We start from the raw sequence: 144,179 nt of genomic DNA, 5'->3' as shown, positions 1-144,179 counted from the left end.
TGTGAGTCCTAAACGCACGGCCGGCCACTGTGTGCTGGCGGCAGCCTGAATTCTGAGGCCAAAACTTCCAGAAAAAGGCACTGAGCTGGAGGGACTGGCCCTTCTGAAGAAACTGGATGCGCTGAATGAATTAAATCCAAGCCGATTATACACTATACCCTCACACACACAAAAAAAAACAAAACTCACTTTTAAAAGCTCCATTATAGCCAGAAACCGCTGACGAAAGCCAGGCCAGGCTGCAGCCAAACACGCCAGTCTTTGGATTTACAACTCCTTGGTCTCCCCAGTGTTAGGGGTGGATCCCAGGACCCTGGATATTATTTAAAAGCACGTTTGGGTATATACTTGGCTTTTGAAAAAACACTTAAATGCCCACGCACGGACCACTCCCGAGACAGCGGAATGCGCCATGAAAACATGCAAAGCCCCAGCTGCTGCCGTGTGGTTATTAGGGAGAGCGGGGCTCCTCCAGCTGAGGCTCTCTCTCCAATCCACTTGCTTCAGAAACAGTAGAACAGCCGCTGTGTTTTTCATTATGGAGTTGTTTTCCCCCCAGATTTACAGTGTTCTTTCTTTCAGTTATGAAGTTGAAATCGTGTTTACTCAGCCATTTTCCGAATCGAACAGCTCACACATGTGAGGCATTTGGCTTTTCTGGGAGGGGTATATAAAAGTGTTGTCATTTCTCTCATCCAAAACTACTTTCTTAATTAAAAAACAACAGCAAAAAACCCATAATGTATATATAAACAGAGAGGATAAAACCAAGGATGCTCTCCTCTCTGCCCCTAAGCTGTCCAAGCCAAGAAAACCTTCTCCTCAGGGAGGGACCAGTGCCCGTGACAAGGTGAGGAGGCCACTAGCCTCTTCCCACCTGCTGGAACTGGTACTAACAGACTTTACTCGGCTCCCAGGAACTTCCCAGAAAAGGAAAACGGGATTTCTCCAAGCGGGCCATGCTTCGGTAACCACAAAATAGCTAAGCAGCACCTTAAAAATGTTCAACTCTATTGGCCGGCCGCGGTGGCTCAAGCCTGTAATCCCAGCACTTTGGGAGGCCGAGACGGGTGGATCACGAGGTCAGGAGATCGAGACCATCCTGGCTAACACGGTGAAACCCCGTCTCTACTAAAAAATACAAAAAAAAAAAAAAAAAAAAAAAAAAACTAGCCAGGCAAGGTGGCGGGCGCCTGTAGTCCCAGCTATTCCGATGGCGTGAACCCGGGAGGCGGAGCTTGCAGTGAGCTAAGATCTGGCCACTGCACTCCAGCCTGGGCGACAGAGCGAGACTCCGTCTCAAAAAAAAAAAAAAATGTTCAACTCTTTACTGGTCCTTTGAATGGGTCCCCTAAAATCCAGGACCTCCAGGCTGTGCTGTCCAGGGAGCACCTGTGCCCAGGCAGAGAAGGGCTGAGGAGCAGAGCACAGTTGCCCAAAGAAGCTGCTCCCATCCCTTGGATGTTCGGAGTTTTTCTTTAAAATTCATGCAAACTTGGCGTTGTTTTAATATAACAATGTTTCACTTATTTTCAGGTTAAGGAATTTCTCTCCCTTCCCTCTGCCCCCATCTAAAGGCAATTCCTTAGGGAGCAGGTCCCCGTCTCTCAGAGGGAGCAAGACCAGTACAGAGAGGTAGGCTATACCTCCTCCCCTGGCCTAGAACCCAGGAAGGAAAGGAGGGGCTGCCTGGCCAGGGTAGCTCCCTGTGGGCACGCTCCCTCCAGACCATGCTGGCTCTATAGCTACCCACACCTGAGGGGCCCTTGACCCTTCTCCCAGCTGTGCACAGGGCAAGCTTTGAGTGTGGTCCAGGCAAGATCTCTCGGGAAGACAAAGCCTGGTGGAAACTTGCTCTATGAATTTCTCATTTCCCCAGGAGAGAAGAAGAAAATTCACTGGATGGGGGCTGTCAGGGGCTCTTCAGGAACTGATTTTGTTCTCTCCTGGGGAAACGAGGAATTCACAAACTGGGCCTCCCACAGCCCTGTGACAAGTCAGGAGTTACTGTCCCATCTCACACATGGGAAGCTGAGGCTCGGACGAGTTATTTAACTGACACAGCAAAGCTGTTACATGGAATGGGCTGGATTTAAGCCAGGGCTTGATTCCAAATCCACACGCCATCCCCCAACATACTCTGTGGTCAACCAGGAGAAACAGACGGGGAGGTTCTTGGTTGAAGAGAAGACTGAAGTTCTATCTGGTTCTCCCAGCAAACACTACCATTCTGAGATGTAAAGACGGTGACCTGTCATGAGCCTTGTTACCAATCCCCACCTATTGTTCCTGTGCAAGGGGCTGTGCTTTGAGTCCTTTTCTTTCCAACTTTAAAAACCAAAGCTAGATGTAAAGATTTCCTAAGGCAAGGAGTGCCTGCCAGCCACTTAACGTTTCTGTTAAGATCATCTGCTCAGTGCTCAGGACGTCCAGGCTGGCTGACAGGCCATTCATTCAGGAGGTACTGAGCGTGTATGACGGGCCAGGCATCCAAAGACAGAAAAAGCAGCAGTCCTTGTTCTTACAAAGCTGCAGCCTGGTGGGCAGCAGAGATGCCGAGTGCTGACGAGAGGGCGCTCTGCAGTGGGGACCATGAGTCCCACATCAGGACCAGGTGTCGAGTGTCCTGCAGGACAGTGTGACCCAGGCAAGCAGCAGAGCCTCTGGGGATACCCAGGAGCAGGCAGGCCAGGCGGCGGGTGGCTGGGTGGGGGGGACCTGAGCAGAGGGGATGGTGGGCTGTTGGGGGAACAGTAATCATGCCAGCGGGCAGGGCGAGGCAGGGCCCGGGCCTCTAAGGGCCTTCCATGGTATCTTACTGAGCCAGATTTCAGCTTCTGTGTGAGGAGAGCCATTCGAGGGTATTAAACCTGGGAGGTGCATGGTAAGATCTGGGTTTTAAAATATTGTGCAGTGAATCCCCCGGGAAGACTGTGTGGCAGTTTTAGAAAGCTGAGCCTGTGTCCCCAAGGAGCGGCAATTCCACTCCCAGGCAGATGCACAGCAAAAATGTGAACGCAGGTTCACCAAAATCGCATGGATGGGAACGTGCTGATCAGCACTGGGTGTCACATCCCCAAACCAGACACAACCGAAACGTCCACCAACAGTCAAATGGGCCAGTCAACTGTGGCATGCCTGGGATACTCTATGGCAACAAGAATGAATAGGGGCACGATACGATGGCATTCACCATGAGCAGCACCAATTGAGAGCAGCCAGACAAGGGCACACACTGTAGGACAAGTTTACCTGAAGGTAAAGAAGTAACAGGCCGGGCGCGGTGGCTCATGCCGTAATCCCAACACTTGGGGAGGCCCAGCCAGGCAGATCACGAGGTCAGGAGTTCAAGACCAGGCTGGCCAATAAAGGGAAATCTCATCTCTACTAAAAATACAAAAATCAGCCGGGCGTGGTGGCGTGCACCTATAGTCCTGGCTACTCGGGAAGCTGAGGCAGAAGAATCACTTGAACCCAGGAAGCGGAGGTTGCAGTGAGCCGAGATTACCCCACTGCACTCCAGTGGGGGTGACAGAGCGAGACTCCATCTCAAAAAAAAAAAAAATAGTAACAGCCAAAACAAACCTCTGTGCCAGGGGCAGGTACACAGTGTGTCCGCAGGAATCCTGCACTCTTCTAATCTATGGTATACTTTCATAAAATGTACACTGGGCCTTAAAAACACAGAGTAACAGTAGAGGATGGATTTTTCAAGGGCAAGAGTTACACACAGGAAACAAAATGAACAAAGATACATAATTACTACATATGATTAGTACTACACATAATTAAGTGGAATTCAGAGGTGATGGAGAAAAAAGGCTTCATGGACGTTGCCTGGCCTGAACTGGACACAGAAACCAGATATTTCCCAGGTCTTGAAATGGACAGTTGCCCACCCTTCCTTTATGTTCCCCCAGGGGATGAAAGCCAAGTGGATTTCTCAGGGGTTCAGAAAGTTCCAAGTCATCATTTAGTCCTCTCAGATTGAAGAAACTCCTATCGTAGAATAGTTAAATGATACCAACTGGAAGCAGACGGATCCAGAATGTGAGGCATTTTAGGGGAGAAATGATTGTAAGACAGTTTATTGCATTAGAAAAAGTGAGGGTGATTTCCCTTACATTAATGATTTAAGGTACTGCCATGGGTAAATGTACAGACCTTGTTTGGATTCTGATTTGAAGATATAACCTACACAATGACTTTTCTGAGACACTTAGGAATATCTTACAGGTATATCTAGGTAATAAAAGAGTCTACCAAGGAACATGGTTGATGTTTTAAAGTATGATAATGGCATGTGGTCCTGTAAGAAAATATCCTTATTTTTTAGAGATGCATATTGAAGTATCTAGCATTTGAGAAATATCATAATGTCTGGAACATACTTTAAAATACATCAGCATATCAAAGAAAAGAGGGAATTGATAAGGCATGTGTGGCAAAGGCTTGATAGTTACTGAAACTGGGTGATGGATATAGGGAATCATTGTACTGCTCTATTACTTTTATAGGTAAATGAGAGAGAGAGAAAAGAAATAATCAGTATAAGAAATCAAGAAGGGAACATCACTATATAACAAACATTAAAAGGATATAAGGGAATGTAATGAACATTATACCAATAAATTCAACTTAACTGAAATGGAAAAATTCCTCAAAAGGTCTAAAGTATCAAAGCTCACTCAAGAAGAAGTATATAATCTGCAAAGCCCTGTATCTACTTAAAAGCTTTTACTCACAGTTAAAAACCCTTGCACAAAGGCAGATGGCTTCATTGGTGAAATCTATCGAACACTTAAGGAAGTAACAATACCAACGTTTTCCAATAATACCAAACAAATTTCCAGAAAATCAAGGAGGAAGGAGCACTTCTCAACTCCTTTTATGAAGCCAGTAGTATCTGATACCAAACCAAAGACATTGGTAGAAAAGAAAATTATGGCCAGGCATGGTAACTCATGCCTGTAATCCCAGCATTTTGGGAGGCCAAAGCAGGTGGATTGCTTGAGTCCAGGAGTTTCAGACCAGCCTGGGCAACATGGCAAAACCCTGTCTCCACAAAAAAATACAAAAAATTAGGTGGGAATTGTGATGCATGCCTATAGTCAGTCCCAGCTACTTGGGAGGCTGAGGTGGGAGGATCACCTGAGCCTAGGAGGTTGAGGCTGCAGTGAGCTGTGATTATGCCATTGTACTCCAGCCTGCATGACAGACTGAGATCCCATCTCAGATTTTTTTAAAAAAGAAAAAAATCTGGGTGTGGTAGCTCACACCTGTAATCCAAGCACTTTGGGAGACAGAGGCAGGAGGATCGCTTACCAGCAGTTCAAGACCAGCCTGGGCAACAGAGAGAGACCCTGTCTCAAAAAGTAAAAAAAGAGAAAAGAAAAATTTACAGGCCACTGTCTATCATAAACATAAATGTAAGAGTCTTGCACAAATATTAACAAACTTCAACACTATGTAAAAAGGGTAGTACAGCATTACTAATGTTTCATCCTAGGAATGCAGCGTAGTTTAATATTTAAAAATCAGTCAATGAATTGCCGTAGAAACAGATTAAAATGGAAAAACCACATAATGATCTCATTACAGGATAAGCACTTGACGAAAGTCAGCAAATCCAAGATAAAAATTCTTAGCAAAGTGGAAATCAAAGAGGACAGCCTCGATCTACTAAAAAGGCTAAGTCTCTGAGAAACCTACAGCTAACATCCTTCTCTTTATAGTGAATAATCAAGTAGCTTCCCTTGAGATTGTACAAGGCAAGGACGTCCACTCTTCCCACTTCTAAATCCTGGAGGTTCTAGCCAGGGTAGCATAGGACGGAAAAGAAAGAAAAGGCACACACTTCAGAAAGAAAGAAAACTGCCTTTTTTTGCAGTTAACATAACTGTCAGCATTGAAAATCCTAAGAAAATCTACCAAAAGATTGCTAGAACTAATGAGGTTAGCAAGGTTTTAGGGTATAAGGCCAATAAACAAAAATCAATTATATTTATATATTCTAGCAGGGGAAAACTGGAACCTGAAATTTAAAAATCCAGTATCATGTATAGTATCACCAAAAAATCTGAAATACTTACGGTGCCACTGAACAAAATACATGCAAGACCTGTGTACTGAAAATTCCAAACACTGATGAGAGAATTTTAGTGTCTAAATAAATGGAGAGATATACCATGTTTTGATGGATCATTTTCAGTTAAAATGTTAATTCTCCCCAAATTGAGTTAGACATTCAACATAATCTTAATGAAAATCCCAGGGTTTTTTTGTAGAAATTGATGAGCTAATTCTAAAATTTATATAAAATATAACTTAAAGAGTATAACTGGATTGTTTATAACTCAAAGGATAAATACTTGAGGGGATGGATACCCCATTCTCCACGATGTGCGGATTTCACATTGCATGCCTGTGTCAAACCATCTCATGTACCCCATAAATATACACATCTAATATTTACCTCCAAAAATTAAAAATAAAACTTATATAAACATCTGAAGGATCTAGTATAGCCAAAACAACACTGAAAAAGCTAAACAAAGTTTCTCTCTTTTTTTGAGATGGAGTCTTGCTCTGTTGCCCAGGCCGGAGTGCAGTGGTGCAATTTTGGCTCACTGCAACCTCCACCTCCCAGGTTCAAGCGATTCTCATGCCTCAGCCTCCCAAGCAGCTGAGACTACAGGCAGGCACCACCATGCTGGCTAATGGTTTTCTATTTTTAGTGGAGATGGGGTTTTGCCATGTTGGCCAGCCTGATCTCAAACTCCTAGCCTTAAGTTATCCACCAGCCTCGGCCTCCCAAAGTGCTGCCAAAGTTTCTATTTCAATACTTACTACGAAGTTACAATAAACAAGACAGTGTGGAATTAGGGAAAAGATATGCATCAAGGTTGATGGAATATTCTTTCTGAGATAATGAAGGTGATATGGAATTAGTGGTGCAGGCTGCACAACTCTGAATATACTAAGAGCCACTTACTTGTATAGTTTAAAGTGGTGACTTTTATGTTGTGTGAATTACTTCAATTAAAAAAAACTAGTTAAAAAAAAAAATCAATGGAACAGAACAGAGTCCAGAAGTAGACCCTTATTTGTAGGGTCAGCTGTTTTCAATAAAGATGCCAAAGTAATTCAATGGGGAATCTATAGTCTTTTAAACAAATGGTGCTGGAACAACTGCATATCCATATGCAAAAAAAAAAAAAAATAGATTTTTAAAAACCTCTTACCTCACTCCCTGTACATAAATTAACTCAAAATGTATCCAAATGTTAAGAGTTAAACTTTCTAGAAATTTTTTGATAGGACACAAAAAGCACAAATAATAAAAAGAAAACACGAATACGTTTTGACTTCAAACTTTAAAACACCTGCTCTCAAAAGACTCAGGTAAGTAAATGAAAAGGCAAATGTAGACAGAGAAAATATCTACAAAATAGATATCTGATAAAGGACTGTTAAGCAGGATATACAAAGAACTCTTACACCTGAAGAAGAAAAACAATCCAATTAAAAGTGGGCAAAACAGCCGGGTGCTGCAGTCCTAGCTATTTGGGAGGCTGAGGCAGGAGGACTGCTTGAGCCCAGGAGTTAGAGACCAGCCTGGAAACACAGCAAGACTACCTCTCCAAAAAAAACAAAACCAAACAAAATGGGCAAAAGATTTAAACTGACACTTTACCAAAGACCTATGAATCTCATGTAAGCACATGAACAGACAGATGCTCACTATCATTAGTTATTAGGGAAATGCAAATAAAAACCACAAAGAGATACCATGAAAGTGGCTAACATTGAAAAGACTATTAATACCAAGTGTTGGCAAGATGTAGAGCAACTGAAATTCTCATACATTGCTTCTGGGAATTCAAAATGGTACAGCGACTCTGGAAAGCAGTTTGACAGTGTCTTATAAAGTTAAACATACATTTACCATACAACCCAGCAATTTCACTTTGGGGAACAGACCCAGGATAAATGAACTCATATATCTACATAAAGACCTGTACATGACCGGAGGACACTATGTGAAGTGAAATAAGCCAGGCATAGAAAGACAGGTACTGCATGTTCCTGCTCACATGTGGAATGTGAAAAACCTGACCTCCTAAGAGCAGAATGGTGGTTACCAGAGGCTGAGGTAGCCAGGGGGAGAGGGGATGGAGAGAGGTTGGTCAGAGGGCACACATTCAGTTAGATGAGAGGAGTTAAAAAAAAAATAAAAGAAAAATGTCCAGAATAGGCAAACATACAGAAACAAAAACAAGTCATTGCCTGGGGCTGGGGTGTAGGGGTGATGGGTGTGGAGGATGGAAGAAGAGAGAAATAGGGAATGACCACTAATGGTTATGGAGTTTACTTAATGGATGATGAAAGTGTTCTAAACCCATCGTGGTGATACATTTTATGAGTCAGAGCACAGCTCTGATGATGGTAAATACAGTTCTGCACAACATTCCAAAAAACCATTGGACCATACATTTTATTTTACTTATTTATTTATTCATTCATTCATTCATTTTTGAGACGGAGTCTCACTCTGTTGCCCAGGCTGGAGTGCAATGACACAACCTTGGCTCACTGCAAACTCCGCCTCCCTGGCTCAAGCGATTCACCTGCCTCAGCCTCCAGAGTAGCTGGGATTACAGGCATGTGCCACCATGCCCAGCTAATTTTTGTATTTTTAGTAGAGATGGGGTTTCACCATGTTGCCCAGACTGGTCTTGAACTCCTGACCTCAAGTGATCTACCCACCTCGGCCTCCCAATGTGCTGGGATTACAAGCATGAGCCACCGCGCCCAACCTGTACGTTTTATTTTATTTTTATTTATTTATTTCTGAGATGGAGTCTTGCTCTGTCGCCCAGGCTGGAGTGCAGTGGCACTATCTCAGCTCACTGCAACCTCTGCCTCCCAGGTTCAAGCGATTCACCTGCCTCAGCCTCCAGAGTAGCTGGGATTACAGGCATGTGCCACCATGCCCAGCTAATTTTTGTATTTTTAGTAGAGATGGGGTTTCACCATGTTGCCCAGACTGGTCTTGAACTCCTGACCTCAAGTGATCTACCCACCTCGGCCTCCCAATGTGCTGGGATTACAGGCATGAGCCACCGCGCCCAACCTGTACGTTTTATTTTATTTTTATTTATTTATTTCTGAGATGGAGTCTTGCTCTGTCACCCAGGCTGGAGTGCAGTGGCACTATCTCAGCTCACTGCAACCTCTGCCTCCCAGGTTCAAGCGATTCTCCTGCCTCAGCCTCCCGAGTAGCTGGAATTACAGGTGTGTGCCACCACACCTGGCTAATTTTTGTATTTTTAGTAGGCATGGGGTTTCACCGTGTTGGCCAGGCTGGTCTCCAACTCCTGACCTCAAGTAATCCACCCGCCTTGGCCTCCCAAAATGCTAGGATTACAGGCATGAGCCACCACACCTAGCCAAGATAAAAGTCTTAAAAATAGAAATCTAGCTGTTAAAAGATTGTGTTACATGTAATTCAGTTATGTACACCAGTTTAACAGCCAATAACTAGAAAGAACCCAAATGTCCATCAACTTGAGAATGCTTAAACTGAGGTGTACAGATACAATAACATGCATAAATCTCAAACACATGAGCTGAGTGAAAGAAGCCGGACACTAAAGACTATATTCCGTATGATTCCATTACATTTGGGAAAAGTCACGCCATGGGGGCAGAGCAGAGGCTGCAAGGGGCTGTTGCTGGGGAGGGAGACTGACTGCAAAAAGGTGTCAGGAAGCTTCTGGGGAGATGGACAGGGCCTATATCTTGAGTGTGGTGGTGATTACATGAGTATACATATTTATCAAGATTCGTTGACCCTTTAAAAAAAATGCACTGAACTTGAAACAGTAAATGAGTAAATTCTGTCTGTAAATCAAAAAAGCTGAATTATTTTGGGGAGAAGCCCCTCCCAAACAGCAGCATCTGAACAAAGTCCTTCAACACCCCAGGATCTGACTCGCTTTTCTGCAGCGTGTTGCTGCTCCATAAACATTAAGCCTTTTCTTCTTTGCCACATAGGCGAGTCTGTTCTTCTCTCTTCCTATTTGAGTGAATATGGCTGGAAGTCTCTTGATATTCTCCTTTCTTAGCTCTTTACGCAGGAGCTTAACTCAAGTCTACCTCCAGGGCCAAAAGGGAATGGACAGGGAGTGAGCGTCTGTGGGAGCTGTGTGGCTCTCCCGGGCCCCGAGGGCTGCGCTGGGAACGTGCCCTCTGGGTTTGTATCCGTTGCTTTCACTGGGGCTGCGCCTGGCTGAGGAGGGCTGCAGCTTTGCAGCTCTGCTGTCGTTGAGCTCTGTGCGATCCCTTTAGCCTCCCCCCACCTTTTATTCTGGACATTTCCATTCCCTCACATAATCTAGCTTTGTTTTTCTGACTCTTGGCCAAGGTTTTTGGTGTCAGTGTGTTCCTAGGACATGGTGTCCTAAAGTACAATGGAGTGATTTTCTAAAGAACCAGGACACGTGCTCTAGCAAGACGGATGTGTGTGGGGGAAAATATGGGTCAGAATCTTTGCAACTGCAAACATCTCTGACAGCCCAGGCTGCGCACCCCGCATCTCCTTCAGGGCCTGGGATAGTGGGCTGGTGGGCTGTCATTTCATCACAAACACGCCTCCTACACCACTCATCCACACAGCTCAGGAACACGCGCCTCTTCCCCCAGCTCCTGACTCTGCATTCATGGTGAAGCTTGTGGCTATGCCTACCTAAGTCTCATCAAGCATCAATACCCTCCCAGGGCATTTTAACCTCTCCATTTCAGTATTTCCAGCTCCACTGCTATTATTTTACTAGTGATTATCTACAAGCTTTCCTTGAACTTTGTGTTATATTTCCTTTTGGTTATTGTTTTCTGGTATAAGCAACATTTCCATATTAGGAACAGCCCCAGAGAGCTGCTTATATCTGACTCCATAACGGTGGTGAACTGTATGGCATGTGAATTATTTCTCAATAAAGCGTTAAAATAATGCAATTCTGTATCGATCCATAGCACATATAAAAATAACACTGAAATGGTTTCTATCGTAAAGGTAATAGTTGATGGATGAAGATGGTTAGCCCTGCCTCCTGCCTCCTCACCCTGATTTTGAGCTATCTTAATGCTGTGTCTTCCCACAGAAGGCTTTCCTGGACACGTGGCCTTGTCTTACCTGGGGCTATTAACACCAGGATGAAATTCTGCAATGTGCAGCACAGGCTAAACACCCAGCAAGTGGTACTGGTTCCCTTCTCAGATCAAGAGAATGCCATCTTCAGAAGATGTATGCAGCAGAGATTCCTGTACTTAGAAGAACCCAGCAGTGGGAGGGCCTGGGATGCCCTTCACACCTCCAACCCAGGACGCTGGAGGGGCAGAGGTGCTGCTCAGTGGCGGGCTGGGCTCACGACCTTGGCAAATGACTGAACCTCTCATCCTGGATCTCCTTCTCTGTCCAGTGAGACCCCAGCACTTCCCAGAGATGGTGGGGGTATCCCCGGGGAGTACACGAGTGCCCAGCACAGGTGGGTTCAAGCAATGACAGTTGTTTTGAATGAAATAAAACAAATAGGAAATCATTAACTGTGCTCAAAGGTCATGCTGCAGAGTCTCCATGCCCCAGAGGAGGCTGTGTGCAACAGTGGGTTCAAAAGGACCAGATTCCAGACAGCTCCCAGGTGACTCACTTTGCCTCACTGGGGTTTAGGTGCCTCTAAATGGGGACAGAAACTCTTACCTTGCCTACCTCGCAAGTTTCACCCTAAAGCTCAAATTACTGCAAGTACACAGAAGTTGTGAAATTTTATTCTTCTATAAAATGGCAAGCCCCTGTCCACTGCCTGTGTGGATCCTGACAGAAACTACCCTAGATATTCTCTACAACTAAGCTCGGTGGAGGGTAAGACTTGATTTCCATTTTCATAAATACACCTTAGTTTTGCACAGAAAAAAAATTTTTCCTTGCATGAACACCATTTTCTCCAAACCTGGCACCAACAAGGATCATGCCTAGCACCTCACGCAGTACCTGTGATTCACCACATATACTTCACCCACCTTCACAGCACTCAGAGGACACTGGGACAGACAGCGCAGGCAACTCACCCAAAGTCACACCACTGGTAAGAGAAACGCATGAGGCCAGGTGTGGTGGCTCACACCTGTAATCCCAACACTTTGGGAGGCTGAGGCGGGCAGATCACCTGAAGTCAGGAGTTTGAGACCAGCCCAGCCAACATGGCAAAATCCCGTCTCTACTAAAAATACAAAAATTAGCCAGCCATGGTGGCGGGCGCCTGTAATCCCAGCTACTTGGGAGGCTGAGGCACGAGAATCACTTGAACCCAGGAAGTGGAGGTTGCAGTGAGCTGAGATCACGCCACTCACTCCAGCCTGGGCAACAGAGCAAGACTCTGTCTCAAAAAAAAAAAAAAAAAAAAAAAAGGCACAGCCTTAAACTTGTGTGGGCTCTTGACTTCAGAGTTCAAGCTCCTAACCCCCAAAAAACAGCTCCCGTTCCCCTGCCTGGGCACCCACTGTCATGTGCTGAAAAAGAAAGCAAATCAAAGCATTACTTGCCTTGAATTGCAAGCAAACTCCACATAATCTTACTTCTATAAATCAAGCCAAGCAGAGACTTCCAGAGAAACCAACCCTGCTGGTCCCTGATCTTGGACTTCTGAACCTCTAGAACTGTGAGAAAGTTCTGTTGTTCAAGCCACTTGGTCTGTGGCACTTGGTTGTGGCAACTCTAGCGAATGAATGCACTGATGGACGCTGCCCCAGGATGAATCTGCAAACATTATCCTCAATCAGAGGGGCGAGACACATGGAGCATATGTGACATGCATCCACTGACCCAGAACACCCAGCACGGGCAAAGCCACAGTGACGGGAAGGGGGATGGAGGCTGCCAGGGGCTCGGGATGGAAGAATGGGAGGGATGCTTAGTGCGGACGGAGTTTCTTTTTTTTGGGGTGAGGAAAACGTTCTGGAACTGGACAGAAGTTGTGGTCACATAACATTATATACTAAATAATCACTGAATCCTTCACTTTTAAATGGTTTTCTGTGAATTTTGTCTCAATAAAAAAACCTCTAAATTAAAAGTAAATAAATCTTTTAAAATGGTCCAAGCTGGGCATGGTGGCACATGCCTGTAGTCCTGGCTACTCGGGAGGCCACGGTAGGAGGATCACTTGAGCCTAGGAGTTTGAGTCCAGCCTGAGCAACATAGTAAGACCCTGTCTTTACATTAATTAAACTAAACTTTAAGAGATGATACAGATAAAATCTACTATAAGAATATGATGTGTGGAATGCCACAGTGAGGGGTTTGTTCAGCGCATCATAAGGAACGGGAAAAAGAATGGATTTTGCTTGTGGGTGACTTGGATGCAGCCCCCGACAGGGCTGGGCACTGCCCCTGCTGGGGAGGATGGTAAAAACCATGCTAGAAAGAGGGGAGAGGAGGAGGTGGGGTGCCTTCCAGGCAAGGAGCATGAGCCCAGACGTGTGCAGGGAACAGGGATTTGGACCCTCTGGGGGCCTGTGGGCTACTGCAAACCAAAAGACAGGGACTGGGTGGAGGGAAGCCTCTCCCAGTTCTTCCCTCCTCCCAGAGGGAAGCAGGCTGGGTGCCTGTGGCCACCCTCGGTTGGACCTGTGGCTGGGGCTCCCCAAGCCTGCTGAGTTCCCAAAATGCATGTGAAGCTTCAACACTGATTTTCTAGGCCCCTCGCAAGAGAGTTGGATTTAGTAATTTAGGAGTTGGGGGCATTTCAAATAAAATACAGTATTTTTCAAAGGTCTCCAGGTGATTCTGGTAATTACCCTTTGGAAAAATCATTGATTGTGGGAAGGTCTTTCTGTTTTACAGTGACGTTCTCGAACTATTAACTTTTAGATTAAAGAGGATTCATGATGCTCTGTATACCATAAAAACAGAGAAGGGACACTCCTTCATTTTCACAGGTTTTCCTAAAAAAGACTTACATTCAACCTTCACCTACATGGCAAGTTCAATGAACCAGAAAAGCTAATTTTCCAAGTATTAAAGATTGAAGATTTGTATAAACATATCTTTTTAAAAAAAATTATCCAAGTTATACAAAAAGCAAAACAAAATACATAAAAATGAAGATAATACAAAAAGCCTTAGAATAACTAACAGGTAGCCCTTCCAAGTTTAGTACATATTCACCTTTAAATTTCCCCATCATTCTATGTAACTACGAGACTGTTGCCTAAATAACGTGGAGGACACATTTTCTAAGAGCATTATGTTTTTACTCTCATGATTCAAGGTTGACCGAAGTATAAATACTAAGCCACAGGAATGGCCATTTGAAAAGCGTGGAATACATTCCATTTTTTACTTTCAACACCTGGTGTCACCAGCATCATGTAGTACCCGGCTCTGAGTGCTCCATGCCCAGGGTGGCGGGTGGGGAGGGTTGGCCTGAATCCAGCAGAAGCCAGGCCTTCATGAGGGAGGGAAGCCCGAGGCCCAGGTCACCCTTCCAGAAGCAGCATTTTAACCACACTTCAGACTGCGGTTATTCCCAAGGAACATACAGGTTTAAAGGGTGGTTGTGATGTTTGTTTTTAACTTCAAGCACAATGATGCAAGGAAAAGCCTGTTGTGATGCAGACCTGGAATGCTCTCTCTGTAGTATTTCACAGGGGATGGCTGCCTTCCCCTTCCCAATCTTTGACCTTCTTCCCACTGCATATGTGGCTCTGCCCCCAGAATTCACAGCTCATCTTGTTTAGATTGGCTTGGTGAAATCAAAAATCAAAAATCTCAGGGAAAACTTCATTCTTTAAAATAATTTTTGCTCAGATCAGACTTCAAAAAACTGGGAGATTTCAAAAGGAAAGACACAATCCTTTAACCATCATGCTGAAAGATCAGAGTGTCACCTCTCAAAAGGGATGAATTGGTATTTTAAAGCCTGGTCCAGTCAACCTACCTGACAACGTAAACAGCTTTCATTTGCACATTTGACATCTGACAGTCAAGGCAAAGTAGTGCTTATGAGACAACTAAAAAAATAACAGCCCTGATATTTCACAACTTTAAAACGTGATGCTGGTGACACCAGGTGTTTGAAACGAGGTCGCTGCCTTGTAGCTTTCACAGCAAAGAGTTCCTGCAAAAGCCTCTCTGCAGAAGCTGGTTTCTAACCACTCAGGTTAACCCCCCTTCCCTTCCCAACTGCTTGAGCAGTGTTTTACACTGATGAGGATGCCCCTTTCTTCTTCCCCACGCAGTTCTATCCTGTGTGATCCTCTCCCAAATCGTTTCACTGCTGCTCCCCCTCAAAGCTGGAGTGGTATCTCCAAGATGCATGCCCGGTCGTGCCCCTGCCTGTCCAGCTGTGGGGACTTCTGTGTGGCAAGCAGACTCTCACATGGCACCCACCAAGCCTGTGCCTGGCATCCCTGTCCCTGTGTGACTCCTGCCCCGCTGAGCATGGGTTTAGTGATTAACTGCCAACAAACACAATCCAGAGGAAGTGATGGGATTCAGTTATAAAAAGACTGCGGCTTCTGTCCTGGGGGCTCTCCTTTGCTCTCAGATCCCCCACTGTGAAGGAAGCAGCTGCCATGCTATGAGCATCTCCATGGAGATGCCACGTAGAGCAGCAGCGAGGTCTCCACCAACAGCCAGAAAGGACCAAGGCATGCCAGCTGTCAGGTAAGTGAGCTCGGGGCCTCCCCAAGTCAAGCCTGGAGAAGGCCACAGTGCAGCCAGCACCTGAGTGCAGCCTGTGACAGACCCAAGTCAGAATCACACAGCTAAGCCACTATTAGATCCTGAGCCACAGAAACTGTGGGATCATTTTTGTTGTTTTCAGTCACTAATTTTGGGGGTGATTTGTTCCTCAGCAGTGGATAATTTCAGAGAGCCAATCCAAATGTCTTCACCTGCTCACAAAGGCCAGTTGCCGCTCAGCCACGCCTCACACTGCCTGTGGTACTTTCTTTGTTTTCTAGGTTGCTACTGCCTTTCAGGCCCCTCACTCTTCATTCCTCAGCACTCTGCCTGGCAAAATCCTCCTTGTGCTTCCAGGTTACTTCAAACACCATCATCCTGGTAGCATGCCTCTGACCCTAAGCCCTAGAGGCAGAGCTGACCCTGGGACACCGCAGCCCTTTGCCCCTGGCCTTGCGGCTGCTGAGGTCTCCTTTGCCAGATCACTGCCGGCCCGGGCACCAGCAACTCATGCTCCTCGGCTCTCAGCCCTGGTACCTGGGTGTGGTGGGTATCTAAGAAGTGTCTGCTCAGAGAGTAAACCACTGGTTAGTTGCCAACCTGATGCCCTTCATCCCTGAACATGGTCATGTCTGTTTCCCACAAGGACAGCTGATCTCACCACACTACATGTGTGACATCAGGGCATCAGCATTTGTGACTAGGTTTACTACCTTCTCGCAGACCGTTTGAACTTTTTAAACTGTCCTGATAATGTACTTTACAGCAAAAGGGCTCAGTGCACAATCCGAATTGTATGTAGCTATGTCCTTTAGCCTCCTTCCATCCAAGAAATAATTCCTGCCCGTCTTTGGCATTCACGATCTTTTAAAGATTGCAGGCCATTGATTTGGTTGAATGTCCCTCAGTTTGGTTTTGTTGATGCTGTCTCCTGATTAGATTTAGATGGTGTAGCCGGAGCAGGAATCTTTCAGAAATGATGCTATGTTCTTCTCACTGCCTATCAGACACCTCACGATTTCAACTTGCTCCATTATTGATGACATTCACTCCAATCACCTAAGGTGGTGACTGCCAGGCTTCTCCACAGATAAGTTGCTCTTTTGCCCTTTATAGTTGGTAAGTATTTCATGAAGAGGGATTTTGAAACCACGCAACATCTCATTCACCATCAGACCTGCCACTTGTTCATTATTTGTATCTGTATGGACTTATGGTTTCCTATTATATCCAATGCTATCATTATTTCTTTTGATGCTTACATTGTCCCCTTTTGGACAGATGGGGTGAATTCCAGCAAGCTTCTCTGTCCCCTTGGTCTATCTTCCTCATTCTTCCGTTGCTTTCTGGTTCAAGACGTTCCAGGCTCATATTAGACTTTCCCTGTCCCAGCCCTGGCATCAGCCCTCTCTCCAAGGAGCTCTTGTTCTCTTGTAGAAAATGGTATTTAGATGCCAAGATCGGGGTGCGGGGTGTGCTGTCATTGGGCTGCATCTGTCTGCAACCCCCCCGCCAGCAGAATATATGCCTATATCCACATACAAACATACACACATGCACACTTACATTCACTTCTTTACACCTTTACATCTATGTTCACTTCTGTATCTGTCTACACTTACTGAAAATCATGAATTCACACAAACACAACCCAAAGCATATCACAGGATTTATTCCAGTTTTCTGCATTTCTGTATTTATAACTCTCTTCTTTGACACTGGGAAACCTGGCTCCCACTAGCCTGAATGCAATTACATATCTGACTGATCCCTTTATGTGTTAACTAATTTCTAATCTCAGGTACTACCATCTCCCCTCACAAGAGAAAAAGGCTAGTGGAGCTCTAGCATAATGTCATTCAAAAGTGGTGGCATGAGGCAGGGCAGGTGGAGAATCCCAGGGCCTTACTTCCAACTGAATCAGGTTCCTTTTTAAAACCTCCCTGGAAGCCTCACGCATTTCTGCTTACCTCTCATTCACCATAATTAGGCACATGGGTCACTGAATAAAACAGTACCAGTAATTAAGAAAGAAGAAAATGGATATTTGGTTGCAATCAGCAATTTCTACCAATCCCACTTTTTATATTTATTGGCCAACATCCTGCTGTCAGGGTTTACTGAAGACCTTGTATTAGTCTGTTCTCATGGTGCTAACGAAGACATACCCAAGACTGAGTAATTTATAAAAGAAAGGTTCAACTGACTCACGTTCAGCATAGCTGATGAGGCCTCAGGACACTTACAATCATGGCAGAAGGGGAAGCAAACATGTCCTTCTTCACAAGGCAGTGGCATCAAGGAGAAGAATGAGTGCCCAGTGAAGGGGCAAGCCCCTTATAAAACCATCAGATTTCGTGAGAGCTCACTATCATAAGAACAGGATGGGGAAACCGTCCCCCATGATTCAATTATCTCCACCAGGTGCCTTCCTTGACACATTAGGATTATGGGAACTACAATTCAAGATGAGATGTGTGTGGGGACACAACCAAACCATATCATCCCACCCTTGGCCCCTCCCAAATCTTGTCTTCACAATTCAAAACACAATCATGCCCTCCCAACAGTTCCTCGGTCTTAACTCATTCCAGCTTTAACTCAAAAGTGAAGTCCAAAGTCGTCATCTGACACAAAGCAAGTCCCCTCTGCCCATGAGCCCACAAAATAAAAATCAAGTTAGTTGCTTCTTACATACAATGAAGGTACAGCCATTGGATAAATAAACCCATTCTGAAAGGGAGAAATTGGCCAAAACAAAGGGGCTACAGACTCCATTCAAGTCTGAAATCCAATAGGGCAATCATTAAATCTTGAAGTTCCAAAATGATCTCCTTTGACTCCATGTCTCACATCCAGGGCATGCTGATGCAAGAGGTGGGCTCTCATGGCCTTGGGCAGCTCCGCCCCTGTGCCTTGCAGGGTACAGCCTCCCTCCCAGCTGCCTTCACAGACTGGCATTGAGTGTCTGCTGCTTTTCCAGGTGCACAGTGCAAGCCATTGCTGGTTCCACCATTCTGGAGTCTGAAAGACTCTCTTGCCACAGCTCTACTAGGCAGTGCCCCAGTGGGGACTCCATGTGGGGGCTCCAACCCCAAATTTCCCTTCTGCACTGCTCTAGCAGAGGTTCTCTATGAGGGCTCTGCCCCTGCAGCAAAGTTCTGCCTGGACATCCAGGTGCCTCCATACATCCTCTGAAATCTAGGCAGAGGTTCCCAAACCTCAATTCTTGACCACTATGTACTCACAGGCCCAACACCACATGTAAGCTGCCAAAGCTTGGGGCTTGTACTCTCTGAGGCAATGGACTGCCCTTTACGTTGGCCCCTTTAGCCACAGCTGGAGTTGAAGCAACTAGGAGGCAGGGCACCATGTCCCGAGGCTGCACAGCGCAGGTGGGCCCTGGGCCCAGCCCACAAAAGCATTTTTCCCACCTAGGCCTTCAGGCCTGTGGTGGGAGGGGCTGCTGAGAATGTCTCTGATATGCTCTGGAGACATTTTCCCTACTGTCTTGGTGATTAACATTTGGCTCTTTGTTACTTATGCAAATTTCTGCAGTGGGCTTGAATTTCTCCCCAGAAAATAGGTTTTTCTTTTCTATCACATTGTCAGGCTGCATATTTTCCAAACTCTTATGGTCTGCTTCCTCTGGAATGCTTTGCCACGTAGAAACTTCTACCACCAGATACCCTAAATCACCTCTCTCAAGTTCAAAGTTCCACAGATCTCTAGGGCAGAGGCAAAATGCCACTAGTCTCTTTCTAAAGTATAACAAGAGTCACTTTTGCTCCAGTTCCTAACAAGTTCCTCATTTCCATCTGAGACCACCTCAGCCTGGACTTTATTGTCCATGTTGCTGTCGGCATTTTGGACAAAGTCACTGAACAAGTCTCTAGGAAGTTCCACACTTTCCCACATCCTTCCCGTCTTCTGAGCCCTCCAAGTCTCTAGGAAGTTCCAAACTTTCCCACATTTTCCTGTCTTCTTCTGAGCCCTCCAAATTGCTCCAACCTCTGCCTGTACCCAGTTCCAAAGTTGTTTCCACATTTTTGGGTATCCTTATAGTAGCACCCCACTCTCTGTGGTACAAATTTACTGTATTAGTCCATTCTCATAATGCTAATAAAGACATACCTGAGACTAGGTAATTTATAAAAGAAAGAGGTTTAATTGACTTATATTCAGCATGGCTGAGAAGGCCTCAGGAAACTTATAATCATGGTGGAACGGGAAGCAAGCATGTCCTTCTTCACATGATGACATCAAGGAAAATGAGTGCCCAGTGAAGGGGGAAGCCCCTTATAAAACCAGCAGATCTCATGAGAACTCATTCACTATCACAAGAACAGGATGGGGGGAACTGCTGCCATGATTCAGTTATCTCCACCTGCCCTCCCACGACACGTGGGGATTATGGGAACTACAATTCAAGATGAGATTTGGGTGGGGACACAGCCAAATTATATCAGACCTCAAATTAATCTCTGGAACAGTCTGGGTCCTTACCCATCCTCTAAGTTTAAAAAATCCCAAGCAATGTCCCCTTCCACCATGATTATAAGTTTCCTGAAGCCTCCTCATCCATGCTGAACATGAGTCAATTAAATCTCTTTCCTTTATAAATTACCCAGTCTCAGGTATGTCTTTATTAGCAATATGAGAATAGACTAAAATACAGTAAATTTTTACTGCAGAGAGTGGGGTGCTGCTATAAGGTTACCCAAAAATGTGGAATCTTAGGCTTAAATGCCTGCTCAGATGATGTATCACAACTTATTTGTTCATCTAGTAATTCCATATGTGAGAAAATGTTGCAATTGGCCTCCCTGAGAGATTGCTGAGTCTCCAAGAAAACGACCCCCTATGAGGACAGTTTATAGCCCTTGAGCTGTGTGAAAACACGGTGCCAGAACAGATCAAAGCTCCAGCCCAAAACACCATGGCATTAAAGAGATGGGGATGAAGAGAGCAGTGACAACAGTCCTAGCTCTCTGCCAATCCAAAGGAAAGAAGGGAAAAAAGGGAAGATAACAGTGTCAAGGAGGGTAACATGGGAACTAGCACGTGAGAAGCACCCTTTTGTAAGTAGGGAGATTTATTTTGCAAAATCCCCCAGCAGGCAAGCCTTGGCAATACATTTCAGATGAACTCATCCAAAATGATGCTGTGTCTTTGCAAGGAAAATTGAAAAGACCATATTTAATGCAAAGATATTACAGTTTTTCTAGTGACAATATAGAAGTGCCATTCTTTGATATCACTCTAATATCCTTCAGAACACAGATGTATATGCTGTGCAGCAGAAGAAAGTGTGGTGTGGGCAGAGAACACATTTTCTTTTTTTAATTTTAATTTTTGTAGAGACGGGGTCTCATTTGGCCAGGCTGGTTTCAAGCTTCTAGCCTCAAGCGATCCTGCCACTTCAGCCTCCCAAAGTGCTAGGATTATAGGCATGAGCCACCACACCCAGCCCAGGGGACACACTTTAGAACTAGATGTACTTCATTTCAAAGTCAGGTAAAACCCTGCCATCTTTTAGCTGTGTGACCTTGTTCAGGGTGTTTCATCTCTCTGAACCTCAGTTCCAACTCCCAACAAATCAGAATAATAATGCCCACCTCAAACACTGAGGTATGGAGATAATGTATGTATATACACATTCTGGCACACACATGATTTCAATAACTCTTAGTCCCTCTGAGTGAAGGATAAATCACAGAATTATAAAGACTAAATAGAATATATCACATATATAATAATGCCTGGTATATATCTTGTATCCAATAAATGTTATCCTTTTTTAACTCACTCAAACATACAAAAAGCCATATACTAGTTATCTGGTATGGTTGACTGGTGTTCTTTATTATGAAATTTAACCTTTTATGTGCAGGAAAAACCTGTATAAGCCCTTCTCTGCATTAGTCAGCACAGTACACTAAAAATGACATAGCACATGCACGCTCCCAGCATCAGTATTCACAACAGCCAAGGGGTGGACGCAAGCCAAGTGTCCACTGACAGAGGAAGGGATAAAGAAAATGTGGCATATACACAAAATGGAATATTACAGAGCCTTGAAAAGGCTAAAAGGAAATTCTGACCCATCCTACAACATGGATGAGCCTTGAGAACATTATGCAAAGCAAAATAAGCCAGTCCACAAAAAGACAAATACTTTAAGAGTCCACTTTTATGACATACCTAGAGTAGTCAAATTCATAAAGATAGGCAACAGAATGGTGATTACCAGGAGATGGGGGACGGGGAAAATGGGGAGTTGTTTAATGGATATAGAATTTCAGTTGTGCAAGATGAAAATGTTCTGGAGGTTGGTTGCATAACAATGTGAATATACTTAATACTACTGAACTGTATACTTAAAAATGGTTAAGATGGTAAAATGTATGTGTTAATGTTTAAAACAGTTATTTACTTTTGTAGGCAGGGTCTTGCTATGTTACCCAGGCTGGAGTGCAGTGGCTATTAACAGGTGTGATCATAGTGCACTGTGGCCTCAAACTCCTTGCTTCAAGGGATCCTCCTGCCTCAGCCTCCTGAGTAGCTGGGACTACAGGCATGCACCACCACACCAGGATAAAAAAACGTATTTGGTTTTTTTTTTTTGAGACGGAGTCTCGCTCTGGCGCCCAGGCTGGAGTGCAGTGGCCGGATCTCGGCTCACTGCAAGCTCCGTCTCCCGGGTTTTACGCCATTCTCCTGCCTCAGCCTCCCGAGTAGCTGGGACTACAGGCGCCCGCCACCTCCTCCTGGCTAATTTTTTGTATTTTTTAGTAGAGATGGGGTTTCACTGTGTTCGCCAGGATGGTCTCGATCTTCTGACCTCATGATCCGCCCGTCTCGGAAAAAAACGTTTTTTAGATGATATAAGCTTTTCATAAGAACGCAGAGTCCTCATAATGATTAATGATGAACTGTGCTGCAGGTAGGTTTATGCATTTTGCTGCCCAGAGCTGAATCTGTATCCAGCTTCAGGGTGTACCCTAGAACTTGCTTTCCTGAATAAATATCTGGGGTTTCTTAGGATACAGCTGCTAAAGGAAAAAACTGAACTTGACATCTCTTGCTATACAATGGCATCTTTTATTAATACCCTTGGAGAAGAACAGGGTATTAATGCTGGAAAAAGTTTAGAAAGTACATTTTAAAGTTGAAGAACATGAAATCTACACTTCAGTCAAACTAAATGATTTTTCTAAGACCATATAGGTAGCAATCACAAGAAGAGTGGGAGAGAAGCGGCATCTCCCAGTTTCCTCTACAATCCTCGACACCCACAGTCCACTGGACTTAGCTCTCCACAAGTCCTTACTTTTGAACTTCACTGTTTACTACACTGCCACCAGGGGGCAGCAGGTGTATTAGTCTGGTATTCTAAACACCCTGGACTAAAGGCCCAATACTCTTCCATTACCCCTTCCCCCATCCCATGAAATGTATGTGCATATACGTGACTTCATTGAAACAATCTCAGTAAGCCAGAAGTTTGAAAGAGACCCATATATAACTTTTTAAACAAAACAAAGACTTGAGTCCAATGGACATAACATCCCTACTAATCCTTTACTATTTCTGATTTATTCCAATCCCAACAGATGTAATGGTCAATTAATACGTTAGGATTTTTATTTGTTTGTTTTGAGAGATGGGGTCTCATTATGTTTCCCAGGCTGGTCTCAAACTCCTGGGCTCAAGCAATCCACACGCCTCAGCCTCCTAAAATGCTAGGATTACAGGTGAGGGCCACTGCACTTGGCCTAATATGTTAGTTTTAAACCAAAAACGACTCGACCACAGGATCAACAAGCAAAAAACAAATAAACCCATTAAAAATGGGCAAAGGACATGAACAGACACTTCTGAAAAGAAGACATACAAGTGGCCAACAAACATACCAAAAAAAGCTCATCTTCACTAGTCAGAGAAATGAAAATCAAAACCACAGAGATACCATCTCACACCTGTCAGGATGGCATTATCAAAAAGTCAAGAAAAAAAAAGATGCTGGCAAGACTGTGGAGAAAAGGGAATGATTATACACTGTTTGTGGAAATGTCAATTAGTTCAGCTACTGTGGAAAGCAGTTTGGAGTTTTCAGAGAACTTAAAACTGAGCTACCTATCTATCCCATTACTGGGTATATATCCAAAGGAAAACAGATCATTCTACCAAAAAGACACATGCACTTATATGTTCATTGCTGTACTATTCACAACAGCAAAGACATGGAATCAACACAGGTGCCCATCAGCAGTGGATTGGACAAGGAAATGTGGCACATACACTCCATGGAACACTACACAGCCATAAAAAAGAAAGAAATCATGTCCTTCGCAGCATCATGGATGCAGCTGGAGGCCATAAGCTTAACAGAATTAACAAGGGAAGAGAAAACCTGGCCGGGCGTGGTGGCTCATGCCTGTAATCCCAGCACTTTTTGGGAGGCTGAGGCGGGTGGAATTATTTGAGGTAAGGAGTTTGAGACCAGCCTGGCCGACATGGTGAAACCCCGTCTCTGCTAAAAATACAAAAATTAGCTGGGCGTGGTGGTATGCACCTGTAGTCCTAGCTACTCAGGAGGCTGAGGCAGGAGAATCAATTGAACCTGGGAGGCAGAGGTTGCAGTGAGCTGAGATCACACCACTGCACTCCAGTGTGGGCAACAGAGCAAGACCCCATCTCAAAAAAGAAAGAAAACCAAATACCGCATTTTCACTTACAAGTGGGAGCTAAATGCTAAGCACACATGGACATAAACCTGGGAGCAAGAGCCACTGAAGATACTAGATCGGAGAAGGAAGGGAGGCAGGGGTTGAAAACGACCCACTGAGTACTATGCTCACTACCTGGGTAAAATATGCTCTGTAGAAAACCTGCACAGGTACCTCCTGTATCTAAAAAAAAGCTGAAATAATAAAAAGAAATTAACAGAACTGCTTCCTCCAGAATATCATATAATACATAAATCACACTTGTGTGTAAAAAAAAAAAAAGAGGAAGAAATCTATCCCATTTCTTTAACACTTGAAACCAAATCTTCCCTGCAGTTGGCCTCTGAGGCTTCAGCCACAGCAACCTCAAGAGCCCATCTGACGTCTGTCCTCAGTCTCCTTTGTCAGCTGTTCTTCATTTGTGAAGTTCCTATATTAGAAAGGAAGGTCTGTCAATAGGTCGAACCCTCCAGCAACTTTTCAGAGGAAAAACAGGGAGATTCAAGTGACAAAATAAAACCTATATGCTACCGTTCTTCCAAGTAGATGATAGGAATCTCCACTCTGTGTTTCTTAAATACTACCACCAGCTGAGAGCCTAAACCATAGCAGTTAACAGGTGAGGCTTGAATTTACAAAAGCAGTGATGGGACTGCTCTGTATACCGTTGGTGATGGTCAGTACAAGAATCCACACATTTTAAATCTATTCACATTGTGCAAACAAGTTGGTTTTACTGTATATAAACTTAATAATAATGAATGAAAGCATGAGATCATGCAACTACTCTAAAATAGTTAAAAATGAAAGGTAAAAGAATAAGAACACTCTGAATCAAATTAATGCCTGGCATACAAAATTATTTTTAAAAGAGACAAGAGATACATAAACCAAATACAATAGATGGGATTTTAAAATTCTGACTTGAAGCCGGGCACGGTGGCTTACGCCTGTAATCCCAGCACTTTGGGAGGCCGAGCCAGGCAGATCACCTGAGGTCAGGGGTCGAGACCAGCCTCAACACGGAGAAACCCCACCTCTACTAAAAATACAAAATTAGCTGGGCATGGTGGTGCATGCCTGTAATCCCAGCTACTCAGGAGGCTGAGGCAGGAGAATCACTTGAACCTGGGAGGCGGAGGTTGCAGTGAGACGAGATCGTGCCATTGCACTCCAGCCTGGGCAACAAGAGTGAGACTCCGTTTCAACAACAACAACAACAACAACAACAACAACAAAAATTCTGACTTGAATAAACCAACTGCAAAGACCTTGCTTTGTAAAAATAGGCCGGGCACAGTGGCTCACACCTGTAATCCCAGCAGTTTGGGAGGCCAAGGCGGGCAGATCACTTGAGGTCAGCAGTTCAAGACCAGCCTGGCCAACATGGTGAAACCCCGTCTCTACTAAAAATACAAAAATTAGCCAGGCCTGTGGTGGGTGCCTGTAATCCCAGCTACTTGGGAGGCGAAGGCAGGAGAATCGCTTGAACCCAAGAGACGGAGGTTGCAGTGAGCCAAGATTATTGCACCCCAGCCTGGGTGACAAGGGTGACTCCATCTCAAAAAAAAAAAAAAAAAAGGAAATTGGGATACAATATTAAAAGATATTAAGTATTTTTTTCACTGTTGGACAGAATTATATTTATATAAAAAACCCTCAAAATTCATACTAAAATATTTGGGAGTGAAACGACATGATTTCTGGCATTTGCTTCAAAATTCTCTAGAAACAAGCAAATAAAACTCCAAAACACAAAGAGAGGAGGGCACGTAGAACAAGCATGGCAAAGCCAGTATGGTGCAGTGATCTCTGATCCCGGGTGGGTGGCACATGAGGGTTACTACACTCTACTGTAGAGTATGTCTGGAAATGTTCACAGTAAAATGCTGGAAAGGGGAAAACAAAAAAAGAGGAAGGGGAGAAGGAATGGAGGGAAGGCCATAGGGGGGAAGAAGGGGAGAAGGAAAGGAGGGAAGGCCGTAGGGAGGGATGAAGGGGAGAAGGAAAGGAGGGAAGGCCAGAGGGAGGGAAGAAGGGGAGAAGGAAAGGAGGGAAGGCCAGAGGGAGGGAAGAAGGGGAGAAGGAAAGGAGGGAGGGCCACAGGGAGGGATGAAGGGGAGAAGGAAAGGAGGGAAGGCCGTAGGGAAGGATGAAGGGGAGAAGGAAAGGAGGGAGGGCCGTAGGGAAGGATGAAGGGGAGAAGGAAAGGAGGGAGGGCCATAGGGAGGGATGAAGGGGAGAAGGAAAGGAGGGAAGGCCGTAGGGAGGGATGAAGGGGAGAAGGAAAGGAGGGAAGGCCGTAGGGAGGGATGAAGGGGAGAAGGAAAGGAGGGAAGGCCGTAGGGAGGAATGAATGTGAGAAGGAAAGGAGGGAAGGCCGTAGGGAGGGATGAAGGGGAGAAGGAAAGGAGGGAAGGCCGTAGGGAGGGATGAAGGGGAGAAGGAAAGGAGGGAAGGCCGTAGGGAGGGATGAAGGGGAGAAGGAAAGGAGGGAGGGCAGCAGGGACGGAAGAAGGGTTCATCAACTGGGATGTGTCTCTATCACTGCAGGAACCAAGTTCAAGGCCAATTTGTACCTAATTGTTATGAACAAAGGGTGGGAATGACATTTTCACTTGCCTTTCTTCACCAGGGGTTCGTTATTTACTCAGGCACAACTAAAATATCAGAAGGGAAAGATAGGAAAGGGAAATGGATGTTTTCTGAGAGCCCTGACCACAAAGTTGACTCTGAAAGCCATTCATTTGATAAGGAGATCCTGGCATCTGCACGTCCGCAGGGAAATGTCCGAACACCAAGTGCACTCCTCTTTTCCTCCCACAGTAGCGGCCACCTTCACCTCTACAGCTCTAATCCCAAACACTGCCAATGGAGGGCGCCTCCCTGGACACAAGTTTGTTGAAGATGTCTCTGTTACAGATATTCTGCCAGTACTGTTTTTATTCCACGTAATGAAAACGTCCACTTACGCCACCACTACACTGAAGCCCGACAGACCAGAACGTGTCGCATTTGTGTAAGGTATCTGCCAGAGAGCCCAGATGGAAAGTGACACAGAGGCTGGAGAAACCCAGTGAGAGGCAGGTAACTGAGCTTCTGGCAAGCTCCCAGTCAGTACATTCAGTTATATCCCAGCTGATCTTAAGCCCCGGAACCCTGGTACTGCTGGCTTACCTGTGAGTCTACTTGACTTCTATTGTAAAAGATCTCGCTGTTCACAATTCCTCCTAAAATTACCATGTTAACCATGACTTAGACTTCGTAAATGTTCCCCGCAATGCCGTCAAACCATTCTTTGTTCATTTATGAGATATACTAATCTCCTAAGTTTTTCTTAGGCTTTTATAATCTGGATCTAACTTTGCAGAACACGAAATCAAGGAAGGAAGAGTAATTCAAAGCAGGCAGTTACGATGATTTTCAATAATGGCTCAAAGAACACTTTTCAAACCTCATTTAATGCTGGTAAGTTAATAAAACCATCATGAGACGTAAAAATATTAATTTTCATTAAACTTACCTCTTCATACTCCCAAGTACAGATGACAACAGCAGGAAGAGGTAATTAACACTCAAAAGCTTGAAAAGTAAATGTGGTCGTTTGAAAAATGGACAAGAACACAGCTTAATATGAGGAGTATTCCCGCATATACTCTTCCTTACTCTAATTTACTCTGGCCTGACTCAGAACATGAGCTCTGTAAAAACACTCTCGACTAACTGGAAGTGAGTTCTTTCTTACTGGGTCCCCACTATGTGGAAGGCATGATGGCGGACTCCGAATGAGGAAGGCATGTTTCTTACCCAATCAGAGCTCACAGCCCAGCAGTGTTTAGGCTAGTATCCAAAAACAATTATGCAAGACAAAATAACATGAAATTCAAATAAAAGAGCAGTTGCAGCAAAACCACCCCCAGGGTGTGGAGGCAGGAGTGCCGGCAGCTGTCGGGAGGGGAGGGCCTAGGAGTTGTGGGGCTCAGCAGCTCAGTCTCTCCGACTTTCTCCTGCGTGTCTTGCCCCTCTCATCCTTCCGCAAGGCAAACTATAGGATCCAGAATTTCTCTTCCCCAATGCAGGTGACAGGAACCAGAACCCCTTTCCCCAAAGCTAGCCATAAAACCTAAAAATACTACTCTAGCCTTCCCCACGCCTTTCCGTATAACAGCTGGCCATAAAGACCTTGGACAAGAGGATCCTGCGCCATTCCTGGAAGGAAGAAATGCTACAACAGAGAGGCCAAGAAGAACCTGGAGACAGGCCTTGCTGGGCTTCCCCACTCGGTCTATTTCCATCGGCTCACACCCTTTTTTCCAATTGGATTTCCACATGGCGGTCTGTGCTTCTTCAAATCTAAGCAAAATCTGGAGAGTTCACCCTGGGTCTCTGGTCTTCATTCTGAAAGCTCCTGTGTCATGTAAAACTATGACTGAACATGTGTTTTGCTTTTCTATTGTTAATGTTTGGCATAGGGGTGTCAGCCATGACCCTTATGATTGGGTAGAGAGGGATCACCCCCTTTCTGCCCCTACAGAGTGAATCAAAGAAGGTTCTGAGCACCATTCTGCTGATGGAATTCACGCACGGAACCTATGTCTCCTGTCAGCCCAAAGCCCCCTCCCTTCAGCGCTGAGGAAGGAGGGGCCTGCTGGGTCTCGACCTGATGGCACTGCCTCGGTGTATAAGAGCAGCAGAAACACACCTCGGGGATTGGCACCTGGTCTTACTCTGCCAAAAATGCCTTGGGATCTGCTCTGATCCTGCGATGGCTGCAGCATCACAAAGTGAGACTGACAGAACAAAGGTCTCCCGCAAACATCTCCATGCCCTAATCCCTGGAACCTTTGACTACGGCACCTCACAGGGCAAAGGGACTTTGCACATGCGATTAATTAGGGAAGCTGAGATGAGATCATCCTGGGCAGCCTACATGGGCCCCGAATCCCATGGCAGATATCCTTATGAGGGACAGGAGAGAAGACAGACACCAAGGAGGCGCCATGTGAAGACAGAGCAGAACCGGGAGCTGTGCGGCCACTTGCCGGGGAACACCTGGAATCACCAGAAGCTGAAAAATGTAGGGAGGGACTTTCCATACAGCCTTTGGAGGGAGGGCAGCCTTGACAGCACCTGGAATTCTGGTTTTGGATTCTGTGAGCCGAGAATACATTTTTGTTGTCTTAAGCTTCCCAGTCTGTGGTAATTTGCTATGGAAGTCCTAGCAAATGAATACAGTTACTAAGGAACTCTTCTGTGTCAAGTCAGGATAGCAAAGCCTGCCTTGGCTCAGGCGGAGTAAAATAGCCAAGTGATGGAAGAACTGCCAGGGGGAAGCCATGGAATCTGCACCCTGTAGATCTGACTGGTAAGATGTTCTCAAGGTAGCAGGATCTCATTCAGCCTGCCCAAAGAAACTGTTTCACCTGTTGGCCCAGTCCACAGTTAGAAGACTAAAGGCAAAAGGAACTGTATATATTAATAAAAACCAGGCTCTCATTGATTCAGTGGTTCCCATAGGGCGAGATGGCAATTCCAATGCTGTCATACACACGTATGTACTGAAAAGTAGGCAAATGAGCCACAGGCGATGGGAGCCAGGTTTCTCACTGTTGGAGTGGGAGGTGAGAGACAGCAGGGAAAAGGCAAGAGTGATCCATGGGGTAAAGGATTAGGGCTGGAGACACCAGTGTGGACTCACAGAAACAGCTGGTTCCATACAGAAGTATTTACTGATACGTGTATACACACAGGTCAGTACACACAGACATTTCCTTGCTCCATCAGCTGAGAGGACCTAAAAGCAATGCCACCACAGTCTAAATAAGCACACCAGCATCCGGCTTGTGGTTTCCAACAACATCTCCAACAGACGGGACCAGGGTTCCCTCGAGAAATGGCTGAACCTAAGACTGGAGCAGGAAATACACAAGAAGAATCTAGGGCATCTAGCAATATCGGAAAGCAAGGAAGTGCTCAAAAATAAACACACCCACCAGCCCAGAATGATGGGGCAAGTCAAAGGGACACAAGAGACGACAGAACAAGCTACCAATGACCAAAGCAGGAACAACTGGAGAACAAAATAAGGAGTACTGGATTAGAACCTAAAGTATAAAATAAGTGTCTGTGAGTCCATAATGATATAAATGACTGAGTAAATAAATGCAAGAAAACAGATAAACCTCCTACACGGAAGAATTCCAAATAACATATGTAGACACTTTCCCCTTAAGGAGATGAAGTCTAAATAACTCCTCCCTCCAGAAGTGCAGGCTGCTCACTATGACTTCCTTTCAGAGCACAGTATGAAGGGAGGGGGAAAGTGTGACTTTACAGTGGAGAAACCTGCCAATCACTATTTCAGTCAGGTAAGCAAGGTCAACAGCAAAAGAGAGAAGTCTTGTAGACGGTATGTAGGCTTGATACGATGTAACAAAAATGACACTTTACCTCCGTGGTCTTCCTCCCAATCCCCACACCCCTGTGGCACTGACTCCGTGGGGTGAGGGCTAAAGCAAATCATCAATTACACTGGGTTGCTGTGAACTGAGATTTCTGGAGTGGAAGAAAGGGGTATGGATATAAGTTCTATGACATTAAGCAAAAACGCTGCAGTCCAGAGACAGACTTGGATGTTACCAGTAGGCACTCATGAAATATTTTATCTTGAACAATGGTTTTCCCTGTCTGTTGAAATGGCTTAAAAACAACTGCCAATCCAACAGTAATGAGCACCCTGTTAGGTCCAGATTACGGTCTTTAAGTATCATTTTTCACTTTAAAACAGCTAACTAGGGCTCCTTGGAGAAACAGCTGATTCCAGATTTGAGGGAATAAATCTGACCATAACTTCCTCTTACTGTTGGGAGGAACTTCAAAACATATGATGACCTACTGAATCCTCTCTGCCTGGCTCCCTCTCCAGTCCCATCTCCTCCCTGCCAAGGACTCAGTCACATTCACTTTCTTTTGTCTCCTCAAATCTGTGGTTGGCAGAATAATGGCCACCCAAAGGTGTTCACATCCTAATCCCTGGAACCTATGAATATGTTACCTCCTATGCCAAAAGGGACTTCACAGATGTAAGGACCTTGAAATGCAGAGATTAATCTGGATTATCCAAGTGGGCCCAATCTAATCAAATGAGGAATCCTTAAAACTGGAAAACCTGTCCTGGATCAGATCAGACAGATGTGATGACAAAAGCAGGGTCAGAAAAGGGCAATGTTGTTAGCTTGGAATATGAGGAAAGGGCCAATAAGCCAAGGAATGCAGGTGGCCTCTAGCAGCTGCAAAAAGCAAGAAAACAGATTCTCCCTAGAGCCTCCAGACAGCTGTTATTATGCACATCTTTTTAATTAAAAAGTCCAAAATCACCCAGCTAGTAAGTGGCAATGGGAGGACGAGAAGCCAGGCGGTCTGACACAGAAGTTGGTGCCCTTAACCATGATGCTAATATTTGTCTCCCACATAACAAATTTCAATACCTTTTTCATTTATTAACATGATACCCTCCAGTGTTCAGAAGAGCTTAATAAATAGCTGCTGAATATGAATGAATGGGACAAAGATACAATTTCCCCCTGCTATTCTTGGTAAAAAAATAAAAATAAAAATGAAATTAAAAAAAACTCTGTTATGGAAAGTAAAATATGTACAAAACTAGGGTAATGATAGAAGGAGCTCTCAAATACTCATCGCCCAACTTCAACACTTAGCAACATAGGACCAGTCTTAATGCCAACATTAGTTTGGTATTATATTGTCTGGAAATACTCCCCCTTCAATAGTCTTTTCAGAATCACATGTTCCCAGCTCTCATTACATTTTCATTTATCTGTGTCAACATGAATTTTAAAAAGAAACCTTAAAATGGGCAGGTCTTTCTAAGCAAAACACAAAACAAAGACACTGTAAAGGGGAGATCAATATTTTAACTACATAAAATTAAAATTTTTTGCAAAGCCTAGAGATTGTATTACACAAAGTATAAAAAAAATAGGGTGGAAATAGTTATAGTATATATGACAAAAGATTCGTATTCTCAATATATAATTCTTATAAGTCAAAAGACCACACACCCCAAAGAAAAATAGATGCAGAAATGAACATACAGTTTCTCTACTATTCTTCCCTTCCCTCCTCCTTTAATTTTTTGAGACAGGGTCTCACTCTGTTGCCCAGGCTGGAGCACAGTGGCATAATCAGTGTAATCACAGCTCACTGCAGCCTCAGTCTCCTGGGATCAAACAATCCTCCCGCCTCAGCCTCCTAAACTGCTGGAATTACAGTATGATCCACCATACCTGGCCCCCCACCACTATTCTTAAATGACAAAGAGACAAGGGCTTCCAACTGACACTATTTGTCAGCATACTTCTTGTGGTGCTCTAGAACTTGAGCAATGAACACTCTAGAACAGAGAGTAAGAGTTCTCACCTGTAAGCTTGTTTCTTCAAGGAAGTGTTGCCTTAGAATCCAGATCCACAGTAAGCCTGAGAGTCTTAAAAACTTGTGACTTCAGAGTCCTTCCACATGACTCAAGACAAAGTAAATCTACCTCATAGGGTGACCAGAAAGTCCACGGGGACCAAATATCCAGTTTTCGGTCCTGTTGGGAGGTAAGAGAAGAGGAAGTCAACTGAAGAAAATTAAACATTTAAGCAATAAGGGGCTTAAAAACAAACATAAATGACCTAACTCCCATTAGAAGGCAATCTGAGACCCTGGGCATATGCCCAAGGAAGGAATATATTTTTGTTCAGTGCAAAAATGTAGTTCACATGCTTGAGGGGCCAAAGAATGCCTTGAATACAGGCACCTTCCAGTGACCTAGAGAAAGGGTTCAAAGTTCTCAAGACCTCCTTGACAAAATGTGGCACACATATGTAATGGAGTACTATTCAGCCATTAAAAAGGAGATCCTGTCATTTGCAACAATATGGTGGAGCTGGAGGTCATTATGTGAAGTGAAATAACCCAGGTAGGCACATAAAGACAAACTTTGCATGTTCTTACTCATTTGTGGGAGCCAAAAATTAAAACAATTGAATTCACTGAGATAGAGATCAGAATGATGGTTACTAGAGGCTAGGAAGGGTAGTGGGGGGTTGGGGGAAAGTAGAGATGGTTAATGGGTACAGAAACATAGAAAGCAGGAATAAGATCTAGTATTTGATAGCACAATAGGGTGACTATAGTCAGTAATAATGTAATTGTACATTTAAAAATAACTAAAAGAGTATCATTAGATTGTAACACAAAAGATAAATGCTTGAAGTGATGGATACCACATTTACCCTGATTATTTATGTGATTATTACACATTGTATCTCATATACCCTGTAATGAGCGTTATTACACATTGTATCTCATATACACCTACTACTAGGTACCCACAAAAATTAATCAAGAAAGAACTCTGAGAAATAACAGCTCTATATACTCTCCCACAAGTAAGAAAAGTAAAAAGAAAAAGAGAAAAAATGTATTCTCAGCCATCAGGCAAAGCCGATTTTAGTAATGCTGAGCTCCTATTTTGGTAATGTTGAGCTTCTTTGATGAGGGTTTCCAAGTCTTTAAAGTCAGATAAATTTAGATTTTAAAAAAGTCAAACCACTTCTGAAGTAGACTTGCCAAAAATGGCGAGCATGAACCTAATTAAGCCTCTAGCTCTAACTTCTAGTTTACAGGAAATATAGGGGATAGAGAAGTAAGCCAAACCATACTCCACTAAAAGCAGCCCAACAGATCCAGAACGTGAGGCACTCTACAGGCAATCAACCAAGCAACATCAACAGTCATTGGCATTAAAGAAACCCGCCAAGGCTGCTCTAGACCTGGGATGACAAACCACAGCCTGCGGGTCAGTCCAGCCTGTGGGTGGATTTTAAAACACAAAGGTTTTGGAAATTAAGTATTATTGGAACACAGCCACGCTTATCCATTTACTATCACCCCTGGCTACTTCTGCATGACAATAGCAGAGCTGAGCAGTTACGGCAGAGACCATAGGGCCTGCAAAGCCTGAAAGAGCTGGTATCTGGCCCTTCACAGAGAAATTTGCCACCCCTGCCCTAGACTGAAAGAGACAACAGCTGGGCATGGTAGCTTACGTCTGTAATCGCAGCACTTTGGGAGGCCGAGGCAGGTGGATCACTTGAGTTCAGGAGTTCGAGACCAGCCTGGCCAACATGGTGAAACCCCGTCTCTACTAAAAATACAAAAAAAGTAGCTGGGCGTGGTGGCATACACCTGTAATCCCAGCTACTTGGGAGGCTGATGCAGGACAATCGCTTGAACCCAGAAGGCAGAGGTTGCAGTGAGCCAAGATTGTGCCACTGCACTCCAGCCTGGGTGACAAGAGTCAATGAGACTCCATTGGGGGTGAGGGGAACAACCAACCAGCCTGGGCAATACCTATCTCTACGAAAAAAAAAAAAAAATTAGCTGGGTGTTGTGGCACATGCCTGTAATCCCAACTACTCAGGAGGCTGAGGTGGGAGGATGGCTTGAATCCAGGAGTTTGAGGTTACAGTGAGCCATGATCTCAACAGAGCTGGATCCTGTCTCAAAAAATAAAAAGATAACAGATAGTCAACAAATTCTTGTCTGGATTTGGATTCAAACAAACCAACAGTAAAAATAAGTTAATTTTTGAGGTGATCAGGTAAATTTGATCATGGGCTAGGTTTTAGAAAATATTAAGGAATTATTGTCAATTTCATCAGGAGGTGATAATTGTATTATGGTTACACAAGCAAATGCCCTTTCTCTGGAGAAGCATGCTGAACAATTTAGGGGTGAAATGTTATGTTGTCTGGAATAAATTGCTTTAAACTGCTTCAGCCACAACCAAAAAAAGAAAAAAAAGATGAAGTGGATATGGCCAAACGAGACTTGTGAAGTCCATTTGATGGATATATGGAAATTCATTCTACTACTTTGCTATGCTTTCGTGTTTGCTTAAAATTTTCCCAATAAACAAGCCAAAAAAAAAAAAAAAAAAATCAGAACCTTGATTGAAAAGTAGAGGTTATCACCAGAGAGCCTTGCTTTCCAAGCACCCCCACCCCCACCCCACCCCTCTTCACGCGCAGTCCAGGCTCAGCACGCCAGCTGTTTGCCTTTCTCTGAACACACTGTCATTTTCAGCTTCTTATTTTTGCTCATGGTGTCGGCCACCCTTTCCACTCTTCTGCCTATAAAAATCCACTCTCTGCTTAAGGTCTGTCCAACTGTGACCTTCTCCTGGCCCTCCAGTGAGCACTCACCTCTCAGCTCCAACAGCACACTGCCTCTGGTTTCATTCTTCTCTACGTTCTAGCTATTTACCAGGTCTGTTACCTCATGATGCCATACAATCCCAGAGACTTCCAACAGCTGAGTCTTTTCTGTAAATCCATTTGAGGGGGTATCAAGACGCCTTTTACGGAGCAACTCCGCAGTCCAGGGGCAGCTCCTCACAGCCTAAACACGGCTGCCTTATCCTGAGCAGTTTTACTGACAATAGAGCTTCGACTGAAGAATGAATTCCTCTTCAGCAGGACACTGAGCACTAATGTTTAATTGAAGCCTCTTAAAATTCCTAATAGATTTTGCCTAGATGGAGGATGTTCTAAAGAGGGCTGCGAATATTTCGTGTTTTTGTCTTCTTATTGTCACCCTTCCTTGGGTCCTGTCCCTCTTCAAGCACGCCTGCACTACACCTCCACACCAGTCTGCCGGTGCCCTAATCCCTGGTAAGGGCCCTGGCTCCAGGTGGGTACAAAGCCTCCCAATGACTTCAAGAATGGACACAGATTGGAAATCTTACTAGTAAAGAGAAAAATGAATAGATCATTTTAAAATCCCTCTTCAGTTCTACTTACGGCTACCCACTATCCAGAGAACGACAAACCACCACCCTCTCCTGACTAGTAGTAGGTAGGTCCTGGTTAGTAAAGTCAACTAGCCCAAAGTATTTCCATACAAAAATCCACCAATTCGAAATTAATTTAACTTTGCAAACTCAGCTTTTACAGTACAAATCTCTGCAAGAGCACAGTGGTTTGCTTACGGAGGAAAGTCTGGCTTCTCCTGGGAATAGTTGCAGGCAAACAAGGCATTTTGGGAAAATACGGGCAAACTGCAGGTGCTCCTCATCTGAGCATTTCGATAAACTGAATGAGGCCAGGGAAAAGTCGTCTTCATTTACAGGTAAATGTACATAAGGACACGTACGTGTGTGAAGACCTACACTTTATATAGGTCACCTGTAGTTTTTCATTAATCATTTTTCCTGGGACATTTAGCAAAATAAATCACATGCTTTTAAAAAAGGCCACAAATTCCGGGTGCGGTGGCTCACGCCTGTAATCCCAACACTTTGGGAGGCCAAGGCGGGCGGATCACGAGGACAGGAGTTCGAGACCAGCCTGGCCAACATGGTGAAACCCCGTCTCTACTAAAAACACAAAAATAGCTGGGCGTGGTTGCAGGCGCCTGTAATCCCAGCTACTTGGGAGGCTGAGGCAGGAGAATCGCTTGAACCCGGGAGGCAGAGGCTGCAGTGAGCCGAGAGCGCGCCACTGCACTCCTGCCTGGGCGACAGGGCAAGACTCCATCCCAAACAACAACAAAAAAGGCCAGAAATCTAGTACATTTTCTTATCACTTCAATATGAATCAACTAAGCGTGTAGTTAAGAAGCTGTGTTCCAAAAACACTTAAGTCGGCTTTTGAGCCTATGGCGTTCTCCTTGGCCCACGGAGTAAAATAGCAATGATAACCATAATTAATTATCAAGTTAATAAATTTCTTCAAAATTTCAGAATTTTCACTAACGGCTCCAAAGAAACCTTAGATCAGAAATTCACAAGTGCCAGGAGACGTTTTTAGATTTCTTTCGCTGCTTCCAGTCTCCTTACAAACGGGAAATCTTTAAGAACAATTTCTGAGAAGCGTTAGCCTGGTTCAGCCGAGGTCCTCTGAAAGCCAGCGTGTGAGCGGTCACGTTTCCTTTACAAGGAAGCAGCGTCCGTGCGTGAGGCGGTTCCTGGCTTTGGCCGCCCTCCGCCCGTTCTGGCAATCGCGCCCATGGCCCGCGCGCGAGGCAATGGAGGACGCGTTTCGGGGTCCACCGTCCTCTCCCTCCGGCTGGCCTCGCCGGCGGCGCCCCAGGCTTCCTCCCTCACCCCCGGGGACGCCGGGTGCTGCGGCCTCGGCCCAGACGCCGCGCAGGGAGCGGCGCCTCGAGTTCCCGCGGGGCTCAGGACACCTCGCGCGGGGGGCGGAGCGGACGCTCCCCCGACCCCCTCCCGCACTCAGCGCCTCACCTGCCGGCAGCCGGGGTGTCGGGGAGGGCCGGACCGGGGCGGAAATGCAGGGCCGGGCCCGCGCCTCTGCTCCCAGGCCGCCCCCGGCGGCGCCCCCTGCAGGCGGGACGCGAGGCCCGCCCGCCCCTGCTGGGCCCTCGCACACACCTGGCCGCACGCACAACTGACCGCCTAAGAGCCAGACCCACCCAGGCCGATGCCCGCCGGAGACGCCCCGCCGCAGACACAGCGCAACCAGCTTCACACACCTGGGGACACCCCACAGAAGTCACATCCACCCTAACACACCTGAGCACTCAGGCTCAAGCCCCGATTGCATGGTGGACCCAGACACCTGGGCCACACCCCACAAAACACAGACTCACGACTCCACAAGCTTGAGGACACAGCACCTCAGACGGACGCACACTCACACACAAATGAACCCAAAGCTCAGACACACCTGGGGATGCAAACCATGTGTGTATCTATCACATCACACATTACCAAGGGCCCCCAGCTGAGCATGCACACAGCCCTGATACCGAGTCCAGACCGTCATCTAGTCACACTGCCCACTTATTTACCAATACTCTCTTAAAATGTGGTTGAAGGAGACAATGGAAGAATGACATCACCTCTTCCCTAGCTCCAGGACTAATTTAAGCCCCAGAAATTACAGGACTGAGAACCAAAATCAGAAGAGAAAATTTTCCCGAGAGACATTGGGTTGAAGCAATGCCATTTGGGGGCCAGGTGGTAGGAATGGTACAGATATGGAGAGAGTGACACTTCTGTCTCTCCGAAAGCCACAAATCTGTGTTTATCAGATTAGCAATAATCCCGCTTAATCATTTCCTGCCCTTTCTACTTTCTCATGGACGTGGACTGATTGAAACCTTTATATAAATTGGTTTTTATCCAAACATTTCCAACAATGAGATGTGATCGCATTTTGAACAGATGTACAATTCCAAAAGAAATCTAAACCATCAGGTACATAAGTAGTTGGTTTTCACAGAGTTTTTTCTTGTCTTGGACACTTCATGATTAAATTGAAATGTATTTTTAAAAAACTTGTCTAGCTCATATTAATATTTTTAAAGGGAGCAGTAATAACTTTTTGAAGCGAAAGAATGATTCCACTTTCATTTCTTTTTTGAGGGAGGAAAATCATGTCAGCAAAGGAAAGTAAGGCAAATAGATTAATTCTTCTGATAAAGGAAAATTAAAGATGACAGGATGAATTTTTTGTTTGTTTTGAGATGGGTGCTCACTGTGTCACCTAGGTTGGAGTACAGTGGCATGTGCTGGCTCATTGCAACCTCTGCTTCCCAGGCTCGAGTGATCCTCCTGCCTTAGCCTCCTGAGTAGCTGGGACCACAGGCATGCACCACCACGCCCGGCTAATTTCTTGTATTTTTGGTAGAGACAGGATTTCACCACGTCACCCAGGCTGGTCTTGAACTCCTGAGCTCAGGCAATCCCAAAGCGATGGGATTACACATATGAGCCACAGCACCTGGTCAAGACAAATGTTAAGTTGCATCTATCACCAGGTAAGGCTGGGAAAGCCCAATTTAACATAGAATAGGCTCTGTGGGATGAAGCCTTCAGATTAACTTCTTGGAAAACAACTCACAGTTTGAAGAGCAGTTTTTGAAATGTGGTCCCAGTCCAGCAGCATCGGCAGCATCTGGGTATTTAGAAATGCACAATCTCCAGCCACACCGGAGGTGTCCTGACTCTGGGGGTGAGGCCCAGAGATGTACATTTTAATGAGTGATGCCAGTTCAAGTTTGAGAACCATCGTCTTTTGAGGATGTACCTCAGTGCTTCTCAAACTTTAATGTGCATGTGAATCAACCCAGGATCTTGTTGAAAAGTGTAGATTCTGGTTCAGCTAGCCAGGAGTAGGGTCTGAGATTCTGCAGGTGGACAGAGGGTGCTAAGTAAGGATTTTCTTGTGTATGGACACACTCAGGGTGCTGTCACTGTGAAGACAGCTCCACAGCAAAGCAAGGGTCTCATAGAGATAAAACTCACAAAGTGTTTCAAGGAAACAGACTGGTCAGTCTAGGCAGGTCCCGGGCTTGTCACATTTAGGGGTGGTCAGTTACTCAGGATCCCTTGGCAAGCCAACTGCTCTGGTGGCTTTTAGGAAGTGGGTTGACTCACCAAATCTGTTTGGTTGCGTCCAAATGGTACTATTGAGTGATTCACTGCAAAGAGTTCAGCTCTGTTCATTCTGGCCCCTTTACTCTGCCTTTTTACAAACTCCCACATCCTCTAGGCTTCGGGTCATGCAGTCAGCAAATCACTATGCACCTGTGTTAGTCTGTTCTTGCATTGCTATAAAGAACTACCTGAGACTTGGTAATTTATAAAGAAAAGAGGTTTAATTGACTCACAGTTCCACAGGCTGTACAGGAAGCATGACTGGGGAAGCCTCAGGAAACTTACGACATGGCAGAAGGTGAAAAGGAAAGAGTCACATCTTAAATTCTTAAATGGCCACAGACGGAGAGAGAGTAAAGGAGGAGGTGCCACACAGTTTTAAACAGCCAGATCCTGTGAGAACTCACTCACTATCACGAGAACAGCCAGGGGGAAATCCATCCCCATGATTCAATCACCTCCCACCAGGCCCCTCCTCCAACACCAGGGATTACAATTCGGCATGAGATTTGGGTGGGGTCATAGACCCAAATCATATCAGCACCTGTTCAAAGCTCAGCAAACGTTTTCTTTATCAACTCCAAGGATTTAAACCAGCAAATTGTCTTTAACCAGAATTAACCAGTTTGGCATTTGTACTGCCTAAATCAGAGCAGGTAATTGCTGATCTCTGTTTTCTAGACCTGGGTGTAATGTCTAATTTACATTCCTATTTAAATACATTGCCACTTAATATTATGTAAATGAGGTCAACCTCCTCTGGGTGTTACCTCTCCTGCATGTCTCCAGCATTGCAAGTACCACTCAATAGAGGGGAAGATATTCCCTGCGTCTCTTGAAACTCTAGTTATAATGTGAAATAAACAACCGAAAGGAGGTGCTATATAAGAAGCTTGAAGTCCAACTGAATAACACCATAAAATCTGCTGAAGTATTACCAAATTATTCCAGTAAACCATTCAATAATCATCTTTAGGCCTAAATAGCCTGCAGACTAAATCCAACCTGGTTGTCTGCGGCCTTCAAATAATGAGTTTTACATTTTTAAATACTTAATTTTAATTTTAAATTACATTTTAAACACTTTACATTTTGGAAACCAAAGAATCATAATAGTTCATGAGATTTAAGTTTCAGGGTCTGTATATAAAATTTGGTTTGTTGACACTGTCTGTGACTGCTTTCACAGGACAGCGGCAGCACTGAGTAACTGCCGCTGAGACCATATGGCCTGTAAAGCCTAAAATACTTAACTTCTTCCCTTTTACAGAAAGTTTGCCCACCCTGCAAACTGTGTTTCTTGCTCTTGCGTCTGTTTCAACACCTTCCTCTCCTTTCTGTAACTGTCTCCCTACTGAACCCAGTTTCACGAGCACAGACCTTAATGCTTTGTGTGTATGTTTCAAGGACCTCATGCCATGAGGTTTACTTTCTGATCATTTCCCTTTGCAAATCAGTATGAACTTAATAAGAAGACTTTCAAGTTTCAACGTAGGATTATTAGGCTAATTCAGAAAATGTGTGTGCAAAAGACAGCAAATAGTGTATATTTTGCAAACCATTGGATTCCTTACTTCCACTTCTAAACCTGGCTCTAAAAAGTTGTTAAATTTGAAAACAGCAGGATTATTCTTCCTGTGTGATTATTTTACTTGTTACAACAGGTCTCACTGCCGAACAATTTAAACCCATGACAAATTAACGAGCAGAGAAAACCAACCTCACGAAGCTAAGTTCACTCACATTAAATTCAATCCCAGTATTTCTAGAATTAATGTTTTAAAGATGATGCGGGTTGCTGTCAGGTTTTTGTGAATAAGACATTGACCTTTTCTCCACAAAAGATACGCAGTATCTTTTTTAAAAAGTATATGAAATTTTCCAAGAAATTGAAGTTGAGATGGTTTATGCTATTCTTGCCATCTTCTGTAATTTCAGGAACAAGCAAAGACCGGAACAAAGCACTATGAGATTATTTCCTCAGCTTTGTTGAATAAATCCCTCATCATGAATAGGAGAATAACTAAGAATTCTCAGAAGTAATCTGACCAGCCAAGTATACTATCCACCATGCTCAAAGCTAATGACATTGAAAGAGCTGTAGGCAGGCCACAGCCATCTCTAACCCTATCACCTTGCTGCCAATCAAGTCATTGGGCCCTGCTATCCAAACAGTAACTTTTAAAAGGAAATAATGCTAATCTGGTGCCTAGAAACGTAAACATTACACAATGAAATGTAGCTTAGTTCCCTTTGAGTGGTCAATGTAGGGAATGAATGCATATTGAGTGGGCCTCATATGCCAGGCACTTCATGATGCTTCTTGTGTCATCCTTTGAAGAATAGTATGAACCAGATATTATTATCCCCATTCTATCTGTGAAATGGCTCTGAGAGGTAAAATAACTCACTCAAAGGTACACTGCCAGTAAATGAGAGTGCGACGGCTTGAACTCACACGCAGCTGAGCCAAAAACCCATGCTCTTAACATGAGGTTTAAATGGGGAAGCTGGGTAATATACCTTGAAATGTATATTATCAGGACTCATCATTTATGTTTGAACCTCTTTGTTAAAATTATTAGTTCCAGTAAATAATCCTATGTATGTAGTTCTTTCAATGAAGCTCTTTCACACACATGATCCATTTGATCCTTATTCTTGCATGAAATAGTAAAGACCAGGGAGAATTTCTTCTGCTTTGATAGGCACGTGGCCTGTCTGAGCCCAGTCAAAGACCACCAGGTGCAAAACTGTAGTCGGATGAAGTCAGATTTATTGGCTCGTTGCAAGGAGAGAAGACTGAGGCCAGAGGAATCCTGGGATGCCTCAGCAAAGGTAAAGTTTGAAGACTTAGGAGAGGGGTGGCGTGTAGGTGAAATTTAAAGGAAAGAGTATTTTGACACGTTCAAGGCAGACAGGGCTGTGAGTACAGGTCAGCATCAGGTCTGGGGGTCTATGTCCTTGGAGACTACAGAGTTAATATAGATGCAGACCGGCACACCCAGAAACCCTTTAAGGGAAGCTCTGCACCCACGTTGGAAATAGAGGCTGCTTGTTTGTTTCAAGGAGACTTGTATCCCCCAGACAAGTTCAGATGCTTCACTCCTGATGATTTCAAACAGCAAAGCTTCTGAGAGTCAATGCTTTTCCAGAAGGAGGCCTCTCAGTAAGAAAGCAGCAAGCACCCAAAGACGGGGGTTGTTTGACCTGATATGACATCAGTGTGTCCTTGGAGGACATGCTTCCTGCTCCCTCAGCTGCCGTCTTTATCTGTACTATCTCAGCCTGATGGATGGCAGGGGGCAGAAGTTTACTTTTTCAGTCTGAGATACTTTTTTAACTTATCAGGCCATATCAGGACTAGAAACCTTCAAAATATTTATTTCCATGCAGGTGTTGGCATTTCAAACATTATGACATTTTACAACAGATTTTGATGAGGATTTGCATAAGCATGCAAAGCAACTCACCTTTCTAACTTCTTCCAGTGGACTTCTCTATAAGAGTGTTTTTTTAAAAAAAGGGTTAAGCATCTAAATATTTTTGAAGGCTCCTGGGTTAGTCCATTCTTATTTCATAGAGGAGAAATTAACCAAAGCAAGGACAACTACCGATAGTGACAGGAGGCAGCCAAATGCCTAGGCAGATAGGGCAGGTCCCCAGTGAAACCCCACCTTCAAGCCAAAAACAGCCTGAAAACTGAAAGACTGGATTGCTGGTCCCAGATGAAGTCTGCAACCCAGAGTGAGAACTTCTGTTCCTGTTTGCCCACCCTTTCCCAATTGATTCTTTCTGAATTATGTCTTTTAACCAACCAAATGTTGCCTTTTCCAATACTACCTACAGCCTGCCCCTTCTCCATTCTGAGCCCATAAAAAGCCCCAGACTCAGCCATATTAGGGGAACTTTCCCACCTTTGGGTAGGGGGACCACCCCGGTGTCCCCGCTCCATGAAAGTTGTTTCATCATTCAATAACACTGCCTTGCTCACGCTTTGATTGTCAGTGCATCCTCATTCTTTTTGGGTGTAAGACAAGAACTGGGGAACCAGTGCGTAAGCCTGACTGGGCCCTGGCAGGCTGAGTGGGCAGGTTGCCTCCTGCAGCAGGTAGTGTGATTGAGTGAGGCCTGGGTGGGATGTTGCATCTTGCAAAATGACTGAGAAGAAAATCCTGTGTCACTACCATTATTTTAATCAGAAGCAACTGAGGCATGGAGCACTTAACAGATTCATCCCAGGTTCCAGGTAACTAACGGAAGGATTGGAGTTGTTTGTATCTAATTGGTTTGCTGGAACTTAAAAATAAAAGATACATGCCAGTGAAGTTAACCCTAGCACTGCTCTCACACACCTGTTCCTATGCTTTTTCTACCCTGTCACCTTGTTTGCAAGGTCTGCAGTTTCCTAGGCCAGTACCGTGAAAGTTATCATCTGTATGCTTTGTCAGAAAATTATAGAAATGAGCAGTTTTGATATTCTTCAAGACAAATCTCAAGTCTAGCCATCATAATTAATGCTATCAAAATTTAACTGCTGAGACATAATTGTTTTAAAAAGGTGGATAAAAGTATAATTTAAATCAAGAGAGAGAACATTTTCTCAAACACTTATCACAAGTGGGAAGAAGAAAACTTTATTGGTCTTTGGGAAGTGCTACATATTTAAAAATAAATGATTAGAAATGTAGGACACTCAGGCAGTTTTGATAAACAATGTGACTGATTAAAAGTACTTGACCTAGTCAGAAAATAAGTGATTGCCCAGGTGTGGTGATTCATGCCTATAATCCCAGTACTTTGGGAGGCTGAAGCAGGAGTTCAAGACCAGCCTGGACAACATAGGGAGAACTTGTCTCTACTAAAAAAAAAAAATTAGCCCAGCATGGGGGCACATGCCTGTGGTCCCAGCTACTCAGGAGGCTGAGACAAGAAGAATGCTTGAGCCCAGGAGGTTGAGGCTGCAGTGGGCTGAGATCGCACTACCACACTCCAGCCTGAGTGACAGAACGAGATCCTGTCTACCCCACCCCACAAAAAAAAAAAAAAAAAAATCAATGTATAAATCTGAAATTATTTCTGGGTCATTTAATTATAGGATAGAAACAAGAAAAGTGAAGGGTTTTTCCCTCCTTCCGTTATTTATCAAATATTTTGATATACCAAGCTCCGGTCCAGGACTTTCTATGTCTTTTCTCATGTAAACCTCTCAATAATTCTGTGAAAAAGGTAGTTATATTCCCCATTTCACAGACAAGGAAGCCAAGGTGCTGAAAATTCGGTGACTTGCTCTATTAGTTCCCTAGGGCTGTCATGACAAGGCCCCACAGACTGGGTGGTTTCAAATGACAGAAATGCATTCTCTTGCAGTTCTGGAGGCTGGACATCTGAGATCAAGGTATTGGCAGGGGCCACGCTACCCTAGAAGCCTCTAAGGGAGAATTCTTCCTTGTCTCTTCCAGTTTTGGGTGGCCCCTGGTATTCCTTGGCTTGTAGAAGCATCACTCTAATCTCTGCCTCTGGTGTCATCAACCCAGAATGTGGTAGGATATGAGTCAGGATGGACTTTGGCTTTGAAAAGCTATACCCTGTTTTAAAGAGACTGCTTAGGGAGGGAGGCTCACTAATCCAAAAGATAGGCACTTGCGTGGAAATGTGTGACACTAAAGGTGGAAGCCAACAGGAAGAGGATGAAGAGAGAAATGGAGATCTGTGATGTTATTGCAGGAGGTCAGTACTGCCTGCATGGTTGAGTGGGGGAAATGAGTGATGTATCTCAAAATACAAATCCCCGGCCGGGCGCAGTGGCTCACGCCTGGAATCCTAGCACTTTGGGAGGCCAAGGCGGGTGGATCACAAGGTCAGGAGATCGAGACCATCCTGGTTAACGCGGTGAAACCCGGTCTCTACTAAAAATACAAAAAAAGTAGGCGGGCGCGGTGGCAGGCGCCTGTGGTCCCAGCTACTTGGGAGGCTGAGGCAGGAGAATGGCGTGAATCCGGGAGGCAGAGCTTGCAGTGAGCCGAGATTGCACCACAGCACTCCAGAATGGGCAACAGAGCGAGACTCTGTCTCAAAAAAAAAAAAAAAAAAAAAAAAAGAATACAAATCCCCAAATTGGCACCAATGCAACATAAAGTGCCTAGAGGGATGCTCCAGTGATGTCAACACCTGCTGGGTGTCGTCTTTGGCAGTTCCTCTGTTAAGACTCTGGCTTGCCATGCTGGTGTTTTAATTCCCCCAGAATAATCTAGAAGAGGAAGGTAGATGCTATGTAGGTCTATGGGGGAAATTGGGTTTCTGAGATGCCATCACAAAATTTCCCATTCCATGTGCTCTTTTTACAATGTGATGTGAACATGCCTCCCATGGAGAAGTGAGGTCTGTGTTCCCTCCCCTGGAATCTGAATGGACCTGTGATGATGGCAGGAGATACTTTGTGACTGCCAAAGCTAGGTCAGAAAAGGTGACATAGCTTCTGTTTGACTCTCTTGGAACTCAGCCACCATGCTGTGAGGAAGCCTAAGCAGCCACATGGAGAGGCCACGTGTTGGCATTCTGGGTCTTAGCCCCAGATGAGCTGACAGCCAGTAGCACAAACTGCCAGACATGAATGACCAAGACCACAGATGATTCCAGACCCCAGTTTTTGTGCCACCCCAGCTCACATGGCATGGAGCAAGAGAGGAGCTATTGGGGATGAATCCAGCCCAACTTGCAGACACATGAGTTTATTAATCAGGATAACAATGGTTGACCAAATATCTGGGCACCCCATGACCTACCTACTCAAGTTGACATAGAAAATGAACCATCACAGGCCAGGTGAGGTGGCTCATACCTGTACTCCCAGCACTTTTGGAGGCCGAGGTGGGTGAATCACCTGAGGTCAGGAGTTCAAGACCAGCCTGGCCAACGTGGCAAAACCCCACCTGTACTAAAAATACAAAAATTAGCCAGGCATGGTGGCATGCTTCTGTTATTCCAGCTACTTGGGAGACTGAGGCAGGAGAATCACTTGAACCTGGGAGGCAGAAGTTGCAGTGAGCCGAGATTGTGCCACTGCATTCTAGCCTGAGCCAAAAAGTGAGATTCTATCTGAAAAAACAAAACAAAACAAAACCATCACAGTAAGGAAATTAAACTGTCATTTTAGGCCACTAAGTTTTGGAGTAATAACAACTGGAATAAACTCTTTTTTTTTTTTTTTTTTTTTTTTTAGACGGAGTCTCACTCTGTGGTCCAGGCTAGAATGGAGTGGCACAGTCTCAGCTCACTGCAACCTCTGCCTCCCGGGTTCAAGTGATTCTTCTGCCTCAGCCTCCCAAGTAGCTGGGATTACAGGCTTGAGCCACCATGACTGGCTACTTTTTTTTTTTTTTGAGACAGAGTCTCGCTCTGTCCCCCAGGCTGGAGTGCAGTGGTGCGATCTTGACTCACTGTAAGTTCTCCCGGGTTCACGCCATTCTCCTGCCTCACAGCCTCCTGAGTAGCTGGGACTACAGGCGCTTGCCACTGTGCCCGGCTAATTTTTTGTATTTTTAGTAGAGACGGGGTTTCACTATGTTGGCCAGGCTGATCTCAAACTCCTGACCTCAGGTGATCCACTTGCCTCAGCCTCCCAAAGTGCTGGGATTACAGGTGTGAGCCACTGCACAAACTATTTCTAATCCACAACTGGAAGTGTGTTGGTAAAGTGAAAATAACAGCAACTGCGGGAGAAAGTGGCTGTACAGCCAATTTCTGAAAGCCAAAGCAGAAATGGCTGTGCGGGTGCAATTAGACTTGAATCAGAAGCTTCAGGAAGGCATGTTTCCAGAAGCTAAGTAAATATCTCAAGAGGATAGGTAGGCACTCAGCTCTCAAAAATGCAATTTCGATTGTGATTCAAGGGAGGGAAAAGACGGGCAGGCACCTAAAGTAATAAAATCAGGAAGTTTGCCATTAAACAAAGATATTTAAAAGATTTACCCAAAAGACAAAAATATGACTTGCCCCAGGACAATATGAAAGGGACCATTTGCAAGAATGGTGTCAGGAAAAATAAGCAGAGATCCGTCCGTTCTTCCTTTTTTCTTCCCTCCTTTCCCTTCCTTTTTCTTTTAGTTATTGCAAATCCCAGATCTATCATTTTACCTTTACAGATTTAGTATGTATTTCTATCTTAAAAAATACACATATTCTATGTAATAATAGCATTATCATGACAAATTTAATATTTGTGGTCTCAGAAATGTCATTTTGCAGGTTTTTTTTTTGTTTGTTTGTTTTTCTTAACATTAGGAATCAAAAAAGGCAAATTTTGGTTAGATTCAGGTGGAACTGCCTTTTTTGTTTTTTTTTTTTTGGCAAGGATACTTCCTGGGAGGCACAATGTACTTTATGCAGCACCACAGTGGGAAACACGTATCTGGGTGTCCCACTCTTAATGATTGTGAAATTGGTCAGTGGGGCCAGGCACAGTGGCTCCTGCCTGTAATCCCAGCACTTTGGGAGGCCGAGGTGGTCAGATCACTTGAGGTCAGGAGTTCGAGATCAGCCTGGCCAACATGGTGAAACCCTGTCTCTACTAAAAATACAAAAATTAGCTGGGGATGGTGGTGCGTGCCTGTAATCCCAGCTATTTAGGAGGCTGAGGCAGGAGAATCGCTTGAACCCAGGAGGCAAAGGTTGCAGTGAGCAGAGATTGCGTCATTGCACTCCAGCCTGGGAGACAGAGCAAGGTCCGTCTCAAAAAAAAAAAGAAGAAATTGGTCAGTGGGTTCAGCTGGTGACAGCCTGGTCCTTCCAGCGCGGTTTCCCATCAACCTTTCATCTAATGATTTTATTTATTGCTGATCTCTGCTTGAATCAATTGGTTCACTGGGGACGAGAAAAAAAAAGGATGATTTCCTAATTCCCATTTTTTCAACATGTATTAGCTATAATTAGTCTGCAAGGAAGAGTCTCCCTCATCAGCTATGGCTATTTGCTAATCACGTAATCACGATAGGCCTGCAGAATCCAGTTTTCCAAAGGGCATCAGACTGGTCCACTTAGGAAAGGTTTAGGGACAAGATGAGAAATATAGACCTTGTAGGAGTCCAAGAATGAAAACATTAGATTGCAATAATTAGGTGCAATAAATATTCTTTTTAAAAACACAAATTAGATTGCGAGGTAGGTACCGTATACCCAGCTCCTACTATACTCCAGATCAGTGCTAACCATTGGAAATATCAAATGAGCTCCAAAGCAAGCCATAGATATAATTTTAAATTTGGTAGCCACGTTAAAAAGTTAAAAAAAGGGGAAAATAATTTTATGTTTTATTTAACCCAATATATCTAAATATATCAACATGTAATCAGTATAAATATTACTGAGATCTCACATTAATCTTTCATGCCAGGTCTTCAAAATCCAGCATGTATTTTACATTTATAGCACATCTTGATGTGGACTGGCCATGTTTGTAGTGGTCACTAGCCATATGTGGTGAGTGGCTACCTTACTGTACAGGACAGCTGTAGACATTTTATTATATTAACTTGAACTTTCACAACAACCTTGCAAATTAAACATTACCTGCTTTTTTTTTTTAATTTTTTTTTTTTTTTTTTTTTTTGAGACAGAGTCTTCCTCTGTCACCCAGGCTGGAGTGCAATGGCGCGATCTCGGCTCACCGCAACCTCCGCCTCCTGGGTTCAAGCAATTCTCCTGTCTCAACCTCTTGAGTAACTGGAACTACAGGTGCATGCCACCAGGCCCAGCTAATTTTTGTATTTTTACCATATTGGTCAGGCTGGTCTGGAACTTCTGACCTCAGGTGATCTACCCACTTTGGCCTCACAAAGTGCTGGGATTACAGGCATGAGCTACTGCACTGGCCTTTTTTTTTTTTTTTTTTTAAATATGAAGAAGTTGAGAGTTGGAGAGGTGGAACTTCTTGTAATATGACCACTGAATGCTGCAACTGGGGCTTAGCCAACTGTATGAATGTGCAGAGGTGCCTACTTCTGTTCCCATCTGGACCTCTTAATATACAGGAGCCTTATTTCCTCTTTTGTAGGGCCAAACTCCACCTGATTTGGGGCCCTATCTCATTTCTTCTCAAGAACCTTCTCTCTCCAGTTTAAGGCCAGCTTCTCCCTCAGTGGCTTCTGTGCCGAATTTTATTTAGCACCTCTCATTCCCCCACCACCCACCTCCGGCCCGTGACTAGTTGATTGACTCCTTATCATTACTCTTAACTGTCCACATTTCTCCAGCTCCTCTGCCACTTGACTGCACAGAGCCACCTTCATTTCGACGCTGACACCTGGGATGGTCTCTTGGCTTCTCTGCTCATGTCCTCTTAGCCTCTCTCCAATTCCCTTCCCACCAGCAGCCAAGTGACCTTGTCAAAACCTCACTAACTTGGATCATGTCACTGACCTGCTTTGGATTCTCCCCCAGTTTAAAGTAAGCACCACGTGGTCTGTGAACCCTGTATGAGCCGGCTCATCACCAAGGCCAGCCTTCTCAAGCACCCTCCCCGGCCTCCTCGGACTTCAGCTTTCCCACAGCACGGCCTGTGCAGATGCTGTTGCTTCTGTGTGGTCCAGGTTTTCTCAACCTTGGGACTACTGATGTTTTAGGCCAGGTGATTTTTGTGGGGGGTTGTCCTGTGCATATTCCATGTACAGCAGAAGCTTCTCTCTCCCTCATCACTTTCCAATCAGTTTTAACAATCAAAAATATCCCCAGGCCTTGCTGAATGCCTCCCTGCCCCAAAGGGCAAGAAATTCCCTGGTTGAGAACAGCCAGCCTGGAGTGACCTTCCCGTTCTCTGCCTATCAATCTCCATTCAGAAGCCACCTTCCCAGGGCGCCCTTTCCTGACTCTCCAGGTTAGAGCAGGCCTCCCTCCTCAGCTACTATTCATGCGACTCTTTGATCATTGTTTTCTCACTGGACTGTCCACTGGTGTCCTCTTCCACCCACTTTAGTATTTAGACAGCCTAAGAAAGTATCTGGTACATAGCACTTAGTATGTGTTGAGTGAATGGGGAATAAAGGTATCTAAGGCCAGATCTGTGTGCTCCCAACCGACCCCCTCTTTCAAAAGTCCAGCCTATCACTTATGGAGGGTCTACTGGGCTCTCTAAGTTATGGCTATGAGAGATCTTCTTATCCCCACTGTACAGATCGGAAACTGGGGCCTGAGCAATGCTCAATGCCTTACCTGTGATACCGCAGGGGGAGACACCAAGGTCCAAGTCTGGGTTTTCTCACCCCAAAGTCCAGGCAGGTTGGGTGTGAATATGGACATAGACGTCCAGTGTTTTGGTGGAGGCCTCAGTCTTCTGTTCCGATATTTTGTCAGTAATTTGAAATAAAATGTGAAGAATGGCCGGGCACAGTGGCTCATGCCTGTAATCCCAGCATGTTGTGAGACCAGGGCAGGCGGGTCACTTGAGCCCAGGAATGCAAGACCAGCCTGGGCAACGTGGCAAAACCCTGTCTCTACAAAAAATATAAAAATTATCCAGGCATGGTGGTACATGCCTGTAGTCCCAGCTACTCAGGAGGCTGAGGTGGGAGAATCACTTGAACCCGGGAGGCAGAGGTTGCAGTGAGCCAAGATCGCACCACTGCACTCCAGCCTGGGTGACAGAGTGAGACCCTGTTTCAAAAAAAAAAAAAAAAAGAGAGAGAGAGAGAAAGAACATCTGTAAGCAATGTGACAGACAGGATGAGACCCTCAAGGGGCCCTGTCAAGGCCTGTAGGCTATGCCTGACAGGATGAACTTGGGAGAGAAACAAATGTAAGCCTGCGTTTAAATTTTTAAAAATCCAAACAAGAACAGGGAAGAAGTGCTGCATTTTCACATGTGCTACATATGTTAAACCACCCAACAAACCAACACCCAGCTCCAAGCCTCTTTCCAGGTTTGCTGATGTTTGCTATCGAGGAAGAGAAGGATAATGAAGTTTCTCAAACTTCTGACTTCCCCATGTTTGTTTTGACACCTGCCTCCCAACTGTCATTAGTGATAAAAACATTGAAAGAGTAAAAGACTCCAAGTAAGAGAAGAACTGCGAGGCAGCCTTCCACTTCAGTCTCATTGGAAAGGAAAGCCAAGAAACAAAGAGGGTGGCTGCCTTAAGATGGAAAAAGAAAAGGGAGCCAGTGTGGTATGCTTCCAAAATCTGCACAGATCAAAGACTTCCTGAAATATCAATCAAATCAATCACTGTGTTCTCTGGAAAGAAAACAGCTACGATGGAAATGCTGGAAGCTGAAGCAGTGAAAGCTAAGGGAATTTGTAGGTAGGCAGGGGTCCAGGTTTGCATAACTTGATTTGGCACTAGTTTTAGAATCGGTAGGAAAAAAAAGAGGATCCTGAAGGGGCTTTTGTAAGAAACATCATTTTTTGATTACTCTCAATAGACAAGTACTGTTTCAAAAAAAGAAGTTTGCTTTAAAAAAAATCAACAAAGCATATAGTGCATCTATCGTAGGACAAGTGAAGCACTATAGGAACATAAATAAGAGGAAGATGGTCTTCGCCACTGAAGAGAGCTATAAATTATTACTGTTGTTTTGGGACCATTTAAGAAATATTTGAAGGCCAGGTGTGGTGGCTCACGCCTGTAATCCCAGCACTTTGGGAAGACGAGGTGGATGGATCACTTGAGGTCATGAGTTCCAGACCAGTCTGGCCAATGTGGTGAAACCCCATGTCTACTAAAAATACAAAAATTAGCCAGGCGTGTTGGTGCACGCCTGTAATCCCAGCTACTCAGGAAGCTGAGGCAGGAGAATCGCTTGAACCTGGGAGGCGGAGGCTGCAGTGAGCTGAGATGGTGCCACTGCACTCCAGCCTGGGAGACAGAGTAAGACTCCATCTCAAAAAAAAAAAAAAAAAAGAAAAAAAAAGAAATATTTTACACACAGCACTTTATTTCTTGATCTATTTCAACCACCAGAAGTTACAATTACTGACTTAAACACTACACAGATCTGCCCCTAAAAAGTGAGTCCAGAGAATCAAATTCCTCTCAGTGTGGATCTATTCATCTGTTCTCTGAACTTGGAAAACACTGTAGTGCAATTCTATGAAATGGTCCCCACGTCAAATAGAAGCCACATAAAAGATGATATGGTCACTTTGATTTCATTTTAAGGTAAAGGAGGATATAAAGTTCACTACTTGAAAATCATCGATTAAGAAAGCAATTTGACATTTTCATGCTAGTTTGTGTAATAATTTTACTGCATAAGAAATTACAGAGATTGCATAAATCATTAGGTCAACAGCATACAGAGAAGAACAAAACAAAACATTGTTTGGATCAAATAACAGCAGGAACAACTCCATTCTTAAAAATACCACAAATTCCCCGAATGTGGCTCCATTTGAGAGAAAATTTTGCGTTTTCTGGATAATGTCTGCAGTTTCATTAAGCAAAATGGAAAACGGCTTTTCAGTTAAAAACACTAAAAAGCAACTTACACAGATGTGTTGCCCTCTTCACCTTGGATGTAACAAAAATAAAGATGTGAGGCTGCCTGCTTTTGCCTAAAGCATGGCCTGAACTTTCAACTGATAGTAATTGTTTATGTAAAATATTACATTACATAACCTCCTATGTATTGAAATTGCACAAGTCAGAGCATCCAAAAAGTACTGCAGAAGTCAATTTCTTCCTATGGGGAAAAGCATATAGATCTAGATATACTACATGTTACAATTTCCATTCCTCATTCCATTTGCCCTATTCAAAACATAAAAATACAAATAAATATTTCCTTACAAAGTTCACAGTATATTGTTTTAAAAAAAGAGATAAAAAAACAAGAATCCTAATTTGCTTTGTCATTAAATAAAAATGCTAATATATAGACACGTGCAATATTTATACAAATTGTAGGGGTCAGTCTATCCTTTCTTGGTCATAATTGAAGTTTAATAGTGCTAGTCCATACACGACAAGGCTCAGATCCCAAATGAAAGTTCAATTCTACTAAAAGTTGCTCAAGATAATTTTTTCTCTTTTTCTGTTTAATTAAAAAAGACAATTTTGGAATTTTAGAATTACATTTGAGTTGTCTGAAAAAATACAATTTCAATGAAAAATCGTATCAAGCATTCAAGAGTATATTGCTGGTGCTATAATCTTTTTGCATGTCTTTGTTTTCATAGAAAAAATCAATAAAATAACATGTCTAAGACTTTTAAATGGTTAAATGTAACCACATACTATTAATGATATGCCTCATGCACACACACACTCAAACTGAAAACATGAAGGAAAAAGGATCAGACGTCCTTCTTTTGCATTAGTTCTAGCTTTCTTCTTAGCAGACCATAGTTCTCCTTAGTTCCTGATGCCGTGGGGTCAAGCTGCAAGGAGATTTCATAGTGTTTCTTGGCCAAGTCTAGATGTCCCCAGCGATGATAAAGCACAGCTGAAATAGCAGGAGATAAATTTCACTGGGAACGCTTCTGAGTAACGTGCCGAATTCCTACCCTCTTGGACAAAGAAATATTACCGATCCTATGCAAACAGCTTTCAAAAGTCAATTGTATGAAACAATATTGTTTGTACTGAAAACTTTATTTATTGTAATCACACTCCCTGATGATTATCCATTTACTGCCAGTTACTCCTAGGGCTCTTCATAGCACTAGACAGGATACATCTGCCTGTAGGAACATTATTACATAAAGAAGTAAGAAGACTACATGCAATGTCTCAGTGCTGCCATGAAATTTCCAGGAAGCAAGGCTGGGTATGGGAGGTGGGGGTGACGGATGCCAGGCGCTGCGTAGAGCCTTGACTATGCAGAAGTTCAGCTGTTTATTTTAAATAGATATTTCCCCACACCATTTGGGGAAGTAAAAGCTTGTGTGGGGCCATTTGGAAATAAGGCCTCTAATATCAAAATGATAGTTACAATAAACCTAATCATTAGGATGATTAGCCTCTGATCATGACAGTGATTTTGTTAGTAAAACTAACTTTCTATATGGGCAGAAGAGCACCTGTGGATGCTTGTTGGCTTTTGTGAAGAGAAGCTTCAGAGTTGGTAGAGAAGAGCTTTGGTCCAAAAACATTTCTCTGGGCATTCTAAACATCACCATGCTATGCTCTAAACATCTTAACCACGGAGACACAAAAGGGTGCAAGAAATGAATTCTAGGGAATAAATGATTATAAATGCATTTTAGCCAAGGCATAAGAGGATATAAGAAAGCAGAAGACCAGGCTGGAAGGGGAAGGTCTACTCTGTAAGAAGGAAGGAAAAGGAGGTAAGTTCAATGGCAAGCTTCCAAAGAACATACGATTCATTTACTAGGATAACCCTTCGTAACCATAGCCTCATTCTCTTGATCCGATCTCACCCTTCTCAGCTTAACACAAAGAAGGACAATCTGAGTTTCATCATGAGAAGGTGATAAACAGAGTGGGCAACTTTAGGGCCGTTCTGGTCATGCAATTAAGATTTGGAAGTGTGGCTATCACTTTGCTATCTTTAATGTAATAACAGAATCACACTGTAAAGCCAGGTTAGCTTTGAAAAAACTACTCTCCCAACATCAATTTTATAGACATGCACCCACTTCATTAAAGTAACAGAATTTCAACACGATTCAAGTTGAACATTTTTCTTACCCAAATTACCATGGTAACTTGCAGCATTTGGATTTGCTTTAATTGCCTTGAGGAATAAAGCTTCAGATTCCTAAAAAATGAGAAATATAAAAAGGAAGGTATTTATTGTACACGAACCAAAAGCAGTTCCCAGTTTTATCACCTATGGTTTTCAAACTTTTAACCACCTCCTTTTGTATCACTGCATTCCTCTAGAAACACTCAGAAGGCCCAGGGGGGCCACGCTCTGCCAGAGAGAGGCTGACAAGGGGCAGCGGGAGGGAGCAGTGGCCGCAGAGAGGGGATGAACATGTTCGTGAGTGCCACCACCTGCCTCCCTGCAGTGCTTGGACTTCCGCAATGTTATGCAAGTCGCCCAGGTCAGGGTGCGTAATGAAGACAGGAGGCCCAGGGAACAGGAGAGGGCTGAGCCGTGGAGCACACCCATGCCAATGCCATTTCCAGAGCTCCCAGGGTAGGAGTTGAGGCCCATTTCCTCTCCCCCAAGAACCTACAACACTCTGGGCAGCCCAGAAAGCAGCCGCATCCATCTGGAAAGGATGAGCAGAAAAGAGGAAGGAATGGCCACCTGTCAACTATACTGTCACAGTACCGGACATGACCATGACCAAATGCCCCTGATGGGGGTGAACTGATTCTTGTACAACCTTGCATTTCTTCCAAGTCATCCTCACTTCCAGCCTGGCCACTAAAAGGCAGGGCAAAGTGTCTTCCTACCCTGATCACTGCTGAGAACTGCTGGCTGGATGGCCCCTTCTACCATAATGCTGATAAATAAAGATGCCTAACCTGTTTTTACTGACATGTGCCCCGGGGGTGCTGTTCACTCCATCCACCTTCACATTCCTTAAGGGCAGCATGTTTTAATCAGTATCACATGCTGGGCATGGTGACTCATGCCTGTAATTCCAACACTTTGGGAGGCCAAGGTAGGCAGATCACTTGAAGTCAGGAGTTCGAGACCAGCCTGGCCAACATGGTGAAAACCCGTCTCCACTAAAAATACAAAAATTAGCCAGGTGTGGTGGTGCGTGCCTGTAGTCCCAGCTACTCGGGAGGCTGAGGCAGGAGAATTGCTCCAACCCAAGAGGTGGAGGTTGCAGTGAGCTGAGACTGCACCACTGCACTCCAGCCTGGGCAAGAGAACAAGACACTGCCTTAAAAAAAAAAAATTGGTATCACACACTGAGCTTAACCAACCAAATGTGTTGGTGTGGGGATAGTTCTAGTGCCTTCTACCTGGGTCATACATGAATTTTTCCAGGTGGGCTTCCCACATCTGGGACTGTGCATTTTATAATGTGCAAGACCACCAGTTCCTTTGCCCTGTTACAGCCTGTGGTACCCCTGATAAATCGGCTGGGAAATGTGGGGGAACCACCTCCAAAACCATGACCTTTTGGACAGAGCTGGCAGAGAAATATGTATATTTTAAAAATGTCATCCAAGAGGGACTTAAGAAAGACACCAGGATAACATATGGGATGTCAGTTCAAAGTCAGTGTCTACATTCCAAGTTTCAAGGGCTGAAACTCCTTCCAAGAGGGTTAAGACTCTGGCCATATCAGGAAGGCTGCAGAAAGACAGTCAAATGGGTTGTGTAGCTTTGCAGGGGTTTCTGAGTTGCGGGGCTGTTTCTGATGATTTTCAAACATTTCCATTTAAAACCTAAAACTTGAGACACAGGAAGGTCAGGGAACCAAATCTACTCAAAAATGCTTCCCTACCTGTAAATGAAGTAGTGTTAACTGGAGAGAAATGGCTTAGGGACAAAAAGTGAGGAGTTTTCTAGTGTTGCTAAATTCATTTATTTATTCAGCTAAGTTCTCAGATGCCTGTGAGGACGAACATCATTCAGGACATTGAGGAGTCAGCAGTTTGGGGGACACAGTGGTGCTGAAGACAGGGAAGGACTCAGATCTGACAACTTGTTAAAGAGCTACTGCTCTCAGCAGGCCTGGGCCCAAACTCTGCAGGGTGAGGAGGAGGCTGGTGTGAAGGAACAGGGATGAGGAAGAACAGGCAGAGAGCACTGGGCCAGGGGGACAAGGGAGGAAAAATGAGTCAAGATTTCCAAGCCAGGGCAACAGAAACATGACAGCATGTGGACAAAAGAAGGGGTATCAGGAGGAAGGGCTGGTTTGAGAGGAGGTGCGGGTGGGCCGGCCTGGCTCTATCCAAGTCACGGGGGCAGCCCCTGGGCCTGTACCTGGGCCTGGGAGTGGGGTTGGATGGGCCTCTTTAGAACGCAGCATCTGTGAGTATTCAAAGCCCATGAAACGTTCATCTATTAAATCAGGGCTTCTAATGGCCTCATTCAGGAAAGCAGTGAACTGTTTATAAATTGATCTTCTGTGGAGGTCTCTGGATGTGTAAAGACCCAGGCAATGAGCCGATTTATGCCAATGAACCAATAAACTCACATTTAGAGTTGGGGATATTTTTTTCTCAATAGAAAGGGGAAAAATAATGTATTATTTTCTAAAGCATATTAGACAAAATGTAATTAACAAAGGCGTAGGACTTGAGAAAGCCTTGCAAATTGTGTCTCTAGGTAGGAACAAGCACTAGTCTCCACGTCTAGGTGAGGAAGCCCGGGTGGGTGGAGGTCATTTCAGCCACAGCAGCCACTCAAGAATACTCTGGGACACAGGGGCCACTGTGCCTCTGCTAGAATAGGAAGGGTAACATGGGTGATCTGATGTGAAGTTGAAACCGTGACTCACACAGGAAGAGAGTTATTCTCTATTCTCCCTCCTTCCTTCTGATTGCATCAGGCTGAAGTCTGCGCTTGGTGGTGGTGTGTGGGCCCCACCCTCTAACACACCTGCCAATCTCTCCTTGAAGCTAAGAGAGCTCAGAGCCTTGGCCAGCAATAGTATCTAGCTGGGATTTAGTATGATTATTTAACTTTCAGTTACCCTATATTTATAGTAATGATGCATTGTTTCTCGTTTAAATATATTCGTGTTAAAAATCTATTTAAATAAAAATGTCTAGTAAATAAGGTAACATCTAGATGTGGCAAGAAAAAAAAAATCATAAAGGTGTGACATAAATGTCGGGAGCTTAGGAAACTGACTTTATCAACGTAACCTGCACTTAAGCTACCGGGCCATTGGAATTAGCACTACAAAAAAAGAAATCAGTACGAGAAGCAATGATTTAAACACTGAAAAACATTACTTTTCTATTTTTGCTTTACCACATTAGCTTGAAATAGGAAATTAAATGGCAAGAAGTAACATAAATTTTAATACATTTTTTTTTTTTTGAGACAGAGTCTCGCTCTGTTGCCCAGGTTGGAGTGCAGTGGCGCGATCTCTGCTCACTGCAAACTCCGCCTCCCAGGTTCACGCCATTCTCCTGCCTCAGCCTCCTGAGTAGCTGGGACTACAGGTGCCTGTTTTAATACATTTTAATGATCCCTAGAGATCCACTGAATGATTGAATGCTCACTATACATACATATATATATATGCATATACACATTAACCATTTGATAGTTGCAAATTATGTTGTGCATTTTTTTGTATCACCTTGTCAAGAGGTTGGGCAGATCACTATCTCCATTTTATAGATGAACAAACTGAGGCCCAGAGAGGCCGACTGCTCTTAGGTTTTAAAAAGGGCTGCTTAGATAGGATAAAAAGGTGCTTAGAGCCACGCAGATATAACAAGAACACTCCCTCTGCCTATCAACACCTCAAAATAGGTTCTGGAAGCCTGAACATTTCAGGGTCAAATGAGAGATGCATGCGATCATTTTACAATTACTTAACTGGGTGCTTTGTAACTGCCTGACAGCAATGGAGGTACAGAACCGGGACTGAAGGCTTGGCTCCAACCTCAAGAAGCCTCCAGGCTCTCTGAAGAGATTTACCAAGTGCATGATAAATAAAACACACGCGCTTGGGTAAAAAGTGAGTTGCCGGGCAGCAGACACCTGCCCTGCCATCAAGATAGCTGGGCTGAAGGGTCTGTTCACCCAGCCCTGCAACTCACCACCATATCCCCTCTTCTCTGGAACATCCTGCCCAGTGCTCTGCAAGGAAACAGACCCTTTCACTCCATCCTGAAACAAGCAGTGCCAGGGATGCAGCTGACCATTAGCAACCGGTATCATTTTTGCATTACAAGAGGAAAACCTAAACAGTTGTTTAAAATTTAAACCCTTAATAAAAAAAATACATGGAATGCTTGCTTGGAGCCAATGCCAGGGCTCAGGAAGTCACATCATGTTCCCCCCACTTGGTAGCTCCTGAGGGTCTCATCGTGAGTTCTGTGTTTCAGATTTCACCTTCTGTTTCCTTACGTTAGGCCCAGCGCCCTGGCCTTGATAATTAAAATGCAAAATGTGTAGAGAAAGAGGAAGCTGATTTCTTCATTCTGTTTTACAGAGTATTTTCTAGTTTATTTGGGGGTTGGGGGAAGAACAATGTGAACTGGAAGCCAAACAAACTCTGGGTTCTGTCCCCTTAATAGAAATTCCAGCAGTTTACAGACTGTGTGATGATAGAAAAATCAATACGATTATATAAGCCAAGTCTTCAAGAAGACTCGCTATAGCTGGGTCACTGGAAGAGAACTGAGACTTGGGACCTGTCCCAGGCTGACAGATGGCTGGAAAGGTCATTAGAAGGGAAACCTGTAAACCTCACCTCCTTCCCCTGCTACACAAGTAGATTCATAAAAACCCTCTTCAAAAAGCTATTTCTAGAGCAAAACCTAGAAATTTTAAAAATGTATAATAAAGCTATTGAACTCCCCAACATTATAAAACTAGAGAAATGCATGAAATTATCTCACCATTGTTATAGAAAATTATACTAATAACGACATGTATTAAACAGAAAAAGAGAAGTGAATAACACTGGACCGATGTTAGCTAGTTGCTGCCTTTAGGTCTTATACATAGGCTGAGTGATCAAAATAAGATATAGCCCCTGATTCTGAAATAAAGTATTTACCTTAAGAAATGACTAAGGCACTACTTCTGTGATATCTGTGTTCAACACCCAGGATGCTAGGTAAAAATGTATATTCCCTGACCTGACCTAATCCACGAAGCCAATCCCTTGTAGGGAGAATCTGGGCATCTCTGCTTTAACAAGCTCCCTCGGTGATTCTGATAGACAAAATTAAAGTTTACAACCAGTCCCCTTCAACACACAGGGAGTTATGCACAGCCTATTCCTGCTCCACCCTGGCTGCCAACTGGAGCAAAGATTTAGTATCTTGTGGTTTTTGTTGGCCAGAAAACTCTGGGCCTTGCTGGTGGCCTGTAAAACTCAGATAAAGAAAAACCTGGAAGCAGCAAGAACCAATCATGCATCCTCCATGGGTCGCTTATTCTTTTGTGCAGAAGATGGAACCTGCAGATAAAACCCAGAGCTCCAGCCCATGTGCAAGTGACAGAGTCAAACCCCACTGTGCCGGGGCGGGACCCAGGCACCTTCGGGGATGCACTGTGGCTGCCCCGAGTCCTCCTCTCGCACCAGCCTGCCCGGCCTCTGCGGCCAACCATTCCACAGTTCCCTGCCTGCTCCTGCCCCTTCCTTGGGCTTCTCTTCCTCTCTCCACCTGTGAACAACGGTGGTTAATTCTGATGAGAAAGGACACTGGGTTTGACCCCCACACTGCTGTCTTTGAAGCAACTTTTCCAGGAAACAAACTGGCCAAGCCGCATTGGTGCACCGCTGCCTCTGTTTTGGCCTGATTCCTAATTTAACTGGGCAGAAGTAACACTTACGGCTTCTGTCAGATGCTGGCATTAACTGCAAGAACTCACAGCCTGCGGTTTACGCACCTTGTATTTCTGGGATTTCCCCAGCACGTTTGCCAACGAGAACATGAGAGAGTGATCATTAGGTATTAATTCCAGGGCCTCTCTTCCAACTGCTTCAGCTTGGGCTAAATTACCTGGGAGTAAAACATGGAAAAATAAAAGACATGTTAATGTTGTACTCGCATTTTAGCCTCTAACTGACAGGGTTTATGTGCACAGCACATGACAATTATGAATAAACTACTGAAGAAAATCTGTGTAGATCATGTAATACACACCCACATACAAATACACACACGACCTTATCAGTGGCAAAGCCACTGCGATTCAGCACATTTCTGACACAACATAGAAACAGCTTTTGATTAACCTCTGTAAACCATCTAAAACCTAGTTTTAATTTTTCCTCAGATACCAGTTACACCCAAACAAATCTGCAAAATAAGAGGATGACAGTAACACTTTCATAACTGAGAATTTATCACATTGAAGTATACATTCTGTATTTTCCCTAGAAACAAGCATGTATCTGCTCTATACCATGCAGATGATCAAATTAACACCATCATTAACATATTTTTATTGACACATAACTACATATTGATGGGGTGCATGTGGTATTTTGATACATGCATACAATGTGTAGTGATCAAATCAGGGTATTTAAGACAACTATCACCTCAAATATTGATCATTTCTTTATGTTAGGAACATTTCAAATCTTCTAGCTTTTTTGAAATATATCATAAAGTGTTAACTACAGTCACCCTACTGTGCAGTGGAACACTAGAACTGACTCCTTCTATCTGTGTTTGTACCCATTAACCAACCTCTCTTTGTCCCTGCCCCGTTCCCAGACCCTAGTAACTACTGTTCTGCTCTCTAGCTCCACAAGGTTCATTTTTTCAGATCCTCCATGCTTGACAGCATGTGATATTTGCCTTTCCATTCCCAACACCATCATTTCTTTTTTTTTTTTTTTTTTTGAGACGGAGTCTTGCTCTGTTGCCCAGGCTGGAGTGCAGTGGCTGGATCTCAGCTCACTGCAGGCTCTGCCTCCCAGGTTCACGCCATTCTCCTGCCTCAGCCTCCCGAGTAGCTGGGACTACAGGCGCCCGCCACCTTGCCCGGCTAATTTTTTTTGTATTTTTAGTAGAGACGGGGTTTCACCGTGTTAGCCAGGATGGTCTCGATCTCCTGACCTCGTGATCCGCCCGTCTCGGCCTCCCAAAGTGCTGGGATTACAGGCTTGAGCCACCGCGCCCGGCCAACACCATCATTTCCTTTTTTTTATTATTATTATTATTATACTTTAAGTTCTAGGGTACATGTGCATAACGTGCAGGTTTGTTACATATGTATACTTGTGCCATGTTGGTGTGCTGCACCCATCACCTCGTCAGCACCCATCAACTCGTCATTTACATCAGGTATAACTCCCAGTGCAATCCCTCCCCGCTCCCCACTCTCCATGATAGGCCCCAGTGTGTGATGTTCCCCTTCCCGAGTCCAAGTGATCTCATTGTTCAGTTCCCACCTATGAGTGAGAACATGTGGTGTTTGGTTTTCTGTTCTTGTGATAGTTTGCTAAGAATGATGATTTCCAGCTGCATCCATGTCCCCACAAAGGATACAAACTCATCCTTTTTTATGGCTGTATAGTATTCCATGGCAACACCATCATTTCTTAAAAGACGTTTTGAGTTTTAAAGTGAAGGAGGCAGAGTAACTCCTAATCAATTGAATCTGGTCTGCTCGGGGATAGGAAACCAGATCTTCAAGTCAATGAGCATCATATAAAAAGTAAGAATCCATGGCTCTGAGTACTGAGGGGGCTCGTTTGAGTGAAGTCCCTTAACTTGGGGCATGGACCTAGCACTATCCATGTCATTAGCCCCAAGGCCATTCTTGCTCACTTCTGGGTGCTCCCAGCGCCCTAAAGGATGGCCAATGGCAGATAACAGGCTTCAGAAGAAACAAGATACTGTCATACCTCTCCCCCATTACTCAACACCAGTTCTAGATGAAGTGTGACTTTCCCAGAATTCACATTCCAGTATGTCTAAAGAAATTCCATTTTCTTTCTTCTCTTTTTTTTTTTTTTTTCTGGAGATGGAGTTTTGCTCGTTGCCCAGGCTGGAGTGCAGTGGCGCTATCTTGGCTCACTGCAACCTCCACCTCCCGGGTTCAAGCAATTCTCCTGCTTCAGCCTCCTGAGTAGCTGGGATTACAGGCATGCACCACCATACCCAGCTAATTTTATATTTTTAGTAGAGACGGGGTTTCTCCATGTTGGTCAGGCTGGTTTTGAGCTCCCGACCTCAGGTTATCTGCCTGCCTCGGCCTCCCAAAATGCTGGGATTACAGGTGTGAGCAACCGCGCCCAGCCTAGAAATTCCATTTTCTAGAAGAATAGACATTTTTGTAATAGAAAATATTTAACTTCATATTTTTTTTTAAAACTCAGGAGGAGAAAAAGCACAATAATCTCTATTTCCTAAGTCTTCAGTGGTACTTTACTGTGGAGCCATGTCCTGAGATTTGTTCCATCCACCTCTCTGTACCTGTATTGTCGAGGAGTATAATCATGTTGTTCCAGGCTAGGCTGTGCTCTGGTTTCAGCACGGTGGCATTTCTCCACGCGTTCAAGGCATCCACGTGGCGATTGAGATCTGCATACTGAAAATAAAACACACCAAAAAATTAGTATTCCAAGTTTCCTGCTTCCTCGTTCCAAGACATTATGAAACAAAAGAAAAAGCCCAACAAACAAAAATAAAAAACCAACCTAACTTTAATTTATGTAGCTTCTAGTTTTTCCTATCAACTCACTGAATCCTCCAAACAATACCAATGAAGTAAATACTATTGTTATCCCCATTTTACAGATGAAGCAACTAAGGCACGAGGAAATGAACTTGCCCAAAGTTATAGACTAGAAAGGGTAAAGCAGGAATAAGAACAAGGTTCAAACCTGTAATATCCCATTTCCTGTTATTTAGTGATTTTAGGAATCAAATCATATTTCAGACTGCTGAAATACTGAAGCAAGCCTCATCATTAGTCTTTTTCACTAAAGACTTCATAAGTTCATTGTTCATAAAGTATTACTTAGAATCGTAAACAAAATATTTCTCATGATCTAAAGCTGTGTCCAATTCACCTTCTGAAGGGTGGTCTCGGGGCCTCTTCCTGCCTGCGTCTAACGTAAATTCAAAAACAGGAGCATATCAGACATACTTTGTCAACTCCTTGGAAAAATCTATGGTAAGGTAAAACCTCTTGGCACTTTCGAGTTTGTTTGCTTCATTCAGGAAGGAGAAAAATACCTGTTGCTTTCTTATTTTTTATAACTTCAACTTTTATTATTATTTTTGAGATAAAGTCTTGCACTGTTGCCCAGGCTAGAGTGCAGTGGTGCGATCTTGGCTCACTGCAACCTCTACCTCCCGAATTCACATGATTCTCCTGCCTCGGCCTTCCGAGTAGCTGGGATTACAGGTGCACACCACCATGCCCGGCAGTTTTTTTCTATTTTGAGTAGAGATGGGGTTTCACTATATTGACCAGACTGGTCTTGAACTCCTGACCTTGTGATCCGCCAGCTTCAGCCTCCCAAAGTGCTGGGATTACAGGCAGGAGCCACCGCGCCAGGCATATGTATGTATGTATGTGTTTAGAAACAGAGTCTTGCTCTGTCGCCCAGGCTGGAGTGCAGTGGCATGATCTTGGCTCACTGCAACCTCTGCCTCCCAAGTTTGAACAATTCTCGTGCCTCAGCCTCCTGAGCAGCTGGGATCACAGACCCGTGTCACCACGCCTGGCTGATTTTTGTATTTTCTGTCGAGATGGGGTTTCACGAAAATGCCCAGGCTGGTCTCAAATTCCTGGCCTACCTTGGCCTCCCACAGTGCTGGGATTACAGGCATGAGCCACCACGCTCGGCCTTCAACTTTTATTTTAGATTCAGAATGTACATGTGCAGGTTTGTTGCATGGGTAAATTGTGTGATGCTGAGGTTTGGGATATGAATGATCCTGTCATCCAGGTAGTGAGCACAGTAACCAATAGTTAGTGTTTCAGCCCTTGTTTGCCTCCCCGCCTCCCCACTCTAGTAGTCTCAAGTGTCTGTGGTTGCCATCTTTATGTATTAGTGCTCACTTATGAGAACATGTGGCATTTGGTTTTCTGTTCCTGCATTTATTTCCTTAGAATAGTGGCCTCCGGTGGCATCCATGTTGCTGCAAAGGACATGATTTTTTTTGTATGGTTGTGTCGTATTCCATGGTGTATATGTACCACATTTTCTTTTTCCAGTCTACAGTAGATGGGCACCTAGGTTGATTCTGTGTCTTTGCTATTGTGAATAGTGTTGTGATGAACATATATGAATGCATGTTTTTGCATGTTTTTGGGTTTTTTTTAGACGCAGTCTTACTCTGTCACTCAGGCTGGAGTGCAATGGCACGATCTTGGCTCACTGCAACCTCCACCTCCCTGGTTCAAGCAATTCTGTCTCAGCCTCCCAAGTAGCTGGGATTACAGGCACCCGCCACCATGCCCAGCTAATTTTTGTATTTTCAGTAGAGATGGGCTTTCACTGTCTTGGCCAGACTGGTCTTGAACTCCTGACTTCGTGATCCACCTGCCTCAGGCTCCCAAAGTGCTGGGATTACAAGCGTGAGCCACCGCACCCAGTTGCATGTGTCTTTTTGGTGGAATGATTTCTTTTGGGTATATAACCAGTCATGAGATTACTGGGTCGAATGGCAGTTCTAAGTTCTTTGAGAAATCTCTAAACTGCTTTTCACAATGGCTGAACTAATTTATACACAGTGTCCAAGCATTCCTTTTTCTCCCACAGCCTTGCCAGTGACTGTTGTTTTTTCACTTTTTGATAATAGCTATTCTGACTGGTGTGAGATGGTATCTCAATTGTGGTTTTGATTTGCATTTTTCTAATGATTAGTGATGATGAGCATTTTCTCATGTTTGTTGGCTGCTTGTACATCTTCTTTTGAGAAGTGTCTGGTCATGCCTTTTGCCCACTTTTTAATGGGGTTGTTTTTTGCTTGTTGATTTGTTACTTATAGATCTGGATATTGGATGCATAGTTTATGAATATTTTTTCCCACTCTGTAGGTCGTCTGTTTACTCTCTTGACAGTTTCTACTGCTGTACAGAAACCCTTTGGTTTAATTAGGTCAATTTTCGTTTTTGTTGCAATTGTTTTTGAGGACTTAGTCACCAATTTTTTCCCAGGGCTGATGTCTAGAATACTGTTTCCTAGGTTTTCTTCCAGGATTCTTTTTTTTTTTTTTTTTCCAAAAAGACAGGGTCTTACTCTGTCATCCAGGCGGAAGTGCAGTGGTGTGATGTAGTGCAACCAGTGGCTCACTATGGCCTTGACCTCCTGGGATCAAGTGATCCTCCCACCTCGGTCTCCCAGGTAGCTGGGACTACAGGCACATACCACCATGGCAAGATAATTTTTTGGGATTTTTGTAGAGATGAAGTTTTGCCATGTTGCCCAGGCTGGTTTCAAACTCCTGGGCTCAAGCCATTCGCCTACCTTGGCTCCCAAAGTGCTAGGATTACAGCTGTGAGCCACTGAGCTCAGCCTCTTCTAGGATTCTTGTAGTTTGAGGTCTTATATTTAAATTTTTAATCTATCTTGAGTTAATTTTTGTGTATTGTGAAAGGTAGGGGTCCAGTTTCACTCTTTTGTGGCTAGCCAACTATCCCAGCATGATTGACTAGGAAGCCCTCTCCCCATTGCTTTTTTAAAAAAAAAAATTGGTTGAAGACCACATGGCTGTAGGTGTGTGGCTTTATTTCTGGGTTCTGTATTCTGTTCCACTCATCTGTGTGTCTGTTTTTGCACCAGTACCATACTGTTTTGGTTACTATAGCCTTGTAGCATAGTTTGAAGTCAGGTAATGTGATTCCTCTGGCTTTGTTCTTTATGCTGAGGATTGCTTTGGCTGTTCAGGTTCTTTTTTGGTTCAATATGAATTTAAGAATAGCTTTTTTCTAATTCTGTGAAAAATGACATTGGCAGTTTGATAGGAACAGTGTTGAATCTGTAGATTGCTTTGGGCAGTATGGCCATTTTAATAATATTGATTCTTCCAATCCATGGTCATGAAACGTTTTTCCATTTGTTTGTGTCACCTCTGATTTCTTTCAGCAGTGTTTTGTAGTTCTCCTTGTAGAGATCCTTCACCTCTTTGATTAGCTGAATTTCCAGGTATTTTACCCTTTTTATGGCTATTGTAAATGGGAATGCATTCTTGATTTGGCTCTCAGCTTGAATGTTATCAGTATATAGATATGTTTCTTACTTTTGTACACTGACTTTGTATCCTGAAACTTTACTGAAGTTGTTTATGAGTTCTAGGAGCCTTCTGGTAAAGTCTGCAGGGTTTTCTAGGTGTAGAATCACATGGTCCATGAAGATAGATAGCTTGACTTCTTCTTTTCCTATTTACATGCCTCTTATTTATTTTTCTTGCCCGATTGCTTTGGCTAGGACTTCCAATACCATGTTAAGAGTGGTGACAGTGGGCATCCTTGCCTGGTTCCATTTCTCAAGGGGAATGCTTCCAGATTTTTGTTGCTTCTTTTGAGAGGGAATGTTAACATTGGTAACAGAATATAAAATGGCTAGCTCTCAATTTGCATAGTTAATAAAAGCACACACACAGAGAGAGAGAGAGAGAGAGAGATGGATTTTTTTTTACCAGGTGACCCTGTTGCCCTCTTATCTCAGTTCAAATGCACATTTTATTTGAGTGTACTTGATCCTTTAACTCTGCAAAAAGTACAAATGATCACAATTTGTCAGAGTTTAAGACTGTTTACTTACTCACTGGCAAGTCTGTCCTTTTTTTAGATGACAAAACCATTTTGACTTGTCCTATGCTACACAGCAAATAGATAGCATATTATGCAAGAAAAAGAAAGCTTTAATGGAATTATGGAAACACTTATGAACATCCATTTGCTAAGATGTTCTCGGAATTTCCCATGAGACTCAGAAACTCAAGTTACAATATTTTTACCCCTTTAATGAGGAAATGATAGGAAAAGTTCAGAAAATTAAAGTAATTTGGGATGCTTAATTATTCTAACACTTAATTATCTCTATTTGATGTTCCAGTGATTCCTCAGATCAATTCACTCCACCATAATATGCGTTTGAGTCACTTGGACAAAATCCATGGTGACATTTGAACACACCCAGAACAACCAACATAACTTCATTTATCCAACATGACAAAATTCGTTACTACTTTACTGTTACTACTACAATTATTACTGCTATTTATTGAAGAATAGACTGAATCAGATAAAATTTGGTTTCATTTTGTCTCAAACTCTACTCATCTTATAGCATCTACACAAAGGGAACAAACTTTCAGGGAGGCAGAGAAAAGTGGTGATTTAACCAAAACTGCTCATCCAGGAAGTAGACGGGTAACATCAGTTACCCAGCAGTCCTACGCCCACCCTTCTGTACTCTGCTCCGAGAAGCAGGGGCTGGGAGTCTGCAACTACATTTCCCAGGTTTCTTCACCCTTTGGTTCCTTTCTGTCAACAGGTGCCGGGTGGTGGGGAGAGGGGAGCAGTCCTTTCCTCCCACTCTCACTCTCTCCTTCCTTCCCCTGGCAGTGTCTCTGAAGTGACTACATCCCCTCCTCCACCGTCCCAGGGTGGAAGCAGTGGTCTGTCTCCCATGATCACAGCTCTTGACGCTGTGGTAGCTCCAGAGATTGGAACCTCTTGTGATTTCTTAAATCCTGGTAGTGCTACTTTCTTCTGTCTGTTCCCAAACCTATAGGATTCCCTTTAACCTCTGAGTTCATGTTACCATCCCATTTTTGCTCAGCCAGCCTTCCAATGATAGTCTAACCAATTCCCCATATTAAGTCTTCTCTATCTAAAACACTTAGAATGGTTTCTGTTTTCTTGAACACATCCAGTCCTTCCATCATGCATTGTCTTCGGTAATCCCTCTAGCCACTATTACTGTAACTTTCTAAGATTAGTAATATGTCCCAGTAATCGCGCTCTTCCTGATTTCCTGTTCCACAAGAGAACTTCCTTATATTCTTTCCATATTGGGGTCTAGAAATCAAAACAAATCTCTGTCTCCTGTTACTAGAGAGTGATTTCTTAAAACACCACCAATTTAAAAAAAACCCTCTTAAGTTATTAAGTTCTTATTTGCCAATATATAAATGGGTTGGTCGAGTTGTTAAAGATTAAGCTCTTAATGCTTTTAAGCTGTCAAACGGGAAAAAGCTGGATAATTAAACCACAATGGAGAGCAAAAGCCCGAAATAAGCAGGAACAGTTGGCGGAAGGGAACACAGGAAGACCATTTCACAGTAGGGTAATTAGTAAACAATATAAACAAAAAGCAGTACAAGGTCTCAATCTGTTCAATGCTACAGATGATCTTCCAAGTGAAAGTGTAATGAATCCCAAGGACTACAGCACATGATGAAAGCTGGTACTTTATACTCTACATTCTTCCCTTTGGACATCACTCTTACAGAAGGAGCATTTATTATAAATCCTCTATTTTCCAAATCCCAAGGAACTGCAGTGACGGGCAGTTACTAGGAGAGGGGAGAAGACTAAGCTGTAGAGCCTAGAGGATAACCTGGGAGGCTGTGGGCAGACCCACTCACTTTGTGACCAATAAAGTAACAGAAGAGCAACCTCCAGAAAAGGAAAAAAAAGGGACAAAAGAAGAATTCATATGAATATCAAGTCTCATATTTAGTCACTTGACTACTAGTTTAACAGATAGTGAACAGAAATGGTAATCCCTACACCCATATATTCATAACCACCCAAATGCATGAATTCAGGTAAGACCTCATGTGTTCCCATCCTCCACCCCACCCCTATTCTCACTTCACTAACTTTGTGAGGATCGTCCCTCCTTTGTATGTGATTGAATTTTGAAGTCACCACTCATAACATTATGTTGAGGTTTCACAGCCTCCCCTTCCCCCCAGGAACAAACAGCCGATCATTATAATAGTTTCAGCTCTCCTGGAATCTTCAGGTCTCACAGAGAAAGCAGTTTCAACATCAAAGCAGGTAACTAGGTCATAAAGCACAGAATTTTAAAACGTAAAAGAACAAAAATGCACGCAAGGTCAGTGGTTCTGAAGAAAGTTAATGTGAGACAAAGGAGTATCTTGCCATTAATCTTCCTTGTTCAAGCATCATGCCATTCCATGGGTTCGGCCACATTCCTGCCACCCTTGCCTCTGTCCCCAGAAAGAAATAATTCCTCCTTTCCACACTGGAGTCAGCACATAGAGGATGTATCTTCCTATGGCATATCATAACTGAAACATGTTTTGCATTTTTTAATAAAAATGCAATGATATGGTTTGGCTGTGTCCCCACCCAAATCTCATCTTGAATTGTGGCTCCCATCATTCTCATGTGTTGTGGGAGGGACCTGGTGAAAAATAACTGAATCATGGGGGCGGTTTCCCCTATACTGTTTTCATGGTAGTGACTAAGTCTCATGAGATCTGATGGTTTTATTAGGGGAAAACTCTTTTGCTTGGCTCTTATTCTCTCTTGCCTGCTGCCATGTAAGTTGTACCTTTCACCTTCTGCCCTGATTGTGAGGCCTCCCCAGCCACGTGGAACTGTGAGTCCATTAAACCTTTGTTTCTTTATAAATTACCCAGTGTCGGGAATATCTTTATCAGCATTATGAAAACAGACTAACGCATGCAACCACTTTACTTTAATATTTCTAACACAAGCATTACTCGTCCACGTAGAGGGACTTCTGCAGAGGGGGAAAGGCCACATTTTACCGTTAGCCAGACGTTCCTGCCATCTTGTTTTCTCCATTCATAAGATTCTATCTCCACAACTCGCAAAATCATGGCTACCGAGTCCAGAAACAAAGACAGTAACACCAAAGACATTCACATTATGGTAAAAACCAAAGCCTCGTTTTCCAATAAATGTAAAGCAGTCAATGTTTTCTAGGATTGTTCCCCACAAACCATGGCTTCTCTCTGACGTGATTACCCTGTCATCCAAGTTCAGACAGAGCTGCTTCCCAGGTGCAGGGCCAACGACAGGGTACTGGAATCACCTGGGTGATTCATTATTGATATTTTACTTAATTTTTTGAGGCAGAATCTCGCTCTGTTGCCCAGGCTGGAGTGCAGTGCCGCAATCTTGTCTCACTGCAACCTCTGCCTCCTAGGTTCAAGTGATTCGCCTGTCTCAGCCTCCCAAGTAGCTGGGATTACAGACATACACCACCATGTCTGGCTATTTTTTGTATTTTTAGTAGAGATGTGGTTTTGCCATGTTGGCCAGGCTGGTCTTGAACTGATCTCAAGTGATCTGCCCGCCTTGGCCTCCCAAAGTGCCAGGATTACAGGTGTAAGCCACTGGGCCCAGTTTATTATTGTTATTTTAAAAACACAGATTCTCTATAGAGTCTTTGATTCCCTAAATGTGAGATGGGGTGGGACAGTCTGGATGCATGTCAAGTTTGGAAACTACTAGTTAGGGTTTTGTTTTTGTTTTTGTTTTTTTTTACAGAGGGAAAAGGAGCCAATGCAACAGCTAGTCTTTACTGGAAAGATGACACTTTACAGCACATTTTGAGTAACCTGGTGCAGGCGCTCAACGCACCAGCTTGTAATGGGTTCCACAGCTGGGGCATTGCTGGGTCTTGCCTTTGTGCAGCCAAAACCAGATGACAGCACTGTTGTCCTCTTCACAGATGCACCCACTGTTTTCTTGTTGGTGAAGAAGGGGGCTAAATTAGGGTCTTCCTTGGTGCCTAAAGCTGTCTTGGGGGGTAGTACATTGTATGGGTCCAGTCCCTTCCTTGTGGTCATCATGACCTCCATCTCTAAGCCAGTCACCTACTTGTTATCAGTAGAAACACCACCTCCAGGATGGGTGTGGTGGCTCACGCCTGTAATCCCAGCACTTTGGGAGGCCGAGGTGGGCGGATCATGAGGTCAGGAGATTGAGACCATCCTGGCTAACACGGTGAAACGCTTTCTCTACTAAAAATACAAAAAATTAGCCGGGCGTGGTGGCGGGCGCCTGTAGTCCCAGCTACTCGGGAGGCTGAGGCAGGAGAATGGCGGGAACCCGGGAGGCGAAGCTTTCAGTGAGCTGAGATAGCACCACTGCACTCCAGCCTGGGCGACAGAGCGAGACTCTGTCTCAAACAAAACAAAACAAAACAAAAGAAAACAAAACACCACCTCCAGAAGCTATGGCACGCACCGCGGCCGTGCCACTGGGAGAGCCGGCTCTCAGGGCCTGTGTGCAAGCCAAGTGCTCCAGCTCCATGAAGTATCCTTGAAAGCCATCACACCCACAACAAGCAGCAAAGGGAACTACCAGTTTTGACAACATAAGAATTCTTTAAAGTGAAACTCTGTCTCAAAAAACAAAACAAAACAAAACAAAACAAAAAAAATAAACAAAACCAAGAAGCTTCAGGCCTTTAAAATGAGGGTAAGCAGGTATCTCTTTAGAACACGAGGATGCTTTCCTACCTGTAAGGCTAAGCTGGGTAAAATCTGGAAATCTACATATAAACTTCCGTGAAAGTCACATCACTATGGATATATTCCAGTTTGGTTAAAATGAACAAAATTTTTTTTAATTAGCAATTTTTATCGAATACATCTAAATATATTAGGAACGTACATATCTGGTTTCTTGAAACCAAATTAAATGGTTGATTATAGGAAGAATACAACCATTCGTGTTTTAAGAATTTTGCTATGTGTGTGTCTCATTTTATTTTTGTCAAGAAAATCAAGAGCAATCAGATCTTCACAAACATCCTGTCAATAACCAAAAATATAAAGCTACTATAGAACACATTATTTTTTATTTCCACCAAATAATGTCAAAGCCCTTTTAAGTAAATCCCATGCCCTCCAAAGCTGCTTTTGGGAGAAATGCTCCCTGCAGATGAAGAGCTCTGCTCCCTTGAAGAAGGAGAACAAGGGAGCTCAGAAATCATACTACGGATTTATTTAATTTCTGTTCTTATTCAATTTTTGTTTTAAAAACAGAGAAACCGATGTTTATCAGGAAGTTACCCGTTGGAGCACTGTTTTACAGGGTGGACGGGATTTTTAACATTTTAATTTATTCCTTGGTTTAACCTTTTGCCTGGGTGACCTCTTAAACTTGACTATTTCACACTGCACTGCTCTCTAATGAGAGCTTTAAAAATTACTTATAAGGAAATCAAATAGCTACCTTCAAATGAGATAAAAACATGTGAAAGAACTTCATAAAATGTATGGGGTAGGTGGGTGTCACTATGTCATTTTATTATAAATAAGAAAAAGAACCCATCTTTCCTTCCGCAGGCATGGCACCCCGAGCTTACCAGACGCCCGAGGTTGTAGTAACAATCTGGGTATTTCCTTCTGTGTTTAATTGCCATCCGGTAACTTTGTTCTGCGGCTTCAAACCGTTTCAGGCTGTTCTGCACTATGCCTAGATTCATCCACGCAGCAGCAAAGTCTGGCCTAGAGGAGCAGTTTTCACAAAGATAAACAAGAAGACAAAAGGCTTAGACAACAGAATGCAGGAGCTCCTTTCTTTGTCACTAGCATAATTATAAAAAACAATGCTTACTGTATTCGAACAGCCAAAGACAGCAACTCCTCAGCTTCCTGTAGCTCATTCCTTTCTTTTAAGATATTTCCAAGATTATTCATGGCATGAACATACTTAGGATTTAATCTGGAAGTTGAGAGAAAAACCAAGCTGACCATTAAATACTCAGTGTAAATTTTTACTAAGCTCTCAGGAATCGGCAAAGATATTGCAAAGTTGGGATCTTTAAAGGAATGGGTGTTTCATACCAGAAAGTGAAAACGATCTGTGTACATAATTCCTCTGTAAGACATACTCGCCATACCTTACGGCTTCCCGGTAGTATCTGATGGCAGCTGTCTGGTTGCCTTTATCAGCCAGGTTTTTGCCAATGTTGTAGTGAACCTGCAGAGAGAGAATAACTGGGCCATCAGCAGATAGACTTCTTGTTCAGAGCCTGGACCCCATCATCTCTTCTAACTGAAGACAAAAGGATGAGGAAAAAAATCACCCACCAGAACTTTAGCTAAAACCTTACAGGGTTTAGGAGTTGCTTGTGCTTTCATCTCCAACCCTGTAAGAGGATCAGAAGAAAGGGGGTACAGGCATGGTACATCTCTAAAGTACAACAGAAGGGAAATAACTAAAGACCTCACCAGAGAAAGCCAGAAAACTACAAAGCTTGGCTTTTTAAAATTTTACTTTTGATTTTTAGAGATGGGGTCTTGCTATGTTGCCCAGGCTGGAGTGTAGTAGCTATTCACAGGTGCAATTATAGCGTACTGCAGCCTTGAACTCCTGGGATTCAGGGATTCTCTTGCCTCAGCCTCTCAAGTAGCTGGGACTACAGATACACACCACCACACCTGGCTTGTTTTTATCATCGAAACCTCAAATCCCCCTCACCTACACACTCCACGAGAGTTGAGATAACAAAGTCCAATCTCATGTGGACATGAGTGGAAGAAAGCATGATTCTGTCCACCCATTTAAACAAATATGGCCCTTTCTTGGATGACACCTTTCTTCTATAGCTAGCATCAAGAGCATTTTACTCTGTATCTGTTCTAAGCAGAATGTTTATGGACTCCCCAAATCCAAATGTGGAAATCCTGACTCCTAATGTGATGGTGTTGGGAAGCAGGGCCTGTGGGAGGTGACTGGGTCATGAGGGTGGAGGCCCATGAATGGATCAGTGCCCTCGTCAAAGAGGCCCTGGAGAGCTCCCATGCCCCCTTTCTGCCACGTGAGGACACAGTGAGAAGACCGTCTGTGAACCAGGAGGCAGGCCCTCACCACACAACCAACTGCCTGCACCTTGATGGGCTTTCCAGCCTCTGGCACTGTGAGAAGTGAGTGTCTGCTGTTGAAGCCACCCTGTCTCTGGTATTATTCTCACAGGGTCTGAGCAAAGGCCTCAATGTGGCTGGAGCACGCAGAGCAGGGATGCACGCTAGAGAGCCCAGGAGGAGCAGCTGTGCTCGCAGGGAACCCTGGGCAAGGGCAGGCTTGGATCAGTCGTTGTCCTCAGAGCCACGAGGCTGGGGCGGGGCGGGGTCTGTAAGTGTGTGAGTGCCCCAGGGCTGCAGCAATAAAGCACCACACACTGAGGGGCTTAACACAACACACTTCTCTCTCAGTCCCAGAGGCTGAGATCACGGTGTTGGCAGGGCCGGTACCATCACAGGCTGAGAGAGCGACTGCTCCCTGCCTTTCTCCTGTCTCATGGTGCTTGCCCGTAATCTCTGGCTTGCAGATGCCTCGCTCCCACCTCTGCCTCTGTCTTCATGACCATCTCACCTCTTGTCTGTCTCCCTGTCTTCAAAGGACACCAGTCACATTGGATTAAGGGCCCACCATCCTCCTGGATGACCTCATCTTAACTGACATCTTAATTACATCTGCAACAACCCTATTCCCAAAAAAGACTATACTCCCAGGTCCCAGGGGTTAGGATTGGAGCGTAGCTTTTGGGAGGCACAATTCCACCCAGAGCAGGAGGCCGGGGCGGGGGTGGCAGAGGTCGTCATCAGGTTTATGTCCATAGGAAACAAATCCCGTTGGTGGGAAAGGGATGTGAGTAGGGGAGAAGCAGATGTCAGGGCCTCTGGGGAGGCTGTGGCTGCAGTCCTAGGAGAGAAGTCAGCATACTGAACTAGGGTGCTGGTGAATCTGTGGAGGGGTTTGAAGAACAGTGAGGAAACAAAAAGCATAGAAACTGGTGACCAACTGATAGGAGAGAGGGAAGTGTGTCAAGAACAAATGGTAGGTTCCCAACATTCAGGACAGAATGTGTGTGATGGCTTTCAAGAGATGTGATGGGCGATCAGGCTTGTTTAGGGGGACAGGATAGGCCGACGTGGAAGTCCACGGTCACCATCCATCTCCAAAGTTCTTTTCATTTTGCAAATCTGAAACTCTGTACCCATTCTCCCCTCCACCGAACCCTGGCAACCTCCGTTCATTTTCCATCTCTACGCATTTGACTTCCATGTACCTCATGTAAGTGGAATTGTATAAGATTTGTCCATTTGTGTCACTTATGCCAGAATTTCCTTCCTTTTGTGGCTGAATAATATTCTCTTGCATGAGTACACCACATTCTGTTTGTCCATTTGTCCCTGGATGGACACCCTGGGAGGCTTCTACTTTTTAGCTGTTGTGAATAAAGCTGCTGTGAACATGGGTGCACAAATCTCTCTCTGAGTCTCTGCTTTCAGTCCTTTCGGGTATTTGCCTGGAAATGGAATTGTTGGAAAACAGAATTCTGTTTTTAATTTTTTGAGGTACTAACATGGATAATTTTATGTTATAGGAATTTTACCTCCATTAAAAAAAAAGAGAGAGAATGAGGAAAGGATTTTCAATGATTGAAGAGGGGGTGAAGTAGGCTGCATGGAACGGGGCTCCCAGCTGCCAATTTACTAGGGATTCTCAGGTCTCCTTGGAATGAGGGCATCAGGGAAGCCAACGTCTGGTAGTTTCTCAAGTATATGTGGGCTTAGAATAAATGACAAAAGAAAAAAGTAGGGACCTGAACTAAGCCCGGGGCAGCAAGACTACACACGCTCAAGAAGACTACAATAAAAAGAATGTGTTGGCTGGGCGCAGTGGCTCATGCCTGTAATCCTAGTACTCTAGGAGGCAAGGTGGGTGGATCACCTGAGGTTAGGAGTTCGAGACCAGCACGTCCAACATGGTGAAACCCCATCTCTACTAAAAATACAAAAATTAGCTGGGCGTGGTGGTGCACGCCTATAATCTCAGCTACTCAGGAGGGTGAGACAGGAGAATTGCTTGAACCCAGGAGATGGAGGTTGCAGTGAGGCGAGAGCAAGCCACTGCACTTCAGCCAGGGTGACAGAGTAAGACTCTGTCTCACACACACACACACACAAAATAAAAATAAAAATAAAAAGTATTTGTTGATGACCAAAAGCTCCTTTTGGGACTTTACAATACAAAGGGAGTAGCAAGCCCAGAGGAGGTGATGCTATAGAAACTCAATCAGAAGCATGAAGTGTGGGTGCTGCTAACAACAGTCACGGTGAATGGTAAGATGGTGTGTAGCTGGCACGCCTCGAGTGGCACCCACCAGCCGGGTGCGGTGTTGCGTGCTGTGTGATCGCAGTCTCTCCTCACGGTGGCTCAAGGCCGTGGCTGCTGTGACCCTCTCTTCTGAGTTGGTAAACTGCTTTGGGGCCGTTCAGCATCTCATCTAGGGCTGTGAAGTTGGACTGGAACCAGGCTCTGAAGCCTGTGTTTCTTCCCACTAGATACTACACATTGATTACAGTGCTGGGGGACGATGAGGGTGACTGCTCGAGGCACTTTCTAGATCCATTCATTCATACCACTGGCCTTTTTCCTAAGTAAAATCACATTTCTTTTTATATGGTATTGTCCCCCAAAGTTCACATTAAACCCTCAGCACCCAGAATGAAAATGTATTTGGAGGTAGGGTCTTTAAAGAGGTAAGCAAGGTCAAATGAGGTCATATGGTTGGGCCCCCATCCATGACCCCAATCTGGTCTGAATGGCGTCCTTATAGGAAGAGGAAATATGGACACAGACACCAGAGATGTGTGTGCACAGAAGACAAACCACGTGAGGACACAGGGAAGGCGCCGTCTGCAAGCCAAGGAGAGAGGCCTCACAAGAAATCAACCCTGCTGACACCTCGATCTGCCAATTCCAGCATGTACAACAGTGAGAAAATAAACTGTGGTCTAAGCCACCCAATCTCTGTGTCTCTCTGTGTCTCTCTGTGTGTGTGTGTGTGTGTGTGTGTGTGTTTATAGCAGCCTGAGAAGACTAATAAAATCTCTAAATACAGAAGTGGTTTAAACACATTCAAGTAACATTATGTCGGAACACTACTTCCAAATGACCCCTGAAAACACAACCACATCCTGCCTTATCCATCTTAACCTACAGTTTCAGCACTTCCTCAAACATACTTAGATTTCTGGAAGAGTATGCAGTAGTACCTATTAACAGGTTTTCTTAACTGCCAATTTAAAAGCATGTAGATTTATGTTTAACCACTCTGATGAAAGGACTCACAAGCAGAGAAATCGCAGGCGATAAAAATGTGTGTACTACTGTGCACTACACAGTAGAATTTAAACTTACTGCATCAAATTATTGTCCATTCATAGGCATTTTCGTCCTTAAACTGTATCTTGGAGGAGGCTCAGTTAATGTTATTGTCAAAGTGTGTGTTGAGGAAAGTGCTCTAAATGATTAGAATTTGAGCTTTCCCCAACCCAGCTTGGACATATGACTTTACCTCCTCTCCTATGCACAAAAGAACCTAGGGTCAGATAATCCAATCTGCCAGTGATGTCTTTGTGGTCTACAGAATACAAATATAGCTTCTACTCAGACATCAACACGACGCCCGCCTCTTCCGCCCCAAGCTCCTGCTGTTTCCCTTTGTTCCAGGCAAATTCTGTTTTCTCAATAAAAAGCCCAGACAAAGAGTTCAACCGCCCTCTGCAGTATAGACAGTGTTCTGTTAGACACTCAGAATGCCAGAGACCAGAAGATCAAGGGAGAAGGATGTGGGACTCTGGAACAGGAACTAGTTAAAAATCTGATACAGCCTTAGAAGGCAGGCCATCCTTAAGAACTGGTAAACAGGTTTACCCAGAGGCCAGCTTTATCCTATGGGTTAGGTAGAGGGAATTCTTTGAATAAAAAATAGCTGCCTAGATTGCAAAACAAAACAAAACAGAACAAAAATCTCACAACCAGGTCACTTAAAATAGTGTTTAGAGAGTGACTTTTGTTTCCCTGAAATACAAATGATTGGAAAAGCTTATTGATTCTTCAACTTTCCCCTAGCATTTGTGATGCACACGCTGAGGCAATGAACTAGCACAGGAGAAGTTGAAGATGAAACAACCATTACAACCCAGTGACATGTAAACGCAAGAAAGTAAGAGCATTGGTTATGAAAGGCACCTTTAATACCAGGGCTGATTTGTTATAAATATTCTGGCAACATCTAATGTTAAACTTAAAATGTTTTGAAAGCATAAAAATCCTATAGCATCCTGGGTCATTTACTCCTTAAGAAAATACCTCATTGTGGCATATGATCTGTTTCATTGTTAAAAGAATTTATTACAGAATTGTATCACAGAGTTGATAGTATGACATACTTTTAAGCCTTAAAAACTATAAAAATGATTATAAGTATACTTGGTATCTCATCTATAGTAGTCTCAGTGAATTCAATTTCCATTTGGCTCAATTCAATAACTAACATTGAGTGTCTACCATATGCAAGGCACTGTGGGTAATTTACATGCAGACCAGGCACCCGCACTACCTACACTGACATTGCAATCTCTCGGAAAAGATGAGTCTTAACTCATACATCTGGCCCTACGCTAGAGCCAGTTGCCAATGTCTTACTTTATATTCAATAGATAGCAAATGAAACCAGTATAGAAAATATGTCCCCTATAATAATGGGACTGAAGGAAACCTAATACTTATGTGCATGCCCACAAGTGCACGCCCTGTGTTTTCTAGCCTGTCACATATGAAATCACTTCCTGGGCAGGTTTTTGGGTTCAGACATCACCTGTGTTACACCCCCCTTATTTACTAGAGGCACCTGGGCACATGCATACCAGGTATCTCTTGAGCCACCTACATTATCAACCTAGATAATGTCAGTTTAATCTTGCTATGCCTCAGTTTCTCTCATCTGGGAAAACAGAGAAAATAATACCCACTCTCTCTAAAAAGCTGAGTGACAGGATAACAGAGATGAATTATAGAGCCTTTGTAAAGAAATCTGAACTCCTTGTGATAAGGAACTCCACAAATAGAAGGGGCAATTACTATGATTCAAACAGTAAAGGAAAAACAAAGCAGATCTATTAATGTTTATGAAATTAAATCACAGGCAATTTATTTTTGGTAGCATAAAATAAATTGATAAGTCAGCAAATCAAACTAAAGATAAAAGCTGAAAGTAATTCATTATTTTATCTAAGTCTCTTAACTGTAAAATATGAACGAGAGATTTTAGTCTAAGAAAAAGATAAGTAGCCAGTATCTCTTATATATTATTCTTTACTTAAGGTTCATAATAAGATGTCAACTATTCATTAGTTTTGTTTACATAATTTTGTCTGAAATCATTCTTTCCCTTAAATATGGAACATACACAGGAAACAGATCCAGAGAGTGCCCCGTCTCCACCCAGAAGGACTGCATTTAAGCAATCTAGGCAGCTCTTATTCTGAGGACCTAAGACAGAGTGAATCATTATTTAATGATAATAATCTATACTAACAGGAAATTCTTCTAACCTAACTTCCCTTGGCCCTCATTTTGAGCAAATAGCATTCTACTCAACATAATGCAAAACCCAAACTGAAATGAGCCTACAAAAGCTAACACTTGGCTGGGCGCGGTGGCTCATGCCTATAATCCCAGCACTCTGGGAGGCCGAGGCTGGGCGAATCACGAGGTCAGGAGTTTGAGACCAGCCTGGCTAACATAGTGAAACCCCTTTTGTATTGTAAAAATACAAAAATTAGCCAGGCATGGTGGCGCACGCCTGTAGTCTCAGCTACTCGGGAGGCTGAGGCAGGAGAATCGCTTGAACCCGGGGTGGAGGTTGCAGTGAGCTGAGATCGCACCACTGCACTCCAGCCTGGGTGACAGAGCGAGACTCCGTCTCAGAGGAAAAAAAAAAAAGCTAACACTTTCTGAGCACCTACTATGTGCTGGCCACCGTGTGAGGGCATTTTAGTTCACTCAGCCCTAACCACAAACCCAGCAGATGGGTATTATCCAATTCTGATAGAAAAGGGCATGAAAAGTTTTAAAAAGTGTAGTTTTGCCCAAAGAGGCACCAGCTAGTCAAGTGAAGAGCTTGGATTCATCAAGAATACAAGTGAAAAAATTCCTACCAGATTGCTTCAACTAAAAACATTGCCAATTTTAGAGTACAGTCATGCATTACTTAATGACAACAAGGATACATTCTGAGAAACGCATCGTCAGGTGATTTTGTCATTGTCTGAACATCATAGAGTGTACTTACACAACCCTAGATGGTACAGCCTACTACACACCTAGGCTATGTGCGGTCTAGCCTGCTGCTCCTAGGCCAGAAACCTGTGTAGGGTGTGACTGTACTGAGTGCTGGAGGCAGCAGTAACACAGTGGTAAGGATTTGTGTATCTAAACATAGAAAAGAGGCAGTAAAAATATTGGTCAGGGGCAGTGGCTCACGCAGCATCTGGGAGGCTGAAGTGGGTGGATCACTTGAGGTCAGGAGTTCAAGATCAGCTTGGCCAACATGGTGAAACCCTGTCTCTACTAAAAATACAAAAATTAGCTGGGTGTGGTAGCAGGCACCTGTAATCTAGCTACTCAGGAGGCTGAGGCAGGAGAATCCCTTGAAACCGGGAGGTGGAGGCTGCAGTGAGCCGAGATCACACCACTGGACTCCAGCCTGAGTGACAGAGTAAGACCCAGTTTCAAAAAAAAAAAAAAAAAAGGTACAATTTTTTTGTTTTGTTTTGTTTGTTTTTTGTTTTTTGTTTTTTGAGACGGAGTCTCGCTCTGTCGCCCAGGCTGGAGTGCAGTGGCGCAATCTCGGCTCACTGCAAGCTCCGCCTCCTGAGTTTACGCCATTCTCCTGCCTCAGCCTCCTGAGTAGCTGGGACTACAGGCACCCGCCACCGCGCCCTGCTAATTTTTTGTATTTTTAGTAGAGACGTGGTTTCACCGTGGTCTCGATCTCCTGACCTTGTGATCCGCCCGCCTCGGCCTCCCAAAGTGCTGGGATTACAGGCGTGAGCCACCGCGCCCGGCCAAAAAAAAGGTATAATTTTATGGGACCATGGTCATATATACGCTATATGCAGTCTGCTGACTGAAACATTGTTACATGGCACATGACTGTATGTACATTTATGTTTACCTAATCTGACCCCCAAAAAATCACAAGCAGGGGACCCAAAGGTGACAAAAATGTGTACTATTGTGCAGCACATAGCATAATTTAAACTTCCTGAACCAAATTATTGCCAATTTGTAGGTATTACCACCCCTTTAAATTATAGCTTGAAGGAGGCTAGTTAATGCTATCACTAGAGAGTGGCTTTTGAAAAGTGTGCTCTAGACGTCAGAATCTGCGCCGTGGCCACCCTCAGTCTGAATACGCGATGTCACCTCCCCTGAAGCTACTTCAAAGGATGAGTAGATCATCTGGAAGATGAGTAAGACCTCATTAGAGTCATCTGTTTCATTGATACTGTCTGCTTTTAAATGATTTCTTTTCAATTTTGGCTGAGTGGAATTTTAATGAATCTTATCAAAATCATTAAAAAAACACACACACAACAAAGAAAAACCCAAGTATTCGGTCATGTCTTACATTAAATACTGTACGACAGGAAATGTTCTTATTCAGCCCAAGAACTTAACAGATATCCTAGTAAGGTCTCTTTAAAAGAAATGTGGCAGCTAGGTACCTTGGCATTGAGGGGACACACAGACAGAGCGCTTCTGAAAAGCTGTTCCTCACTCCGCCACTGGCCGCTGCGCACCACGCATCTCAGCATGTTGATGAGTAAGATCCCCAGCACGACAGCAGCAATCAGTTTCTTAGAACAGAGAGACACGGTAAATGTCACCAGTGAGATGCGTCCGGTCGTTTTGTGCATCAATCAACACCACTCTCGGTTGATACCTTTTTTTTTTTTTTTTTGAGACGGAGACTCGCTCTGTCGCCCAGGCTGGAGTGCAGTGGCGCGATCTCGGCTCACTGCAAGCTCCGCCTCCCGGGTTTACGCCATTCTCCTGCCTCAGCCTCCCGAGTAGCTGGGACTACAGGCGCCCCCCACCTCGCCCGTCTAAGTTTTTGTATTTCTAGTAGAGACGGGGTTTCCCCATGTTGGCCAGGATGGTCTCGATCTCTCGATCTCGTGATCCACCGCCTTGGCCTCCCAAAGTACTGGGATTACAGGCGTGAGCCATCGCGCCCGGCGGCTGATACCTTTTTCTTGGTATGTTTGCTCAGGGCTCCAAATCCAAAAGTCAGCAGCACACAGTACCCAACACTGGGGAGGTAGAGGACTCGCTCCGCGACCACGAAGCCCACTCGGAAGAACAGGTTACTCGCGGGGAGAAATGGGATAACGAGAAATCCCAGGCCCAGAGTAAGGATCCTGGATGATGAAAAGTATTTAAATAAATGGCTATTTCCAGACTTCTCAAGAAAAACGTCCTACTCCACATTAAATTAATGCTAAAGACCTTTTCTTTTCCATGGCATCAACAGAGAAAAGATATTGTTTCAGCCAAAGGATATCATCGGTAGAGAGAGTTTAGCATGTGGCAGCATGTGGATAAGGCATAAAAATGTTCCTCAGGCACTTCACAGCGAGTCTAAGGGTAAAACTTAAAAGCTATACAATTTGTATGGAGAAAGTTAGAATGACCACATTTCTGAGGCCTTACTAATTCCTCTACTCCTTACTATGCCTCAACCCGTTTAGGTACTGAACAGTTCAGTGGACACTGTAGGTCTCAATTAATTCAAAAACTGTCCCAATCAGTTTTCATGGGGGAAAAATTTTCCTCCAAAATGTAATGAGAATAATAACTGAAGCAGTTTAAAGTTTATGAAATCTGAAATAAACAAATACCATTGTTTGGTTGCTACGTCACCATAAATTTCAGTCAGGGAGATACGAAGCTGAGCTGAGCACTGAAACACTTCTAGAACCACTCGATCATTCCCAATGTCCCCTGTGATGCAAGAGGATAAACTAAGACTCTAGGTCCATTTTGGTGGCTCCTTCCTGGGCCCTGTGGCTACAGTATTTCTTTAAAAATCCCATTTCCTGTGGATAACGGAACGGGGACGAAAGTTTGTGGCTCTTTAGAATTACCAACCGATTTAAGACACAGGTAAACGTAAAACTTAATTTATTTTGAGAAATTACTAATTCCATAAACACTTAGGCTTAAAAGAAATCACCTTAAACAGTTTTCTTTTTCATGAAACACATTTGTTTTCCCCAATTATTTTCTCAATAACTTTTTTTTTTTTCCCATCAAGAAAGAACAGTCTCTTTGGGGCAGTGGCTTGTTTTGTCCCCAGCAACAACAGAAGGAATCACGGCAGCGTTCACTGGGGTGTTTTAAGGAAGAATTGTGCAATAATGGGCACAACACACATCAATTACACTCTCTGTTCTGACCGTAAATTACTCTTTACCACCTATGGCGAAAAGGATCGCAAAATGCTACTTCCCGGGGAAAGGGGGAGGGAGGGATGAAGCAGTCATCCGTAGCCCCTCTTCCAGCCTCGCTCCCCACCCGTGGAAGCCAGACATGGATTCCGAATGGTGGAACTCATCCTAGCCATAAATATGCATTTGAAACAAATGTCCTTAGATGTGACTTCCACAAAATCGTTAAAATGATCAGCGCAGGATTTCACAAAACGCTTCTGACTCAACCAGCGTGGAACTTAAGATTCAGTGCTGCCTCTTACCTTCTCTTGTGGCCGTCTTCAGAGCACAGGGCTTGGCATATTAGGCCAATTAGGCAGAACCAGAGTGCTGCAAGTGCAATTACCCTCCAGTCACTGACGGACTTAATGAGGGGGATGCAGCCCATTGACCAATCAAAACACAGCCACCAGGGACACAGCAGCAGCCAGGCATTCAATGAATAGTAGTAATTGTAGTTTATGGCCTGTCGGTCAAAAGGAAAACAAACATTTATTTGATACTGAACTTAAAAAACATATATATATGCACTAACTTCACTTTTGAGGCACTCATATGCTTCTGTTCAATGAAAGCAGTTGTATCAACTAAAACGTTGCCAACTTGTATTACAAGTTGTAATACAGGCTGTAGTCTGTAATGTGTTAAATGCATTCAGATTTTGGTATATAAAAATATGGCAAAGCCACCAGACTACGCAATACATTCATTATATTTCTGGCCAAGCTATGATCTCTTTGCTGCCTGAAGCCCATGACCTCTGAAATCTGAGGCCCCAGGGTCACCTATGCACCCAATAACATAACAGGGTTTGATGGCTGTTCTCTTGATTTTGGTCTCTATGAAATGCACAGCTAAGAATTTGTGGCTTGATACTCCTGCCTTTAGAAAAAAGGCAAATCTAAAAGAATAGTCTTATACCACTAGTCTTCTAAAGATACCAAGAAGGTTATATATTTAGTCTTAACCCAGCCGCAGGGTTAGGGAGCCCTTTCACGGGACTGGCAAGGACCCTTATGTGAGAAGGAACCACCCGCTTTACTCCTCGTTAGAACAGAAATGCGAAGAGCTTCCGCACACCCTTTCAAGCCCCTCAGGAAGACCTGCTTTCATCCCAGAACATCTTCAGTGATGGCAAACAAACATGGAGGTGGCCCGTGTATTGGGGAGTCTGGTGGCGTGGAGGGGAGTGAGACGAGGAGGAGGGGTGAGGGATCTGGGAATCTGGTGGGGGAAGAAAACAGTCCAGGGAGTGGCAGGCTCAGAACTCACCCTCACCAGCATGCTGTCAGCAAAGGACGCCGGGTTGTCCACCTCGGTGAAGGCCGGCGGGCCCGTGCCCATGATCCTCCAGCGCACATAGAGCATCCCAGCCCCTCCGGAGGTGAGCAGGGTCATTCTGAAGAGGAGGCCCCCGTTCCTGAGCATGCTGAGACTCTGCAAGGACACCGCAAAGCCCCAGAGGTGGCTGATTTTCAAATGAAAGTGTGGCTGAGCCAGGTACAGATGTGCAGCAATTCTGCCTGAACTACTTCAACACCGTGCTTTAAAAGGTTGGTTATTGTAGAATTCAGAATCACAAGGAATATTTGAAAATGGCATTTTAAATCAGCTGGTACTTGACATTTTCCATGTCTGGGCTGGAGATAAAAGTGCAGACTCACCTCTAATGACTTGTCCTTATGCAGTACCTTCTGGACAATTTCCAGAACATTGAATTTGCCTATCACCAAGATGTCAAACACTGCATTCAAACCCTAAGAAAGCAAAGCAAGACAATCAGCCACAGGAGAGTGTGGCTCTGTTAGGCAGCAATTAGACTTCACAATTTCATTACTCCATCTAGACAAGGAACACATAATCACGAAGACCTCTGCAGCTCTCTAAAAAACCACAAAACAGCCCTCTCCGTTTCTATGAAATTAGCTCAAGGTAATAGATCATATTTATTATTTAGTAAGCCCCTGAGAGTAATGATTTCACAGTCTACATGTAGGGGTTCTACAAGATTCAGGACAACTAGAAATTTGGGATTCCTAGGAAAAGCCCTCAAGAGATCCCTCCCCCCCACTTTTTTTGGTCACTATAAAACAGTCCTTTAGTTCATGCCACAGAGTGTTTTCCTGGGCAGTAATCATACTGGAAGATAAAGGCAGCCATCAACCTCAAAAACCCAGCCACGTAAGTGAACCTTAAGTGCCAGTGGACTTCGGCATCTTTAGAAACGGGATGAACATACGTGATAATCTCTGATGGAGCTCTGGAGATCTCTTGTGCAGAAATCTAGTTGTCTGGTAGTTTTCTCCCTGGGTTACAGCTAGATGACATCTCCCAGCCTCCCCTGCAGTTAAGCTAGGTCGTGGGGCTGAGTTCTAGCCTTATGGAATGTGGGAGAAGTGACATGTACCATTTTGGAGGTTTGGTTGTAAAACTTGGGCACACATTCCCACATGGTTTCCCCTTCCAGCTGGCTGGAATGGAGATGCCCAAGGTGACTTTGGAAACCACACATTGATGAGAGCAGGCCTTTGCCAGGTGGGGCCGTGGTGTGGAGGATGGCTACCTCTATTAATTTACAGCTCTGCCCATGACCCATGAAGGGAACAACAACTTCAATTAGCTGTCCACCTACGTTAACAGTTTCCAGTTGCACCACGATAGTTACTTTCTAGCAGGTAAAATTAAACCTGTAGTTACAGGTGAAAGCAGAGATGGGCCTTGGATTCTATTCTCTCTCCTGCAATGGACTTTCTACAAATGTCACTGCTGCAGGCAACGTCATCGACAGAACTCCCTGCTCAATCTGGATAACGTGGTCTGCACATGCTCGGTGGATATAGTTAGAGCTGCCCCTAAATGACTTGGGTCTCTTTAATATGCTCTTCTTTGCAGCAAAGGAGATCACACATCATCAGAAGTCAGTGGTAATTTGTGGTTTTCAGAGCAAGGATGACATCCCTACTTAACCCTCTCCCGGAAATGCTGGGAGCCACTAATTATCCGATACATGGGCCAGTGCTGGGTTAATCAGTTCAAAGAATCCTGATTTTATTCACCCATGTGAGACATGATCTTAGTGGGCCACAGAAGACGGTTTCCGCCTGGTTGAAAACCACTTTCTAGAAGGCAGATGCTCCCTGCGTAGCAGCCACTGTCTTCTCACAGTCTTCCTGTGAGCTGCAGGACAGTTACCAAGGGATGGCAGGGTCATGTGGTGAACAGGCCTGAGCCAAACACAAGACTGCCCCCTTCCCTCTTAAATGCTTCACCAAAATGGCCCCATTTTAATCCAATTTTGAGAATAGCTACTTTCCACTGTATCTTTATTCATGTAAATTCAACCGAATTCTCTCCTGCTCCTGAAAAACAGCACAGAGGAGGCCTGGTGCAGTGGCTCACGCCTGTAATCCCAGCACTTCGGGAGGCTGAGGCGGGCGGATCACCTGAGGTCAGGAGTTTGAGACCAGCCTGGCCAACATGGTAAAACCCCGTCTCCACTAAAAATACAAAAATTAGTCGGGCGTGGTGGCACATGCCTGTAATCCCAGCTACTCGGGAGGCTGAGGCAGGAGAATCGCTTGAACCTGGGAGGCAGAGGTTGCAGTGAGCTGAGATTGCACCACTGCACTCCAGCGAGAGTGACAAGAGAGAACCCTGTCTCGAATAAAAATAAAAATAAAAATAAAAAATAAAATAAAATAAAATACTGCACAGAGGAGCCTCCTGAGGACCTTGTGGAAGGAAATTCTTACTCAGCAGGCCTGGGGAGGGGGTGGGGCCTGGGATCCTGAATTCCCAACACGCTCCCAGATATTGCTGATGCTTCTGGTCCTCAAACCACACTTCATATTAGGGAAAGGTTCTAAAACCAGTGGTTCTCAGGGAGGGTTGTGCCCCCCAGGGGGTGTGGCACTGTCTGGAGACATTTTAGGTTGTCACAACTGAGAGGTTCCACTGGCACCCAGTAGGTAGAGGCCAGGGACGCCGCTAAACATCCCACAAAGCCCAGAACAGCCCCCACGAGAAAGAATTGTCTGCTGTAAAACATTAATAGTGCCAAGGTTGAGAAACACTGTTTTAGAGCAAATTTAAAGAAAATTAACTCATGAAATTCAAGTATCTTTCCACGGTAATTCTCCCTATGCCATCTCCTTGCTAGCTTAATATTAATAGATACAACCTAATACAACCACTGATTTTTGCCTTGACTTGTATCAAGCCCCAAACGGCTTTAATTGTTCTTTCCTTTCCAAGCTATTTCTACATGATCATTCTAATCCCACGACTCGGCCAGGCGCGATGGCTCATGCCTGTAATCCCAAGGCTAGGAGTTTGAGACCAGCCTGGCCAACACAGGGAGACCCCATCTCCACAAAAAAATTTTAGAAAATTAGCCGGGGTGGTGGCACGCACCTACAGTACCAGCTATTTGGGAGGCTGAGGTGGGAGGATCGTTGAGGCTGCAGTGAGCTATAATCGTGCCACCGCCCTCCAGCCGGGGTGACAGAGCGAGACTCTGTCTCGAAAAAAAAAAAAGGAGAAAAAATTCCACATCTTTCCATTTTTCTATCTCTGTTCACAACCTTAATTTCTATATTTTCTTCTAATAATGTAAAGCAGCAAACTGGTTAGAATGGAGAAGAAGAAAAAAGGATTTCAACACTTTTCCTTTCCTGGGTCTTTAATCCTAGCATCTACTCAGATCAGACTGAAAAGGTAGATGTCTTTCCGCTTCAGAGAGCTCTCTCCCCCACCCCCTCGATGCTGCCGGTGGAAGCCGAGGTACAGGTTCTCTCCAGGAAAACAACGTACCCCAAGAGAATACAGTGTATGCACCATATTACACAGACAGAGACTTCAAGGCTCGAAGTTAAAACACGTGATTACTCGGCACATCTGGCATAAAAAGTCTTCTGAGAACAAAGTCCCACTAGAAACATTAGCAGCATTACAGATTCTCCTTTAAATACTAGTTAGTAATCTTTTAATTTCAGGTCAAACATTTGTGACCATGGAACATTTTGGTTCCAGCGTTGCTTGAAGTTGCACTTGGGTAATGGTTAACTATAACCATAGGTAACCGCTGGCGGTGGGGGAATGATGAGAAGAGAGACAGAATGTGTGTGCACGTGAGGCTTTGAGTGGCTGCAAAACTCTTGTTCCTTCATCTCTTACTTTTTTTTTTTTTTTTTTGACACATAGTTTCGCTGTTGTTGTCCAAGCTGGAGTGCAATGGCACGATCTTGGCTCACTGCAACCTCCGCCTCCCAGGTTCAAGCGATTCTCCTGCCTCAGCCTCCTGAGTAGCTGGGATTATACGCATGTGCCACTGCACCTGGCTAATTTTATATTTTTAGTAGAGATGGGGTTTCTCCATGTTGGTGAGGCTGGTCTCGAACTCCTGACCTCAGGTGATCCGCCCGCCTCGGCCTCCCAAAGTTCTGGGATTACAAGCATGAGCCACGGTGCCCGGCCCTGTTTCTTCATTACTAAACTATCCGCCACCCTTTCTAGATCTGAGATCAAAACGATTGATGAGGTCAGTCCTAGGTGATCTAGGACTGCTGAAATATGTACTAGCATCCCAGAAAACTCAAACCATTCTTTTATCATTTTCGATAGGGCCTCTCAAGAGGACTCATCGTGGCTCCCTGAGAACTCCTCATTCACCATTTCTCGCCAGTTGCACATGACTGTCAAGGAAGACAGTCAGTTCTCCATCTGAAATGCCAGAATTATGACAGCGAAAGTCATTTGCCCAGAAAGGTCATCACCTCAGGCCAGCAATGGGATGAAGGCGTGGAGAATGCCACAAAGGCAGGGCCAGCCCCAGATGTCTTTATAGGAGGGAAAAGGATACACAGAAAAAGCAGGCCCCGGCGGCCATGTCGCGGCTCTCACCAGCACGGTGATCCCTTGCTCTTTGCACAGCATGGCCACTGCTCCTAGGAAGATACTCAGCAGCACCCAGAAGGTGGAAGAATACGTTCCCTCCTTGTTACCTGCCAATTAAGAGAAATGATCAGTGCAAAAGTCATGGAATGCAGCTCAGTTTTTTAGCATCAGGAACTAAAATTCTAAGCAAATACCTTAAACAACCGTAACTTAAAAACAGGGTTTGGGCTTCAGACAGCACTTCTCTGTGGGCAAGAGTGCATTAGACAATACCTTCTAAATGGTACATATGTCCCTTCTCAAAGCTCTCCCAAGGAGGTGCCCAGGGCCTTTGGGAGGCACCGTCATGAAGCCCTGGCCACAAAGACACCTCATGCCAGAGTCCCCATGCAGCAGGTACCTCGTTCCCAACCTACCAATCACCTGCGAGACCATTCTGATGAGTCTTTTTGAGAACTCCCACTGAGACTGCAAACAGTCCATTTGGTTTCAAAATGCCCCCAGTGGTCACTGCTGCTGTCATGATGGAGCTGCTGGGAAAGCCTCTGAGAATCTCCATTCCTCCTGGAACGGGAGTTCGGGCCCTCTGGACACCAGGTGGCTTAGAATGGATCTGCTCTGCTCCCTGTGTGGAACAGCTCCAACCTCTACCAAAGGGTGCACGGCCACTGACAGAGCTGGCGCCTATCTAGCACCTGGGACAGGTAAAGACACAGACCAGGCTGGGCTGCCAATCTGCACGGGGGCTCGAGCACCAACAAGAAGCCAAAACATCCCCAGATGTGTGAACACTGTAAGAAGCTGGGCTGCGCGGCAGCTCGAGTAACCACCGCTGGTCCCTAAGTGGCCTTCTGGGAGCAGGGTCTGGCTGTACACTGTCTGGTCAGTGGTGTGTGCAATTTGGGGGCCAGAACTAAACTGCTAGGGAGGAGAGGGAAGCTGCATGGATACTCCTCTCTGTTGCGAAGCCCTCATTCTTCATCTAAATAAATAAGCCAACATATAAAAAAGACATCGGTATCAAGTGGGACAAAAGCGAACTTTCTTGGAGAATCCAATTGTTAGCTCGCCTGGCATTACTCGGTTCAATTCTACTTACAACTAGAACTCCCAGTCTGAATGCTTATGGCTCTACGTAAGCATCTAAATGCCAGCTGTGCCACTCACTGTGTGACACTGGGCAAGTGACTTTCACGGTCTCAAGGAACTCACCTATAACGTGGGGGCAACGTTACCAACCTCAGGATATATTTGAAAGGAAAAAATTACACAGGAACACCTGGTCATTTTTGTTAAACACTCATAAAGAATGCTTGCAAATGCAAAATATATCTCTATGACAACACATAAGAAATTGACTAGTTTCTAAGAAGTTCTAAAATGAAGAATTGGGGTAGAGGAGAAAGAAAGTTTACTTTTAGTCTCACTTTTCATTACATAACCTTCAGTACTCTTTACATTATCTTAACCATGTGCATGTATTAAAAAACTATGTTAAAAACTAAACATGTTAAAAATCACTTGGTATAATGCTGGGACTACAGAAATCATTTAATTAATGTTTGTGGCACTTGGGTCAGTCAAACCTGATCAGCTTAGAGGGAGATGCAATTTCCAATGGGGTTTTGATGCAGTAGTCAAGGAGGTGGCTGATCAGCCAAAATCTGCCAGACAACTGGATCGTGTAAAAAATACACCGTGAGCTCATTAAACTGCCTGCTGGGGAAATTAACAAGTGTTTGTGTGTGTCCTGCAGACCCTGCATGGAGGGACAGAAAAATACTTGTGAATACTTGAGACAGAATCAGCAACACACCAGGATGGAAGGCCTTCCTGTCCCAAAAACAGCCAGTGCGTTCTGGCTTGGGGGTGGGAGGTGCTCCTTTCTTTTTTTTTTTTTAAGGCGGAGTCTCGTTCTGTTGCCCAAGCTGGAGTGCAGTGGCGTGATGTTGGCTCGCTGCAAGCTCCGCCTCCCGGGTTCATACCATTCTCCTGCCTCAGCCTCCTGAGTAGCTGGGACTACAGGCGCCCGCCACCACGCATGGCTAATTTTTTGTATTTTTAGTAGAAATGGGGTTTCACCATGTTAGCCAGGATGGTCTCGATATACTGACCTCGTGATCCACCCACCTCGGCCTCCCAAAGCACTGGGATTACTGGCGTGAGCCATTGCACCCGGCTGGGAGGTGCTCTTAACCTCAAATGCTCTACATTGGGGTTGAGACCCTGTCAGGATGAGAAGGCCTGTCCCCAGCTGGGCCCCTGGCTCTCAATAAAGCATGAGCAGGACTATCTCCTGATGTGCCCAACACCTGCAGCCTGCAGGACCAGCTACACGGCTGGGCTGCTGGGACAGCCTCCTCACTCCCACACAGGCTTCAGCGGCAGCAGAGACTCTGGCCCTTTCAGCTTTCTGGGGGAAGAATCTGTGTATCAAATTTCTAGATTTAAAATACAAACAAATGGAATAGCTATTATACAAAAAGTTGACTTGGCCATTATAGTTGAGGCACTTAGTTAAAAGCTTTTCACAAGGCCAACTGATCGACAGGAAAGCCTCTTAACTGAGATCCCATTGTCTCATGAAACACAATGAACATTCTTTTTTCTTTTTTTTTGAGATGGAGTATTGTCCTGTCACCCAGGCTGGAATGCAATGGCGCGATCTCACCTCACTGCAACCTCTGCCTCCCGGGTTCAAGAAACTCTCCTGCCTCAGCATCCCGAGTAGCTGAGACTACAGGTGCACGCTACCATGCCTGGCTAATTTTTGTATTTTTAGTAGAGACGGGGTTTCACCATGTTGGCCAGTCTGGTCCCGAACTCCTGACCTTGTGATCCACCTGCCTAGGCCTCCAAAGTGCTGGGATTACAGGCATGAGTCACTGAGCCCGGCCTGAACATTCTTGTTTTAGGCCTTCCAATTATCTCTTTTGCCTTCAGGATAATGGTTCCTCTTCTGACACTGTGGCTTTAAAGGCCTTGCTGAAGTGGCCACCATGGGCCCTCTCCGGCCCCTCCCAGCACACACTCACTCCAGGCCCACCACCACTGCCCACTTGCAGGTTCTCACCTGGGTGTGCTTACTGAGTTCCCTTGGGGCAGAACAGTCCTGGAGGAATCCTACCCAATCAATAAAGCTGTTAAATGTCACTTATGCTGTGAAATGCCAAACCCCGCCCTCTCAGGCAGGTTTCTCTGCAATTCACTTGTTTCCTCCCTCAGTTAAAAGAGCAAACACCCCTGCTGTATGGACACCTGACTGCCCCGTGAGCAGGTGAGCCCCGTTCACCTCTCCATGTCCCTGACTGCCCCCCTAGATTAGGTTAGGCCCAGCTGTGGTGCTCTAAACTGCCCTGATCACAGTCTATCAAAACATTCCTCATGGAGTTTATCGCCAGCACTTGATTTTCTGTCATTCCCGAGTCAAGGTTCTCTCCACCTTGGCATTAATCACATGTGGGCTGCTTACTTTTTTTGGAGGGGGGTTGCCCTGTGCATCACAGGATGTTTAGCAGTACCCCCAGCTTCTACCCATCAGAGGCCAGTGGCACCACCCCCACAGCTCCCCTCAGTGGTGACAAACAAAAATGTCACAGATATTGTCAGATGTGAGTAGGGGCGTGGGGAGGGCAGGAAATCCCTCCCAGTTGAGAACCATTGCCCTAAACCAGTGCTACTCACAGGTGTATGGTTCACGAACCTGCACCTGGATCTTGTTAGACTCAGGCCCCAGATGAATCAGAAATTGAGGATGGGAACCAGTAATCAGCCTTTAACAAGCTTTCCAGGTGGCTCTGATGCTCCCTAAAGGCAGGGTGCACCCCCTTGAGAGTAAGCCTGCTCATGGCTGGACGGCTGGCACCACGCCTGGCTCGTAGGAGCAACTAAAAATTATTCTGACTGAATCAGCAGGCCCGACTGACTCTGGAAGGGCAGAACATGTTCAGTGAGTGAAGTGACTATCTACTCTCTATCAAAAGGGGTGCAATAAGCTTTGAGCTCCCGACAACTCATGGAAACGCAGGGGTCAACACTGCTTCTTAGAGGCTGTGCATCATCTCTCCTGCAAGGACGGAAATGCTGGAATCCCTTCTAAGATGCTTCCAGCAGGGGGCCACCTGGTCTTGACTTGAGGAACTTCAGTGATGGGGATTAATTTTCAAACCACAACCCGTTTCATTTTTAAACTCTGGGTTGCTAGATTATTCTAAATGCTGAGCCCAAGCCAGACTCCCTAAACTTCAGGCCTTAGCTGTGCCCTTGGGCAGCGCTGCTCTAAGTTGTTCAGGAGGCGTGGAGCCCAGAAGCCAGGATCCCTCCACTGAAAACCATTATACATGAGTATTCTTGGATCCATCAAGCAAAGGAAGGATCATTTAATTTGCAGAAAGTAATTACTTTCTATGTATCTAATGCCAAAAGATCACAATAAGGAGCCACAACAACAACAAAACCCTTTCAAATTACACGCAATTCCAACTTGAGCACTTACGGATTTATTGTTTCATGTGGGCATTTGCTAGCACTCATTGGCAGATAAGTATTGGCAGGCACTAAAGCTTTAAAAAAAATTACAGCCAAAATAACCCAAAAGCTAACAGATTGATGAATTATTTTAGGCTATGATTTGGGGAAAGGGCCACAAGCTTTAGGGGGAGAGCACAGCGTCCAGCTTACAAGTTCATGCCAGAGCCTGAGAAGTCCAGGCCTTCCGCCACGTCATGAGAGATGGGGGGCTTTGTCCACTCAGTCTCAGGGTACAGCCCCTCTTCCCATGACACATTTTCCTGAGTCTGGGTCAAACTACCTTTAGGATTTTCTCCTATTAGCAGTTTATTTGCAAACAAAACTTTTAATTATAAATGACCTGATTAATTACCATGGGATCTCATCCAGAGATAAACAGGGCAAGAGACCCCGGGCCCCCACTGGCCACTCTAGACCCAGCATGAGGAGATGGTGCCATGGCTGGGCTCCATCCATTGTTTTCAAGTTGACTAGGCGCTCGGCTCCATGGCTCACTAGAAACCAAATGGACACCCTCCACCCCACCCCATCCCACCAACTCGTTACCTGAATTGGGTTTTTGTAGGCTTCTCTCACTCTCAGAATGTGTTGGTACTTCTCAACTAAACATAATACATTCCCCAATGTAATAGTCTCTGTTCTTAATTCCAAAAGCAAGTTCCTTGGTTTTACATTTCTGCCTAGAAAAAAGGAATTATCTTGTATTTTTACTTGACTGTAACATAGATTAATTTTCCTCCATGGACTGGGAGGCCTTTGAAAAGAAAAACATTCCCAGTTCCTTCATTAAAAATGCCCAAAAGATGGCTCTTGAAAGCACCCTATTTACACAAAGCTAAATTATGACACAGACAGGAAAGTGATGGGCTCCTCTAGAATTCCTCTAGAGAAGAATTCTAGACATTCCTCTTATCTAGAATTTAAAATGGCTTTCTCCTTATAAGGCTAAACCAGAGACTTAGTTGAAAACAGAAAAATAACAACTAGGAAACACAGCCTTCAGGTTTACTGATAACCTTCTCCCTAATCTCACCTCATAATTTCACCACATTCTCAAACTCTAAACCCCACCTCTCCCGTCCTCTATTGCAATTCTGACAGAAGAGTCCTATTGTTTTTCCTTAGACTTCCGATTTTGCTTCAAACGCACCCAGCATGAAAAGATATGAAAGATGAAGGTAATGTTTCTTTGCTGAAGAAGTGTCTTCAGTTTCAGCAATTATTAAATATTAAGTATCACTTCTCAAAACTGTGGCAATTTCAGATCAAAGGCAAAAGCTCGATGGTCAGAGATAAACCTAGTGAGCACCACATTCTAGACCCGCCACGGTCCAAGAAAGTAATAATTACAGCTAACGAGTGCTTGAAATGTATCTAGACCCAGGTGGGATGTATTGTTAGTGTGGAATATACACCTGGTTTTGGAAGCTTAGTATGAAAAAAAGATGTGAACATTTTCATTTTTTTATATTGATTACATGTTGAAATTATAATTTTGATATATCAAGGCAAATAAAATATATTATTAAAATCCATCTCACCTGTTTCTTTTTAAAACATGGCTACCTCAAAGTTTTCAATTCCATGTATGGCTCCTGTTGTATTTCTATTGCATGGCAGTGTCTGGACCATGTGATCAAAGACCCAGCTCACAGGTGACATAGTGTGGACATTGCTATGTTTGTATGCAGCTCTGTCCTTGAAAACTCAGAAAATATGAAATGAGTTTGCCTATTTAAATCCAACTCTTTCTCCAATCCCTACCAGATTCGTCACTTGACAATTTTTGGTGTTTTTTTTTGTTTTGTTTTGAGACAAGGTCTCATTCTTTTGCCCAGGCTGGAGTACAGTAGCGTGATCACAACTTACTGGAGCCTTGACCTCCCAGGATCAAGCAATCCTCCGGCCTCAGCCTCCCAAGTAGCTGGGACCACAAGCACATGCCATCAGGCCTGGCTAATTTTTAAAAAATTTTTATTTTTGTAGAGAAAGGGGGTCTTACTATGTTGCCCAAGCTGGTCTCAAACTCCTGTGCTCAAGTGATCCTCCCACTTTGACCTCTCCAAGTGCTGGGATTACAGGTGTGAGCCACTGTGCCCAGCTGCCACTCAGTATTTTATCCAGAGTCATAAGACGAAGCATGCACATAACTTTGAGTTCCCCAGAATCTAAATTGGAAAGCTTAATATTTTAAAACCATTTCATAAAAATGAAAGGGGCCCTCTTTATATATATGCAGTATATATGTGCATGAATGATAAACCAAAGCCAGCCCATATAGCGATGACAAAATGTTTCCACTTTTGGAGGTGAACAAAAAAGGCCTTACAAAAATTCAAGTGAAAAACTAGTTCTGAGTGTTTAGATGGCCCAGACTAGTGGACTTCTGGAAATATGACCTGCTCCACCAAAGTCTGGCCCACATAATTCCCCAAATTAAGATTTATTTTAAGCCTTAGTTTGTGAAGGTGACTAATGCTAATAATTATCAACATATAATCTAGTGGAATTTAGACTCTGTGCTTTTGTGACTATGTTCTTACACAGTAACAAATGCAAACCATTATTTTATTTCCAAGTTTGAGCATTTTAATAAGACAACTGAGACAGGTAACAGTAGTTCACCTTGCATATAGTGGGCACTCGAAAAGTATCTGTTGAATCAATAAATAGTTTCATTTATTTCTATGTCTATCAGAGTCTTACTATATTACATTTTTCTTGCAATTACGATATGTAATTTAATACCCAAAAGTTAATCATTTGCTCAGTGTGGACAAATACTGCCAGAATTCAGGTCTTTTCACTTTTAATCTTTGAACCCCTTCACACTGGAAGAATCGCCATCATTAAGATATTCTTCTTTAAAATAAATAAATAAATAAATGAAAATTACATAAGAAATATTTAAAAACCATGGAGAAAATCAATAATTTTCATTTTAAATTTAGAAGTAACTGTTAAAAACAGTGCAAATAAATTCTGAGTGGCAGATGTCACCTTCAGCACAGCTGCGCTAATAAATATTTTTATTCAGAAACATCTTCCCCAGATTTAAAATTCTAACTTGTACATGGCTCTAGGTAAGCATCTGAGGACATCACTCTTCCCCAGCATTTTCTGTCTCCTCTCCATCAAGACTGTTAAATTTTAAGTACCAATGACCCAGGAGAGGACGGGAAAAACCAAAAACCATTTGGACACCATGCTGCCTCTCTCATCCTTTAAGAAGACAACTTGCTCTAGGATAATTACGCAGCATTAGCAAACATCAATAGTTTATGATCCAGAATTGACTAGAGACGTGCCTAGGCAATGTTCTTCTCGTTTCAGTATATTGTCTCTAGCATCTAAGAGAATTCACTCACTTGGGTAAATGGAGGCAAAGGCTAATGGAGTGAAGGGAGCACAGGGAAAAAAATGCAATGACAGAAAGACACTTGTCAGTGCTAACACCCACAAGTGCCAGCAGATGTGATCCATTTAATGAAGCATGTGCCTCGGATTTGGCACTCCTTTCCAGTGGGAAGATCTCCTTTCAGAAAAAGCATCACATTATACAAGTTACCCCTCTCCACCACTCTATGCCTGGCATCTCTGCCGCTCGAAACTGGCACGTCATGTTGTGTGTGGGAACCACGCCACCCCGACAGGTGGCCGCGACTCTCTCTCTGCCAGAGCAACACAATGAGCATCAGATTCACGTTCCAAAAGCTGGAACGACCGAGCCGTGCTTCTATGCACAGAATGAAAGAAGTCAGGCTTGCTGCTCTAAAACACGGGTCCATGTGGGGGAAAATCAAGCAATGAAGGAACCAAAGAAACAGGGAAAAGAGAATCTGCACGACTCCCACCGTCAGAATGCAGTCAGCAATGGCCCCAAATCTAAAACCAAGTGTCCTATCGGACATGAGTTAGCCAACTGCCCTATTTTGTAAGCAGTGTGATTCGATGTCGAAGAAAAACAGGTGTCTTTAATCAGAATGAAAATACGAGGGAATGATACCCCAAGAGTAAGAGTCACCCCATTTTAGTGCCTGAACTATACAGCTTAAGGTGAACTACACAGCTATAGAACTATACAGCTTAAGGTGAACTACACAGCTATAGAACTATACAGCTTAAGGGAAGCTATACAGCTTAAGAATAATGGAGATTTGAGATCCTGCCTTTGATATTATGAATAAGAATTTAGAACTTAAAATGATTGTTCTAGGTATATAGAAAATCCATCCCCCTCCGGAAAAGACTCTCTTCTCCCCACTATAAATGAGATTAAATTTCTCCTTTTGGTCTTAACTCCCATGAAACAAGTATTTTAAGGTATTAGTTTGGAAACGAAATTGTTTTGGCTATTCTAGCAAGTTTCATGTGCAGAAATGATCTGTTTCCAATCTGAAATACCAGGCTTTAAGAGAGATGTAAATACAAGATACCTCATTGTAAGAATAACACTTTTTGTTTTGGGCATTCAGAAGTAATACCCAGTGTGCCATTGATTTCATCTGACTTAGTGTTTTGTTTTGTTTTTTTTTTTTTAAGAAAATGTATGCTTCCTTTATAAGGAACCTACTTTTAAAAAATTCTGTTGCAAAGATCTTGCTAGACATTCTATTTATGCACCAAAAAAAAAAAAAAAAAAAAAGAGGCAGAGTCCCAGAAATGTGAGTACATTCTTCATTTTCTGAAAATACTAGGATTCCAGAGGTTAGGACAGGACTGCTTGTGGATAAACTCAAGCAGTTAAAAATTGTCCAGAGCTTTATAATAAAGACATCCCATCCATAAAAAAAGTTAATGATGTTACCAAAAAAAATGCATTCTCTGAAAGAACTTATTAACTAGTTGAATCATTAATTTCAGAGTACTTAATTTTTTGTTCCCTTATAAAATAATATTAAATTTGTTCCTCTGATGTTAGGCCTTTCTTTGAATTTATGTTCAGATCCCAAAAGTACAAAGACCAGGGTTACTTTAAACCTGAAATTTAAACATTAAATAGCATTATTATTTGTATCTCAATAAATAATGGACTTGTCTACCACAAAAGAGTTAGTTTTTGTTCTCTGCTGAACATTTATAGACACGGGCACTTGGAACAAGAAATCACCACTGCAATGACAATAAATACATGTGTTTACCACTCGGCTTTTTGTACAATTTGTACTGACTAGATAGGGTAAAATAAAAACATGGCTGGAGGCTGAGGTAGGAGAATCGCTTGAACCTGGGAGGCAGAGGTTGCAGTGAGCCAAGATTGTGCCACAGCATTCCAGCCTGGGCTACAAGAGCAAAACTCCATCTCAAACAACAACAACAACAACAACAAAAACCACAGAAAACACACACAAAAAACAATGCTGGGCACGGTGGCTCAGGCCATAATCCCAGCACTTTGGGAGGCTGAGGTGGGCGGATCACTTGAGGTCAGGAGTTCAAGACCAGCCTGGCCAACATGGCGAAACCCCGTCTTTACTAAAAACACAAAAATTAACTGGGCATGTTGGCGGGTGACTGTAGTCCCAGCTACTTGGGAGGCTGAGGCAGGAGAATCACTTGAACTTGGGAGGCAGAGGTTGCAGTGAGCTGAGATTACACCACTGCACTCCAACCTGGGCAACAGAGCAAGACTTGGTCTCAAAATAAATAAGTAAATAAACATGTGACTGTTTAAGATATCTCAAACTCCAAAGGAACAGAGCTCTTGATCCAAATGAAAATATATATACAATTGAATTTTCATTAGGATCAAGAGTTCTGTTTTGTTGTACTGAAGGAAATTTAATAAAAGATGAAGGAAATAAGTAGAATAAAGGCCATGGCCTCCCATTCTGCATAAACACACCATGAAAAGAAAGGATCCTTACTGAGTGCCTGCTATGAGGGGTACAGGAAGGAAAAAGTCAACAGGAAAGGAAGGAAAACCAGAATATTCTGCTCTGTAGACATTCTGAATCACGGAAGCTTTATTTTAATCAAAATATACTGGAGTTACGGTAAGCCCCTCAGGGGCATGAGCTTTGTTGTTCTAGTCTTTGTATCCCCAGCACTGGAAACTGGACCTGGTACAAGAAACACCCTTAAAGTTTGATTAACTATTGGTGATGGAATGAATGACTAAAATCAATAAGCCTTTCTACTATTTTAGAACAGAATCAGAAACCACGGCTTTTCACGAACACGTTAACCAGAATTATTTTTGCATATGAGACTCTTACTGCTGCTTCTCTGTAAAGGTATTATTCATTTGTAGAAAGTTTTCTCCTCCTAGAAAAGACTCTTAAGCACCCTACGAACTTAACTGAACATTAACATGATGATGTTCAAGGATTATTCCAAGGAGTTGTCATCTATCAACAAAGAAGCACATTCTATTCTTAGCATGTTTAAAAAGGAGTATGGAAAATCAGAAACAGAAAAGTTGCTAAAAACAGTGCCTCTGCTAAGAGACTAGGAGAGGCTCCAGCAGATTTCATTAGCCCTGGTTCTGGGGTTGATCAGACAAAGGGAACTTTGGGAGTTGTGAGGAGGAGGGGAGAGACGGGCTGGCAGCGTGAGGGGCTGTTCTGATGTCGCTGGGCCAGGGAACGAGGTGGGTGGGGCTGGGTATCCAGTCCTGAGGTCCTGAAGTGACAGAGGGTGGGTCTCAGGGCACAGAACCTTGTTGGGGAGGGGTCAGAGACCTGCTCACATGTGGGACACAGGGGACTCCCCCAAGTAAGCTAGTCACCGTGTGTCTAAGGCCCTCTCTCAAGAATCAGGTGGCTCTGCGCCTCCAGGCCTGCGATGGAACTGAGGCAGAATCCGATCACTCCGGCGGAAGTCTGGAAGCGATGAGTGGGAATGGAAAATAGCAGTGAAAGCCAATTCCAAAGGATGGAAATGGCAGCTCGAGGATGGGTGTTTCAAACCGTCCACTTTACACTGCCGAGAAAAACTGTGATGATTCGTAACTCAAAGCCTGCTGGGGCAGGTGGGCACCAAGAGGGGAGAGGAAGGACACAAAATGCAGGATGAACAATCAGTTTCGGGGTCAAGACACCAAGGCCTGGATGAGCATAAGATGCAAACTACTGTCCAAAGTAGTTTTTTATTTTTGTATTTTGTATTTTAGTTTTGTATTTTCCAAAGACCCAGTAAGCTGTTGGTGCCTGCAAAGGCCCAGAGACCAGTCTGGAGGCGACTCCATCGGCTCCATTTAAATCAGCGCTTTCCTTTTCCTCAAGAGGGTTCATGTTAACAAGAGAACAGATCCCATGAAGAAGGGGCAGCTTGCAGACAAGAGGTCAAGAGAAAGCATTCTTCAAAGGTTTCCCAGTCCATCCATCCGTCTTTTAACTGCCCCAAGTAACTCAACCAAATCAAAATCTAGTCATCTTAAAAAAGTTTCTACGGAAGCCACATCTACCACTGCTATCGGTTTGCAAATGCAAAAACGCCCAGGTTAACACTCTCAAAAACATCTACAAACTTAACATTAAAGTCCTCGTAATTTCTTTCCAATTTTAAAATAAACATTATAAATGCTAAAAGAATGTTATCGGAGAAAAAAGAAAGGTCACGTTGGTACTTACAGTTAATATATTTATGTCAGTACTGAAATATACTTCGCCTATTTCTTGTAAGTCAAAGTGTTAACTAACTGAACAGCCACCACACATTTCTTTAACTTTGGTATTGGTTTCTTGCCAAAAGCTTTATAAAAAAAGTATCTTTTGTATGGATACTTGGAAATAATTTTATAATTTACAAATGTATGCAAAATATACATGTAATATATACTAATATACAAATTTGTGAATTAAAACAGAGAAAAGGTTAGTAAAAGCTTCCAGAAAAAGGATATAAAATATCTAGCCTTTTCACTTTTCTGTGAGAATACTCCATTAAAGGAGGCCAATACATGTATCTGTTCACCTGAGGGAAGAGTGTTTCGTATCATGATAGCTTTTTCATTATTTCACAAGAGCAATCTTTAGAAGTAGTGACAGGTTCCATCATATCTACTAAATGATGTCCCCCACAAGTTAAATCTATCAAGGTTTAGTACTTTCCTCAAAAATCACTTTGATGTCTTTGAAATCCATTCAGAATAGGGAGTAGTGACTTTAAGGGAAGATATGTTAAAATTATGTTAAAATCAATAAAATGGCACTTTCAGAAACTTTAGAGTTGTCTTTGAGAAAAGTCACAACTCCTTTTTTTTTTGAGACAGAGAGTCTCGCTCTGTCACCCAGGCTGGAGTGCAATGGCACAATCTTGGCTCACTGCAACCTCAGCCTCCTGGGTTCAAGCGATTCTCCTGCCTTAGCCTCCCGAGTAGCTAGGACTACAGGCACACACCACCACGCCTGGCTAATGTTTGTACTTGTAGTAGAGACAGGGTTTCACTATGTTGGCCAGGCTGGTCTCAAACTCCTGACCTCAAGTGATCTGCCCACCTCGGCCTCCCTAAGTGCTGGGATTACAGGCGTGAGCCACCGTGCCGGGCCCACAACTCCTAATTTTTAATTTTCTTCAGGAAAAATATGATTTCTGATGTTATGTTATCATCTGTATCTGTAAATTCAGATTTAATTGCCAACTTTTGAAAAGGAAGAACCATTATCTGTAGTGAATGTTAACAGTCAGGCAGTGAAGGCACCCCTCCCTTCCAGTCCTGTTCCTGATTCAGTGTCTCATGAAGAGCCACATGATGGTACTGAATTCATTATGGGGCCAGCCGATGCAACCTCCCCAGGTCTCTGGTGGCTGCGTGTCTCTTGGGAGATTTATAATCATCACAGGTGGGGAGACCCCCACCCCAGGAAGAGACTGAAGTGCATTATCGCTAAGTTATAGGAAGAAAAGTTACCACCACTATTCTCAATACTTGAAGCTGTTCTGCTAAGCTGTCCCCAAACTATAATGCATCAGAAAACCAACGAGCGATGGGAAGAAGTGGTGGTTTTATCCAGGCGTGATAAAGTAATAATAATAAAAGGGGGTGGGTGTGGTTGTGTGTACCCACGCCCTGAGTGGGTACTGGCACAGGCTAGGGCCACTGGGGTCACTTTTCTGCTGCACCTTAGTGCAGTCGCAGGTGCTCCAAGACAGGGCCTGAGCCTGGGTTCAGTCTGGACAGGATGGGATGAAGGAGGGACAGTGTATGAAAAATCTCCCTGGCTCTTTCCAAGCCACCTTTGGAAGCTGTGGAAGGATAGCTGGGCAATAAATACCTAGAACATCAAAACAGGAAAGGCTGTCCTGGAATCATTCGCAATCCTATAATTTTGCAGGAAATAAAATAGCAAAACTCAATCCTGCTGCTGCTTCTGCTCTTGGTCTCAATACCCAATAGGATAGGCCACAGTGTGAACACCAATGTCAGAGCTTTGCATTATGGAAAAAGCGATGGCGCAAACAGACATACATATCTAAAGAGAGTTTATGCACCCTCTGGTCCACATCCCCTCAGAGTGACACACTCATATAGATGGATTCTTTCCCACCTGTTAAGACGCTGCTCAACAGGACAAAAACATGAAGAAGGTGGAAAATTCAGGAGGCAAACGGAATGCTTACTTTCTCTAAATGCTTTACAGTAGCCAAGGAAAGACAACAAGAAGAACAGGGCACACAGGAGGTCTGCACGGCCGACAACACCAGCAACCTTAAAAGAGGGGGAAGAAAACAAAGAATTACATAAAACACATTTAAGCAAATCCTAAACTTAGGAGACACAACCATTTTTTTTTTTTTTTTTTTGAGACAGGGTCTCACTCTGCCACCCAGGCTGGAGTGCAGTGGTGTGATCTTGGCTCACTGTAGCCTCAAACCCCCTGGGCTCAAGCAATTCTTCCATCTCAGCCTCCTGAGTAGCTGGGAGCACAGGCGCACACCAGCACACCGCCACAGCTGGTTACTGTTTGTATTTTTTGTAGAGGCGGGGTTTCACCATGTTGCCCACACTGGTCTTGAACTCCTGGGCTCAAGCGATCCACCCACCTCTGCCTCTCAAAGTGCTGGGATTACAGGTGTGAGCCATTGTGCCTGGCCAAAACCAAAATTCTTTAGACATATAAAACAAGAAACTTCCCAGACTCTGCCACATATTAAAATAAATACACGATGTAGCTGTGTAACAGCGTTTGGTGTTACCTTACAATCAGTTCTCTCCTTCCTTTTGGGTGTAGGACTTGATTTAACTGCCTCAAGAGAACAGCGGATTGGTTTGAACCTGCTGCTAGCTATTCTGCTGGACACAGACGGCGATATGTGTGTGCCGTAAAAGCTGTGAGCTGTGTTCTTTAACACACGATACCCAAGAGCTCCAAAGACTTAGTCTTCTGAGGTCACAAAGTGGATTTTCAATCGGAAAATGTTATCAGCTCAAAGGGCATGATATTTAAAAAATAAAATGTGATTGGAAACATGAAGGACATAAAGGTGCGAGAGAAGTGTGAAAAGCCGTCCTGCCGATAGAAAAAAAAAAAACAGGAGTAATCCTTCAAAGCTGCCTCTGCCCCCTTTTTTTTCCCTTCAGACCAAAACTGATTAAGTGGGTTAACCTGGAAAGCCGAATGCTTCAAGAGTGATTAACAAGTAGGATGAGCACAGAATACAATTTCTGCCATTTCTTTCCCACATTTTCCACATGGTGACTCTGCCCTTCCTTTCCTCAGTGAGAATGAAGCAATATAAACTATGTGTTTCTTTCTTTCAGGCTGATGACTCCAGTCATTGTTCTCCCAATGCTGTACGGTGATGAAAGACACAGAATTCCACCCAGCAGTACTGGACTAGTTTAGGTGGGATTCTTTACTAACTGGCACCTGAATGTGACACGGACCAAAGCTTCTGCTGTGATTGTCCAGGTATCACTTTAAAGGCTGGTAGTTTAATCCCTTCCCAGAGGATGGGGATGTGATATATGAGCTGCAGAATAAAGGACTTTTCTATAAATCAAGATGAGAAAATATACACTGACTATGAAATTACTATATTTACATGTGATTCTCAAGTTCACATGCAGTCAGTAGCTAAAAAAGAATGTCTTTTAGGAGCAGATTCCCCTACACCGGTTATACATGAAATGCCAAGGACCATTTGTCACTGTAACTGTGACCTCCCGATGATGCGTACGTGGCAGCCTATGGTGTTAGGTGATGGTTGGGAAGATTGAATAAGCTGATAAATCCACCCAATGAACACTACACACACACAAACGCTACCGAGAAGGAAGCTAGGGACAAAACAAAGGCTTAACAGATCTGGAACAAGTATGCCAGTATGCTGGAGGGGAACAATCCAATTGCTTTATGAATGAAATGAATATACAATGAGAGCTCTGGAATACTCAGGGCTGGAAACTCACTCCATCAGGGACAGAGTAAAATAGTCAGAGATGGAGCCACACAGAACAGAGCCTGGTACAGCGTGGGTGCGGCTCACTGTGAGTTCCCCGGTGGGTCCTATGGGGTGTGTCTATGAACAGGAGTAGCAGAAAGGCAAAGGACAAAGGACGCAGAAGCTCAGGTGTCATCTCCACAGCCCTGGGTGAGTGAGGAGGCAGCTGGAGCATCCTGGCTCTGTGGTCCTCATGCCAGGAGGACACGAGAGGAGAAAGGACCGTCTTAGAGCTGTGGCTATCTACAGCACCTCGGGATGGACTGGAATCCCAACCCTTTGGAGAAGAGAAAGCAACGAATGCCGAGCCAGACAAGCCTGTCTGAAGGAGACCACAGAGAACAGGGTCACAGGAAACAGGGGGAGCAGGTGTCAGAGACCAAGGGGAAGTGAGGTGAGAGAGGGGGAAGGAAGTGGTTTGGAAAAATACTAGGGCTAGGGGCCAGGAGGGCCAGGCTGCCTAAACCACTTGCTACCTGGATGGCTAGGGGAGATCTGAAGAATCACCAAAAATGAAATTTAAACATCAAAAGCTTATTTTTACAGAAATGTTTCTTTCTGCTAATTGTCGAAGACCATCCCACGACTTTAAGCAATGTACATTATGTTCCTTGACATAAAGAAAAACAAAATTTTTAAAGTATGGGAAGTGTTTTAAAGCAAGACAGCATTTAGTATTTACAATGAATGTTTTTGGCATAGTAATTAAGAGAGATTTCACTAAAAGAATGTTAAAAAGCTACCCAAGGAGGGACTGTATCCAATCACTGTTTGAGAATGTACATAAGCAAGAAAACATTTTCTTTTCCTTTTCTGATATTTGCATAATATGTATTTTTAGGCAAACTTTTCTACAAAGGCTATTTTTTTTTTCTCACAAATAACGTGAAACACTCAGAGTTTTCTGGAGAAATCACTGCAATCCCTCTGAATCCATAAAGCAGGCGGTACCATTGTTTCCCCAGTAGGTAGAATTTGCATGGGGGCCATGAAAAGGAATTAGGGCGGTGGGGAAACTTCCTTCTGGATTAAAGTCTGGGTTCATTAGATAGACAGAACTCTTTTTAAACATTTTGTTTCATTTTTCACTTTCAGAGACAGGGTCTCACTGTGTTTTCCAGGCTGGAGTGCACTGGCGTGATCATAGCTCACTGCAGCCTCAAACTCCTGGGCTTGAGCGGTCCTCCTACCTCAGCTTCCCAAGTAGCTGGGACTCCAGGCGCACACCACCACACCCGGCTACAGGAAGAACTCTTAAGGGGGCCCGAGCTTCTTTCCTTGATGTTGGAATTCAGACAAAGTGAAATCTTCCCCAACACTCTGAGGAAAATAAAAAGTAAAGCCCATACAAGCCACTTCTGTCCTCAGGGAAGCGCTGGGATCCTCCTGCTGATGGCCACACAGAGCTGAAGAGCCACCAGCAGACCAGGGGCTGTGTGGCCCTCCCAGACTCTCCTCTCTGCAGTGGGGACTGGCCTATCAGAGGCTTTGGGTGTCTACAAACCACTCAGCAATGTGCGGTGGCTCATTAGAAAAAGACAGACACTCCCGTCAGTTGAGGAGCACAAAACACTGACTGCAATTACAGCATCACCAAGCGGAGACCAGGAGGGGGCAAGACTGTGGGGTGCCCAAGTCATCCCTATTTGCCCGGCTGTCATTGCTTTCAAATGGGAAGTCCCCAGTCCCAGAACCCTCTCAATCTCAGGCACACGAGACGGCTGATCACCCTAGAAGACTGGAAAATTCAGGTGCTTATTTGCAGTGGGCAAAATCATTTTCAGTGTGAAATGTTGGAGAGTGTAAAGACCTAAAACATATTAATGTAAATGTTAATATAATGAAATTCATGTTAGGCCAGGTGCAGTGGCTCACGCCTCTAATCCCAGCACTTTGGGAAGCTGAGGCAGGTGGATCACTTGGGGCCAAGAGTTTGACACCAGCCTGTCCATCATGGTGAAACCCCATCTCTACTAAAAATACAAAAATTAGCCAGGTGTGGTGGTGCATGCCTGTAGTCCTAGCTACTCGGGAGGCTGAGGGAGGAGAATCACTTGAACCTGGGAGGTGCAGGTTGCAGTGAGCCAAGATTGCGCCACCGCACTCCAGCCTAGGTGACAGAGTAAGACTGTGTATCAAAAAAGAAAAAAGAAAAAAAAAAAAAAAAAAGAAATTCATGTCACTAAAACCTGCAGGGGCCTATACTGCTATTACTGTCTCTTAATAAATGTACGCTGAGACAAATGGGGTAAACTGAGGCAGTTTACTAACCAAATCCCCATTGTCCTCATCCCACAGGGATCAATGTGGCTGGGGCTGCTGTGCCCAAGGCCATGATTCAGGCTGCTGGCTCTGCCGGCCAGAAAGCGGGACTGACTCCTCGCTGAACACCTAGGAGGAGCTCGCCTGCCACCCGTTTCCTTGGGTGTTCCGTTCTTTGCATGTTTTTAAAGCTGGAATTTTTTTTTTTTTTTTTAGACAGTCTTGCTCTGTTGCCCAGGCTGGAGTGCAGTGGCATGGTCTTGGCTCACTGCAGCCTCTGCCTCCTGGGTTCAAGCGATTCTCCTGCCTCATCCTCTCGAGTAGCTGGGACTACAGGTGTGCACCACCATGCCCAGCTCGTTTTTGTATTTTTAGTAGAGATGGGGTTTCACCATGTTGGCCAGGCTGGTTTGGAACTCCTCACCTCACGTGATCCACCTGCCTTGGCCTCCCAAAGTGCTGGGATTATGGGTGTGAGCCCCTGTGCCTGGCCTAGAGCTGGAATTTTTAACTGCAGGGTAGGAGATAACAGGGGAATGCAGACAGAAGTAAACTGAATACTATCTGCAGAAACACTGAAAGGTAAACATACAAAATATCTGTCTTCCAATGCTAACTCTTAATTATCCACAAGTATTTCTTGAAATCTGAGTTTGAATGGATGTCATGGTGGGGAGGGGAAGAGAGAGAGGTTTTTCAAATACTCCTTTTTCTCCTAGAGCTAGTCTGCCTCAGTTTCCTTTTAACCATCTGGAATGTGGACTTTTAAGATTACATGTTCCCAGCTTGCATTTATCTGGAATGTGAGTGTGTGTGTGAGAGAATGTGTGTGTGTGAGTGTGTACGTGTGTAAGCACACTGTTATACTTGTTGGCACTTGAAACCTTTTTATAAATCAAATTCTGAATATTTAAAATGAGAATTTTAGAAAACTTTCCTTGGCTAATAATTCAAGTATTATTTTGCTTTTGAGATCACGCTAAATTAGATGAGAAGGAAGACAGAACCAGAACTTCTCCAGTGAGTCCCTGTCTTCCAGTCCCTTATTCAGGACCACTGGCTACACTATATCTGGGTCCCAGAGAGAACTCGGATTGAAACAAAGTCTAATTCAGTCACAGTTATCTATAAAGAGCTTATAACTAAATTTTTACACAGCAGTCCCCAGCCTATCCAGCTCTTAACGTCCTCTGAATTTGCTGAGGTAAAAAATAAAGATTTAAAAAGATATCAGGAGGGGGGTGTGATAACAACTCCACAACACTCCTGATACTGGAGTGAATAGACAGTTTAGTAAAGTCAGATGCTAAAAACAGGACTTCTGCTCAGCATCTTGAAACTCCAAGAAGCAACATGCAACTGGTTAAATGTAGAGATTTCAGTCCCGATGAAATGAGAAGTCTACCGTGAGGGAAGTTATAAAGTGTATGTGATTATTTTATGCACTTCGTGCTCACAGAATGAATGACTCGAGTCAAATCTCGTCCCTCAGCAAACATGCTGCCTTTTGCATTTTCAAAGGGTCCATGTGGTGGTGCAGCGGGTGGTTCCTGAAAACTTCACAAATGTCTAGTGAAATCCCAGCACAGCCTATTCCAAATACACAGAGGCAGCTCGATGGGATGGAGACGTAGCCTCCAGGAGGGTGGGCACCCACCAGAGCTGCCTGATCACCTTGGGGAGAGGATCACACAGGGTGAGGAGGAGGAGGGTGGAGAGGCTTCACGAGCAGCTCCCCAGCAGGGCACGGGCACCACTTTCCAGTTCAACACCAAGTACGTCAGCATCTCCTCAGTGGAGGCCGGGGAAGCCCAGAATTTAAGTCCTGCCCGACATCCACTTGCTCCTCACCCTGGATAAATTTTTATCCCCCCACGCCTTTCCCTCATTCCTAAAGTGGAAACGGTTATATTAGCCCAGCTGATGTCACAGCGTTTTCGTAACAATCATGTGAAGTCTAAGAAAGGATTTTATAAATCATAAAACTGTCAGCGAACACAGAAACACTGCATCAGACCCTCCATTGAAGAACAGTTCTTAGCCTCCGAACTTCAGACCCCAAAGCCCGGCAATATTTAACATCCGTGCCTTCACCGCTGGTGTTATCCTAGAAGCTAAACAGAAAGTATCAGCAGAGATCACACCATACCTTATTACACAGTCTCCACCAGTATGGTGCTCTGCATTTTTTTCACCAGAGACATGTCTCTGCCCCAGACAGAATCGTTTCAAATGTCTGGCAGGGTATTTATGTAGTGTCCTTTCTATTTCTAGAGTATACTGTGGAGTAGACTTTCTCCAGCTCTGGAACCAAGATGGGTACATAAAGGGAGCCTGTTTTAGGAAACCAGGCGACACGGGGGTGTCACATCACTTCTCACGTGCATACAGATGCCTCGTGCAGACGACACTTACACATTCGGTGTGCACAGGATGGACAGCAAACAGCAGCGCGGCCAGCAGGGATGCCCTGGGGGCGAGGTGCAGCCTCCGGCCCTTACTGGTGTACTGCAGGCCGCCAAACAGAACGGAGAAGACATCCACCATGAGGACAGAGATGCCACCGTGCAGAAGGATGTTGACCACGTGAAAGCCCACGGGGTGGAAGCCTCCCGAGAGGTAGTAGTTAATCCTGCAGAAACACAGGGAGTTCAGGGTACACGTGAAGCGGCAAGAAATGGCAACGGTCTGGAGGGGAAGGCTTGTGTGTGGAAATACTAAAAGGAGAAGTGGAAGACTTTGTGCCAGCTTGATAAAAATAGCACCAAGATAAATAATGCCTGTCGAGCTAAGAAGGCTGTGGAAAAGGTGGGAATGTAACTACAGGGAAAAAGGGATGAAATGGATGTGTCCAAGGCGAGTGGCACTGAAGCAACTTGCAGAGGAAAATCGAAAGGAAAGCTAGACGATGTTTTACATGCAGAAGGGGCAAGGCTGCATTCCAGGAAGATACAATATTCCACACATTACTCATGGCTAACCCCTAGGGACGTGGATTTAAGAGAGTCTTATACCTTGCTTATCCTCCAAAGGGCTTCTTATCAGTATGCCCACCAGCCTTCCCCCAGCGAAACACCCTCCGCTGGCAGGGATTCCTATTCTGACTGTTTCTCAGCTGCTGGTGGTTCCAATTCATCACTCCTACGCTCCTGTGGGACGTCTACACACAAGTGTTTAAATGCACCCGAGAAACAGGTATGGACGAGAACCTTTGTGAGGTGAATGCATCTATTCAGTGCAAGTGGCTCCCTGTTTAATGGAGGGGGCACTGTTTGCAAGCTGCATCTTGCTTTTGCATATTGACTTGGTAACAGTAGGAAGACTTATACCTTATTTATTTCTGTAGTGAAAAAGATAAGTTTCATCAGAGGCCTCATGTCGCTTTCACTCATATTATTCCATTGGTGTTAACCAGCAAAGGGTCAAACCTCCAAGAACTGAGAAAAATATGAACCACCACCCATGTGCATGCCATCCTTCACAGGGGCCCCGCTCGCCTTCTCTGCACCTAGACACCCATGTATGTGAGCAGCTCAGACCCCACCTGAGTCACTGACTGGACTCCTGAATGCTGAGAGCCTGCTGACACACACCTGTCTCCAATGTCACACACAAGCCGGGAGTGACCTTCCCAGGCCCTTCGATGTCACGGCTTACCTGAAAGTCAGGACGGTGAGAGGCCGGTAGGACTTGTGGCTGGTGTTGCTGCTCAGTCTACTGCCCCAGAAATCATGGTGCCACAGGTCCCCAAGGGGCGTTTCTGCTTGGAGGTCCTGCAGGGACACAAATGGGACGTTCTGGACAAGGGTCTCCCACCAGCCCTAAGCCAAGCTCCTCCATCTCTCACCCGGGATGCAGTCAGGCCTCCTAGCGGGGCTGCTGCGCCCAGCATGTTCTCTATGTTGATCATCTCAAACTACACATGGGCTCACCCCACCGGGCTTCAAACACCGATCAGCTTTCACCCTCCTGGGACCGACAGCTTCCCCTGAACTCTGCAGGCCCATGTCTCTGGTGCTGTGCTCCTGCCAGCTCCCAACCCAGAGGCTCTGTCCGGGTCGTCCCTGGACAGTCACCCTCAACTCTTCACGGCTCAACTCCTCCCGCCATTCATCTCCCAGCTGCCCAGCTCTGCCCTTCCTGAGCTGATCCCGTCTCTCTTCCATGGGTCTCTGGGCATCTCACCCTGTCAAGCAGTGCGTGGCACCCTGGCAACTTACAGTCACATGACTATTTGTCTGTGCCACTAGACTGGGCTCCACGAGGACTGGGCCACATCTGGGTTTGCTGGCTATATACAGAAGGTGCTTAATATGTGTCAAATATAAGTGGACCACACAGCTAAATAAGATCACTATTAACTTCTCACATCTAATAAATAGGGTAACTTACCAAAATGTCCCAGTTAAAACACAAAAGTGGATAAACATATTTTCGTAAGTTTCCATTTTTGATCATGAGCTAGCAGACTATGAAATCAGAAAAAAATCCTTAATTTTTACAGACAAAAATCACTCAATATTAAAAAAACTCTATACCTCTCTTACTGCTGAGGTAGTTTAATTTGGTACTATACTACAGATGCTTAAAATGCATTTTTTTTTACATTTAAAAGATGAAAGTAGATGGCTTAAATTGTGCCTAAAGAGAAGAGAGGCAAACAAGGCACTGTGGTGGAGTAAGTAAGAAAAATGACAGATTAACTTTCTCTTTAAAGCGTAATTAAACCAACGTTTTAGGGACTAGAAATAACAACATGCTGATCATTTCCCTGGGTTGTCAGTCAAGATTCTTCATTGCAATAACCAAACTCTGATTAATTTAAACAAAAAGGGAATTCTTCAAAGGGCAGTGTGCAGCTCACAGAGTCCCCTGTGGCCTGGAAAGCCAGGGCAGGGCCACATGGCAGGAGCAAAGCCACCCATCATGCCCCGGGCACCTCACAGAGACTGCCCGGCTGCCTCTGGGCCCCCACCTCGCGTGACCAGTTCCTAACTCCAACAGGTGGGCGCACCTGACGGGACAGCCCATCTGTGCCAGTTCCCTAATCAAATCGTCTTCTGAGCACCTAAGAATGCCCCAAACAGAAATGGGTCAAATGATGGGTGGCCCCAAAGAGCAATAAAAGTCCACACCCACCGGGCAGCTCGGCACTTGCGACTTAAGCGCTTGCTGACTCAAAGGGAAAGGCTTGAAAAGAGGTGACAGATGCAAAGCTGGTCACCAATGTCCACTGTTAAGGGTGACATTTGCTTCCACAGTGATCAGCTTCAGAGGCCAGGAGTGCACTGACCACTCCCCGAGAATGGGTTAGAGATTCTGTGAAGGTCGTGTGAGTCACCTGCTCCCTTCGTTGACTCAGTGACAAGCCTGGAAACCTACCTTCTTCTACACTCTTACAGAAGCACCCGGTCAGCTGTGAGGGGCTTGGGTGGAGGATCTTTTCCTCCCTTTGAACAGGAAATGAACACCAACGAGGCTCTAAATATTTGATTAGGTGGAGCCTCCACAGCAGGGTGTGCTACAGAAAGAAAGGTCAATTCTTCCGCATAATGATTTATGGAAAAAATGTATTGTGTCTAAAATTCCCCCTAACTCCACTGTCTCAAAGATCATCATCTCAAGGAACAAAAAAGGCAACTCCACACGGCAAGGAAGCATCTGGAAAACAGTCTCTAACATCACTAAAATCCAGTAACAGCCTGTTTCACATTACTGTAGGCACAGTGCCAATGAATGGAGGAGTGCCTTTCATTAACTAGGAAAAGAAAAAGGGAGGGCTAGCAAGTTAACAAAAGGGGCACAGTGTGATGCTCCCAAAAACACTGCCAAGACCATGCTCAGCAGAACCACGAAATGGCTTCATCTGCCTCACCTCACAGAAGGAACGAGAATTACACCCAGACACCAGGGCCTCCACACACAACACGGCTCGTGTTTTTGTTCTTCCTAGCTGACCAACATTTTTCAACATGGTTTCTGAATTAACACTTTATATGTCTTCTGGTTCACACGAGTAGAAGAGTCAAGATATTCTCACCAAAACGAATAATGGAATTTAAATAATAAAACTCTATCTTTGTGAGAAAACAATTCTGTGGCCATTAAGCCACCAATCTGTGCTCGGCATGGTGGCTTGTGCTTGTAATCCCAGCACTTTGGGAGGCCAAGATGGGAGCATCACTTCAGGCCAGGAGTTTGAGATCAGCCGGGCAACACAGTGAGACTCTGTCTCTACAAAAAATTTTAAAAATCAGCTGCGCGTGGTGGTGCATGACTGTAATCCTAGCTACTCGGGAGGCTAAGAAGGGAGGATGACTTGAGTCCAGGCATTGGAGGCTGCAGCGAACTATGACTGCACCACTGCACTCCAGCCTGGGCAACAGAGTAAGACTTTGTCCCCACCTCACGAAAAAGCCACCAGTTTGACATAGCTGTGTAGACTTACTTAGTTCTTTTAAGCATGGTTTAAAAAAGAACTGAAACAGAATCATCTACAGTAACTGCTGAGTGAATTTGAGGAAAATTACAAATGAAGAACTTGAATTAAAAATAAACATTGGCCGGGTGTGGTGGCTCATGCCTGTAATCCCAGCACTTTGGGAGGCCAAAGTAGGCAGATCATCAGAGGTCAGCAGTTCGAGACCAGCCTGGCAACATGGTGAAACCCCATCTCTACCAAAAAATACAAAAATTAGCCAGGCATGGGATGCCTGTAGTCCCAGCTACTTGGGAGACTGAGGCAGGAGAATTGCTTGAACCCTGGAGGCGGAGGTTGCAGTGAGCCAAGATCGTGACACTGCACTCTAACCTGGGCAACAGAGCAAGACTATCTCAACAACAACAACAACAACAAAAACCCATTAACAATGATCTAGTCTGTGCCATCAAAATGGAGATCAATTGCAATATTATGTCACAAATAAATATACGCAAATCAGTCATGTTCCCCCCCATACAATAAATGCTTGTCATATAGAGAGTTCTCAACATTTTCAGCATGAAAATGACTTTCCACTTATTTGGTAGAATCCATGACTTCAGATTTTTAAGAGCATTCAACAGTGTTACAAAGAGTTGCTCTAATTATATCTAGCAGGGAGCTAAATGTGTATTTTCCTCTAAGTCTTCTTCACTGGCTAAGGAACACACAGAAAATATCTTCTGAGTAATAGATTGTCGAGAGACTAACTTGTGCCATTTCTGAGTTCTTTCTCCTCTGGGTCTTGCTTGCCTCTGCATTTCTTGCTCTGATTTGTAGCCTGCTTGAATCTTTTTCATCTTTTCCCACAAACCTCTTTCTTTTGCCCTAACTCCGGGTAGGGAGTGGAAAAAGATGACCATTTTTCCTGCACTGATACATAGCAACCACTGGTAAGCAAAATTGACTGGGATTCTGCAAGTCCAGCAAAACTGACTCTCCGAACACCAAACAAGCAGGAACTGCAGCGCCCATTGGCAGCACATTCCTCTTGCCCCAGCAGCTGTCAGCAGGCTGCCCTGACAGTCTTGGAGAAGGACAAAGCGGCAGCCAGCTCACTGCCTGCTGCTGAAGACGCACCTTCTGGCAGGGGATCACACCCGTCCATCACTGCAGCAAATGCATGATGGGTTTTTTTTTTTTTTGAACAACTGTGGAAATGTTTCACAAAATCTGAAATACTAAGTCTGCAATGCCCTGCAATACCCTTGCCTTGTCATCTTAGAAGAACGGCCTCTTTGATCCATATGGGGACTGGGGCTCTTGAGGGGAATGTCTGAGCTCAGGCAGGGGTTCGGAACCTTGGTGACAGCAATAAGAAAGGCACTAAATCAAGGAGGCGATGTTGAAAAGAGACAGAAAAATCGAGAGCACCATTGGGGCCCAGGCCAATGCTTAACCTACGTTCCACGGAGAACAATGCAACACAAACTTAGATGATTACTGAGACACAGGTGGGCAGTTAAGTTTACCAGAAGAGAGTTGAGATACAAACCTTATTGTTAACAATAGCTTCTGAGTCATCAAAGACAAAGTCTCCATCATAGCTGCGTGCAAAACACACAATGGCAACCAATCCCACTACTAACTTAGCCCAGAATGGAGGAAGAACAGAAGATGGAAAAATGTGATCCAAATCAGTGTCCAACACGGCCATTCTGAAAACTGCAGGCTGGTGGCCCCCGGCTCCAGCATTATGCTGGTTAGGAATCTGCAGGAAAGACAACACCATATAAATATTCATCAACACTGGTAGGACCGTTTCTGCAGTGGGCACCGTGAGTAACAGCTAGATAGTCATTTATGCTATGATTTTATAGGATGTGATCATTAACAATTTGAAGCTGCGCTTCCCAAACTTTAGTGGGCAGAAAAGTCACACGGGACACATGCAGATACCTGGGCCCGACCACAGGATCTATCAAATCAGATGCCCTTTGGTTTCTGATGCTGGAATACCCTTTAGAAACATGAATTTAATGGTATCCTCATCAAGCCCACAAGGCAAATCATTTTTAATCATCCTTGAACCAGTTTACAGAGCTTAAAAAAAAGAAGTTACCATCTTACCTCATCCAATCAAGAAAAATCAATAAATAGTCATTGCTGGGTTTTAGCGCACTGCGTGTGTGGCAGGAGAGAGGGTAGTGTGTAAAACACAATCCTGCTTCTGAAAGAGCTTATGGTCTATTTGTAGCATTCAGGCACACAGGCCAGGGAGCTGAGACTCTGAGACAGAGACACGGGAGTCGAATGGAGAAACCCTAAGGCGGGGCACAGGATCGAATGCTGGGTTCCTAGGCTAGTGGCTCGACACAGAGGACAGATAGAGGAAATGACTGGTGGGGACAATATCTTGTCCCAGAAAAGGCTGAGCCATACAAAGGAAAGGAAGGGAGGCTATTCGATGTGAGGATATGACCTTCAATCCTGGTGAAAGAGTCAAGATAAAAATATATACTATTTTGAACTTTTCTTTCAAATGGGCATAATGTTTCTCACCGGGGATGCCTGTGCCCTATCCTTGCCATGTGTTAGTTGTGCGGTCCTGTGCACAGCCTCTTTCCTCTCTGAGCCCACCCCCTGCGGCCCTCTGCAAAGCATCTTAACGGTCAGTGGTGAGAGGTGCCTGATAGCTTCCTGCCTTGGAATTCGCCAAAACAAATCCCAACCTACCCCCAAACTCACACTTTTATCTGTCCCCATTCCCACCACATCCTGGACAGGGGCTTTCTTTGGACTTACCAGGATCAGGTTTGGGTCAGACTGCTTGGTTCTGACCTGGGGTACCTCTGGGCAACTCACTTGACCTCTCTGGGCCTGTTTCCTCAACACTAACATGGGGGTGGTAGGAGTGCCTGCCTTCTAGAGTTGTCATGAGGGTTAAACGGGATTCCCAACACCGCCTGGCTGTAATGAAGGCTCAGGGGAGGCCAGCTATTATACTTTCTTCCAGAAGGCTGAAAGCAGAGGCGCAGAATGATTTTCTGTGGGAAATCCCTTTTAGTATCTGGTTGATTGGTACCGAGGCTCCTGTCTTTACTAAGGGACCTGGACCCTGTTCTTTTCCTGCCGAGATGAAAGAGAATCCCAGCCCCCTGATTGGGAAGACAGTTTGGATGTATTTGTTTCTGGATCTCTAAGTGGATACCCCAGACCATGGAATCAATAAAAAGCCCGCCAAATAGGCCACCTGAAGTCACAGGCATCCTTCTATAGCCTTCTGTCTGAGTGAAGATGGAGACAGATCCAACAGGCAACGGGACACACCATTCCATGGTGATGCTGTCCCCTTCCAGGAGCCAGAAGGAGGCTCAGATTTATAATCCAGAGATGAAACAGGCCACAACTCTTCCACTGCTTGTCTCTCAAGCCTCACAGCCTGACGTAAGGCATGCTCTCAGCAAGTGCTGGGGGAATACTGCAGCTACTTTTCTTTTCCAGTCAAAGGATAAACCACTTCTCGAATCTAAATTACAACGCAAACATAACACAGGTCAGCACACAGGCCTCAACATCTATGCTTACATTTCAGCTAAAGAAATTACTCCTGCTACTTAAAAAACAACAAATCAAGGCTGGTTGCAATGGCTCACACCTGTAATCCCAGCACTTTGGGAGGCTGAGGCGGGTGGATGGCTTGAGCCCAGAGGTTCAAGACCAGCCTGGGCAACAAGGTGAAACCCCATGTCTACAAAGATAGACAAAAATTAGCTGAGTGTGGAGGCGCATGGCTGCAGTCCCAGCTACTCGGGAGACTGAGCGGTGGGAGTACTGCTTGAGCCCAGGAGTTCCAGGCTGCAGTGAGCTGAGATCACACCACGGCTCAACAGCATGGGCAACAGGGTGAGACCCTGTCGGAAACAACAAACCCCAACAAAGCCAAACACTGAATAGTTAGGAAGATACTATGATTTAACATGGAGAGAATAAGAAAATTTAGAAAATTACTGTGAAGGAAAACAAACAATTTATAGCAATTTGAAATGCACAATAGAATCATGAGTTGACAAAAGGTCATGTAACTGGTTTTGATGTTATCTGCTTTATTGTTTCAATAGTGAATTTACTGGCTCATGCAATATATTTTTGGAGATGGTGTCTTGCTATGTTGCCCAGACTAGATTCAACTTTTGGGCACAAGTAATCCTCCTGCCTCAGTCTCCCAAGTAGCTGGGACTACAGGAGTGTACCACTGAGCCTGGATATTATCTGCTTCAGTCCCAAATATTTGAAAATTATTTCACACACTTTTGTCAAGGTTCAAATGGCCTTCTAAGTAGAATACTAAATCAGGAAATACTTTGTGCTCCTAAATTAGCAGCCGTACCTCAGATTGCTTAGAACATGACTATGTTCTAAGCATAGTCATGTTCTAAGCAATATATGTTCTAAGCATAATATGTTCTAAGCATAATCATGTTCCAAGCAATAATCATGTTCCAAGCAATAATCATGTTCCAAGCAATATGTTCCAAGCAACAGCCCCAGTATATATAAGGTAGACTGTGGACCATACCATCAACCAGGTACCCTGGTAGGCCAGGTCCAAACTCTTGGGAAGTCAACTGGATGGATGACTCAGTGGATCTCAGATGATTCCTCCTCTGCTCTTGCAGGGACAGCAGAGAACCTGGCCTACCTCCAATGCCCCTGCCCCCACATCATTTCCTAGTTCTGGCTGGCTCTCCCCTCCTCGCTGTGACTCCCCTGCTTCTCTATCTCAGGGGGCTCCTTCTCCTTTCTCTAAGGCCTCCCACATCTTTGCTGCCACCGAAAATACTCACAAATGCTCTTTTCTTTCAAGGGATTTACTGTTAATATACATAGTGGAATAGTTCGGAAAATGCCTTTCACTAGCAAATGCAAAAAAAAATAAAAAATAAAAAAAGCTACAATTTGTTAGAAGGCCAGGCAAAGTGATCAGTCTAGTCCAGTGGTTGAGACCAAAGGCTCTGGTGACAGACAAACCTGGACCTGCCGGCTGCATGACCTTGAACTGCTTAGTCTTTCTAAGAATCAGTTTCCTCACTGGGCACAACATGGTACCACCACTACTTTCTTCAGAGGGCGGTGGTAAAGAATTAAAGGGAGAAAATGCATGCAAACAACTAGTTCTCATTATTGTTAGATTTTGGAGAAATTAGCCGCTGCTTCCTAGTCCCTGACCACCTGTCTTGCGCACACCCATGTTGCGACTGTTTATTCATGCAGATGGGCTGAGCACTAGGGCCAACAGCAGCCCATCGGGTGACCTGGTGCAACTGAGAAAGGCAGACCCTTCTTTTGGGCAGACCCAGGGCACATGGCTTCCTTGGTCTGGTGTCTGGTACAAACTGTACAACCATACACAGTGACCCTGTTTCCAACTCTCCTTCCTCTAACACTAAACGACTTCTGTTCCTCAATGACCTGAGCCAGGCTTGGCACTCAGGTAAAAGCAGCCCTGTCTGAGTAAGGTGGTAGAGATGGGGGACCACCCTCTCTACACCCCTTCCCCTTTTTTTTTGAGACAGGGTTTCACTCTGTCACCCAGGTTGGAGTGCAATGGTATGATCATAGCTCACCACAGCCTCACTTTACTGGGCTCAAGGGATCCTTCCACCTCAGCCTTCCAAGTAGCTGGGACTATAGGCATATGCCACTATGCCTGGCTATTTTAAAAACTTTTTTGTAGAGACAGGGTCTCACCATGTTGCCCAGGCTGGTCTGAAACGCCTGGCTTCAAGCGATCCTCCTGCCTCGGCCTCCCAAAGCATGGGGATTACAGGTGTGAACCACCGTGCCCAGCCTCCACCGTTTTTTACACTCAGGCCATGAAATAGGAAGGGATGCTCCGTTTTCTTCCAGATGGGCCCTAGCTTGCACTTTCTGGTCCCTCTTCTCCACGTGATGTCCCGCCTGGCTCCTCTGCCATAGCTGGATCGTTAGTTCACCTTACGAAGCAACAAGAGAGACCCACTGTGGCCTCAGCTACAGGCCAAGCAGAGGGCACAACCCGGGAGGAATGAAGTCAGTGTTCTGCTCGCTACCTGACTCCTGCAACAGAATCAACTGGCCCCTCTACAGGGGCTGAAATCTGGAACAAAGCAGAGGTCCCTTTATCCTACAATTTCTCAAACTTCTCGTATCAAGCCTCTGTTTTCAGCAGGTTAAAACAAACTAATTATCTGTGAGAAGGTCAAAAAGACCCCACACAGGGACCCGCGAAAAACAAATGTCATCCAGCTGTGAACCATGAGGACCCAATGACAGCTGACACAGCAGCCTGGACTGCAGTAAACAGAATGGCGACACCAAACCTAAATGTTTCCCCTTGGGAAAATTAGCAGCAGCCACCTACAGAAGAATATTCCTCTCCATGCATCCAGGGGCCTGCTGACCTCTGCCCAGCCTTTCTACCTCACCTGTGACATTCAACCACATAGCCAGCCATCCTCTGCCACGCTGAGAGGTGACAGCACCTCTGGGAATCAGATTAGAGAACATGATCACTTGTGACCCCACATCCCCGGTCCTGGCAGTTTCCTGGCTGATCCGATCCTGGGCCCCTCAAGGCAGAGGCGTGAACCACCACCACCGCCCTCCTCCGTGCAGTGCTGAATTCATGCTACTGAAGGCTAAGGTATCGTCCTGCTGTGACGGCCTTCCCATTTATAATTCAGTAGCGCACGAGGGCCATGGCTGCCTATAGCAAGAATGTGAGTGGTTCGATATTCACAGCTCCACTGTCCCAGAAAGTTTCCAGCTTGCTAGCTTGTAGCCATTTCCCCCGTCTAGGTGCGCTGGCCGTCATTTTACCCCACCTCCATCTGGGGCGCGCCCGGCGCAGACAGGACTGCAGAGAAAGGGGACAGGGAGGGGACCTAGGCAGACCCTACTATAACTGTTTCTCAAGACATTCTCCCCATGCATTTGCTATCCCGGGGAAAGAGCGAAGTGTGGGATGACTCATAGTGGCTACATCTTTCCTCTAACTCCTCCCTTCTTTTGTGTGTGGTTAAAAAAAAAAAGAAAAACACACACACAGCCCATAGTCACAACATCAACATGACTAGAAGCCCCGCAGAGTTCGCAGGAGGTGGGCAGTGGCTGCGCCACCTGCTCGGCTTCCCCAAACTCTGAGCCCACGCCGGGAAGTGGCAGCTCGGTGGCCCCGGGCGCCCGGGCCGCTGGCCCCGCGCTCGCGCCGCTCCGCTCCGCAGCCGAGCATGGAGTAGCAGGCGCTCGCGGCGCGGTGGGGGAGCCGCCGCGGAACCCGGGGCAAGCGGCCAAGCGGCCCGGCTGTGTCCAGCCATCGCCTGCGCCGCGGCCAGCTGGCGGCCAGGCGCGGGGCCCCGCGGCCAGATGGCCGCTCCGGGGACGCGCCGCAGGCGCCGGGTGCGCCCGGGCCGAAGGAGCCCGCGCGGCTGAAGGCAGGGGCTGGGGGCGGCGACCTCCGCTCGGGCTGAGTAGCGCAGGGGCCCGAGCGGGGCGCGGGGAGGTGGGGCGCGCAGCCTCAACACCGCGCCCTTTGTCCCGTGTGCAGCTCACACAGGGGCCGGCGTCTCCCCTGACCCCAGCCCGGGCCGCAGCTCAGGTCCCGGAACCAACTCCTCTAGCAGCGCCGCGGCCGGGCCCGGGCCACCGTGCGGAGCTCGGGACTCGGCAGCAGCGGGGAGCCCGCACCGGCTCCGCGTACAACTCCACTAGCCCCGCGGCGCGCTCGGCCCTGCAGGGGCCGCCCCGCGCGTTACCTGCAAGGAGCCTGAGCCCCGGCCGCATCGCCCTCCCGGGTGCGGAAACTCCGGCGGCTCCAGGCGCCCGCCCGGACCTGACAGGGGGAGGGGCCGCCCGCGCACCGCCCCCCTCGACCCCCCCGCCGCGCCCCTGCCCCCCGCCCCGCGCCTCCCGCAGCTCCCCACGCGCCCGGGCTCCCCACCAACACCCATCTCGACCCGCCCCCTCCGCCCGACCATTGGCTGCTGCTCCCGTCACTTTCAGGTCGCAGCCGAGTCCCTCCTCAGCTCATTGGCGGACGCGCCGGTGACGTCAGGCCAGGGGGCGCTAGTCGGCGGCGAAGGAGGCGCAGGGACAGACCGACCAGGCGGGAGAGGAGGAAGCCGGGTTGTGGGCGCGGAGCTGAGGCGGGGCCGGGGCGGGAAGAGGCGGCACCAGCCTGGTCGGGCGAGGCTAGCTGCGGGAGCCCGGGTGAGCCCTCTTTCTTCCTCCGCGGTCCACGTGCGGGACCCTATTTCTGGCCTGTGTCGCACTTCGCCCGCGCGGTGGTCTCCGCGCTGGGACTGCGGCGTCCTCACAGAACAGCCAGAACTTCACTTCTTCCTGTCCGGGAGGAGTTTTTTAAAATGTGCGTGTCTCCACCTTCTGCTTCTCAGAACAGAACTGACTGAAGCCGTGTTCTTCCTGCTGAGACCATGCTGCCCCATCGACCCTGCTGCGGCCAGAGCCACCCAGGGCGGGCCCACTCACCGCAGGCTCGGGCCACTTGGTCCCAAACCTCCACTCCCATCCGGGTGACCGGCACATCCCCCACACTCCCACTCTCAGAGGTCTTTGCCGCCTGCTTCAGGAAAAGAGAGAAACTTCTTCCACTTTCCACCGGCAAAGCTGCACTACCTGCTCCCTACATCACCGAGCCCCCCCACCGTCCGTTTTTCCAGTATCGAAGAATCCGATCCATTGCTCCCTCTGGGCTGGAATCCGTATCCTCGGCATTTCATCATTCCCAAGACTCTACTCCACTTCCCCTTGCACCGCTGAAGTTGGTGAAAGAGGCGCCTCCCTCCAGTTTTGTCGCCTCTCAACTCCATTCACGTGTTCGTTTTCACACAGGGTGAAATTGCCTTTTTAGTGGTCGCAAGTAACATCCACATCACTAAAGTCAAAGGACACTCTCCTTTCTTGTGTTACCTGATCTGAGCAAAAATTCCTTCTTCCTCCTTAAAACACGTCTTCCTGTGGCGGGAGGGTGCTCCACTTTCCTGTCTGTCCCCAGTCTTGGCGTGCTTGTCTGCTCTGGGTGACCACCAAGTAACAGAGTTTTCAAGGTCTCAGACCTTTCCTCTCCACAATTTTTCCCTGAATGATTTAACCTGCTGTCAACATTTAAATCAATATATCCCAAATTTACAACTCTAATCTTTGCTCCTCTGAACTCCAAATCCGTTTGTCTAGCTTCCTATTCAGCTATTCCTCGTAACAAGCACCTCAAATGGAACCCATCCAAAGCTGAATGTGTCCTTTCCCTGCTTGCTTTCAACTCCCTGTCTCCCTGTGATAGTGAAGACACCACCATCCAGTGTTTCCCAAACTCTGCCTTCACCCCGGCATCTAACAAATTGCCAAGATTCTACTTCCTAAATATCTCTGCAGTCTGTCCACTTCCATTTCCAGTATTAGGTATCATAATGTGCTTACTGCGCATGCGTCTTCCCGGCCCACACTCAGTGATGTCTCATTGGTAGACTGTAATGGGCCATGGTCGAAGTATTTACACCATGGAAGTTAGCCAACATTATGAATCAGGGATCGATTTGTTTTGCCGATTGTCTCTAGACTTAAGAAAGTGATGGGGAAAATGTTAATAATGTAGATTAAACTTTAAAATGTGTTGTGCTTAGTGCTGAAACAAAAAGATTGCAGTTTAATGAGTTTATACGAGGGTTAGAAGTCGTCTAACAGATCACGTATCAGATTTAAGGACAATAAATTTGTTAGCAAAAATCGGTGTGTAATTTCACTAGTCACATCATGGTTGAGTTACAAGCATTGAATCGATTCAGATACAAGCCTTTGGCAAAAAGGAACCAAAACTTTCTGTGAGAATCAGTCAAGTAGACAGAACTGACAATAAAGAGTGTCTGCCTATTTTTTACTTGTGTATTGTTTATTACACATCCTTTATATCAGAAACATTTATAACACACATTTGGTTGTATATGTAGGCACACATTTCTATTTTCCCCAGAGAGTTAGTTGTTGAACATTTACCAGCACACTGCTGACTGATATAGAATCACCAGTGCCTGGTGGAAATAAAAAGCAGATGAAATTTTAGTCAGGTTTTTTTTTTTTTATGTATATATACTTTTAAGTTCTAGGGTACATGTGCAGAATGTACAGGTTTGTTACATAGGTATACATGTGCCATGTTGGTTGGCTGCACCCATCAACTCGTAATTTACATTAGGTATTTCTCCTAATTCTTTCCCTCCCCCCAGCACCCCACCCATTGACAGGCCCTGCTGTGTGAGGTTCCCTACCCTGTGTCCATGTGTTCTCGTTGTTCAACTCCCACCTATGAGTGAGAGCATGCGGTGTTTAGTTTTCTGTCCTTGCGATAGTTTGCTGAGAATGATGGTTTCCAGCTGCATCCATGTCCCTGCAAAGGACATGAACTCATCGTTTTTTATGGCTGCATAGTATTCCATGGTGTATATGTGCCACAGTTTCTTAATCCAGCCTATCATTGGTGGACATTTGAGTTGGTTCCGAGTCTTTGCTATTGTGAATAGTGCTGCAATAAACATACATGTGCATGTGTCTTTATAGTAGCATGAGTTATAATCCTTTAGGTATATACCCAGTAATGGGATCACTGGGTCAAATGGTATTTCTGGTTCTAGATCCTTGAGGAATTGCCACACTGTTTTCCACAATGGTTGAACGAATTTACACTCCCACCAACAGTGTAAAAGTGTTCCTGTTTCTCCACATCCTCTCCAGCATCTGTTGTTTCCTGACTTTTTAATGATCACCATTGTAACTGGCATGAGGTGGTATCTCATTGTGGTTTTGATTTGCATTTCTCTGATGACCAGTGATGATGAGCATTTTTTCATATGTCTGTTGGCTGCATAAATGTCTTCTTTTGAGAAGTGTCTGTTCATATCCTTTGCCCACTTTTTGATTTTTTTTTTCTTGTTAATTTAAGTTCTTTGAAGATTCTGGATATTAGCCCTTTGTCAGATGGGTAGATGGCAAATATTTTCTCCCATTCTGTAGGTTGCCTGTTCACTCTGATGATAGGTTCTTTTGCTGTGCAGAAGCTCTTTAGTTTAATTAGATCCCGTTTGTCAGTTTTGGCTTTTGTTGCCATTGCTTTCAGTATTTTAGTCATGAAGTCTTTGCCCATGCCTATGTCCTGAATGGTATTGCCTAGGTTTTCTTCTAGAGTTTTTATGGTTTTAGGTCTAACGTTTACGTCTTTAATCCATCTTAATTTTTATATAAGCTGTAAGCAAGGGATCCAGTTTCAGCTTTCTGCATATGGCTAGCCAGTTTTCCCAGCACCTTTGTCAAAGAGGGAATCCTTTCCCCATTGCTTGTTTTTGTCAGGTTTGCCAAAGAGGCAGAGTCTCGCTCTGTTGCCCAGGCTGGTGTGCAATGGTGCAATGTCAGCTCACTGCAACCTCCGCCTTCTGGGTTCAAGTGATTCCCCTGCCTCAGCCTCCCTGAGTAGCTGGGATTACAGGCACTCACCGCAACGCCCAGCTAATTTTTGTATTTTTAGTAGAGACAGGGTTTCACCAGGTTGGCCAGGCTGGTCTCAAAGTCCTGACCTCAGGGGATCCATCCGCCTTGACCTCCCAAAATGCTGGGTTTACAGGTGCGAGCCACCACGCCTGGCCTAGTCAGTTTTATTATTGTCAACTCTCTATAGACAATGCACCCCTTATTTCCTGCCTTCAGGATGGCTTTTCCCCACATGGCCCCTCTTGGTGGGCCCCTGCTTCCCAGTACTTTTGGATTGAAGGCCTCAATCTTTCATGATCTGCAGTGCCACAGCATGATCAGGCCCCTTGCCTGCTGCTCCTGAGTCATCTCATGCCTCTCTCTCCTGCATTCCCTAGGCCCCAGCCATGTCGGCCTTCTTGTATCCTCCAGTGTGCTTGAGCTCCTTTCCATCCTGGGCTGTGCACATGCACATGCAGTGCTCCCTCCTGCCCTCCTCCATCACACCTGGCTACCTCCAGTTTAGAGGTCTCCAGCTCCCCAGGGCCATGGATGGGTATCTGTCTATGGCTTGTTAGGAACCCAGGCGGCACAGCAGGAAGTGAGCCTGCCAAGGGAGCAGTACCATCTGAGCTCCACCTCCTGTCAGATCAGCAACAGCATTAGATTTTCATAGGAGTGGGAACCCTACTGTGAACTGTGCCTGCGAGGGATCTAGGTTGCAATCTCCTTATGAGAGTCTAACCAATGCCTGATGATCTGAGGTGGAACAGTTTCATCCTGAAACTATTGCCCCAACTCCATCCATGAAAAAATTGTCTTCCATTAAACTGGTCCCTGGTGTCAAAAAGGTTGGGGAGCAAACTTTCGCTGCCCTAATTCATTCTTCAGGTCACTACTCAAGTGTCACCTCCTCTGAAAACCCTTCCCTGAATTATCTCCCCAAACACATATAGGTCCATCTGTATATACTCTCATAGCTTTTATTAAAACTATAATTAACTGACAGTGTGGCCATTTGTATAAAGTCTATCTCTATCTCATTAGACTGTAAGTTCCATGAAGGCAAGAACCATGTCTGTGTAGTTAACTCCTGCACCCCTGCAGCTACCATGCCTACCACACAGCAGGCATTTAACAAGGTATCTCCTAGAGACGCACAACTCTTAAGGTCGCATTACATGTTATTGGCAATACTGGAGTTAGAATCAGAGTCTCCTGACTTTATCCAATGTTCTTTTGTGCTGTAAATTGCAAAGCCAACCATGACCAAAATGATATAACACTATGTGCAAAGCATAGGGGCAGGCTCTGTGGAGAGGATAAAGGTAAACATGATACTGATTCCACCTCTTACAATCTTATGGTTTAGTAAGAAGGATAAGACGCAGGGAGAATTTCCCTGTTCCTGCTCCCCTAAACTGACCACAACCCCTTGCCCCCATCATGCCTTCTGCATGTGACAGGAACCAGGGTTGCTGTCACACATGGAAGGCATGATGGTGGTGGACCACTCAATGTGCTCCAGGCGCTGTGCTTGTGTTATTTAATTCTCACAAAAGTTCCGGCCAGGGCCGGGCGCGGTGACTCACGCCTGTAATCCCAGCACTTTGGGAGGCCGAGGCGGGCGGATCACAAGGTCAGGAGATCGAGACCACGGTGAAACCCCGTTTCTACTAAAAATACAAAAAAATTAGCCAGGCGCGGTGGCGGGCACCTGTAGTCCCAGCTACTCAGGAGGCTGAGGCAGGAGAATGGCGTGAACCCGGGAGGCGGAGCTTGCAGTGAGCCGAGATTGCGCCACTGCACTCCAGCCTGGGCGACAGAGCGAGACTCTGTCTCAAAAAAAAAAAAAAAAAAAAAGTTCCGGGCAGGGATGATGGCTCACACCTGTAATCCCAACACTTGGGGAGGCTGAGGAGGGGCAGATCACTTGAGGTCAGAAGTTCAAGACCAGCCTTGCCAACATGGTGAAACCCCATCTCTACTAAAAATACAGAAAAAAAAAGAAAAAAGAAAAAATTAGCTGGGTGTGGTGGCAGGCACCTGTTATCCCAGCTACTTGGGAGGCTGAGGCAGGAGAATAGCTCGAACCTGGGAGGCAGAGGTTGCAGTTAGCCAAGGTCACACCACTGCACTCCAGCCTAGGTGATACAGCAAGACTCTGTCTCAAACAAACAAACAAAAAAAAAAACAAAAAAAAAAACATAACTTCTTATTGGGAGAACCCACCCCTGACGGTTATCATGGGTTCTTTTCTATTCCCTAAGCATCTCAGCTGGTTTGAGAAATAAAGGGAAAGAGTACGAGAAAGAAATTTAAAGCTGGGTGTCCGGGGGAGACATCACATGTCGGCAGTTTCCATGATGCTCCCTGAGCTGTAAAACCAGCAAATTTTTACTAGTGATTTTCAAAAGGGGAGGGAGTGCATGAATAGGGTGTGCATCACAGAGATCACATGCTTCACAAGGTAATAAAATATCACAAAGCAAGTGGAGGCAGGGCAAGATCACAGGACCACAGGATGGGGTGAAATTAAAATTGCTAATGAAGTTTCCGGCACGCATTGTCATTGATAACATCTTATCAGGAGACAGGGTTTGAGAGTAGACAACCTGTCTGACCAAAATTTATTAGGCGGGAATTTTCTCATCCTAATAAGCCTGGGAGCACTACAGGAGACCGGGGCTTATTTCATCCCTTCGGCTTCGACCATAAAAGGCAGCCACTCCCACAAGGGCCATTCATAGGCCTACCCTCCGGGGCTCATTCTCTTTCTCAGGGATGTTCCTTGCTGAGAAAAAGAATTCAGCGATATTTCTCCTATTTGCCTTTGAAAGAAGAGAAATATGGCTCTGTTCTGTCCTGCTCACCAACAGTCAGACTCCAAGTCTTATCTCCCTTGTTCCCTGAAGATTGCTGTTATCCAGTTCTTTTTTCAAGGTGCCCAGATTTCATATTGTTCAAACACACATGCTCTACAAACAATTTGTACAGTTAACACAATCATCACAGGGTCCTGAGGCGACATTCATCCTCCTCAGTTTACGAAGATGATGGGATTCAGAGATTAAAGTAAAGACAGGCGTAGGAAATCACAAGGGTGTTGATTGGGGAAGTGATAAGTGTCTATGAAATCTTCACAATTTATGTTCAGAGACTGCAGTAAAGACGGACATAAGAAATTATAAAAGTATTAATTTGGGGAACTAATAAATGTCCATGAAATCTTCACAATGTATGTTCTTCTGCTGTGGCTTCAACCAGTCCCTCTGTTTGGGGTCCCTGACTTCCCGCAACAACTTCTTCCAAGTGCATATCATTATCCTCATCCTACAGATGAGGAAGGAAGCACAGAGAGAGGTCTGGGGTTAAACAGTCAGTACTTTACTCAATGAAGCCAAGGTTGGGCACGCAACCAAGGGATGTAGTCAGAGAGTTAAAGAACCCCTTACCTGACTAATAAGGTTATGTCAGACTGGAAAGAACTGGAACAAAAAAGTGAGTACATATTGTCTTGTCTCCCCATACCTTCTCCCTTATGAAGAGTGGATGTCAAAAGTTGTTGGAGGGAGATGAGTCATTTGAGCCTTTGGGGATAACTACTTTCAGTTAGCTTGGTTGTAGATTTGGGGGTGGTTGAAATGGTTTTGGTGTCTGGGAAGTCTTTGGGCTCTGAAATGTGCACACAGGTGCACTATAATTTGCATGAAAAGAGCCCTCTGGAGTTGGGCAGGAAACAGCTCTCCCAGGTGTACGCAGCTTCCCTGGACTTGGAGGACTCCTTTCATGAGAGCCCCTCAGCCCTAGGAGAATGTAAGGGGACTCTCATATTTCCTTCTTGCTTGCCACCCCTGTTCACCAGATAGAAATTCCATCAAGGAACAGCATGTACACTGGACAGCAGCAACAACCCTCGCCATATACTAGCAGTGACTAAAATGTGGTTGCTGGGCAAGGAACACCTCAACACTTGTCCTAAAAAAATGTACAATCTAGAGAGAAAGAGAGAACACATAAACAACCTGTATGACATAAGGCTAAATGATAAATACTGTAAATGGAGCACTAGAGAAAAATGCTCAGATGACAGAGTGGTCATTTTCTACAGGAGTGACACAAGAAGGTATAAAATTTGAGCAAAGTGTCGAGGTATGATGTGCCATCAGAGTAGTTCAATTGCTATTATGACAATGCTGAGTCTCAGTGACTTAGCCTGATCAAGTTTTCTTTCTCATGTCCTAGCCATGCACAGTCTCCAAATAGTCATTCTGGAACCCAGACTCTACCCATGTCGTGGCTCCAGGCTTTCATCTTTAACTGGCTTAACAGTTGCTTTACATTATTCCTTGGGAGGAGGGGAGAAAAGAGTGAATAGATTGAAAAGACACATCTGCTGTTAACTGCCTTGGCCTGGAAGTTACACACATTACTTCCACTCTCTTTCTATTGGAGAAAAGCAGTCATGCTGTCTAGATGCAAGAGGGCTGGATGATGTAGTTTAATTATAGGCCTAGAAGACAAAATGAGTTTGGTTTCACTTGTGTATGATTTTAATAGGAGAGGATTGGTGAGGGACAGCTTTCCAGCCATGAATGGGCATGAGATTTTGGAAAGTTATGGCCATATTTATAGAAATCCAGACTGTCTAAACATGGAATCCATGTGGAGGAAGCAGGCTGGAAAGGGTTGAACTTTCCAGATTGAAGAGGGTATGCAATGTCATAAGAAACTTGGACTTTTTTCTATAGGCAGTAGGAGGTCTCTGAAATTTCTCTTGAGAGAATGAATTAACCGAGCCATGTTAAAGGGGATTAATCAGCAGAGATTGTACACAGTGAGATGGGATAAGGCCAGGGCTGAAGCAACCCTGTTTTTCTCCAGCAGCAGGGAGTTTGCTGGAAAAACAAGGATTAATCAGATGTTTAGAGAGACATGGTGCCCAGATACCATGCAGCACTGGAGGCCAAGAGAGGTGACTTAAGTCCAAAGTCTCTCATTTGGGAGGCCTCCTAGATCTTATTGCCCCATGATTCGGGGAGATGCTTTTGTTTCCTTCCAATATATTCTTTTTTTCTTAAGATATGTTGAATAGCTTTTCTTCCTTTTAGATGAAGGAACCTTGATTAAGATGAAGGTTATTGGAAAGAAGATTTGAGAATTTATCTGTGTCAGACAAGGAACCAGACCTGTGGGTGAATTTAACTTCCACGCACCATCCCTTGTCCTGTCTGCTTTCAATCTTAGCTGTCTGACCGGAGTTAGAGAGAACGAGTGGTCCGCATGAGCCGGGCTTGAGAATGGACACTTTGGTCTCTGCCGTGACTTGTGGGTCATGGGGTTGACAGCCCCGGAGAGCAGGGAGGATCCCAAGGCCCAGAAGGTCATGTAGAAGGAAAATGTGCATACGAAGTAAAAGATTCTAAGAGCTTGATTGTAAGAGCCCCTCCCTGGGTCTTGTTCTCTTTTAATTGCAGCTTCCTCACCTTAAATTGCTATTTTAAATAAATGAGACAATAATAATAAAATTTATTCTGCACTGATAACTTAGCATGTGCCAGGCACGTGATACACACTTCCATTATGTGTATGAACCTAATTATGTTATAGAAACCTAATAATCCCTTGAAGTTTGCTATAATGACCCTTTTTTTCTTTTCTTTTTTTTTTTTTTTTGGAGACAGAGTCTTGCTCTGTCACCCAGGCTGGAATACAGTGGCACGATCTTGGCTCACTGCAAGTTCCACCTCCTGGGTTCATGCCATTCTCCTGACTCAGCCTCCCAAGTAGCTGGGACTACAGGTGTGTACCACCATGCCTGGCTAATTTTTTGTATTTTTAGTAGAGACAGTGTTTCACCATGTTAGCCAGGATGGTCTCGATCTCCTAACTTTGTGATCCGCCTGCCTTGGCCTCCCAAAGTGCTGGGATTACAGGCATGAGCCACCGTGCCTGGCCTATTATGACCCATTTTACAGATGGGGAAGTTGAATCTTGGTGATATTAAGTAGCTTGCTCCAGGTCATGTGGAGAGCAAGAGTCAGAACTGGGATGTACACTAGGCAAACTGACATCAGATCCCATTGTAAAATCGGCACACAAAATTTCCTACCATTTGATTACTGGTTTTACAAATTTTTGCTTTTCTCCTGCAAATTGATAAATCTTCCCAATATGCTCCCTTTTCCTTGGATTGGGCTGAGTAAACATTGACACATCTTGCTCTTTAGCTCAAGTTCTATGGTCTTTGTGCAGACTACCACCCTCCTGCCTACATTTTTAGGGACAGGTTTATTTCCATAATTATTATTTTACCCACTAATCACATTTATATCTTTTTAGCTCTCATGGAATTTGGAGGGTGCTCTAATACCTTGTGATTATTTGAGAATTTTCTCTTGTTCTTTTTTTTTTTTTTTTTTTGCTCATATGTCTTTCTACCTTTGCCTGGGATGTCCCTCACACCTGGATACTTCGCACCCACCTTCAGGAATTAGTTCAAGGAGAACTTTCTTTGTAAACCAGCCTTGCTTAAATCCTCAGGTAGAATTAATCATGCTCTCCTCAATGGATCCCATAAAGCTATTGAGTCTTTCCAATCTGTTCATTGCTCTTGCAAAGATTCCTTTATAAGAGTAGTGTTTTCTCATCTGATTCCTTTTCCAGTACTGAGCACAGCACTGAACACAGTAGAAGCTCAAAAAACAGGAGTGGAGTTGTTGAATTTAATTCAGTTCCCAAATTCAATAGGATGACAAAATATGTAAGGAACACTCTAGTGCTCACGTGGATCTAAGGATACTTAGCCTGGGGGAGAAAAAAACAAGAAGAGTATAATATCAAATATCCTAAGGGCTGTCAGATTCTGTGCTGCTCCTGAAAGCATAATTCAAACTAGTGGATAGAAGTTGGAAGGAGATTTTGCCTTAGTTTGAGAAATAATTTTCTAATTATAAATGTCTAGCAATAGAACAGCTTACCATAAAAACAACCATGAGTTCCCCAAACAAATCAGCAAGAACAAAACAAACAATCCCATCAAAAAGTGGGCTAAGGACATGAATCGACAGTTCTCAAAAGAAAATATATGAATGGCCAACAAACATATGAAAAAATGCTCAATATCACTAATGATCAGGGAAATGCAAATCAAAACCACAGTACAACCACCTTACTCCTGCAAGAATGGCCATAATAATTTAAAAAATAGATGTTGGTGTGGGTGTGGTGAAAAGGGAACACTTTTACACTGTTGGTGGGAATGTAAACTAGTACAACTACCATGGAAAACAGTGTGGAGATTCCGTAAAGAACTAAAAGTAGATCTACCATTTGATCCAGCCATCCCACTCCTGGGTATCTGTCCAGAGGAAAAGAAGTCATTATATGAAAAAGATACTTACACATGCATGTTTATAGCAGCAGAATTTGCAATTGCAAAAATATGGAACCAGCCCAAATGCCCATCCATCAAGGAGTAAAGAAAATGTGGTGTATATATACCATGGAATACTACTCAGCCATAAAAAGCAATGAAATAATGGCATTTGTCTGGGCATGGTGGCTCATACCTGTAATCTTAGCACCTTGGGAGACCCAGGAGAGCAGATCACCTGAGGTCGGGAGTTTGATATCAGCCTGACCAACATGGTGAAATCCTGTCTCTACTAAAAATACAAAATTAGTCAGGCATGGTGGTGTGTGCCTGGAATCCCAGCTACTCAGGAGGCCGAGGCAGGAGAATCGCTTGAATACGGGAGGCAGAGGTTGTGGTGAGCCAAGATCACGCCATTGCACTCCAGCCTGGGCAAAAAGAGTGAAACTCCATCTCAAAAAAAAAAAAAAGAAAAGAAAAGAAAAAGAAATGGCATTCACAGCAACCTGGATGGAATTGGAGACCATTATTCTAAGTGAAGTAACTCAGGAATGGAAAATCAAACATGATACGTTCTCACTCATAAGTGGGAGCTAAGCTATGAGGATGCAAAATGTAAGAATGATACAATCGACCGGGCATGGTGGCTCATGGCAATAATCTCATCATTTTGGGAGGCCGAGGCAGGCAGATCACTTGAGGTCAGGAGTTTGAGACCAGCCTGACCAACGTGGTGAAACCCCATCTCTGCCAAAAATACAAAATATTAGCCAGGCATGGTGGTGGGCATCTGTAATCCCAGCTACTTGGGAGGCTGAGGCTGGAGAATCGCTTGAACCCAGGAGGTGGAGGTTGCTGTGAGCTGAGATTGCACCATGGAACTCCAGCCTGGGTGACAGAGTGAAACTCTGTCTCAAATAAAATAAAATAAGAGGTACAACGGACTTTGTAGACTTGGGGGAAAGACTGAGAGTGGGGCATGAGGGATAAAAGACTGCACATTGGGTATACACTACAGTGTACACTGCTCAGGTGATGGGTACACCAAAATCTCATAAATCATCGCTAAAGAACTTGCTCGTGTAATCTAACACCACCTGTTCCCCCAAAAGTCTATTGAAATAATAAAAAAAAAAGAATCATGAGTTCCCCATCAAGTAAAATCTTCAAGCACGGACTGACCAAGCCTATTGATGAATGCACAGATGAAAGAATGCATTCCTCCATTCAGTGGGACATTGAACCAGACCACCTCAGAAAGATGTCTGGTCCGTGAAGATTCTGGGTTGTTAAAGTATAATTTCAAAAAAGTTAAAAACATGACTAATCTGTATGTAGAATGAAGAAGCATCAAGAATTTTATTTCACTTTCTAATAAGGGAACAGGTGGTAAAACCAATTCAAATGAAAATTAGAAGGATCAGAACTGTCTCCACCAGAAAACACATTCTGGTACATCTGCTGAGTTTGAAGCAAAACTGGTTAATACTTTACAGGATATTAAAATAATAACTTTTAAGGTTATCTTTTTCACTAGACAATAATTATTTGCATCTCCACTGGGCAAGGTCTACAAATTAACATGTAACTTTACAGAGACTGTACCCTTACCTACTGTAATAAGTAGAAACAGCAAAGTCACAGTCCCCTAAAAAATTTAATAATACTTGGGTACTTGGGTGAGCCTATTAAACAATAGCCCAGGGTATTTGTTTCCTAGAGCTGTTATAACAAACTATAATTGACTGACTAGCTTAAAACAACAGAAATTTATTCTCTCAAGAGGCTAGAAATCTGAAATCAAGGTGTGGGCAGGGTTGGATCCTTCTGGAGGCTCTGAGGGAAATCTGTCTCATGCCCCTCTCCCAGCTTCTAGTAGTTGCTGGCCATCTGATATGGTATGGATCTGTGTCCCCGGCCAAATCTCCTGTCGAATTGTAATCCCCGATGTCAGAAGAGGGGCCTTGTAGGAGGTGATTGGATCATGAGGGTGAATTTCCCCCTTGCTGTTCTCATAATAATGAGTGAGTTCTCATGAGACCTGATTGTCTGTGATAGTGTGCAGCACCTCCCTCTTCCCTCTCTTCCTCCTACCCCAGCCATGTAGGATGTGTCTGCTTCCCCTTCACCTTCTGCCATGATTGTAAGTTTCCTGAGGCCTCCCCAGCCATGCTTCCTATACAGCCTGTGGAACTGTGAGCCAATTAAACCTCTTTTCTTTGTAAATTACCTAGTCTCGGGTAATTCTTTATAGCAATACGAGAACAGACTAACACACCATCCTTGGCATTCTTTGCCCTGTAGACATGTCACCCTCTACCTCTGTCATCACATGGTGTTCTTCAGAACACCAGTCATGTTGGATTTAGGGCCCAACCTACTCCAGTATGACTTAGTCTTAACTAATTACATCTGCAAAACCCTATTTCCAAATAAGGTCACATTGTGAGGTTCTGGAAGGAACATGATTTTTTATTTTTTTTTGTTTTTTTTATTTTTGAGGGAGGGATTATTCAACTCAATATACTCCATAACACAGAGAAAGGGACATCCTACCTACTCTTTTCCCCTATTTCCAAGTTTTAAGTACTCTTCTTACCACGGGTAGTCGCTTACTTTCCCAGTCTCTCACTTTCCCAGTCTCTCCACTGGCATCTCACACATGTTGTCAGCCATTCAGCTGGAGCTAGCTCTATATTTAATGATGCCACACAAAGGAAAGATATTACATATGTTTCAAATAAAAAATGTAAGAAATGGATCAAATAAAAATGTTTGAATGTAATGATACAAAAGACTTAATTTCCAGGGCAGGTCTCTAGCTGTTCAGTTACTATTTTGGGAAAAATCATTTTCATGAGCTGTTTTGGTGTGTGACATGTCCCTGGAATTATTAAGGCAGACTCAGGAAAGTCAGTCTTGGCACACATTAAGAATAGGGGAGGAAATTTTAAGTTATATAGGCAGCTCTCCACCTCCTCCCATTTTTTGTTTAAATAAAAGCTTTTTTGTAGGAAGTCCAGTCGGGCAGAATTTAGTTTTGTTGTTGTTTTTTTTTAACAGAGAAGTTACCAGCACTTATCAAGGTTAGCCTCTGCAGCAAGTCTCTGCAGAATTTTTTGGGGGAAGTGCGGTCCCTTCTTTTTTTTTTTTTTCGTGGGACAGAGTCTTTCTCTGTTGCCCAGGCTGGAGTGCAACGGCGTGATCTTGGCCCACTGCCACCTCCGCCTCCCAGGTTCAAGCAATTCTGCCTCAGCCTACTGAGTAGCTGGGATTACAGACATGTGCCACCATGCCCGGCTAATTTGTGTATTTTTAGTAGAGATGGGGTTTCACCATGTTGGCCAGACTGGTCTTGGACTCCTGACCTTGTGATCCGCCTGCCTTGGCCTCCCAAAGTGCTGGGATTACAGGCATGAGCCACCATACCCAGCCAGGGTGCTTCTTAATACTACAAATGTTAGGTGAGTAGGGATTCATTACACTACTGCATTTCCCTACCACAGGGAAGATTCTATATTAATTTAATAGGAACTTTTTTGGCTAGACTTTCTTCCAAAAATCCTGGTTGGCAGAGATGATTACTAAATTAGAAGAGGGGTAAATTGGAGAGATAGAAGATTGAGACGCATCTCCTATCTTTCACTGATTAGATATTACCTTATGGAGATCTTTTAGATGAATTAAGGTGGCCTCAACCCAGATGAACTCTACTGATGGTAAAGGCCATTCAGAACCCAAATGAGACAGAGATTGATTTGGAATCTCTTCATTCATCCTTCTATCAAGCCATCCGATGCAGGACAGGTGAGCCCCCAAACTGGGGCTTAGCTCAGGAAAGTTCTTGGCTTTGCCCAGGAAATAACTCAAGGGTGAGCTGGTGGTGTTAGCTAATATTTTATTGAAGGGTACTGTTCCTTGCAGAGCAGGGCTAACTCACAGGCAGTTTGCCCAGAGTCAGCAACATATGGGCTCTTAGCACCTGTGTTTATTCTCACTTATGCCCACTTTCAAGCACATGCAAATTTAGGGGCAGATTAATGCTCATTGGGGTGGGTTATTTAGAATTTTCAAGGAAAGGCAGAGCAACTTCCAGGTTCTTGCCATGGAAAAAGATGGTAAGTTCTGGGTCACTGCCATGGCATTTGTAAGCTGTCATGGAGCTGGTGGGAGTATCTTATGCTAATGAGCAATGAGGGCAGCTAGGGATCACTTTCATCGCCATCTGCTGGTTCCTGCTAGTTTCTTCATTTCACCCCATCTGGACCAGGTCTTGTTTTGGTCAGCAGAGTTGCGACCAGAAAGCAAGTCTTCCCAGTATCCTACTGCGTTCCCTACTCAGAGATTAGATACTCCTTCTTAATCTTAAGGGGGGTGCAGAAAGGTGGAGGTCCATCTTCTGTAGCTGCTTCTTGCTGAGTTTCTGGGCACAGGCCCTGCCCGGCATTGGAAGAATAAAAATCTCTGAATACCTAACCTAAGGGACCCAATGGCAGAATGTTTTCATTCTCTGCATCAGAAAACAGGACGGGTTGGAAGCGTTGTGCCAGCATCATCTTCAGGTGGAATTGTAGTCTAGAAGACATAAGCTTAACTAAGAGAATAAACAAGCAAGGGGCAAAAATTAGTAATAATAAAATAGCTATCATAGGTCTTAGGAAAGGTAAAAACTAGGTGAGAATATTAAGTGTGGTGTATTATGGCACATACTCCTCCTTGTCATGTTATTTATTTGTGCATTTGTGAAACAACAGCTTTAAGTCTTCTACAGGTTCACAAGTATAGGTCATTCAGTCCTCTTATGCCTGCAGGGACTCATAAAAAAAAGGTTTAATCTTGGACAGGTGTGCCCAGCTACTGATTCTCTGAAGTTTAACCACAGTGGGGGTACTCAATAATACCTGATAAGGGCTGTTTTATTTTGGTTATGCTTGATCCTTAAATTGATACCAGAAGTGGGGTACTGCTGTAAAGATACATGAAAATGGGGAAGTGACTTTGGAGTTGGGTAACAGGCAGAGGCTGGAACAATTTAGAGGGTTCAGAAGAAGACAGGAAGATGTGGGAAAGTTTGGAACTTCCCAGAGATTTGTTGAATGGCTTTGACCAAAATGCTGATAGTGAGCGACATGGACAATGAAGTCCAGGCTGAGGTTGTCTCAGATGGAGATGAGGAACTTGTTGGCAACTGGAATGAAGTCACAGTTGCTATGTTTTAGCAAAGAGACTGGTGGCATTTTGTCCTTGGGCTAGAGCTCTGTGGAACTTTGACCTTGAGAGAGATGATTTAGGGTATCTGGTGAGAGAAAATACTAAGCAGCAAAGTGTTTAAGAGGTGACTTGGGTGCTATTGAAAAGCATTTGGTTTTATGTAGTCACAAAGATATGGTTTGGAATTGGAACATATGTTTAAAAGAAAAGCAGAGCATGAAAGTTTGGAAAATTTGCAGGCTGGACAATGTGATAGAAAAGAAAAACTCTTTTTTATATTCTTTTACAAAATTATACTTTAAGTTCTGGGATACATGTGCAGAATGTGCATGTTTGTTACAAAGGTATATATGTGCCATAGTACTTTGCTGCACCCATCAACCCATCATCTACATTAGGTATTTCTCCTAATGCTGTCCCTTATTTTCTGAGAAAAAGTTCAAGTCAGCCGCAGAAATTTGCATATGTAATAAGAAGACAAATGTTAATCACTAAGACAGTGGGAAAAATCTCCCCAGTGCATGTCAGAGACCTTCCTGGCAGCCCCTCTCATCACAGACCCAGAGGTCTAGGAGGAAAAAACGGTTTCATGGGCCAGGTCCAGGGCCTTCCTGCTTTGTGCAGTCTCAGGTCTTGATGCCCTATGTCCCAGCCACGGCTAAAAGGGTCCAAGGTACAGCTCAGGCCATTGCTTCAAGGGTGCAAGCCCTAAGCCTTGATGGCTTACATGTGGTGTTGGGCCTGTGGGTGCACAAAGGTCAAGAATTGAGATTTGGGAACCTCCACCTAGATTTCAGAGGATGTATGGAAATGCCTGGATGTCCAGGCATAAGTTTGCTGCAGGGGTGGAGCCCTCACAGAGAACTGCTAGGGCAGTGTAGAAAGGACATGTGGGGTGGGAGCCCCCACACAGAATCCCCACTGGGGGTACCATGTAGTGGAGCTGTGAGAAGAGGGCCACCATCCTCCAGACCCCAGAATGGTATGTCCACTGACAATTTTCACCATGCACCTGGAAAAGACACAGACCCTCAATGCCAGCCTGTGAAAACAGCTGGGAAGGTGGCTGTACTCTGTAAAGCCACAGGTGCAGAGCTGCCTAAGGCAATGGGAGCCCACCTCTTACATCAGTGTGACCTGGGTATGAGACATGGAGTGAAAGGAGATTATTTCAGGGCTTTGAGATTTGACTGCCCTGCTGAATTTCAGACTTGCTTGGGGCCTGTAGCCCCTTCATTTTGGCCAATTTTTCCCATTTGAAATGAGTTTATTTACCCAACGCCTATACCCACATTGTATCTACGAAGTAACTAACTTGCTTTTGATTTTACAGACTCATGGGAGGAAGGGACTTGCCTTGTCTCAGATGAGACTTTGGACTTGGACTTTTGGGCTAATGCTGGAATGAGTTAAGACTTCAGGGAACTGTTGGGAGGGCATGATTGTGTTTTGAAATTTGAGGACATGAGATCTGGGAGGGGCCAGGGACAGGGTATGGTTTGGCTCTGTGTCCCCACCCAATTCTCACCTTGGGTTGTAATAATCCCCATGTGTCAAGGGTGGAACCAGGTAGAGATAATTTATCATGGGGGCAGTTTCCCCCAGAATGACAGTTTCCCCCATGCTGTTGAGTGAGTTCTTACAAGCTCAACTGGTTCTTATAAGAGGTTTCACCCTTTGTTTAACACTCATTCTCTCTCCTGCTGCCTTCTGAAAAGGCACCTTCCACCATGATTGTAAGTTCCTGAGGCCTCCCCAGCCATGTGAAATTGTTAGTCAATGGGCATTTCTTCATAGCAGTGTGAGAATAAACTAATACAATCCTTGAGGGATTAGTTTTTTTTTTTTTTTTTTTGTGTGTGTGTGTGTGTGTGTGTGTCCTTAGTAAGACTAAGTCTTCTGGTTGAACAGAGAAGCTGTTCTTTTTTTGTGGATGGGGGAGAAGGGCAATACTTTATTTTGTAATTTTGAAAGGCCTTTTGAACCTGGCCTAAAATTTAAGAAAGGACATGGTGAGGCATGTCTGATACTCTATTTTCAATCATGGCCTGAATTCATTTTTTTAGGTTTGTTTTCTTCCCCCTTTGGTTAAGGGACTTAGAGTCAAAAGACTTATAACCAATTAAATATTTCAGGTGAGATGTGAATGAAAGTGGGCCCTCATCAGCCCTTGAAATTTTTTTAAGCAATATAAGAGTCAAAAACAAAAAGCCACAAACAAGGTTATATATCAAGAAAAACCAAGTACTATAGTTTGGCTGTGTCTCCACCCAAATTTCATCTTGAACTGCAGCTCCCATATTCCCCTCATGTCATGGGAAGGGCCAGGCAGAGATAAATGAATCATGGGGGTGGGTCTTTCCCAATCTGTTCTCGTGATAGTGAATAAGTCTCATGAGATCTGATTTTTTTTTTTTTTTTTTTTTTTTTTTTTTTTTTTTTTAGATAGAGTCTTGCTCTGTCACCAGGCTGGAGTGCAGTGGTGCAATCTCAGGTCACTGCAACCTCTGCCTTCCAGGTTCAAGCGATTCTCCTGCCTCAGCCTCCTGAGTAGCTAGGACTACAGGTGCACGCCAACATGCCTGGCTAATTTTTTATATTTTTAGTAGAGATGGGGTTTCACCATGTTAGCCAGGATGGTCTCAATTTCCTAACCTGGTTCTCCACCTCCCTTGGCCTCCCAAAGTGCTGGGATTACAGGCATGAGATCTGATGTTTTCATAAAAGGAAAGTTCTCCTGCACACGCTCTCTTGCCTGCCACCATGTAAGACATGACTTTGCTCCTCCTTTGCCTTCCACCATGATTGTGAAGCCTCTCCAGCCATGTGGCACTGTGAGTCCATTAAACCTCTTTCCTTTATAAATTACCCAGTCTTGGGTATGTCTTTATTAGCAGCACGAGAACAGACTAAGACACCAAGAGCATAGAATCAAGCTATATTGGGGGAAAACATTGCTCCCCCAGACCTCTAAGAAACAACAATAATCAGAAACAGGAGAAAAAGTCACAGGAGCTGGTGGAAAAGCTAAAGGAAAGAGTTATTTCAGGCCTTTACTAACAGGGAGAAAAATCTGAAAGCCTCAAGACGCAATAACAACTGAATGTTCAAGACACCAATTTGAAAAGCTTTTGAAAGAAATAGATCATGGGATTGAAAAGCAACATTTCTGACAATTTGGCAAATTAATATTTTAAGAAAACCCAGGTCCAACACATAGACCATTTTTCTAGAAAGTCTACCGCAAACAATTTCCCTTTAATCACAGCCAGCTTAATCACACACAAAACTTCGGTCGCAAATTCCTTTTCACAAACCCTATTATGACCCCACAAAGACCATTCAATGACATGGCTGGACCCTCTAACCTGGCCTGTACCACCTACCTCCCAAACAACCAGTCACTTTATTTTAAAACAAGAATCTACCACACAAGATCTCTCTTCATATAAAATCACTGTTTTTCCACATCTCTCCCTGCAAAAAATATATCTTCCATCTATAGCTTTCCTCACATCTCTCTTTTCTACTGACTGGTTTTCTCCTATTTTGATCCTTCCTTTTAGTAACTTCCGAATTAAACAAAAATTATTCTTTTTTCCAACAAAATTTTTTTCACAATAAAAAATATACCTTCCCTGGCATATTCTATATAAACCTAGGGAGCAAGAAATCCTGAAATGCCTATTGGTGTTTTATAGAGGAGAACCATTTAACGATTTTAAGATTTTAAGCCACACAAAGTACTCTCTACTCAAAGCCATTTAAACCATTCTAAAGCCTATGAATCCTCAGTGGTTTATCCAGGTAAAATTCTTAAATTCTAGAAGACACATATTTTTCAAACTGGTAAGTTTAGACTCGTTTTATTTGTTGAGTTTATGAGCACTCTTCTATTCATAAGCCAATTGGATAGCACGCTGGACTCAACACACATCACACAAATGAGGTGACCTACACGAGATAACTGGATCTAAGTTATTTATAAAATTGGGACTCGTCTGCTGGCCAAATTTTGTTTGCCCCAATAGACATGGAAGACAGGACAATGCAGGGAAGGGGATCCTGTAGCCTCAAATAAGGAATGGAGGGGGTGAACTGCATTGCTCCAGGGAGACCTCAGAGTCCCTGAGCTGCTGGAGAACTCACTCAGTGGAGACGCCAAAGAAAAATGTTTCGGGCTGGGTATGGTGGCTCATGCCTGTAATCCCAGCCCTTTGGAGGCTGAGGTTGGCAAATCACCTGAGGTCAGGAGTTTGAGACCAGCCTGGCCAACGTGGTGAAACCCCATCCTATTAAAAATACAACAATTAGCTGGGCGTGGTGGCGGGCACCTGTAATCCCAGCTATTCGGGAGGTTGAGGCAGGAGAATCGCTTGAACCCAGGAGGCGAAGGTTGCAGAGAGCTGAGATTGTGCCATTGCACTCCAACCTGGGCGACAAGAGCGAAACTCTGTCTCAAAAACCAAAACAGGAGAAAAGCAAAATGTTTGGGAGGTGAGTCAGGGGATCCCAGACACTGACCTCAGGACACTTTCTTGGCATAGGTAACTGTGAGGTGGCAGAGAGCTTAAAGCAGCCACAAATAATTGTGTTTTTTGATTATTTTTAGTTGTTTTTTTCACTTCTTGTGCCCTGTCTTTATTGTTGTAAACTTAAAAGGTCATATTTAGGAGTTGGCTCATGGCTGGATGCAGTCGCTCATGCCTCTAATCCCAGCACTTTGGGAGGCTAAGATGGGCAGATCACGAGGTCAGGCGATCAAGACCATCGTGGCCAACA

At 44.6% G+C, this 144,179-nt stretch overlaps 2 protein-coding genes across 7 annotated transcripts in view; both read right to left on the bottom strand.

The window, feature by feature from the left end:
* LOC105477942 (gamma-glutamylamine cyclotransferase) overlaps window positions 1–37,879 on the bottom strand; it is a 56,214-nt gene extending 18,335 nt beyond the window's left edge. For 2 of the 4 annotated variants that reach the window (XM_011734823.2, XM_071081076.1), the window contains exons 1-2: window positions 35,751–37,781; window positions 32,917–33,088 (exon numbers count right to left, since the gene is read on the bottom strand). The gene's annotated coding sequence lies outside the window, so the exon portion shown is untranslated. The other 2 variants (XM_011734854.2, XM_011734834.2) reach the window with 2 other exon arrangements.
* A 14,977-nt stretch (window positions 37,880–52,856) lies between these two features.
* LOC105477983 (transmembrane O-mannosyltransferase targeting cadherins 4) lies at window positions 52,857–123,182 on the bottom strand. 3 transcript variants are annotated; one of them, XM_011734914.3, is made up of 18 exons: window positions 123,094–123,182; window positions 116,853–117,068; window positions 112,534–112,649; window positions 111,292–111,508; window positions 104,791–104,878; window positions 90,703–90,803; window positions 86,466–86,558; window positions 86,074–86,238; window positions 85,065–85,267; window positions 83,559–83,730; window positions 83,035–83,166; window positions 74,349–74,428; window positions 74,063–74,170; window positions 73,812–73,953; window positions 63,946–64,060; window positions 61,403–61,515; window positions 55,594–55,663; window positions 52,857–54,385 (listed from the first exon to the last, which is right to left on the bottom strand). In XM_011734914.3, exons 2-18 carry the CDS (start codon window positions 117,012–117,014, stop codon window positions 54,237–54,239), a joined length of 2,226 nt encoding a protein of 741 aa, XP_011733216.2. In that variant the 5' UTR covers window positions 117,015–117,068; window positions 123,094–123,182; the 3' UTR covers window positions 52,857–54,236. The 3 variants fall into 3 exon arrangements, with proteins under 3 accessions (XP_011733216.2, XP_011733223.1, XP_011733236.1); XM_011734921.2 differs by lacking the exon at window positions 123,094–123,182 and adding an exon at window positions 118,551–122,545; XM_011734934.3 differs by lacking the exon at window positions 116,853–117,068 and having other exon boundaries at window positions 123,094–123,181.
* Between the last annotated feature and the right edge of the window lie 20,997 nt (window positions 123,183–144,179).

The sequence above is a fragment of the Macaca nemestrina genome, chromosome 16, assembly GCF_043159975.1.
Source record: "Macaca nemestrina isolate mMacNem1 chromosome 16, mMacNem.hap1, whole genome shotgun sequence".
Taxonomy (NCBI): Eukaryota; Metazoa; Chordata; class Mammalia; order Primates; family Cercopithecidae; genus Macaca; species Macaca nemestrina.
The sequence above is the reverse complement of the archived record's forward strand: the minus strand, read 5'-3'. Positions and strand labels throughout refer to the sequence as shown.

Coding starts and splice junctions, on each gene's coding strand:
- LOC105477983 (XM_011734914.3), bottom strand. CDS start 117,014: ATGGCCGTGTTGGACACTGATTTGGATCACATTTTTCCATCTTCTGTT. Junction 83,731..85,064: donor GAAGACGGCCACAAGAGAAG/GTAAGAGGCAGC, acceptor TTCATCATCCAG/GATCCTTACTCTGGGCCTGG. Junction 74,429..83,034: donor TGTGTCCCCTCAATGCCAAG/GTACCTAGCTGC, acceptor CTCTCTCTGCAG/GTTCACTACAACATTGGCAA.